This window comes from Dendrobates tinctorius, unplaced genomic scaffold (genome assembly GCF_039654945.1).
Source record: "Dendrobates tinctorius isolate UK_male_01 unplaced genomic scaffold, ASM3965494v1 ptg000069l, whole genome shotgun sequence".
Lineage (NCBI taxonomy): Eukaryota > Metazoa > Chordata > Amphibia > Anura > Dendrobatidae > Dendrobates > Dendrobates tinctorius.
This window is the reverse complement of record NW_027361737.1, coordinates 26,482,069-26,626,247: the sequence shown is the minus strand read 5'-3', so window position 1 is coordinate 26,626,247 and position 144,179 is coordinate 26,482,069. Positions and strand designations below refer to the sequence as shown.

Below are 144,179 nucleotides of genomic sequence, written 5' to 3'. Positions count from 1 at the left end.
GAACACTGATTGTTATACACCAGTCCTTTACATAAAGCCCAGGACTTGTTATTATTTCCAATGTATGACTGATCTTCACTCCTGTCTATACTGGGATAACACATGCCCACCCTCCACTCCACTGATCTCCACATCCCAGTAATGTCGACCTGAGGTACATCTCCTGCTGCTCATCACCTGGTCATACTGGAATCTTTCCGCTGTTTCTGGTCGATTTTGTATATTCCATGTCCAGGTTGCAGTTTTCAGGTCGTCTGATATAAAAAGATTATTAGCATTGGTGTTTACATCCAGTAATACGTCTGCAGGATCCTGCCCATAGAAGGTCACATTTACATCTCTTATCATACCAGATAATGTAAGTAATATGTGTGAGACCATCTGCACACCCCATGCACCTCCATCATGTTCCCCTTTGTGCTTATCATCTCCATCATGTCCCCCTATGTCCTCATCACCTCCCACCTTCTCAGGATCACACAAGGCACCCGTGTCTGGTTCCAGTAAGACAGCCAGTGGATCAGTCATGTTACACAGCTCCTCAATGTGCCTTATCTTCCTGGACAGCTCGTCCTTCTTCATTTCCAGATTTTCAATTACATTAGACAGTGACAGTGACACCTGCTCTTGCCGCGTGGAAATCTCACTCAAGAGCCCCTTCTCCAAGTCGTCCACCCATTTCCTGATTCCTGTACACAGGGCAGTGACTTTCTCGGCTTCTCCTTGTTTTTACTTGAGCTTTTCTCTTGCGCTTCTCCAGACCCCAGACTTTTTTCTCAGTCTCCTTTTTCTGTGTGGTCAGTTTCTGGAGAACATTTCTCAGTAGCTTCTTCTTTTTTCAGAGGCCTCATCCAGCATCTCCACCCGGTGTCCTCGATGTTCTCCAACCAAACTGCATGACGCACAGATACAAGCAGCGTCCTCAATGCAGTAATATTCCAGAATCTTTTTATGGCCAAAACATTTCTTTTTTTCCAGGGATGTGCTGGGATCAGTTAGGACATGTTCTGGTCCTTTACTATGAGATTTCAGGTGTTTATCACACAGAGAAGCCTCACACAGCAGACAAGATTTAACAGCAGGTACAGGAGCGTGAATACAGTATGTGCAGCAGATCCCGGTGATCTCCTCCTAACGTAGCTGAGTAGACAGGAAATTCTCCACTACATTACACAGCGTTATGTTCCTCTGTAGTGGAGGCCAGTTCCGAAAAGTAACTCTACATTCAGGACAGCAATAAAGTCCATCCCCATCCTGTGTATCCAGCACTCCATCGATACAAATCCGGCAGAAGTTGCGTCCACATCTCAGGGTTACAGGATCTGTATAAATGTTCATACAGATGGAGCAGTTCAGTTCGTGTTTCAGATCTGCCGATGCCATATTGCTTCTGGATGTGTAAGAAAAGAAACTGAAAGTGTATGTTTTAGAGCTTAATACAGCCTACATGACAATACACAACCCACAGCTGAGAGCTTCTATTAGAGATGAGCAAATATTTTGAAATTCAAATTTCTTACCTTTGACAATTATTGACAGGAAGTAAGTTTCTGTGCCGCTTAATGTGATGATGGAGAGCCATAGTTCATCATTTATTTGTGCCAGGACAGGCACAGTTTATTTTTCTCCTGCAGAGGCTACACACTGCAAAAGATTTGTTGGCTGGCAATATGAGAAAGAATTCCCACATCCTAGAGGACCACATAAATCAGGGGTGCACAACGCCAGTCCTCAGGGGCCACCAACAGTGCCTGTTTTCTTAGTACTGCACAAGTGAAAATGTAATCACCTGCACAGGTGATGACTTCAACACCTTGTGCAAAGCCAAGCAAATCCTGAAAACATGTACTGTTGGTGGCCCTTGAGGACTGGAGTTGTGCAACCATGGCATAAATAATTCATCACCACATTTACAACCATGGCAAGAGCATTCAGGCATTGTTGAGTATCCTCTATCCACAGCAGGCGAGAACTGTGCAGAACACTGATTCAAACTGAAAGTGTCACTGACAGAGTTAACATCATCCTGCTGAACTTGTAATGTGCTATATAATCCATAATGTCTTCTGCTTCCTCCTCCACTAATACACTTGCTGGACAATTGTGACCTGTGTTCAGTAGTACCACGTCTCGGAGGACTGGTGCCAGTGCTGCTCCTGCTACTAGTTGCTCCAACATTCTTATTGCCTGATTCTGTGCTTTGTTGTTTTTATTTTTTTACCGGACTTTACCCCTTACTTTGCCATTGCTACTTATTTTATTATTCCTGCTCTACTAGACTAGAAATAACTTTCATGTTTAGAAATACAATTTCCTTCTTTCCAAAAAGGAGAGACAAATAAGTGCTGTATAAATTTAAAAAATAAAAACAGCAGCAACATGCTGCACCATTGGTATGACATGTACATACATGAAATTTTCAAAAGCAGAGAAAAAAATATATGCAATTTTCTATTAAATATATCATGCAGTGCATTATTTCATATAATCAATTATCCCACCGCTTTTTATCATACTACCAGAAATCAATTCATTATTATATGGCCAGATTTGTCATGATTGATATAAAAAGACATAAAGTGCATAGTACATTTTCAACATGAAGTAAGTAGGCCATGATGGTATAGGGTTAATCAAAAACTACCCACCTGGATTCATACTGTGTATGTGACCACCGCCGCCTCACACTCCAACGCACGTTTCACACGTGGTTTCTTCAGGGAGTGAACCAAGTAACAAGCAGGGAGAGGGGCTGTAGTGGGATCTCCAGTGCAGATCAGGTGAGGTTGCTGCCAAGCAGTGGTCTCTGTGTGTGCTGCAGGATGCATTTCCCCGGGCACCTGCTGCTTTTCTTGGCCTTGGTGGTCACCACATCCTCCTCAGAGGTCCTGTAATGCTGCCTGCAGTGCACCCCGGAGCTCCTGCCCGCAGCTTGCTCAAACCCTGCCTATGTGCAGCTGGTGCGGGCTCCAAGCTGCAGCTGTTACTCCGTGTACGCCTGGCTGGAGGGGGAATCATGAGGGGTCTACGCTGCACACTGCACCCTGGAACTGAGTTGCTACTGTGGCGCCCCTGAGGGTTCAGTCACCACAGAGGTACTGCACCTCCTCCTGAGGTGTGGTACCCCACCATCCAGGTAAGGTGGAGACACCTGACCACGCTCCAACACCTGCATCCTACACAACATAGTAGTGTAGCAAAGCACCCTTTGGTGGCTCCCTGCTTGGAACACTAAGCGTGCTGGGAGGCGGGTGGAGTTTAGTTGGCACCAAAAGAGCGGGAAGAGTTGAGGATTTAGTCAGTCTGACAGAGTCAGAGGAGGAGAGAAGATCCCCTGAGTGGGATGGATGAAGGAAGTGCTGCAGCCGACCTCAGTGACCTGGGTCCGCTGGCACAGGAAAGGGACATTGAGGGAAAGCCTGACTCTCTCCATAAGAAAGAAGGATTAGTACGGAACGTAAGAAGAGGAGGACTAAGGATTAGGGTTAGAGCAGAACCCTTCCCAAGTTCACAGCGCAAGGCCGGGGTCCGGTCCCCGAGGTTGTATGGATACTAATGGTCCTGCAGCAGACACTGGAGGAATAGAAGTTGTCACCACTTTATTCCCACACAAGACGTGGGGGCACAACAGCAACGTGAGTGAGCTGGGACTTGGTAGCAAGGAGTCCCCGAGGTAGGCTACAGCTGTCTGCCGTACAAGTAGAGTTCATAAGAACATCAGACAGGAGGAACTCCAGTGTAACTCAGTACTGTGAGTACTTCACTATAGGCGCAATAAGGGAGACGTTCAGAAAAGGCATATGTTGGCGGAGTGTTGGAAAGGAGTCCATCATCTTGGCTGGAAGTTGGCTGAGCTCCTGACCTGGAGGACACGGCACGGATGCGGGCACCTGTATGCACAACGGACTGTGAGTAAAGCTTTGGAACTACATGCCCTGGTGTCCTCCACTTATTCCTGCGCCAACACACTCAGCACTGCTACATCTTTGTGCCTAACACTGCACCATCCACGTCTCCCCTCACTGTCACTTCACCTACTCTGCCCTGGGACTACAGCCCTACCTGTGGAGGGCCACAATATCATTGCTGCACCACACCATCTGTCCCAGAGGATCTGTCTGCAGCGTCGGCTTAACATCTTCATTGCCGAACACCACAGGTGGCGTTATGAATCATTTATTCACAAACTTTAATCATCACCCACAAGCTCGACATTCCCCTTTTACAATGGACGCCCAGGGCCACGGACCAGGTCACTGCCACTGTGACAACTCCCATTGAAACCAACAGGCTCGGCTCTGAGTACCCCAAGGCCCTGGCATGGGGCACTCCACTACCCCACCCCCGGCACAGAGGATCACCTGCCCATGCTGAGTAAATGCAGCGCGTGCCCACAGGAAGGGCTCTGCGTGCCATAGGTTCACAACCACTGCTCTAGTGTTTGGTGCTCCTGCAAGTGAACTAGAGGACGTTCTTAACTCTAATGGTCCATTTGCATTGGCCAATATCAGGCTAGAAATGAGAGCTGATCAACTATAAACTAGTTGTTCGGAGCTGGTTTACATGCCTGTTTCCACAGGCCGATTAGCATTGTTGGGCACTAAATAATCCATTTACACAGGGAGATATACTGCTCACAACATTGGTTATGTCACAACATAACAATAATTGTGTGGGATCACCTTTCCTGGAGAAAATGGTATGACGCAGCCTGCTTGTGGCACAACAAGGATTTTGGAAGCCGAAATGCATTTATACCGACAAGCCGAAATCCATTTATACCGACATACAGCTCTGGAAAAAATTAAGAGACCACTGCAAAATTTTCAGTTTGTCTGATTTTTCTCTTTATTAGGTATATTTTTGAGTAAAATGTAAATTGCTCTTTTATTCTATAAACTACTGCCAACATGTCTTTGAATTTCCAAGCAATAAATTTTGTATTTATTTTCAGAAAATGAGAAATGGTCAAACTAACAAAAAAATGCAGAAACTGTCAAAAATATAGAGTGCCTGTGTTTGACATAGGACGACCGTGCAGAAGATAGGACACAACCTTGATATTAGTAGTCAACATTTCATATTTGGTGAATAACTAGTTGGTTAAGTGCACCTTTAAGAACCTGCAGCACAAGGTGACATCTAAATGCAACACTGACAAATTATTAATATGGAAGTACAGACCTTATGCTTATAAAGAGGGAAATTAACTGACCGCTCGTATAAAATATCTAGTAGCTGGATATATACAGCTTTGGTCAAAATTAAGAGACCACTTTCAAATGTTCAGTTTGTCTGAGTTTTCTCTTTATATGTATATTTTTGAGTAAAATGTAAATTGTTCTTTTAGTCTACAAACTTCTGACAACATGTCTCCGAATTTCCAAGCAATAATTTTTTTTATTTTTTTTTTTCTGAAAAGGGGAAATGGTCAAAATTTAACAAAAGAAAAACCCAGTGCTTTCAGACCTCAAATAATGCTAAGAAAACAAGTTCATAATCATTTAGAAACAACAACTCTAATGTTTTAACTCAGGAAGAGTTCAGAAATCAATATTTTGTGGAATAACCATGATTTTCACAGCTTTCATGCGTCTTGGCATGCTTTCCACCAGTCTTTCACACTGTTTTTGGGTGACATTATGCCACTCCTAGTACAAAAATGTAAGCAGTTCTTCCTTGTTTGATGGCTTCCTCTTGATTACATTCCAGAGGTTTTCAATGGGGTTCAGGTCTGGAGATTGGGCTGGCCATGACAGGGATTTGATGTGGTGGCCCTTCATCCACACATTGATTGACCTAGCTGTGTGGCATGGCGCATTGTCCTGCTGGAAAAAACAGTCCTCAGAGTTGGGGAACATTGCCTGAGCAGAAGGAATCAACTGTTTTTCCAGGATAACCTTTTATGCGGCTTTATTCATACGTCCTTTGCAAAGATTAACCTGCCCAATTCCAGCCTTGCTGAAACATCCCCAGATCATCACCGATCCTCCACCAAATGTCACAGTGGGTGCAAGACACTGTGGCTTGTACTCCTCTCCAGGTCTCACTGTAACAATTAGACGACCAGGTGTTTGGCAAAGCTGAATATTAAACTCATCAGAGAAGATTACCTTACTCCAGTCCTCTATGGTCCAATCCTTATGGTCTTTGGCAAACTTCAGCCTGGCTCTCCTTTGCTTCTCATTGATGAAAGGCTTTTTTCTAGCTTTACATGATTTGAGCCCTGCCTATAGGAGCCTGTTACGAACTGTTCTTTCCGTGCACTTCACCCCAGCTGCCATTTGCCATTCCTTTTGTAGGTCACTTGATGTCATCCTGCGGTTGCTGAGTGACATGTGAATAAGATGACGGTCATCCCGGTCAGTGGAGAGTGGTTTTCGCCCTCTGCCGGTCTGTAGCTTTGTTGTCCCCAATGTCTGCTGTTTGACCTAGTTGTAATGGACTGCTGTCTTAAAAATTTTAAGGGTGAAGGCAACATAATGCTCACTAGTAAAGCCAGAATTGAGCCCTTCTTTTCCTCACTCAAGACTTAATTTTTAACCATGCCAAAGGAGTTGAAAAGAATTTTTTTCATTCCTATTACTTTTGGGATATTACTAGCACCTGTTTTGCCATTCAGCTTGTCCTATTGCAAGAGGATTGTGAACACCACAGCAGGGTTTTATTTATACTTTCCTTAGTTAAATAAGATTTGGTTCAGGTGATCGCCTAATCAGAAGCACATTAAGTAGAATGAGGTGCACTCTGGTTGGAATTCAACTGACACTGGAATGGAATGGCTGTCAGACATGTAGAGAAGCTGATTTTTATAAAACTGTGCAGTGATTTCTTAATTTTTGCCACAGCTGTATATGTCAGTTTTATTTCACTGGTTGCACAGAAAAACAAAACCAAAAATCAAAAATTGCGAGCCTTGTCCAATTTGGGAGACATATAGATCCTTTTATTAACTTGTCCATGTAATAAACTACAAGATATAAAATAGGTATTGGACCTACCGGTAATGATGTTTCCAGGAGTCCATCCTGACAGCACCATGGAGGACATCCTCCTCCTCCTTACAGGGACAGGAAAAGCACACGAGAGGTTAAAAGGTTCCATCCCACCCCTTCTCCCTCAGTGATTTGACAAGTACCACAGTGTGGATAATGCACGTAAAATTTGAATGATACAATCATATTACAGCATATGACATAACATAATATAACATAGCATAACATAACAGGGAGGGAACTACCCGTGCTGTCAGGATGGACTCCTGGAAACATCATTACCGTTAGGTCTAATACCTATTTTCAAGGACGTCCCCCTGACAGCACCATGGAGAGTACCAAAGCACCTCCCCTAGGGTGGGACTACCGCCTGGAGAACCTTTCTCCCAAATGCGGTTTGCTGACTAGCCATCACATCAAGCCTGTAGTGCTTGCAGAAAGTATTAAGTCTGGTCCAGGTTGCTGCTGCACAGATCTGATCAACCGAGGCACCCGCCCGTTCGACCCATGAGGCCGATACTGCCCTGGTAGAGTGGGCCCTCAATCTATCCGGCGGGTTCGCGTCTTCCACCTGGTAGGCGTCTGAGATTACTGAGGTAATCCATCTGGCGATAGTTGCCTTAGAGGCTTTTTTCCCCTTATTTTTACCCCAAAAGAGGACGAACAGATTTCGGTCAATACGCCAACTATTTGTAATTAATAACCGCGCGTCTCACGTCCAGTGAGTGAAGACGCTGCTCTTTCTCATTACGGTGATTGTCACAGAATGATGGTAACACTATCTCCTGGTTTATATTTTGACGGGAGGCTACTTTTGGGATAAATGCCGGGTCTAATCTCAAGATTATACAATCCGCTCTAATCTGGAGATATGGGTCTCTAGTGGATAGGGCCTGGATTTCTCCAATTCTCTTGGCCGTAGTAATGGCTACAAGGAAGGCCGTTCTGCAGGTGAGAGTTGAGATAGACATCTCTTTACTGGAAATGTAGGGATCCCTACATAGGAACCTGAGTACCAGGCCAAGGTCCCAAGGCGGGGTGAGCTGCCTAATCGTGGGGCGAAGCCGCTGCATGGCCTTTACAAATCTTACTACCCAGGGTTGAGACACTAACGGATAATCAAAGTAGGAGTTTAAGGCCGAAATCTGAACTTTTAAAGTGCTGGGTTTAAGACCCTTATTAAACCCTGACTGTAGGAAGTTTAAAATACTAGGGAGGTCAGGGGTACCCGCCACGAGGTCAGACCTGCCACCGTCCAGACAAAATCTCTTCCAAATCTTCCGGTATATTGCGGATGTAACTGGTTTCCTGCTGGCCTGTAGGGTAGATATGACCTGGTCTGATAAACCCTTTGCCTTTAAGATGTTCCTTTCAGGATCCAAGCTGAGAGGTGAAGTCTTGCTGGATTCTGGTGGCAGATCGGGCCTTGGTGGATGAGGTCATTCCACGGAGGTAGCTTGACCAGGTTTCCCACTGCCATAGCTCCCAGTAGGGAAAACCAGCTTCTTTTTGGCCAGTATGGAACCACCACTATTACCTTTGTGCGGTCCTCGCGGATCTTCCTTAACACTGCTGGTATGAGTGCCAGTGGTGGGAATGCCTATGAGAGGGGTTCTTCCCAGGTCTGGCTCAGGGCGTCCATGCCTTCCGGGTGGTCTGCCGGTTTCAGGGAATAAAATCTGGAGACCTTTGAGTTTCCTCGATTTGCGAACAGGTCTATACTGGGGGTTCCCCAACGTAGACACAGTTGATGAAAAATTTCTTCGTTCAGCTCCCATTCTGTTGGGTAGACCTATTATCTGCTTAGGTAGTCTGCCACCACGTTTTGGGAACCCTCTAGGTGGACTACTGTTACCGAGAGTACTGTTCTTTCTGCCCAAGAGAATATTCTTTCTGCTAAGGCCTGGAGCGGTTGGTGCCTGGGTCCTCCCTGATGCTTCAGGAATGACACTGCTGTTATGTTGTTGGATAGTACCCGGACGTCTCGATTCTTTAGGATTGGACGAATCCGCCGCAGAGCTTCCCAGACCGCGTAGAGCTCCCTGTAGTTGGAGGATCTGTTTCCGATTTCTGCCAGCCATCTCACTTGGAAAATCTTCCCTTCTACGAGGGCTCCCCATCCTCACGTACTGGCGTCTGTGATGAGTACCACGTATGGAGAGGTTGTCCATAATACGCCCAACTGGAGATTTCTGGCCCGTGTCCACCACCGTAGTGACTCCCTCACTGGCCCTGACAGCGTTATGGGTCCGTCGAGGGAAGTCTGACTCCTGTTCCATACTGCGAGGATCTGCTTCCGTAACGGTCTCGAGTGGGACTGGGCCCATCTAACACACGGGATGCAGGCCGTCATTAGGCCCAGAACCTCCATTGATTCTCTTATGGAGGAGCGATGCTTTAAGAGGTCCCTGGCTCTGTCCTGAACAGTTTTCTGCCTGTGCCTGGGTAGCCGGGATATCCTGTCCCGTGAGTCCAAGAGCACTCCAAGGAAGACCTTACTGCACTCTGGTATAAGGTCTGATGTTTACCAGTTGATCTTCCAGCCGAGGGACTCAATTAGAGTTGTTGCTCGGTCCCTGCTTCGGATGAGCGCTTCTTCGGATACTGCCACCAGGAGGAAGTCGTCTAAGTACGGGATGATGCCGATACCCTGGCTCCTCAGGAAGGACACTACCTCCGCTACCAACTTTGTGAAGATTCGAGGGGCCGAGGCCAGGCCGAATGGAAGGCATTGGAACTGGAAGTGGCAGGTCCGGGTTGGAAATTTGACCGTGAACCTTAGTAACTTCTGGGATGAGGGGTGGATAGGGACCTGATAGTAAGCACTCTTCAGGTCGAGAGTGCACATGACCGCGTCCCTGTCTATTAACTGTATTGCGGACCGAATAGATTCCATCCGGAATCTCTTGTACCTGACCCAGGTATTTAGCGGCTTTAAATTTATAGTAGTCCAGGCCTCGCCGGATGGCTTCGAAATGGAAAACAGGGAGGAGTAGCGTCCTCTTCCCCTTTCTGTCAGAGGAACTGGCACTATAACCTCTGACCTGATCATGTCCTGTATGTCTGCCCGCATTGGTGAGTCCACCTGGACTATGGTAGGGGTAATATATCTGTCGGGGGGGAATAGAGCTCTATACTGTAGCCCTCCGTGACGGTTCTGAGGACCAAATGATTATGGGTAACTCAGGACCAATTTGATGCGAAGTGGCGAAGTCTTCCCCCAATACCTATGGCGTCATTGCCTCCTAGTTCTGGAGGTTGACGGAAAAAGGGGAGCTCTTACGTCTCCCACCTTGGCTGTGGGGGCTTCTGTATGAGCCTCTATTAGACCTAACCTGGGTCCTAGAATCGGTTTGTCTCCTATAGAAGGGCACTCTCCGAAAGGGCTGGGGCCGCTTAGGCTTTTCTTCTGGGAAACCTTAATTTTTGTTGGACACCAGCTCCAGGATATTATCCAGGGCTGGTCCAAATACCCTTAGACCTGAGAAGGGAAGGGAGCAGAGCTTTGCTTTAGAAGCGTTATCTCCTGACCAAGATTTAAGCTAGACCGCTCTTCGGGCAGCATTAGAGAGGGAGCTATTCCTGGCTGCAAATCTTACTGATTCGGCCGACGTATCTGATAGGAACGCTGTGGCCGACTTCATGAGGGGAAGGGAAGCTAGGATATCAGACCTAGGGGTCTTGTTGGTAAGGTGATCCTCCAACTGCCCCAACCACAGAAACATAGATCTGGCCACCGAGGTGGCTGCTATGTTAGCCCTGATAAGGGCCCCCCGAGGTCTCCCAAGTTCTTTTTAATAGAATGTCCGAATTCCTGTCCATCGGGTCCCGGAGACTTGACGAATCCTCGAATGGGATGGCGGTCTTCTTGGTGACCTTGGCTACCGGAACATCGATCTTCGGAACCTCCTCCCATGACCGTGTTTCTTTGGCATTAAACGGCAGTCGACCCTTAAAGTCCCGGGATAGCACCAGACGTCTTTCCGCCTCCTTCCACTCCTCGCGAATCATTGTCTTGATGTACTCGCTTACGGGGAACACTATCTGGGTTCGAGACACAAGACCTCCAAACATTAGGTCCTGTCTGGATTGTGGTTTAGGAACTTCCTCCATCTGCATGGTGTTCCTCACCGCCTGGACCAAATCGTCCGTGTCCTCAAGTCTGAACAGGCATTTCCTGCCCTGGTCCTGCTTGTCCGCTGGGATCTCTCCTTCCTCCTCTGGATCTGAGTCCCGGAAGTCGGACGTCTCCTCAGAGCTTGGCCCGGACACCTCCGCCTCCCAACAAGGACGCTTACGGCTTGGCCCTGGGCTGGGGGATCGCCGCTGTGCAAGACTGCCTCTGGAGGCCTGGGCCTCCTCCCGAATCAGGAATCTCATCTCGGCTAGGAGGGACGGCTGCTCTTCTCCTATCACCCTTGACGTGCAGGGCCCGCAGAGGGTTTTGGCATAGGTGTCTGGCAGCTTGACCCTGGATACTGGGCATCTGACAGACTTGGATGCGGCCTTGGCTGGGTCCTTGGCCACTGTCGGGGGGGCTGCTGGGGTTCCCTTATCCTATTGACAGAGGATAGGGTGGTCAGGCTATTGCCCTGGGCCACAGTGGATAGCCTGGGGAGGGAGCTTTGCGCCAAGCGCACTTACCCCTCCTTTCGTCTGCTCTGTGTCCATCCTCCTTGAGATTCCAGAGAGACGCCAGGCTCCTGGAGCCGCGCACCGATGTTCAAACCCGGCGCATGACGTCACCGGAAGTGACGTGTATTCACTGCGATAGGCCGGGAATCTCTCCGGCCACTTCCTCCAACGCGCCCTGCCTCCGCCTGATGCCGGCGCCCGCCGACCAGCTGCCTGCGGGGGACCGGCCTTCGCCACCCGGCAGCCACGCTTGGAGCCGAGAGGCTCCCTCCAGGAGCGCCATCCTGCTCCTGGCCTTTGGGACAGAGGGACTCCCCACCGGGGAGTTTCGGCCCTGGGTGACTTCACAGGTGGAAGTATTGGACCAGCTGCACGATCCCCCTGAGCCCGGTGAGCACAGCTGCGCTTCCGCTCTTGTGTCCCTCCATGCAGGGACAGGAAAAACACTGAGGGAGAAGGGGTGGGATGGAACCTTTTAACCTCTCGTGTGCTTTTCCTGTCCCTGTAAGGAGGACGTCCTCCATGGTGCTGTCAGGGGGACGTCCTGGAAAAATCAAATTACCTTAACAAATAAGTGCTTTGCTTGCTCTTTGGCTTGCAGTGACCGCTCCTAAACACACCCCATCTGTTCTTATTAGCTTTGAAAGTCACAGGTCTCACATGTTGTTTCATGCACCATTGGGTAGTGTCAGTGGACCCTAAAAGCCTCAGTCTGATTGGCTGTGTCTAAATCGTGGAGAGGAGTCTAAGGAATTCCTTGTTTCTTACAGGTAACTGATTTTCGCTGCCGAGATTAACTCCGGGCCCAGATTGGTGTCAGTGGTGCTTAGACTCTAGGTGACGAAAAAACAGGGACTGTAAACAGGAAGAGGCAGAAGTTATAATCCAGGAAAGTAGTAACAGGAAAATTAGTGGTCAACACTAGATGAGACAATGAAACAGGTGAGATATTCGAGGTATCAGACAGGAGTGAGATCAGGGACTAAGTCGAGGTCAGAATCAAGGAAGAACCTAATGTAATGTACAAGGCAGAATAAATGAGGATGAGAGCCGATACAGCACAATAGCAAATTGACAGGAGTCAGGAAAGGTACCTTTGGTTACCAACCACAAAGTCCCTTCAGTCTGTGAGTCAGACGCCAACATGTCCAAATATGGTCCATGATAATGACCGGCCTTCATTATTATAATGCCAGAAACCCGTTTTAATTTGGTTTATCTCACTTTTGCAGCCTGATGTTAAGAAGGATGAGGCCTGAATATCCCAGTGCAAATCTAAAACATTACTGACCATCTGGTTACTATGGATACAGAGCCTAACAACATTGGAGCCTATGAATTGTCTGTTAGGAATGAAGCTAGAATGACCTTGAAATTTCTAATACCTACATTCTGTGAATTGGCCCTTTATCCACTAGGTGGCAGCAGGTGTGCTCGGTCCTTGTATAAGCTTTATTGCCCTCCATACAAGATACACAATAATAATGCAGTCTGCTCAATAAATCCCAGCAGCACAGATTTCAGGAACACAAATATGCAGCACTTTTATCATTTCAGTAGTCTTTTTTTTGTGAAGAATGCACCATTCAGACTTCTTTATCCAGAATCCTCTTGCTAGAAAAAATTGGATTGAACCTGTAAGTTCACATATGAACTTGGCTCGACTCCTGAGACCACCTCATACCCTCCCACCCAAATGCGACATACAAATGAGATACCTGCTGGCCGACCAAACAGCTATCCCTCCTGAGTTCCCCACATACGAGTGTCTGGTTCGGCCATGGTTTTTTGTGTTTTCAATGGACAGGAGTCTGACAGTGGATTATCTCACCTGAAAGCAAAACGATTGAGCGTTGAAAATCCCAAATCATTGGGTTTAGCTGACTTTCACCCAATGTGTACGCGTGCCTTAATGGTTTCAAGACTATATCCACCTTTGAACGGTGCTTCACATTATCTTTTATCAATCGCCTTACAAATGAATAGTGAATTTTCATTGAACCCAGCACACCTGACCTCATATCCAGATTTAGTGATGTACCTACATATAATCTTCTCTTAATCTTTCTGATTAGGTAAGGACAGATCCAGGCACACATGGGATATTCACTTGTCAGTAACCAGTTAGGAGGTGAGATCCAACACACACAGAATTTATTAACCTACTAGCTGAAGAGCCCGGCGTTGCCCGGGCATAGTAACCAACTGTGGTTAGTTATAACAAATTATAATGATTATATTGCACATGAATATATGATGTGAAATGTTTTTAACACTACAGATTTGCAACACAAATTAACTAAATGATTACCCAAGTATTGATAGTATTTTACTTTCAACTCATTCAAGATTTTTGGTTTTTCCTTTCGGTGCAAAGATGAACAGATTTTTGGCAGTTCCAACTCTTGAACAGACCACGTAAAGTTGACCATGAGAAAGCATGGAGATTGGAAATCGATCCCTACTACTTTCAAGGACTGTCCCTGAGCCTTGTTAATGGACATTGCAAATAGCAGTTGAACTGGAAACTGGAGGTATTTAAAATCAAAAAACAAATCAGATGGAAGGAGTGGAATTCTTGGAATGAAAATGTCCTCTCCTTTGGCACATCCTGTTTCTGAGCTGTGTATCTAATCCTATCCTGTGTGATAATGTCTGCTGAGCTGTGTATCTAATCCTATTGTGTGTTACTGAGCCGTGTATCTAATCCTATCCTGTGTGATACTGACTGCAGAGCCGTGTATCTAATCCTATGCTGTGTGATACTGTCTGTTGAGCCGTGTATCTAATCCTATCCTGTGTGATACTGACTGCTGAGACATGTGTCTAATCCTCTCCTGTGCGATACTGACTGCTGAGCTGTGTATCTAATCCTATCCTGTGTGATACTGACTGCTGAGCCGTGTACCTAATCCTATTGTGTTACTGACTGCTCTGCCGTGTATCTAATCCTATCCTGTGTGATACTGTGTGCTGAGCCGTGTATCTAATACAATTCTGTGTGATACTGACTGCTGAGCCGTGTATCTAATCCTATGCTGTGTGATACTGTCTGCTGAGCCTTGTATCTAATCCTTTCCTGTGTGACACTGACTGCTGAGCTGTGTATCAAATCATATCCTGTGTGATACTGACTGCTGAGACGTGTATCTAATCCTATCCTGTGTGATACTGACTGCTGAGCCGTGTACCTAATCCTATTGTGTGTTACTGACTGCTCAGCCGTGTATCTGATCCTATCCTGTGTGATACTGTGTGCTGAGCCGTGTATCTAATCCTATCCTGTGTGATACTGACTGCTGAGCCGTGTATCTAATCCTATCCTGTGTGATACTGGGCTCCCCTGCAGTCTGTGTCAGAGGGTGGTCTGTGTCGGCACGGTAATAAACTGTGCTATTTCCAGCTTTACAGAAGGACCATAACACCATAGAAATGATAAGAATAATAAGCAAAATTGTTTGGTGAATTGGAACACGCGGGGTTAAAATTTCGCCTCACAACATATCCTATGACGCTCTCAGGGTCCAGACGTGTGACTGTGCAAAATTTTGTGGCTGTAGCTGCGACGGTGCAGATGCCAATCCTGGACAGACAGACAGACACACACACACACACACACACACACAGCTTTATATATTAGACAGGGCATAGTACTACTGTGAAAAAAATGTATTACAATACCACATAGTAAATACTGTAAGAGCAGCTACTCTAGTATTAAAAAAAATAGTATTACAACAGTTTAAAACCTAAAAACTCTGTAAGCGTATGTCAAAGAATCCCAAACTATTAGGCTATGTTTACACATGGCAATTTTTTTTTTTTTTTTGCAGCAAAACCCGCTCTTTTGGCAGTAAAGAATCCGCAGGTTTTGCTTGGTTTTTCTTGCTGCTTTTTCGTCAGGCTACATTTGCTTCTTGCGCATGCTGATAAATTTTAACAAAAAAAAAAAATCATTTTCTATGTGATAACGTTTTGGCAAAAAAAAAAGACAGCAAAACCTGATACCTGCATTTTTGTTGCATTTTTTCACTACTCATTACTTTCAATGGGTGAAAAACAATGAAAAAACGTTGAAAGGAGAAGCAAAAAAACAAGCAAAGCACAAAATACTTAGGACAAAAAACAATGTGCATGAAATTTCTGAAATCTCATAGACTTTGCTAGCACTGTAAAATGCAGATGAAAATTTGCATTAAAAAAAGTATAAAAAAAAAAAATGCTGCAAACACGCCACATGTGAACATAGCCTAAGAAAATTCTATAGCGGAGTGTGGCCAGAAATAGCTGCAACTTCTGCAGAAGCCAGATTCATCTTTCTGACTGTAAGAAGGTCAGCTGTAATTCCTCTCTCCGATGCGTATATTTGCATTCCTGCCTAGAGCAAGGCGTCTCCTGACCGCTGTCAAGTGCTTGCATTGCTCATTAGGGTCTCAGGCTTTATTTGGCAGCTCAGATATGTAAACCTAATCCAAGAGCTGAGCAGCTTTGACTGAAGTAATGGGAATTGTAATCACAGATATTTATTTACTCATGTTGCTTTCATAGAGCCAACATACAGTACAATGATGTAATGTACAGAAATCATTATTATTATCAACCACTGAGGACTCTCAGATCTTAATATTTTTCTATCTACTGCCTAACATGGTAAAAAGATACATATTTTTACTGTAATAATTACTACATAGTAATCAAAGCTTTGGGAAGAATTGTCTTGAAAAAAATCAACCCAAAAGGCAATTTTAAATGTGTTGAATATAATTCCTGTATATATCTGTTGAACCAATTAGGTATTGTCAATCATACACGGAGACTTATCTGTTGAACAAAACAGGGATTTTTGTGTACTCACCGTAAAATCCTTTTCTCCGAGCCGATAATTGGGGGACTCAGGACCATGGGTGTTATGCTGCTGCCACTAGCAGGACACTAAGTAAGCATAGAACAAATTAGCTCCTCCTCTGCAGTATACATCCTCCTGCTGGCTGTAATCCGACCAGTTCAGTGACAAAGCAGTAGGAGCTCATAACTATCAAACAAGAATACAATATGTCAAACTAAAGAACAAACACAAGCCATCAGGCTAACAGGGTGGGTGCTGTGTCCCCCAATGATTGGCTCAGAGACAGTGAGTACACAAAAATTCCTGTTTCTCCTTTGCCTCATTGGGGGACACAGGACCACGGGACGTCCTAAAAAAGTCCCTGGGTGGGAAACAACAACAGCTGAATCCCCATGTACCAGTAGGCTACAGATGTTACTCCCGATTGCAGAATCCGTCTGCCAAGGGTCACATCTGCAGAAGCCGGAGAATGAATATTGTAGTGCTTTGCAAAAGTGTGCAAGCTGGACCAAGTCGCAGCTTTGCAAACCTGTTCTGCCGATGCCTGGTGCCGAATGGCCCAAGAAGCGCCAACTGACCGAGTGGAGTGTGCCTTAATCCACGCTGAGATAGGCCTGCCTCTGACATGGTAGGACTCGAATAGCCGAGTGAATCCACCTGGCTATTGTAGCCTTAGAAGCAGCTAGACCCTTTCTGTGCCCCTCCGGAAGCACGAATAGGGCATCAGACTTGCGGAAAGACGCCGTCCACGAGACGTACCTTCTAAGAGCTCTCATCACATCCAGTGTGTGGAGAGCCCTTTCAATACGATGGACTGGTGCTGGGCAAAACGAGGGCAAAACAATGTCCTCATTCAGATGGAAGGAAGAGACAACCTTAGGCTAGTTTCACACTTGCTTTTTTTTGCAGCGCGTTTTTCCCGCAAAAAAACGCATTGAAAAAACGCATACAAAAGCATACAACTGCTGCGTTTTTTTCAAGCATTTTTATGAGCATGCATGAAAAAAACGCAGCGTTTTTATGCGTTTGTATGCGTTTTTAGTGCGTTTTTACCGCGTTTGCGTTTTTTTCCAACATTAGGTGGCCCCTCACACTAACCCAAACCATGACTTTACTAACCCTAACCCTGACCCTAACCCTAACCCTGACCCTAACCCTGACCCTAACCCTTAACCAAACCATACTTAACCCTAACCCAAACCCTAACTAACCCTAACCCTGACCTTAACCCTGACCCTAACCCTAACCCTGACCCTAACCCTGACCCTAACCCTTAACCAAACCATACTTAACCCTAACCCTGACCCTAACCCTGACCCTAACCCTTAACCAAACCATACTTAACCCTAACCCTGACCCTAACACTTAACCAAACCATACTTAACCCTAACCCTGACCCTAACCCTTAATCAAACCATACTTAACCCTAACCCAAACCCTAACTAACCTTAACCCTAACCCTAACCCTAACCCTTAACCAAACCATACTTAACCCTAACCCTGACCCTAACCCTGACCCTAACCCTTAACCAAACCATACTTAACCCTAACCCTGACCCTAACCCTTAATCAAACCATACTTAACCCTAACCCAAACCCTAACTAACCTTAACCCTAACCCTAACCCTGACCCTAACCCTGACCCTAACCCTTAACCAAACCATACTTAACCCTAACCCTGACCCTAACCCTGACCCTAACCCTAACCCTAACCCTTAACCAAACCATACTTAACCCTAACCCTGACCCTAACCCTTAACCAAACCATACTTAACCCTAACCCTAACCCTGACCCTAACCCTAACCCTGACCCTAACCCTTAACCAAACCATACTTAACCCTAACCCTGACCCTGACCCTAACCCTTAACCAAACCATACTTAACCCTAACCCTGACCCTAACCCTGACCCTAAACCCCCTTAACTAACCCTAGCTTTACCCAAACCCCTAAATTCCATTGTCTAAACTAATGGTAAAAAAAAAAACGCATGTGCAAAAAAACGCATACATGAGCATGCCAGTGCGCACGTATGCGCATCCATAGGCTATAATGGCCAATTTTAGCGCAAAACGTGCGCATGCGCTTTTTTGCAGGGCCAAAAAATGCAACATGCTGCGTCTGGAAAATACAAACGCACACCCCAAAAAAACGCAGCGCATGAAAATCGCATACGTGCGCTTACCAGCACGCAGGTATGCGCACCCATGTTAAATATAGGGGAAAAACGCATGCGCACGTATGCGTTTTTTTCCAGCGCAAAAAAACGCAAATGTGAAACCAGCCTTAGGCAGAAAAGACGGAGACGTCCTCAAAACTACCTTGTCCTGGCGGAAAATCAGGAAAGGAGCTCGACAAGACAGGGCTGCCAACTCCGAGACTTGTCTGATCGACGTCACCGCAACCAGAAAGGCTACTTTCCAAGAAAGAGAAGTCAGCGATACGCCCTGCAGAGGTTTGAAAGGAACCTCCTGTAGAGCACCCAGGACCAAGTTAAGGTCTCATGACTCCAACAGCATTTTATAGGGGGGCACCATGGACCCCCTGAATGAAGGTCTTCACCTGTAATCTGGTAGCTTTTCTGCATTGGAATGGGACGGATAACACTGAAATCTTTCACTTGAGCAAACTAAGTGCCAGTCCTGACTCCAGACCAGACTGGAGAAATTCCAAAATGGAAGGAATGGAAAAAACGAGGGGAGAACGTCCACGGTCTCTGCACCATGAGAAAAAAGTCTTTCAGGTGCGATGATAAATGCGCATCAACGCGGGCTTCCGAACACTAATCATGGTGGAAACCACCTGTTGGGGGAACCCGGCTTGGGTTAAAACCCAGGATTCAATGGCCAGGCCATTAAACACAGGGTTTCTGAGTTCTTGTGGCAAATCGGACCCTGGGAGAGCAGGTCTGGGCGATCCGGCAACCCCTAGGGAATGTCGGCGATGAGTTGCACTAGTTCCGCATACCAAGTCCGGCGTGGGCAATCCGGAGCAGCCAGGATCACTGGAATTCCTTCCGCTCTGATCTTCCTGCTGACCCTCGGAAGTAACGGGAGTGGGGGAAACACGTAAGGGAGACAAAACTGATGCCATGGGAGAACTAGTGCATCCGCCCCGATGGCTACTGGGTCGCGAGAGTGAGCTGTGAACTCTGGAACTTTGAAATTTAGCCTTGAGGTCATCAGATCGCCATCTGGCGTCCCCCATTGATGACAAATTTGCTGAAAGACCTCCAGATGAAGGGACCACTCTCCCGAGGTGAGACCCTAACGGCTGAGAAAATCCGCAGAGATGACCGAATGGTTCCTCTCGGCCAATCAGAGAATGTGACCTACTTCGCGAATAGCCATTCTGCTGCGGGTGCCCCACTGATGGTTGATGTACGTCACTGCCGTGGTGTTGTCCGATTGAATCCAGATGGGGCGACCTGCCAGAAGATGATGAAACCGCAGAAGGGCCAACTTGATTGCTCGTATCTCCAGGACGTTGATGGAGAGAAGCGATCCAGAGCGGACAACCTGGGCCATGTGATGACAGAAAACTGCTCCCCAGCCAAGAAGGCTGGCGTCGGTGGTCACCATTAGCCAACGTACCGGGAGAAAGGATTTTACCTGATCCAGAGAAGACCTCAACGTCCACCACCTGAGGGTCTGCCTGACCCGCTGTGACAGACGGAACCGATGGTCAAGAGAGAACGGGTTCCTGTCTCAGGCTGTCAGAAGCGCATGATGCAGAGGACGGAGGTGTAGCTGGGCGAATAGAACCACCTCCATTGCTGTCTCCATCTTGCCCAGTACTCCCATGCCGAATTGTATGGAGTGAGGAAAAGAGTGGAAAAGCATCCTGGTTCCCTGTTGTAAGGCCGAGGCTTTTTCTGGAGGGAGGATCACCAACCCTTGGGAAGTGTCTAGGATCATCCCCAAGAAGGTTATCTGCTGAGTTGGTACTGGAGAAGACTTGTTTAAGTTTATCATCCAGCCCAGACGAGAAAGAGTGTCCACAGTGATACTCACGCATTCAGCGCAGGCCTGAAAAGACGGTCCCTTAATTAACAGATCGTTAAGGTATGGTAAAACCACCATGCCCCGAGAGTGTAGAATGTACATGACAGCCCCCATGACCTTGGTGAACACTCTGGGGGTGGTGGAGAGGCCGAAGGGCAAAGCTGTGAATTGAAAGTGTTCCTCACGAACAGCGAAGCGTAGGAATCTTTGGTGAGGGGAAAAAAAAAATAGGGATATGAAGATAAGCATCCTGGATGTCGATGGATGCGAGAAATTCCCCCTTCTCCATTGAGGTGATGACCAAGCAGAGGGACTCCATTCTGAAGTGTGGAACTCTGATGAACTGGTTTAGTTGTTTTAGGTCCAGTATGGGCCCCACTGTTCCGTCCTTCTTTGGAACCACAAATAGGTTCGAGTAAAACCCCTTGAACCTTTCGTTTTGCGGAATCGGGACGATGGCGCACGTCTATGGCTCAGTAAAAGGACTCTGCCCGTGCCTCTGTTTTGGGAGGGTAAGACAGGAAAAACTGTGTCGGAGGGTGAGAAGAAAACTATCTTGTATCCAGAGAACACCAGGTCCCTGACCCACTCCATGAAAGACCGAGAGCCAGGCTTGATGGAACAAAAGCAGACGGCCGCCTACCTTGTTGGTTCCCACTGGATACCACAATGAGTCATTGTGCAGACCGGGATCTCACACGTGTGTGCGGAGATTCAAGGAAGATGGCCGCCGAGATTAGCAGTGACGCTTCTCGTTTAGAACGAGAAGCGCCTGAAGTGTGGGCGGAGCCATCCTGGTGGGCGGAGTTAAAGAAAAAACACAGCCTAGTCCAGCCAGAAGCCGGGGACTAAATTTGCAGCGCCAGATGGTGCACAAGCTAGAGGGCCGAAAGCGGTGAAAAACTCTGTCGAATGTTGGGACCCCCCCAGGGACCAGGACCTTCTCTGCACCTGTAAGGAGCACTCCTGCTGCCACTGAATGCTGCTCTTACTAGAAGCTTTAGCAAGGCTGGATCTGCATGCCCAGATGTAGCAGAGCTGGATCCGCAGGTGTGCTAGTCATGTAATTCACCCTCAATCCACCATCCCTTTGACAGGGAGGTGGAGAGGGACTGTCCACCTCTTTCCATCATCTGCTTTCTATCAGTGGTGATGCACGTACGCCATTGGGGGCCACTGTACATCCTATGGGTTCAATCCCTTAGGATGGGACAAGGCTATTGTCCGGCTATATGCCTGGCTCCAGAAGGGGGGACGTGGAGGCGACACTCCATGTTCCTGTCCGCTGGTGATTTGGGGAGATCGGAACACTTAAGGGACCCATCACCCCTAAAATGAGCCCAGGTATGGCATTCAAACGGTGCAGGAGGGGGTACAGGGAAGCGACACTCCGCGTTCCCGCCTGTTGATGATTCGGAGAGATCAGAACCCTGAAGGGACCCGTCGCCCCTTCACTCCATGAGGGAAAAGTAAAAAATGAAAATAATAAAGTTCGGGTCTGAATCCCAGACCCAAGTGCCCCCTACAGACACTAAGCAAGAACTGGGCAGATTACAGCCGGCAGGAGGGTGTATACTGCAGAGGAGGAGCTAATTTGTTCTACGTTTACTTAGTGTTCTCCTAGTGGCAGCAGCATAACACCCATGGTCCTGTGTTCCCAGTGAAGTGAAGGAGAAATGTGATATACATGATTAAATGCCCTTATGGTTTTTGCTATATTGAAAAAAGCAAAGAGCTTGAAGGTATATTTTGAGCACATTACCTATCCATCTTGTAATGTAATGGACCTTGTGGAGATACAAGGGTCAGTGGGTGCTCTCGTCCACTGGCCCGGCTGTCATTAGAAAGACCGCATGCACCAGAGCTCATCCCAAAGAAAGCATGCAATCCTTTCCGGTGGGCAGAATACTACTCAGACAACACAGGATGTGGGTAAAATAGTGTGGCAATAACTTATTGAACACCAACAGACAAACACAAAGAACAGTCCCATCAAGTAGACAATATGGTGCAAAAAACAGAGTTCATCCTTCCACTGACCCGCCAGGATTGGAGCAGCTGCAACAACCCTCACAAGTAGCACCAATTTTGTCTCAGAAGGTAGATGAGACACAGTTGCCGATAAGTCAGATTATTGTTAAGTCACCAAGTCAGGAGGGACAGGGTGCTGTGGTGCAAGATAAGGTGGTGGATGGCCCAACCTGGCAAGCTGGTATGCAGTGCAAAGTCAGCAGCGCTGAAGGGGAGGGATAGGCAGCACCAAAACAAACAGAAAAAGGGCAGTGGGGTTAGCATCATCAGGCACTTCTAAAAATTTGTCCAAGCACAGTGATCAGCTATCTCTACCCCAGACTTTGGAAAGAAAAAGTTCACAGCCAGCCACCCACAGGCAAAAACACGAAATAGATTTCCAGGCTGCTCGCCGTGGAAATGTTGCAGGTAAGGCTTGTAGACAGGGAGGACTTTCGCCAACTAATGGCGGCAGCCATCCCACGATTCTTGGTCCCCAATCGCCGCTATTTCTGCCAGTGTGACATCCCCGACTTTTTACCAGCACGTGTCCAGGAACATCCCCCATGCCCTTACCAACGCAGTTATTGGGATTGTAAACTTAACGACTGACACGTGGACAAGCGCTTGTGGCCAGGGCCGCTACATCTCCCCAACGGCACACTGGGTGAACATTGTGGAGGCTGAGTCCCACCCTGGCACAGCACATGTGCCAATGACACCGAGGATTGCCGGCCCCACTTCTATGAGGGTTTCCTCCACCAGTTCCTGCACACCCTGCTGCTCCATCTCCGATCTGGTATTTGAGAGCACATCGTCCATATCGGCTGAAAGCTCTGCAGCACTGCCTCACAGAAGCCGCATCAGGCTCTGCTGAAGCTAATTTGGCTAGGAGACAAACTGCACACTGCGGCAAAGTTATTGAAAGGTACAACAGACCAGACATATGTGGCTGTCGCCACTGAACCTCCAATCAGGTATGGTCGTGTATGATAATGGCTATAACCTGGTGGGGGGCGTGAAGCTTGGAAAGCTCACACACGTACCATGCTTGGCCCACATGCTAAACTTAATGGTTCAACGGTTTCTGGAAACCTACCCAGATATGCCAGAGCTTCTGGCCAAGGTACAGTGAAGGAAATAAGTATTTGATCCCTTGATGATTTTGTAAGATTTCCCATTGACAAAGACATGAACAGTCTATATTTTTAAGAGAAGGTCAATTTTAATATTGAGATAAAATATCAAAAATAAAATCCAGAAAATCACATTGTATAAATTTATCTACATTTTGCAGTGAGAAATAAGTATTTGATCCCTCTGGTAAACAATACTTGGTAGCAAAACCCTTGTTGGCAAGCACAGCAGTCAGACTGTTTTTTGGAGTTGATGATGAGGTTTGCGCACATGTCAGGAGGAATGTTGCTCCACTCCTCTTTGCAGATCATCTGTAAATCATTAAGATTTTGAGGCTGTCGTGTGGCAACTTGAAGCTTCAACTCCCTCCATAAGTTTTCAATGGGATTAAGGTCTGGAGACTGGCTAGACCACTCCATGACCTTAATGTGCTTCTTTTTGAGCCACTCCTTTGTTGCCTTGGCGATATGTTTTGGATTATTGTCTTGTTGGAAGACCCAGCCATGACCCATTTTTAATGTCCTGGTGGAGGGAAGGAGGTTGTCACTCAGAATTTTATGGTACGTGGCTCCATTCATTCTCTCATTGATGCAGTGAAGGAGTTCTGTGCCCTTAGCAGTGAAACACCCCCGAAACATGTTTCCACCTCCATGCTTGACAGTGGCGACAGTGTTCTTTGGGTCATAGGCAGAATTTCTCTTCCTCCAAATATGGCGATTTGAGTTAATGCCAAAGAGCTCAATTTTTGTCTCATCTGACCACAGCACCTTCTCCCAATCACTCACAGAATCATCCAGGTGTTCACTGGCAAACTTCAGACAAACCTGCACATGTAAAAAAAGCAAAAAAACTGAACTGCAGCAGACTTGAGTGACGTGCCTGATGCAGAAGCATGTTCACACTGGCCATAAAAGCAAGCAAAACCAAAAGGAAAAAACGATGTGTATATAACCTAAATAAGTAAAAAAGTGCCTTAAATAATTAACATAGGGTACTTGGTAAACACTGTTTTGATCAAAAAAGTATAAAGCTGTCCCACCACGGCAAGGTGTACCCATTTGAGACAGTAACTACACTAACGGTTAAAATCTACCTAGTGTGAATAGTGGCAGAGTCTCTGGGTCCCAAACGGACACCCAGCTTCAGAGGGACTATAAGTGAACTACACAGCTCAGTAGAAAGGAGGCCACACCCTATTTGTACTGAATACAAAAATGCTGAAGAAAAGCAAAAAACTGAACAGGAGTAGACTTGAGTGACATGCATGATGTAGACGCATGTTCACACTGGCCATAAAAGCAAGCAAAACCAAAAGGAAAAAACAATATGTGTATATACCCTAATAAAAATAAATAAGTAAAAAAGCAAGTGCATTAAATAATTAACATAAGGTACTTGGTAAACACTGTTTTGATCAAAAAAGTGTAAAGCTGTCCCACCACAGCCATAATCAGAGCAACGATCCTGCTTCTGTGCATACTTAAAGGGAATTTGTCACCTATTTTTTCGCTTATAAGATGTGGCCACTGCCATCAGGGGCTTATCTACAGCATTCTGTAATGCTGTAGATAAGCCCCTGATGTAACCTGAAAGATAAGAAAAATTAGTTATATTATACTCACCCAGGGGCGTTCCGGTCCGGTGCCTCCCATCTTCTAGCGATGATGTCCTCTTCTTTGCTTCCTGTCACGGCTCTGTGCGCAGGCGTACTGCTCTGCCCTGTTGAGGGCAGAGTACTGCAGTGCGCAGGGAAAGCTCAAAGAGGTCCAGCATCTGCTCACTGCAGTACTATGCGCTGCCCTCAACAGGCCAGAGCCGCTCCAGGAAGCAAAGAAGAGGATGTCATCGCTAGAAGATGGGAGGCGCCGGACCCGGACTGCGACACGCAACAGACCTGGACCAGACCGCCCCCCCAGTGAGTATAAAGGCCCCGTCTTACATAGCGAGATCGTTAGCGATTTTGTGATGTAACAGCGACCTCGCCAGCGATCTTGCTACGTGACACACAGCGGCGACCAGCCCCCCGCTGCGATATTGCTGATCGTGCTCGATTGTCCCAGGCCATTTTTTGATCATTGGTGTCCCGCTGGCCAGCATGCATCGCTGTTTCACACCATAACGACGAGTGACCTCGTTGGCAACTCAGAACTCACGCTATCGAGGTCTGAGTCGTCAGAATAGCTGCTGTGACAAGGTCCCAACAACCGCCGAGGTTGTTACACAGATCGCTGCATTGTTGAGTAGATCTGCTTGTTTGACATCTTACTAGCGACCATGTAGAGACGTACCAGCGATCCTTACCAGGTCGTATCGTTGTCGGGATCGCTGGTGCATCGCCATGTGCAACGGTACCCTAACTCATTTTTCTTATCTTTCAGGTTACATCAGGAGCTTATCTACAGCATTACAGAATGCTGTAGATAAGCCCCTGATGGTGGTGGCGCATCTTATATGCTAAAATATAGGTGACAGATTCCCTTTAATCAGTTGCTGCTCACAATTAAAGCTGGAGCTTTGCATCCGGACAAGGTGGAGATGGAGGAACATGAGACACGGAGGATACTACCCAGCACAGCCTCATCTAATCTGTTCAACCCACATTGAGGTGTAGGCTAAGGAACAGTAGCTGATTGCTAGCTCTAGTACCCACACAAACTTCATCCCGTCTCTCCTATGTGGATGGGCTGAGGAGGGGAATGAGGAAGAGATGGAGGAGGATATGGATAGTAGTCATCATGGTGGAGACAAGGAAGTGTTGGCTGTAGGAAGCTTGGCATATACAGCCGACTATGTTTTGCTGCCTTTCCCACGACCCATACGTTACATTCATTTTGGCCAAAAAAAAGTTCTGGTTGTTCACCCTGCTAGACTCATCTCATCCTTGCCTCTCTCTTCCTGAGGCAGAGGTCTACTAAAATAGTGCTATGCCAGAAGACCATTGTGGAAAATATGTTGAAAAAATTCCCATCAAAGCTAGCGGCAGGGAACAAGCTTCCTTGCCCAAACAAGGAGAGGTGAGGGAGACACCAGGTACAGCAGAGGCAAGTGTACACTGTCAAAGGCCTGGGCCAATTTCAGGACACCCTCCCAATGTCCAGGCCCTGATGACTGGGTATTTTTGACAAGAATGGAAAAGTTTTAAAGACTGTCAAGCAATACCTGGCCAACAAAACCAGCATACTCCCTAATTTTTCTGTGACCTTCAACTATTGGGTATCAAATCTGGACACCTAGCAGGAGTGGTCTCTCTATGCCTTGGAGGTGTTGTCCTGCCTTGGCGCTAGAGTCTTGTCTAAGGCCTGTTTCACACTTCAGTTTTTTGTGTCAGTCAAAATCCGCCAAAATGGCGGAAAGCGGATCCGTTGCTAAACTGATGTGAACGGATGCCACCGGACCGTTTTTTGACGGATCCGATGAATGAATAATTTTAAAGGAACCGTAGCCCGAGGAGAGAGAATTTTTTCCATCTGCCAGAAATGATTTCAGGGTTAAATTTCCACCTGACTTCCTTCCTCTGGGCATGCGCACTCTAAAATGCGGATCCTGCAGGGAAAAAAAAACGTTGCATGGTCCGTCCGGGCTTGTCGGCGGCCGCAAAAAATTTGGCGGATCCGCAAAAATCGGATCCAACGGATGGCCATCCATCAAGATCCGCCAGTAATGCATCTCAATGGGGAAAAAAATGGATCCGCCAAAAAAAATGGCGGCTCCGTTTTTTTTTTTTTTTAAAACGGCGGATTTTGACTGATGGTCAAAAACGGAAGTGTGAAACAGGCCTAAGCAGGTTTTTAGTGGCGCTGGGGTCATAATAGACAGATGCTTTCAGAAAATACTGACAGGCTCACTCAGATAAAAAAAAAAATAAACAAAGCTTGAATTAGCCCTATTCCACACTTCCAGGTGATAGCACAGTGTTTTTAATCTTCCAGTATTTTAATGCAGCCCTCCAGTTTTTGCCTTTAAAGAGTCTATGGATAACTATTACCCTACTTATTTTTTCATGCCTTTGTACAAAGCCTTTGAGTGTAGGCGTACATCAGCTACACTAATATTTGAATGAGGTCCGCCAGTTGTTGGATGACAATGACGCTCATTTTTTTTCCTGGCCTCGTCCTATGTGCAAAACCTGGAGTACCACAACTACACTTTAATATTTGAATGAGGCACTAGATTTTGTGCCTTCAAGGTTGTATGGATAACTCTGCTTGTAATTTTTGGTAACCTTTAGGAGTCTAGGAGTACCACTATGCAACAAATTTGAACATAATGTGTATGAGGCCCAGCTTTATGTCTAATAGTGTGTATCTGAGTCCCACTTTCTTTGCATTTGACAGTTCTTGCTTCCTTCATAAACTATATATTTGCATTTGTGGCATTTCTCGCTTCCTTTGTAAACTAGTGACATTTTCAATTTTTCACACCTGTTTCTTCACAGAATGATTGACCTCACGAACAGAACTCTACACTGCTATTATTTTGAACACCCCCCCCCCTTTCAATTAATCATTCTAATACACAGAATCAAAAACATGCAGATCATGAATGTAGAGTCTGGTGGTTTTCTTAGAATCTACTGCACCAACTGGTAAATGGTTTGGCATGTGGTAATATAATTTACTAGCTATTGAACCCATTCTACGCCTGGGTGGCGAGCATTTTTATTGGCATATGGCCTCCCATCCTGGTATGTGCTGCCCCCCTCCTATCCTGGTATGCATGGTCCTCTCATTTCCACCCCCATCCTGGTATGCATGGTCCCCTCATTTCCCCCCCCCCCCCCCCCCCCATCCTGGTATGCATGGTCCCCCTCACCCCTATTAAACTGCACACATACAAAAAAAAAAAAAAAAGTTATACTCACCTTTCTTCCCTGTGCTCCAGCGCTGTCCCGTTCTGCTGGAGGCCAGGGGAGGAGTACGGCGCCCGAGTATGCGCATGCCCATATCGCGCTGTCCAGTGCCATATTGCTGAAGACACACTGCAAATGTGTCTTCAGTAAAATGGCACCGAATTGCGCTACATGTATGCGCGATTCCGACAACGAACTCCTGCTCCGGCGAGAAGCTCCGTGGCAGTGCTCCTCCCGGTCAGCAAGCATGGTGCCGGAGATCACGGTATGCATTCAGTGTGTATGCGTTCTGCCATCTCCGGCGCCATACGCTGGGTGTCTTACTTTGTCTGGAGCCAGACAGCGCAGGCACATCGTGCTTGCACAGTCTATAAAGGCTTCAGACAGAGTGATGCTCCCAGCGTTATAGATACCAAAAACAGTGATTAATGTGGTTAGTCATATTGGACTGCTATTATATAGAACACTACTGTATGTAGAGATAAGCTGAGCCAATTAGATTGCTACAATGTTTGTCCATTAAAAACCTACAAAAACTCTGACCGATGATGTAATAGAGTTCTGCTTAGATACATGGCACTTACCTCCTGTACGTACTTTGATTTTACAGTGGTGAATGAAGTAGAGCGCAGAGCTGTCACACCATGTTGTTTATTAACAAGGTTGGTTGTGAGAACCACAATAAATAAAAACAAAAGCGGCATGAAACCAAGGAACCAAAACACAGTGGAAAGGAGTGATGAAGACCATAGGCTCAATCGCACTAAATTATAAGTGGCCAAAAAAAAAAACCTCCTAATGATTAATTAGTGAAGGAATGTACAATGTTATAGTCTAATATTTACACGAATTGCAGCAATAACACAGCTTGTAAACAGATACATACCAACCCGCGCAGAAATACCCCATAGTGGAAGTGCAACTTTTGATTATATTTTATTATTAAGCAATGTATTGTGGTATAGTCTGTGGAACTGATTTTTTTTTTCTTTAATAAAATCACTTTTACAGCAAAAACAGTACAAAGTCATCCACTTAAAATAGGACATATTTTGCTTTGTGTCAGAGACTATTTTTTTTCTAATTTAATCCCCTTTTTAGCATGAAACCTACGCCACCATTCACAGTGGTAGAGATGTTTTTTTTTTTACCTTCTGATTAAAGTCCGGATTTAGATGGATGACTAGCTTATCATTTTACCCAAAGCTCATGAACATAGCTTAAATGAGAAAAGTTCGAATATTGAGCCACTGCTCAAAACAGATAACAATGTCTAAATAACTACATAAATATCATACTTCACAAAGTGCACAGAATAAAGGATCCCTGAAGAAAAAGCAGGTGCAATATATTTTTTTTCTAAGCAGTCATTTACTATTGTACCATACCCCTACAATTTCCCCCCTGTGCAATAGTCCTATTTACAGTAGGACATTAAAAAAAAACAAGAGGGTACATCCAATGACTAAACCTCTACCAAAAATGAAAAAGTGTATTGGTGAGATGTAAGCAGACTGTTGCCCAACGCACCTTACACCCCTAGGTGCCTCTTCTGCAGAGGTGGTTTGCAAGAAAGACTTTAGGTACCTTATGTACCTGGGCAGCCCACACACACATCTTGATGTGGGCACCAACATCTTTGGAGGTACCAGTCAAGTAAATCTGAAAAAGAACCACAAGCCATTTGCAACCCTTCTCTAATATTCCAGTAATCCATATGCAACCACGTCTATGTACTTATATTATTACCTATATAAGTAAATTACTTGTATGAGTGTCCCAAATTCTTATTCTGTCATGGAAGATTGAATTCCACATCAGGCACAGGAATAACGAGGCCAGCTTACAGAATTATTCCAATGTAGACATTTTTGGCATATCCATATGTGGGTTTCACCTCTGCGATTCTCACCTGTCTCTAAAGGCTAGGTACATACTATGCTTCTGGTCATTGTGGGGTGCACACACTGCGGAAGTATGCCACGAAGAATGCCAAGGTTTCTCCTCACCAGAGGTACCCATGGTGTAAAGAAGTGTATACAGCTTGGTAGATGAAGATTTTTTGCAGTTACCCTTTCAACAAGAAAAACATATGTGCATATAGACAAGGTAGAGCATGAGCATATAGACAAGGTAGAGCATGAACATGTGCATATAGACAAGGTAGAGCATGAACATGTGCATATAGACATGGTAGAGCAAGAGGCTGTGTGCACGCGTTGCGTTTTTTTTAGCGTTTTCGCAGTGTTTTTCCGCTGCGAAAACGCTAAGAAAAACGCATCCCATACAATCCTATGGGATTCCGCATTGCTGTACTAATGCTGCAGAATGGTATAGCTGAAAAATACGCATGTTCATTCTTTGTACAGAATCGTGGCGATTCTGCACCCAATGGAATGCAATGATCCGCTTACTTTCCGCATGTGGCTATGCCCATCATGCGTAAAGTGAGCGCTTCATGTGCGGATGGTACCCAGGGTCTGGAGGAGAGGAGACTCTCCGAACGCGGAAATTCCGAACGTGTGCACATAGCATGAATGAGCACACTTTTAGTCACAGGCTGGTGAATGATGACCTATGGCAACGTTACAGTATAAGCTCTTGACGTACATTAAAGGCCAAGTGCATGAACACTATGTGAACCCAGCCTAACAGCCACCAAAAAGGTAAAGGAGGTTTTCACACCCATGGTTTCCTGTGTCCCCCAATGAAGCGATAGAGAAAGGAGGTTTTCCACTCACACCGGAATGCCAAAAACAAGCATACAATATAGGCTGCTCAGTCATGTATGGAATTGCAATAGCAGTGCACCCCCTACATATTCTCACAGCAACTATAAAACAGGGGTCAGACACCCTAGTTCTAAAGACAGATGTGGATCCCCAAAATTGGAAGCCACATCATATAGTTAAGCCATGTCTAAAATAGTATAAACCCCTGGATGTCTCACATTCACCATACAGCTCTGGCAAAAATTAAGAGACCATCAAATCCCATGGCCAGCCCATTCTCCAAACCTGAACCCCATTGAAAACCTCTGGAATGTAATCATTAGGATGATGGATAGTCACAAGCCATCAAACAAAGAAGAACTGCTTACATTTTTGCGCCAGAAGCAGTGTTAAAGACTGGTGGAAAGCATGCCAAGACACATGAAAGCTGTCATTAAAAATCATGGTTATTCCACAAAATATTGATTTCTGAACTCTTCCTGAGTTAAAACATTAGTATTGTTGTTTCTAAATGATTGTGAACTTGTTTTCTTTGCATTATTTGAGGTCTGAAAGCACTGGGGGGTTTTTTTGTTAAATTTTGACCATTTCCCCTTTTCAGGAAAAAAAAAAAAAATAAAAAAAATTATTGCTTGGAAAATCGGAGACATGTCAGAAGTTTGTAGACTAAAAGAACAGTTTACATTTTACGCAAAAATATACATATAAAGAGAAAAATCAGACAAACTGAACATTTGAAAGTGGTCTCTTAATTTTGACCAAAGCTGTATATATCCAGCTACTAGATATTTTATCCGAGCTGTCAGTTAATTTCCCTCTTTATAAGCATAAGGTCTGTACTCCCATATTAATAATTTGTCAGTGTTGCATTTAGATGTCACCTTGTGCTGCAGGTTCTTAAAGGTGCACTTAACCAACTAGTTATTCACCAAATATGAAATGTTGACTACTAATATCAAGGTTGTGTCCTATCTTCTGCACGGTCGTCCTATGTCAAACACAGGCACTCTATATTTTTGACAGTTTCTGTCTTAGGCCTGTTTCACACTTCCGTTTTTGACCATCAGTCAAAATCCGCCGAGTTTTTAAAAAAACGGATCCGCCATTTTTTTTTTTGACGGATCAGACCATGCAACGTTTTTTTTGCTGCAGGATCCGCATTTTACATTGCGCATGCCCGGAGGAAGGAAGTCAGCCACAAATTTAACCCTGAAATCCTTTCTGGCGGACGGAAAAAATTCTCTCTCTTTCCCCGGGCTGCGGTTCCTTTAAAATTCTTCATTCAACGGATCCGTCAAAAAAACGGTCTGGTGGCATCCGTTCACATCAGTCAGCAATGGATCCGCTTTCCGCCGTTTTGATGGATTTTAACTGACACAAAAAGACTGAAGTGTGAAACAGGCCTTAGAGAACTATAGTCGTCTAGAAATATTGCTAAGGGGGGAAAAAACTCCCAAATAAAGCACCTTAAGAAATTCCAATACAAAAAAAAAAAAAATCAACGATGGTGGTGTTTAGGCCATGTGGCTTAGTGCGTCATCGGAAAGTGACTTATTGTTTAAGTCAGACTTAAGTTACATAACACTTTCGAAAAATTCTAGATTGGTACAAAACTCTCCCAAGGAAACTGGCAAAGCTTCCTATCACAGATCTAAAAATCCCCAAATAAAGGAGACAGCACATACAAAATAATGAAAAAGGAACGATCCTTTACTCATCAACGGCAGCTACGGTTCGGTTCGCTCATTGCTGGAGAAAGGCTTCATAGAGAACTGAAACGTAGGCGATGTCTGTGACTAAAGGAGATATATATTTCCTGTTAATTCAGGAAGAGTTTTCAGCAGGTTTCCGATCAGAGGCAGGATCACAATGACAGGTAAAAACACATACATTGCTGATAACACAGGATACACAAATCACGACTGGCGATGTCACAGCTCCCCCGCTCCGCTCCTCTTCAGTAACCTTTGTCCAGATTCATTAAATAAAGCAATTCAAAAGATAGCGTTGGGGGTTCCGACCATTGTGGCTATGTACATGTATTATTTCCTGAAACAGGAAGTCTACAAAAGCCCCAGTGGCCAGTGTGAATAGTGCAAGATTTCTAATTTTTTAATTTTAAATACAGACTGAGATATGTATTTTCAATACGGTAAGTTTAACACAAACCTGATTTAAACAATAGGTAAACCTGTTGATGATCGCTTTCCTAGAGGGCTCATTCAAAAGAGTGTTAGGCTATGTCCCCACAATGAGCTTTTGGTGAGTTTTTTTTACACTGTATATTCTTGAAAAAATGCAAGTAACCCATTTTACTTACTGGATACAAAAATGTGGCAGAAAATCTGCAAAGTCAAAAACTCATCAAAAGCTCACAGTGGGAACATCGTCTCATAGGAATGTACGGTGTCTGTGTGCACCAGGGCGCACCTACCGATAATAAATTGGCGTGCAGATTTTCCACACAAACAAATGTTGCCTAGGGAGGGATTAAAAAAATAAGTTGCAGTGTGCTTTTTTCTGCTCCTATTTACAGACTAGAATAGTGAATGCAAACAGGCAGCTCATGAACACGGAGCTGCTGACATGGCCGGTCTGTGTTGTAGGACAGCTGTCTGAACCTAGTCTTAAAAGTGAACCTGTCAGTACATGCTACGCAATCGGTGATATCTCAGCCATGACATACAGAGTGCGTGGAAAAGCCAGCAGGGTCCCACCTGTCCAACTAGTCTGCCATGGGGCTCGGTCCTCTGCAGCTATTGACGCATGTTTTCCTCTGAAACATTTTCCACTCTGTCACAAAAAAGGCATTGGAAAAAGTGCAAAAATATTGTGACTATTTGGTGTTTACATACTAGTTTAAATCGCATTCACCAAAGAGGGACGTGGTTATACCCATATGTACAATTCATTAAAAATGACAAATTTTTTGTATGGCAGAAAGGCTATTCCAGTTACTGACTGGAGTAGTACTAATCGCACGGAGGTGCATGCCACTCACTGAAATCATTAAGTGACATGAAAAATGGATAAATTCAGCACCTTGTACCTTGGCAAGATTGGCATAACATGATCATGCTCTACGCCAGTCTTGATGAATCGGCCCCCCATGACTATGCTATCATGAAACTTATATAGGCTGGAAAATTGCTAAACTTGTATGTGCCTTACATATATGGTCATAGGGGAGGGGGAGGATACAGGACTTTCGTAAACTCTAGTTTTAAGCTTTCATATGGAAAAAAAAAACAGAGCAAATATCCTGCTTCCAAGAACATATGAAGAGATTGTGGAGTCCATGAATCACAACTCATACAATCCAGAAGCACCAAGTCTGCTTATAGCTGTATTTTATGTTTTTCTTTTAAAAATAACCACTTAAGGGGTTGTCTACTGCACAACAAAGCCCGATTAACTACCCCATATACTTCTCTTCTGGACTGACAGCGATCCTCCGCTCTGAGCCCCATGTTCACTGCTAGTCTCTTGACAAAAGGTCATGTGACAACTGCAGCCAATCAGTGAGTGCCGTCACAGTGATGCCTGACTGCTGCTGCCGTCGCATGGCATTGTTTATGTTAAGAACAGCGCATATCTTGGAGGTAGGAATATCGATGAATATACACTTTGTTTTTGCATCACAAATTAATAAGAATTTGTCCAGCAGATGTCAATACCCTTAATTAAGAATTCTGAACAGGACATCAGAGAAACTACCATCTGGAAGATAAAGCGTGTAGGTTATTTTTAATTTGGAGGCATTTTATTTTTGGACGCCCATAGTCAAGGTGCACTTTCAATCGGAAACGTCCCAATTTCCTACTGGAAAATCATCATCTAGTTTTTGCCATATCTAAAGTGCTTTTTATGCAGATATTTATATGGAAAACTATTAACAGTTTGCTCCAAAGGTATAAAGAAACAAAAAGTTAAGTATAGCCCATCCTGGGCATATCTGCAAATTAAAACCTGTATCAGTACAGAAGACTGACTGGGATATTCGCAACTGGAAAACAACCAATTTAAAACTATATTACTTTTTCCATGATGACTCAGGGCACTTTTCATGGAAACTGGAGCAACTGGAACTGGAACCTCTAAGCCTATGGGTATTACCTCCGCTCATCTACGTGATTCTCAAACGTATCCCCCCCCATTACTTCTAGGGTGGGCTTTAATAACAAAAACATTTGTAAAATTAAGGATATATTATATGTTTTCATATAACAGTCTTTATATATATTTACACAAAAGGCATCCTCAATTTTGTCATTGTAAAGCGCTTAACAGTTCCATCACTTCACAGGGACGCGAGCCCCTACAAGGCTTAGTGCACAATCAGCCGGTCTGCACATCAAACTCCCCCAAACTGCTTCTGAGTAGAATATGATTCTCTTCTAAGAACAACTGTGCCTGGTTACGAGGCACCAACTAGCTGAGAGCCATTTGTCTTCAGTGCGGCTTTGTCTTTGAGGAAAGTACTCAGAAGTCCGACCATAATACTCCTTTGCTTCCTTTGTCCACGCTAACTACGTAGGCACCAGACGGAGACCAGGTGACGGCGTTAATAGAAGAACTGTAACGAAGAGGAGGACAATCAGCAACACGATTAAATAATACTAGCAAGACACCTACATGGGGGAATTTAAGGTGCGCCAAAATAGAAGGACCAAAAAAAAAAAAAAAAAAAAAAAAATACTAGACACTAATGCTTACAATGGGTCTATTACTGCAATCTGAAGGCCACGCTCCTTTCTTACAGACTTACCTATGGTGCTTGCCAAGAATCTTTTCCACTTTGCCGGTCATCACATTCCAGAAATATAGTGTGCCCTCTGCTGACCCAGCTGCCACAAATCTACCATCAGGACTGAACAAAAACGATAAGAAGTCATGTAAAGGCTGAATGGCCATTTATAAGACATCCAGGCTCCAGAGCACAGTTTCTACAGAAAACGTCCTTCCAAATGATAGCCAAACTATATGCTATATGGGACTATACGGGCATTGTGTGGACATCTCCCAGAGAGCCGTTACCATTTAGAAACACAGGCATACACCAAAGGGGCTTTGCATCTTATAAAGTAATGGCATAGCTCGTTTTATCAATGGTGGGGGGTCCAAAGGATACAGAGAATGGAAGGGGGCGCAGTGTTATATTCCCAGCAATTCTCGCTGTGCACATATTTCGCAGTGCTTTAACCATGCAGTTTAGACGATGGTGTGAAGAAAATGTTAACTTTCCTATTTCCCCAACACTGAAATGCTTACCTAAAAATGACTCTTGTCCAATCGGATCCACACTTGAAACCCTGAGCACTAAACGGCAAAAATAATATATGGTAAGAAAAACACAACACTACATGTATATAAGCTCACATGTACACTTGCCACAGGTGAGATTGAATGAGCATCACATGCTTAAAACAAAGTTGTTTACCCAGAAATTTGTAAAAAGTGTCAACTTAGTCAGGCCTATTTTTGGTGTTTTGTGTGAAATTATGTCCAATTTTCCTTTTTTCAGTTTTTCTGTGTTGTTCCAATACACAAAAAGGAAATAAACATGTGTATAACAAAAGCATGTGTAAGTGCAATAATTTTGAAGGAGAAATACTTCATTTTCTGGAACAATTTCAAGGGTGCCAACACTTTCAGGCAAGACTATGTATGTCTGTATACATGCTTGCATCTATTCACTCCAAGAATGAAATCCAGTCTGCACTCAAAGTCCGTGGTGCTCGTGTCTAGGATTGGCATCACATTTCAAACATAAGACGACCAGCACTCGCTGGTAAGTTTGCAGAATTCGCAGCTTTTCATTCCATGCTCTTCATAAAACAATCGCGGTACATGTTTTGGCTTATACACAAACCTGTTTCAAACAGTCTCCTTTTTGTAAAAGGCTTGTGTTGTTGCCGAAATGCATAACATGATTGTTTTCTGAAGAGTATGGAATAAAAATCTACAAATTCTGTAAACTTACAAGCAGGGTGGATAAAAATCAATGTTTTTTTTTAAAAAAAAATCGGATTTTTTTGATTTAAATCGGATTTTTTTGATTTAAATCGGATTTTTTTCAATAAACTGCTTTTTGAGGAAAATATTTTACCATCCAAAGGTTCTTCCATCATGAGATAAAGCTGAGTTGTTTAACTCAGTAGAATAAAGGCTGTATATGTGTAACATTCACAATGCCATGCTCTTCCAGAGGTTTCTGTAGGATTAGTGGGCAGTTTCTCTCCTATATTATCACAGACGCTCGCTTTACTTACGCAGTTCTCAAAACTGAATTTGACTCCGCAGAGGTCCCAGCCTCTTCTTCACGGCAAAAATGTTACAACATGAACAGAGTTGAGAAAAAGACCTTAATCCTATTGTTCTACAAACCTATGAATACAGAATCAACCCCTTCAGTGCCAAGTCCAAGAAGTTAGACAATATGTTTCTGATTGTTTGGAGTGGAATAGATCTGCACAACACAAGAAGAATGTGAATCTAAGTGTGAGGAGGAGGAAGGGCAAGCAGACAAGAAAATGAAAGTGAAACTTTGAGCACAATACTGCAGCATAGCCACAAACAGACAAGTCTGGATCTGTTTGTGTGTACGATCTGAGGTTTATTACATTCTTTCCTTATAATGGCAGCAGGCCGTAAAAGAGACCCAGTTTGGGAATATTTTAATGAAGCTCCTTCACCTATCGGTAAGGCAGGCATGCGTGCAAAATGCAAACAATGCAACAAAGAGATGCAAGGCCTGGTGGCGCGAATGAGGCAACATCATGAGAAGTGCGGTGATGAAGATGACCAAAGAAACACTTCTGAACAGGCAGGATCTTCAGGTTGGTAAACATTTTTATTGAATCCTATTTCTAAAGACTGAACTGTCATGTGTGAGAAAAATTATATTTCTTATTATTACTGCATGTTACTGTCATTTGGTACAGTTATGAAGAAAAACAAATATTCCTTTTGGGGCAGGGGCAGTGATGTGTTGTGTACAATAAGCAGAAATTGTATAAACAATAAAATAACAGCATTGACTTTTTTTGTTTAGGGGAATTCATGGATTCTGGAAACTATCCACCTCCAAGATCACCATCATCCTGTTCTACAGTTTCAGAGTTATCCATCCAGGATAGTGCTTCATTAGCAGCAGCAGCATCATCATCAGACACCCACAGCCACATATCACCATCAACCAAAAGGAAGAAAAAACCTTTACCTCCTGGAACCACCATAGATAGGTTTGTGATAAGAACTAGCAGATTAGAAAAAGAGTTGATTGATGAAAAAATTGCCCAGTTTATTTATGCAACGAACTCTTCTTTCCGTCTGACTGAGAACCCACATTTCATTAATATGGTTCAGTCACTGAGACCAGGATACAGTCCACCCAGCAGAGCTGATGTTGCAGGGAAACTGCTGGATCAAGTGTATGACAGAGAAATGGAGCAATGTGCAACAGCTCTGGAGGGTAAAATTGTTAACCTAAGTATTGATGGGTGGAGTAATGTCCACAATGATCCTATTGTATGTGCTTGTATAACAACAGAAGAAGGTAAAGTCTTCCTTGCACAAAAAACTGATACGTCAGGAAATGCACACACACAGCAGAATACTTACAAGAAGTGGCAGTAAAAGCTATAACGACATGTGAACAAAAATTCAAATGTCTAGTACGCAGTTTGGTCACTGACAATGCTGCAAACGTATCCAAGATGAGAAGAGATTTAGAAGAGCAGGGAGGGAATACAAAGCTGCTAATAACATATGGTTGCAGTGCTCATTTGCTGCACCTCTTAAACAAAGACTTAAGTGTTCCAGAAATAAAGGCTAATGTTGTTGAAATTGCTAAATACTTCCGTAATAATCATTTTGCTGCAGCAGCTCTGAAAAGGATGGGTGGAACCAAGCTAACGCTCCCACAAGATGTTAGATGGAACTCTGTGGTGGACTGTTTTGAGCAGTATATCAAAAACTGGCCTATTCTGATGACACTTTGTGAAGAAAATCGAGATAAAATAGATGGCACTGTCACGGCCAAAATCCTCAATATTGGGCTTAAGAGAAATGTTGAACATATGCTGAGCTTCCTGAAACCCATCTCTCAAGCTTTAAACAAAATACAGAAAAATAGCTGTTTTATTGCGGATGCTGTTGAAATTTGGAAGGAACTGAGTGAACACTTAAAAACAGAACTACACATGGACAGAATTAAATTACAAGCAGTAAACAAACGAATGGGACAAGCACTGACTCCAGCTAATTTTTTGGCAAATATTGTCAATATCCAATATCAGGGTCAAAACCTAAGTGCTGAGGAAGAGGAGTTAGCTATGACATGGGTATCCAGCAATCATCCATCTTTAATGCCAACTATAATAAACTTCAGAGCTAAGGGGGAACCATTCAAGAAATATATAATAATAATAATCTTTATTTATATAGCACCAACATATTCCGCAGCGCTTTACAGTTTAACAGTTTCAAAACACAAGTCATAAGTAACAACGCTAACAATACAATAATTAAAGCAAAATAAGACGACCCTTCTCGTGAGAGCTTACAATCTACAATGAGGTGAGGGAGATACAGAGTACAGGTGTGTATTTACAATGGTGTATTTACAATGAAGGTCCAGCCATCTTGCGGGAGTGAAGGATGGATGGAGAATGAGATAGTGAATGGGCTACACACGCACACTTACACAGAGAATGTGATAGGCCGCTCTGAACAGGTGTGTTTTGAGGGAGCGCCTAAAACTATGCAAATTGTGGATAGTCCTGATTTCTTGGGGTAGAGCATTCCAGAGGATAGGAGCAGCAAGGGAGAAGTCTTGGAGTCGGGAGTGGGAGGTATGGATTAGTGCAGAGGTTAGTCGAAAGTCGTTTGCAGAGCGCAGCGATCGGCTAGGCCGATAGACAGAAATGAGAGAAGAGATGTAAGGGGGTGCCACACTGTGGAGAGCTTTGTGGGTGAGAACAAGTACTTTGAATTGGATCCTATAATGAATGGGCAGCCAATGTAAGGACTGGCGAAGAGCGGACGTGTCCGAGTACCGATTACCCAGATGGACGATCCTGGCCGCTGCATTAAGTATGGACTGGAGAGGGGATAGTCGAGTGACGGGGAGGCCAATTAATAGAGCGTTGCAGTAATCCAGGCGAGAGTGGATCAATGCAACAGTGAGGGTTTTTGTTGTTTCCATAGTGAGAAAAGGGCGGATTCTAGAGATGTTCTTTAGGTGTAAGCGGCAAGAGCGGGCAAGGGATTGTATATGGGATGTGAAGGAGAGATTGGTGTCAAACATAACACCCAGACAGCGCACCTGCTGCCGGGGTGTTATTGTAGTACCACCCACGGAGAGGGAAATGTCAGATTTAGGGAGGTTAGTAGACGACGGGAGCAGAAGAAGTTCAGTTTTGATATATATGTTTGCTGAAGATATTTTAAGGAAGGTCACACCAGTAAACTGGTGGAAGTCACTTAAGCGCTTGGATTTAGAGACTGTTCAAGTAATGATTTCACTTTTTACAGCAGTAGCTTCTTATGCAGGCGTTGAAAGAATATTCTCTTCCTTTGGACTCATTCATTCTAAATTGAGAAATCGGTTGGGACCCAATAAAGCAGGAAAGCTTGTTTTTCTTTTCCAGATTATGAATAGGAACGAAGAAGATGATGATGAAGATGACGACAAGTGAGCTACAGAGGACAGCAGGGACAGTAGTATTTAAGTTTTTCATGTGTCGGCTGGGCTGACAGTCTAAGTTTCTTAAAATATATATATATATATTTTGTTTAGCCAAATTAGTTAACAAACATGGATGTTTGTTTAAGCAAATAACTTATGCTGTAATGTTGTTATTGTTTCAGTTGAATAAATCTATTTAAATTGTTAAGGTCAGGATTATTTTTCTCCTTCCTAAGTACAACAGAACAGTGGTGTCCAAATATGAATGATTAACCCATTAAACTGGGGAGAAAAAAGTAATATAAAAAGTGATTCTAAAAATCTTCATCTACTTGCATGTTAAAGTAGCAAGAACTAGTTTAGGTAGAAACTTTGATTTAAATCACTGATTTAAATCAAACCTTACTAACTAGTGATTTAAATCGTGATTTAAATCAGTTAGATTTAAATCAAATCCACCCTGCTTACAAGTGACTCTGGCGCCATTTTGAAGATGAACCTTTTAGAGACAGAGAAACTGCTACCCAAAACCCACTTATTTATCGCAAAGTGCCAACACGGCAAGTTAATCTGAATACTGAGCATTTAGTTTAGAAAAAACAACTCATGCAGAGAGCGGCCGGGGGCAGCAGAGAGCGGCCACAGACAGGAGCAGGGGTACCAGACTGCAGATATAAAGGAATGTGCTCCCCCCAATCCCGGTATACAGTGGGTACGCAAAGTATTCAGACCCCTTTAAATTTTTCACTCTGTTTCATTGCAGCCATTTGGTAAATTGAAAAAAAAAAAAAGGTCATTTTTATCTCATTAATGTACACTCTGCACCCCATCTTGACTGAAAAAAACCTAGATATGTAGAAATTTTTGCAAATTTAGTTAAAAAAAAAATGAAATATCACATGGTCATAAGTATTCAGACCCTTTGCTCAACACACATATTTAAGTCACATGCTGTATTTCCTTCTGATCCTCCTTGAGATGGTTCTACTCCTTCATTGGAGTCCAGCTGTTTTTAATTAAATGGATAGGACTTGATTTGTAAAGGCACACACCTGACTATATAAGACCTGACAGCTCACAGTGCATGTCAGACCAAATAAGAATTATGAGGTCAAAGGAACTGGACAAGGAGCTCAGAGACAGAATTGCGGTAAGGCGCACATCTGGCCAAGGTTACAAAAGAATTTCTGCAGTACTCAAGGTTCCTAAGAGCACAAAGGCCTCCATAATCCTTAAATGGAAGAAGTTTGGGACCACCAGAAGTCTTCCTAGACTTGGACATCCAGCCAAAGTGAGTAATCGTGGGAGAAGAGCCTTGGTGAGAGAGATAAAGAAGAACCCCAAGATCACTGTGGCTGAGCTCCACAGATGCAGTAGGGAGATGGGAGAAACTTCCACAAAGTCAACTATCACTGCAGCCCTCCACCAGTCAGGCCTTTATGGCAGAGTGGCCCGATGGAAGCCTCTCCTCAGTGCAAGACATATGAAAGCCCGCATACAGTTTGCTAAAAAACACATGAAGGACTCCCAGACTATGAGAAATAAGATTCTCTGGTCTGATGAGACGAAGATAGACCTTTTTGGTGATAATTCTAAGCAGTATCTGGAGAAAACCAGGCACTGCTCATCAACTGCCCAATACAATCCCAACAGTGAAGCATGGTGGTGGTAGCATCATTCTATAGGGGTGTTTTTCAGCTGCAGGGACAGGACGACTGGCTGCAATTGAAGGAAACCTGAATACGGCCAAGTACAGAGAGATCCTGGATGAAAACCTCTTCCAGAGTGCTCTGGACCTCAGACTTGGCCGAAGGTTCACCTTCCAACAAGACAATGACCCTAAGCACACAGATAAAACAACAAAGGAATGGCTTCAGAACAACTCTGTGACCATTCTTGACTGGCCCAGCCAGAGCTCTGACCTAAACCAATTGAGCATCTCTGGAGAGACCTGAAAATGGCTGTCCACCAATGTTCACAATCCAACCTGACGGAACTGGATAGGATCTGCAAGGAAGAATGGCAGATGATCCCCAGATCCAGGTGTGAAAAACTTGTTGCATCATTCCCAAGACGACTCATGGCTGTACTAGCTCAAAAGGGGGCTTCTACTCAATACTGAGCAAAGGGTCTGAATACTTATGACCATGTGATATTTCAGTTTTCTTTTTTTTTTAATAAATTTCCAAAAATTTCTACATCTGTGGCTTTTTTCTTTTTTTTTAGTCAAGATGGGGTGCAGAGTGTACATTAACGAGAAAAAAAGCAAACTTTTTTGAATTTACCAAATGGCTGCAATGAAACAGAGTGAAAAATTTAAAGGGGTCTGAATACTTTCCGTACCCACTGTCTGCTCCCCCCCCATCCCGGTATATGTCCTCCTGCCTGCACTGCTGCTGTTCAATACATAGACAAAAAAACAAAACAAAAACTCCCGCTCACCTTACCCCCCCCCCCCCCCCCCGCAGTGCGTAGTCTTCTAAAGCTGGCTTCAGTGTCCGAGTGACAGGGGCACATGATTTCACTGCCATGCGCCCAGTCACATGAACGCCGATGTCAGCTGTTGGCCTCCGATTAGCCGACAGTGCATGTTCGCGCATTGCAATACACTTCAGCTGCATGTGCATCTGAGGAAGCACATCCACCTGAAGTAGGGATTGGCGTCTGCTGTGCTCTTCAATATAATGGCGCCGTTTGAGCTGACTCTGGCACCACACTGTGCAGGCGTCGAGGCTTTGGACCGAAGGACACATCCCCGGTTATATTATAGATGCACATACATATATACCCCCAGCTGAGTTGCAATCATTACCCCTTTAAAACCTGAGTCACGGTGGGAAATGTAAGCCACATTCAGAGAACGGCATGAGAGGGGAAGTAGTAAAGATGTCAGATGACTGTTGAGGCAAACTCATGGCACACACTATATTGGGGTGCTGTTTTCCAAACCACTGGATCTTATCCAACTCACCTAAAAGTCTGTCGCACAGCACTGGCCCGTAAATCTATGATCTTGATTTGGTCGTCCCGGGAGCAACTGAGCAGCTCTGTCCGCTCAGGGTTCAAATCTAGAGCCGTGATTCTACCATGTAGCTCCAGCTCCCGCACTATGCACTCGGTTCTGAAAGGTCAGAGTCAACAAATAGATTTTTATAACACAGGAATAACAAGGCGAAGCAGTGAAGAATGAACATTTATAGAGGAGCTATTGCCCATGTCAAATTCAAACAGTTGATTTTCATTGTAATAGATTTAACCTTTGAAATGTAAGGCGTGTCTTTGAGGCTAATCTATCCAGTATAAGAGTGTCCTGTCCTCTTTATCTTCGCATCCCACATACCTTATATCCCAAAAACGTATCTTTTTGTCAAAGTGCCCACTCATCACACACTGTTCAGTACAGACTATGTCATTGCAGCTGGAACCCGCAAATACAGTCTTGATACCTTACATTACAGAGAGGAAAAAAAAAAAAAGTCAAAATCAGAAAAACAAACACCATTTACATCAAATAACCTGCCCAATAAAATTCCCCTCATACAAAAAAAACAGTAGTGAAGGTGTTAGGTGGCATAAATTTGGCAGCAGTAATGTGCGGCCTCCATGGACTTATTTTTTTTATCACATCCAATAGATGTTCCAGTAGATTGAGAACTAGGGAATTCAAAGGCCAAGGCGGGCCATGCCAAGGCTCGGGCGGGCCACGACAAGGCCCAGGCCACTTAAGTGTTCCTCAAACCACTCATGAACAAGGCTCCCTACAAAACGTCGCACGGAGCATCATAATGCGTCCTGGTGCTCTTCTGCAGACACACTCAGCCAACCACATGATGTAAGAGAATGCGATTCATCAGCCCAGGCCGCCATCTTACATTGCTGCATGCTCTTGGTCTGATGCTTTCATGCCCATTGTAAGCACTTTCGGTGGACGGAGATCAGCAAGGGGACTGTCACAGATCTGCAAATACTGTATGCAGAAAGATGTGACATGCTGTGTTCCAAAACCTTTCTATCATGGCCAAAATTAAAGAGTAAACATTGTTATCGATTTTTTTTCCATAAATCAATAGCACTTTGGAAAATAAGAAGCTTTGTAATATATCTTACCAGAGAAATCTACTTCTATCCCTCCCGGAATGATCATTCTCAAAATTCTCAATTCATGGGTAAAAATTGGTCTTTAGTAAATACAGATCAGTGCTTATAAAGTTCTATGTAGAACTAACTGATGTTTCGGGGGAACCTGCAGCAGAATGTCGGTCGGCCTATAGCTCAAACCCCTCCATGAAATTTAAAAAGCACCAACTGCCATCTATATATTACAAAAATTATTTTTTATGTGCATCATTGATTTATGGAATGAAAATGGCGGTTAATACTTGTACAACATTAGCTCCTCTGAGGGTATTCTCCATGACCCTGTGACTGAGGCACTGTTACCAAGAAGTAAACAGGTGGTGTTTCAGATATGAAATGCTCCAATCCAGACATAACAACCGCACTGAACACCTCCAAAATGCCATCTTATATTTTTTTTTTTTTGTAACTATAAGACGGATTATCAGGAAATACTTACACACTTTGTTACGCAGATCCCACAGCTTCAATGTCCGGTCATGACTTCCTGACACAATTCGGGCATTGTCCAATAAGAATTTAGCAGACAAAACTTTTCCGCTGTGGCCCGTCAGTGTGTGCTGATGTGAATAAAGAGAGCAAAATGTAAGATATACCGACCACTCTGACACAGATGAATAACGAAAAACAATACTTGGGCTATTTTTTTTTTGGCTCCATTTACAGTGGCTTTACACTATTACTTTTGAGAACAATGGGAATATGGATTTCATTTCACAAGATTTCTCTTTCTTAACCTATTCACTAGAGTTGAGCGACTTTGGTCAGATCGGGTTTCGTGAAACCCGACTGAAACAAAATTTGAGTCGGATGAAACTGGTCCGACTAAGGCAAAAAAAAGTCGGAGTTTCGTCCGAAACCCGAACCCAATGCAAGTCAGTGGGAAATAAAAGTCGGCATTGAGCGGATGACATTCATCCAATCAATGCTGACTTTTATTCCCCATTGACTTGCTTTGGGGTCGGGTTTCGGACGAAACTACAACTTTTTTTTGCCTTAGTCGGACCAGTTTCATCTCACTCAAATTTTGTTTCAGTCAAGTTTCACGAAACCCGATCAGACCAAAGTCGCTCAACTCGACTCTTCACTACATGACTTGACCTTAAAAGGGAACCTGTCAGCAGGATTGTGCACAGTAACCTACAGACAGTGTCAGGTCGGCGCCGTTATACTGATGCCTGGTGATGAAATCCCTCTTGTGGTTGTTTAATCTTTATTTGCAGTTTTGAGTTAATGATATGGTCATGCCCTGGGGCGGCCTGTGGGGGGGTCTTCATGTGGTGCTCTGATTACGTATTCATAATGATGGCTTATGACAGGTTCCCTATAAAGGGGATTTCCCACGAACAAAGTTCATTTCAATCACCAGATCTTGGAATGATCATTTCCACAATTGGATGTGATGAAATAAAATGTTCCTGTGCTGAGATAATCCTATAAATGTGCCCCTGCTGTGTACTGTGTAATGGCTGTGTCTGACCGTGCACGGACATGGTCTGATCATACCACAGCTCCTGGGCAGGGGAGAAAGCAAAAGAGAGGATACAGACAGGATAGGATCACAAATCATTCTTTGACGTAAAACTTTTTTTAACCCCTTCACCTCAAAGCCTGTTTTCACCTTTATGACCAGGCCAAATGTTACAATTCTGACCAGTGTCACTTTATGAGGTAATATAACTATGAAACACGTCAACAGAACCGACTGATTCAGACTTTTTTGTGACACACTGTACTTCATGATAGTGGTAAACTTTTTGAGGTATGACTTGCATTCATTTGTGAAAAAAAAAAAAAAAAATCAGAAATTTGGTGAAAGTTTTGCAATTTTCAAACTTACTTTTTATGCCTTCAAATCAGAGCGTCATGTCACACAACAGTTAATAAATAAGATTTCCCACATGTCTACTTTATATCAGCAACATTTTTGAATTTTGAATTTTTTGTTAGAAAGTTAAGGGTTAAAATTTGATCATCAATTTTTCATTTTTACAGAACCATTTCTTTTAGGGATCACATCATATTTGAAGGGACTTTGAGGAGCCTACATGACACAAAATACCCAAAATTGAAACCATACTAAAAACTCCACCCATCAAGGTGGTGAAACATGGATTTTTGTGATAAACTCACCGTAAAATCCTTTTCTCCGAGACGCTCATTGGGGGACACAGGTACTCTGGGTGTATGCTACTGCCGCCTTGAGGCTGACACTAAGTGAAAAAAAGAGGTTAGCTCCTCCTCCGCCGTATACACACCCTCGCCCCGATTGCAGGCAGAAATCAGTTTGGTGCAAAGGCAGTAGGAGATCAAACATAAGACAAAAACAACCTTAATGTAGGTAACAACATTTCTAGAAAAAAACCCACCAAGTATTATAAATACATATTAATAAATAAAATAAACAAGAGCCAATTGTCTAACAGGGTGGGTGCTGTGTCCCTCAATGAGCGTCTAGGAGAAAAGGATTTTATGGTGAGTTTATCACAAAAATCCATGTTTCTCCTTTGCCTCATTGGGGGACAGGTACTGTGGGACGTCCTAAAGCAGTCCCTGGGTGGGAAGTTGATTCACCGATCCAATCTACATGCACCTCATGTCTAAAGGTGCGCCACCGCTGCTTGGAGAATCCTTCTACCCAGGCTCGCGTCCGCTGAAGCCTGAGCATGGATATTGTAGTGCTTGGCGAATGTGTGCAGGCTGGACCAGGTTGCCACCTTGCAAACCTGTTCCACCGATGCCTGGTGCCGGAGAGCCCAAGAGGCGCCCACTGCCCGAGTAGAGTGTGCTCTGATTCCTGCTGGAACCGGTGCGCCTCTGATGCGGTAAGACTCCTGAATAGTCAAACGAATCCACCTAGCTATGGTCGATCTTGAGGCAGCGAACCCCTTCCTGCGACATTCGGGGAGCATGAACAGCGCGTCTGACCGACGAAAGGGTGCCGTCCGTGACACGTACCTCCTGAGAGCTCTCACCAAATCCAATGTATGCAGAGCCTTTTCCACATGGTGTACCGGACAAAGAGAGGGCAAGACAATATCCTCATTAATGTGAAACAAGGAAACGACCTTTGACAGAAAGTGAGGAGCTGGCCTGAGAACCACCTTATCCTTGTGGAAAATCAGAAACGGGGCTCGACAAGATAGAGCTGCCAGCTCAGAGACCCGCCTGATTGAGGTTATAGCTACGAGGAATACCACCTTCCAGGAAAGGTACAAGGAGACATCCTGTAGCGGTTCGAATGGAGCTTCCAGCAGAACACCTAGGGGACCAGGTTAGGGTCCCAGGCGTCCATAGGCTCCCTATAGGAAGGTACCAAGTGGGAGACTCCCTGGATGACAGTTTTTACCTGCAAATTGGTAGCAATCCTGCACTGGAACAGGACGGATAAAGTCGATATCTGTCTCCTGAGAGAACTTCGGGCCAAACCTGAGTCTAAGCCAGACTGGAGAAAGGCCAAAATGTTGGGAATAGAGAATGTCAGCAGAGAACAACCATGGTCCAGACACCATGAGAAGAAAACCTTCCAGGTGTGGTGGTAAATTCGTGCTGAGGCGGGCTTCCGGACGCTAACCATTGTAGCAACCACCTCGCGCCCAAACCCCGCCTGGGTCAGAATCCAAGATTCAACGGCCAAGCCATCAAACACAGGGCCCCTGAGTTCGGGTCGAAGATCGGGCCCTGATAAAGCAGATCTGGGCATTCTGGCAGCCGCCAGGGAACGTCGGCGAGTAGCGGGCATTAGGTCTGCGTACCACACCCGACGGTGCCAGTCTGGGGCCAGTAGAATCACTGGAACCCCTTCTGCCTTGATCTTCCTGATGACTCTCGGAAGCAGTGGCAGTGGGGGAAATAGGTATGGGAGGCAAAACTGGCTCCATGGCATAACACATCCACTGCGATCGCCTGCGGGTCTCAGGACCGAGCAAAAAATGCGGGCACCTTGGCTTCACTCTGGAGGCCATTAGGTCCACGTCCGGCGTTCCCCACCGCTGGCAAATTTGCCGGAAGACCTCGGGGTGTAGTGACCATTCCCCGGACGCAAGACCCTGCCAGCCGAGGAAGTCTGCTGCCCAGTTCTCTACACCCGGGATGTGGACTGCCGATATCACCGAGTGGTTCCTCTCGGCCCAGTGAAGAACAAGCCCCACCCTGCGCATGGTTGCTCTGCTGCGGGTGCCCCCCTGATGATTTATGTAAGCCACCGCCGTGGCGTTGTCTGATTGAATCCAGACGGACGGGGTGGCCTGCTAGAAGATGATGAAAATGTTGCAGGGCCAGCCGGACCGCTCGTATCGCTAACAAGTTGATTGGGAGGAGTGCCTCCTGCGGCGACCACCGTCCCTGGTTCGGGTGATGGCGAAAAACCGCTCCCCAGCCGAGGAGGCTGGCGTCGGTTGTGACCACCAGCCAACGGTCTGGGGAAAAGGTTTCCCCTGAAGAGAGGACCTGATTGTCCACCACCCGAGTGCCTGTCTGACCTGCATGGACAACTGGCACCGGTGATCGAGCGTGAATGGGTTCTTTTCTCAGGCTGACAAAAGGGCATGCTGCAGGGGGCGAAGATGGAGCTGGGCGAACGGAATCGCTTCCATTGCTGCCACCATCCTCCCTAGGATCCTCATGCAGAAACAGATGGTATGAGGGACTGGTTGGCGAAGCGTCCGGACTCCCTGCCAGAGAGCTAGGGCCTTGTCTCAAGGGAGAATTACCAACCCTCGGGAGGTGTCGAAGATCATTCCTAAGAAGGAAATCCTTTGGGCTGGGACAAGGGAAGATTTCTTCAGGTTGACCAACCACCCTAAGCGGAAACAAGTATCTAGCGTGATGTTGACATTCTCCTCACACGCCCGAAATGAAGAGCCCTTGACCAAGAGGTCGTCTAGGTAAGGTAAGACGACTATGCCCCGGGAGTGTAGGATGGCCATGACAACTGCCATGACCTTTCTCAACACTCTGGGGGCGGTCGTTAGCCCGAAGGGCAGCGCTGCAAACTGGAAGTGTAGAATGTTGATGGCGAAGCGCAGAAATCTTTGATGCAGAGGGAAAATGGGGATATGTAGGTAGGCGTCCTGAATATCGATAGAGGCCAAATATTGTCCCTGCCCCATGGCAGATATGATTGAATGGCGAGACTCCATCTGGAAATGTCTGATCCTGATAAATCTGTTCAGGAGCTTCAGATCTAAAATGGGCCTGACAGTCCTGTCCTTTTTGGGGACCGTGAACAAGTTGGAATAGAAGCCCTGAGCTTTCTCGTTTTCTGGTATGGGAATAATAACTCCGTTGTGCTGGAGCAATTCGATGGCCTATAGTAAAAGCCCTTTCCCGGGTATCTACCTTGGGAGGATGGGAAAGAAAAAACCGTCTTGGGGGGTACCTGACAAGTTCTATCTTGTACCCCGAGGACACCAGCTCTCTTACCCATGTGTCGTGTGCGACGGTGAGCCAGACGTGGCAAAACCAGAGTAGGCGACCGCCTACCCTGCTGATGTCGCCTGACAAATGCCTCGAGTCATTTGGCTGAGGACCTCTGGGACCTGGGTTCTCTTGACCTGGGCTGGGGAGCGCGCATCCTCCCCAACGGGTTTCCTCTATATGAGGCTTAACGATCCCTGTCCTGGTTGGGGCGACCTGAAGCGGCAGAGTTGGTCGCTGCAGTACACCCGGGGTTGCAAAAGGCCCGGAAACGTGTCCGAAACTGGTGACGAACCGGCTGTTTGACCCTCTGTTGAGGGAGAAAACCACTTTTCCCCCCTGTGGAGTCAGGGATGAGCTGATCTAACGAATAGGCGGCTGCTCTAGTAAGGCAGACAAGTCAAGGATTTCTTGGAGGTTGAATCAGCCCGCCATGTCATTAACCATATAGAGCTCTCCTAATGGAAACTGCATTTGCGGCAGCAAGTGTTGCGCAGTTGGTCGCATCTAAAGATGCATTGATTAAGTAGTCCCCAGCCATAGCGATCTGATTTACGATCTCTGAAACCTCTGTTGGTAGGTCAATATCCTAACAAGGCTCTGCTAAATGATTCTGACCAAGAAATCATGGCCTTGGCTACCAACGTTGCCGCAAACGAGGGAGAGAGTGCTGACCCTGATACCTCAAACACTGAGCGAGCCAAGCTCTCTGAGGCGATCAGTGGGATCCTTAATAGAAGAACCACTAGGTATGGATAACAGGGTTTTAGAGGCCAAGCGTGACACGGGTAGATCTACCGTTGGGGATTCCGCCAAATTTTTACGGAGATCCGCAGCAAACGGATAACTTGCCTCGAGCGCCTTCTGGCCCGAGAAGCGCCTGTCTGGCCGCTCCCTGTGTCGTTGCACTATGTCCTCAAATTCAGGGTGAGTGCAAAATACTCTATGAGGCCGCTTGACTCGCTTAAATGACACTTTATGGCCTGAAGTCAAGGTGGAATCATCCTCAATCCCCAGAGTCTGATTGACGGCCTCGATGAGGCTGTCAACTGTTTCCTGGTAACCCGGGGTATCTAGGTCAAGGGGTTCGTCCGAGTCGTAATCTGTGCTTTGCTTGCTTATCAACTGCCGGTGAAGGAGAGCGAGAAGCAGAACTCACGTATGCCGAGGCACCGGATGAAGAGAGCGGTCCCTGCGGGCCGGAGGCTCCTGTGTGGTGGAGGACCCCCGCTAAGACAGGCGAGCCACTATCCCTGCCCCTATCTGGGGCGCGAAGGGACTCGATTGCTCTCGTAAGGGACGCCATAGATTGCGACAGAGATTCCGGGGGACTTGGTACATTGGGCTCGGTCACAGGGCAGGGCTCCTGGGCGCGTTCGGAATCGCAGGCTTCGCGTAATCGCTTGCTCTGCGCCAACAGGAGATGCATGCAGCGTATAGAAACGTGTGCATCTTAGCTTTTCTGGACATGCTGTATCTGCCAGGCATCAGCACTGCAGACCGCTGGGGGAGAGTGTACACTCTTTGCTTTCACCTAGCGTGGCCTCAAAAATGTGCGTGCCTCAGCTGTAGTCGGGCCGCCGGATGAAGGAGTCCTGGGGTGGTACTTCCGCTTGCGGCCTAGCGTCGTTCCAAAACCGGGGGCTAAATTTCTTTGGCGCCCGCCCAGGCCACGGGGGGGTGGGGGCGCGCCCGCCGGAAGTGACGTGACGAAGGAGGGCGGAACTTCCGCCCGTGGCCTAGTGACGGCCGAAGCCGGGGGCTGGATTTACAATGTCCACTCGCGGTGGGAGGGGGGTTGACCCGCCGGTAACAGAGGCCTAAGCCCCAGACACCCTGAAACGCGCGATGGCGCTGCTCCATAGCGGTGCTGCACCGCTCTGAATCCCAGGAGAATGGGCTAAGGGTCGCCAGCCCTGTGGAACGCTGCTGCAGGATCCCTCTCAGGCCACCCTCCTCCGGTGATCGTCCATTCCGCCGCCACCTGATGAATGCAGTCACACTCAGCCTAGAATGGCCGATGGCACCTTCAGCTCCAGCTTAGGTTAGAGGGAAGGGGAGGTCGCATAAAGGACGGTGCAGGCACCCTAGCTCCATCTTTCCCTCCAGGGGATGAGGAGAGGGACCGTCCTCCGCCTTGCAGCACCACAGTCTAGCATTGATGGTGCAGTGGGGGCGGCACGGACTACGCTTGTGCCTCTGTACAGCCTAGGGTTTCAATACCTTAGGGTGGTCAGGGCTAAGTCAGGCATCATGTCCCACGTCGTGGGAGAGGATATGTGGAAGCAACACTCGAACGTGCTCGCCCGCTGTTTGTTTGGGGAGATTGGACCCTTTCAATAGGGTCCGTCGCCCCTGTCTCATCTTCATAGAGAGAGAAAAAAAAAAGTAAGTCTGGAAAAAGACAGATGTGTGCGCCTCCAACGGACACTAAGCATGAACTGGTTTTTCGCCCGCAATCGGGGCGAGGGTGTATACGGCGGCGGAGGAGCTAACCACTTTTTTCCACTTAGTGTCTGCCTACAGGCGGCAGTAACATACACCCACAGTACCTGTGTCCCTCAATGAGGCGAAGGAGAAAAATCACATTCAAGAAGTCTAATAACTAGAGTTAAGCGTCTTTGGTCGGATCGGGTTTCATGAAACAAAATTTGTTTCAGATGAAACTGGTCCGACTAGGGCAAAAAAAGTCGGAAGTTTCGTCCGAAACCCGACCCCAATGCAAGTCAATGGGGATTAAAAGTCGGCATTGAGTGAATGAATGTCATCCGCTCAATGCCGACACTTAATCCCCATTGACTTGCATTGGGGTCGGGTTTCGGACGAAACGCCGACTTTTTTTGCCCTAGTCGGACCAGTTTCATCTGAAACAAATTTTGTTTCATGAAACCCGGTCCGACCAAAGTCGCTCAAGTCTACTAATAACCCTTCAAGTGCTTCAAGGAACTGAAGCAATGTGAAAAGAAAAAAAATGTAAATTTAAATTTTTTTTCACAAAAAAATTACTTTAGACACAATTTTTTTTTTTTTTTTTTATTTCCACAAGGGTAGCAGGAGAAAATGGTTTTCTAAATTTGTTGTGCAATTTCTCCTGAGTACACGGATACTCAGTATGTGGAGGAAAACTACTGAAGGAGCGCCATTTGACTTTTTGAAGAAAGATTTGCTGGAAAAATTAGCGGATTTCATATAGAGTTTGAAGAGCAGCTGATGTGCCTAACCCCCTATAAGGAACTCCATTTTGGAAACTAGACCCCCCTTCAAACAATGTATCTAGATATGTGGTGAGCACTTTGAACCCCCAGGTGCGTCACAGAATTTGACAACACTGAGCTTTGAAAATGATCAGAAGATCAGAAGCACCATATTGGAGATCAGATTTTGCTGGACTGGTGTAAGGATGCCATGTCACATTGGTAGAGCCCCTGAGGGTGCCAGAACAGCAGAACTCCCCCAATAAGTGACCCCATTTTACAAACTACACCTCTCACTGAATTCATCTAGGGGGTGTGGTGATCATATTGACACCACAGGAGTGTCACAGAATTTTATGCCATTGGCAAGTGAACAATTACATTTTTAACCACAAATATTTTGTTTTAGCCCCAGTTTTTACATTTTCACACTGGAAAATGGGTAAAAATGACACCAAAAATTGTCCCACAATTTCTGCTGAATGTAGAAATACCCCATATGTGGATGTACAGTACTGCTTAGCCATACGGCAAGACTCTGGAGGAACAAAGCGCTATTTGCCTTCTGGAATAGTTTGCCGACTCTCTCTATATATACAGTATACAATTCATTTCAATGAAGCTTTATTGGCAGGACCAAAAAAACATTAGTTTTGCCAAAGCACATATACAGTAGGGAATAAGGAGTGGGGACTGTGGGGATAATGGAGGGGACGGAAGGAAAAATGGATGGGGTACAGGGTGGGTGCTAAGGAAGTCCATGCCATATCATGGCTGTCTTTCTCGCAGCCTATGGCATGGGCTCACATACTGCACTGTTATCTCCACTGCGCTTTCTTCTTCCCCCACCAGGATATATGTTTTCTCTTCCTCCTTCATGGAGCTGAAATCCAGGAAGAGATTGGATAGTCTCCTGAGGAGAGTATCCCTCACTGCTGAGTATTTGGTGCAGTGTAGCAGGAAGTGGGTGTCATCCTCCAGGTCACAGTGTAAGTACAGTCTGTCTTCCCTGGGCTTGTAGCTCTGTCTGTGCCGGCCAACCTCAATGGCCAGACTGTGGGCACTGAGTCCTGTACCGCCTCAGGATCTGTCGGTCTCTGGGGTCCGAGAGTTCTTGGAGACCTTTCTCAGTTGGTGACAGCAGCAGTAGGCCATCTGCATACAGCAAAAATTTCACCTGGGCGTCATGGAGTGTGAGACCTGGTGCTGTGGAAGATTCCAGAGCGGTGGACAGCTCGTTGATGTAAATATTGAAGAGTGTTGGACTTTGGGTATATATATATATCTCTATATACAGAAAGATGAGGGAGAGTAGCAAACATACTCCAAAGATGGCACCCACTTGCCTTGTGGGATGAGGTAGGGAGAAAATGGTGGGGATGAAGCGGCAAGGCTGGAGCAGTTTGCTCACAAAACACTCGCCATGTCCCCATGTAGGCAGAAGTCGGGATCAATTCCACAAGGGCTTCAGAGGTCTCCAAAAAGATCCAGATACTACGCCCCCACAGCACAGGAAGAGGATGGTTCCTCTGAAATGGCCACTCATTCACAGTAATCCCTGCAGTTCACAGTGGAGAGTCCCCACAAGACCTGGGCTGGTGTGTAGGCCTCCCAAACCTATCCTAATTAAAATTTTACACTATAAAGACAGACATTACATTAAGGAAGGCAATTGAAAAGAAAGATATCCAGCATGGTGGGCAGCTGATGTTATGCTGTTACGCCCAAGTTATGTTTTTATGGTTTCCATAGATTGTGTTATTTTCCATGCCGTGTATAATTGTCTTGCATTTGCTCTGCTGCCACCTGCTGGTCTTTTTTCTGTATGGCAGCCTGCAGCTAATTAATTCTTGTACATGACTTTCGCTTCCGGTTCAGAGGTTACGCCTTCTCTTCCTGCTTCCAGCCATTGTTAGTTTCACTTTCACCTGGGAGAGACATGCTTGTACTCAGCTGTGAAAGGCATCAGTTTTTCGACCACTTTGCTGTATCACTTTGATTAACACTCTGCATTTCTGGAGAACCTATTGTATTACCATTCATAAGCTATTTGTCCAGATTTCCAATTAAACAAGTCTGGACTTCACAATCCCTGGTGTGCATCATCTCTCCGTGTTATGATGAGTCACCGAAGGAGGAAAAAACAAAATACCAGCTAAGTCCAGAAAAACCAGAGGTTGGCAGCTATCGGATTGCAGACCCCTGGACCTATCCACAACAACTAGCAGTAGCCGTGGGTGGTTCCTACGGTGCCCTAGACCCCTCGATCACAGCCGGAGAACTACATAGCCTAAAGACAGAAATGGGAAAAACTAAACTGCCCCAGAGCAGACCCCAAAGCAATAGGCAGCCCCCAACATATAATGACGGTGAAGCAAGATGAAAACACTAACACAGATAGAAAGATAGGTTGAGCAAATAATGGGGCCCAAGCTAACTACACAGGACAGGACAGGAAAGCTGCTGTCTGCCATCCGCAAAAACCCTATCAAAATGAGCCAACCGACTGATAGGAAAAACAGGCCCTGAAGTCGCTAGGCTTCAAAAGACTATATCAGCACTCAGGTATATTCTGAAGACAGAGCAAAAGATCAACAGATTAGAGACAAAAATGGAATTCAGCTCACCCCTGGCCGGGGATGGCAGAACTCCCAAAAAACAAGGCAAAACAAAAACAAAACAGAAGAGTACAAAGCAGAGCAGAAAAACTTAGCTTTGAGATGCAGGAATCAGACTGGTCTCCAAGAATCCAGCAGGAAATTCACCAGCCAGGAAGAAGGGCGTCGGCAGCCTTATATCCAGTCCTCAATTCCAGCCACCCAGTCATCATCTAGCTGCCCAGGTGTTTGGTAATCATCCTCACTACCTTCCTTCACCAGAGGAGGGAGTTCATCAGACCTCAGTGGTGAAGGGAAAAATGAACTCACAACAGTACCTCCCCCTTGAGGAGGGGTCACCGAACCCTCATCCATGCCACCAGGGCGATCCGGGTAAGCCCGATGAAAGGCACGCACCAATCTTTCGGCATGAATATCAGAGGCAGAGACCCAGGAATTATCCTCCTGACCATAACCCTTCCACTTAACCAAATACTGGTGTCTCTGTCTAGCCAGACGGGAATCCAGTATCTTCTCTACCTCATATTCCATGTTACCTTCAACCAATATAGGGTCAGGAGGTGCCACCACAGGAACTACTGGTTCAACAAACCTCTTCAACAAGGACTTATGAAACACATTATGAATTTTAAATGTGACAGGAAGAGCCAACCGAAAAGAGACCGGATTAATAATCTCCAAAATCTTGTAAGGTCCAATAAATCTAGGCTTAAACTTAGGAGAAGCCACCTTCATAGCGATATTTTTTGATGACAACCAAACCATATCACCCACCTTAAACTGGGGACCAACGGTCCTACGCCGGTTGGAAAACCGCTGGGCCTTTTCCTGGGAGAGAGACAACTTATCCACTACTTGGTCCCAGATCTGGTGCATTCTCTCCACCACAGTGTCAACACCTGGGCAGGCAAAAGGCTCCACCTGCCCTGAAGAAAATCGAGGGTGAAAACCAAAGTTACAAAAAAGGTGACATCAAAGTGGCAGAACTAGCTCTATTATTTAAAGCAAATTCGGCCAAGGGCAAAAATGAAACCCAATCATCCTGATAGGCAGAAATAAAACATCTCAAATACGACTCCAAAGTCTGGTTTGTTCTCTCCGTCTGCCCATTGATCTGAGGGTGAAACACAGAGGAGAAGGACAACTGAATTCCCAGCTTGGAACAGAAAGTCCTCCAAAATCTAGACACAAACTGAACTCCTCTGTCAGATACAATGTTCTCAGGAATCCCGTGCAAGCGAACCACCTGTTGCAAAAACAAGGGCACCAACTCAGAGGAAGATGGCAACTTAGGGAGTGGTACAAGATGGACCATCTTAGAGAATCTATCACAAATCATCCAAATAACAGTCATTCTCAGAGACAGGCATATCAGAGATAAAATCCATTGAAATATGGGTCCATGGCCTCCTGGGCACCGGCAAAGGCATCAACAAGCCACTAGAGCGAGAACAAGGTTTAGACCGGGAGCAAGTCCCACAGGACTGCACAAAATTCCTGACATCATGAGACAAGGCGGGCCACCAAAAAGACCGACTCACCAGATCTCTAGTACCAAAAATACCTGGATGACCAGCCAATGCAGAGCAATGAACTTCAGACATCACTCTCTTCTTCCACTGGTCAGGAACATACAACTTTCCACTGGGACAACGCTCAGGTTTGTCCTCCTGAAACTCTTCCAGAGCACGTCTCAAATCGGGCGAGATGGCAGAAAGAACTACCCCCTCGCCTAAGATGGTAGCAGGCTTAGTCACAACAGGAGAATCAGCAAGGAAACTCCTAGAGAGGGCGTCTGCCTTGACATTCTTAGTGCCCGGAAGAAAAGAGACCACAAAATCAAAACATGTGAAAAACAGGCCCTGAAGTCGCTAGGCTTCAAAAGACTATATCAGCACTCAGGTATATTCTGAAGACAGAGCAAAAGATCAACAGATCAGAGACAAAAATGGAATTCAGCTCACCCCCGGCCGGGGATGGCAGAATTTCCCAAGAAACAAGGCAAAACAAAAACAAAACTGAAGAGTACAAAGCAGAGCAGAAAAACTTAGCTTTGAGATGCAGGAATCAGACTGGTCTCCAAGAATCCAGCAGGAAAATCACCAGCCAGGAAGAAGGGTGTCGGCAGCCTTATATCCAGTCCTCAATTCCAGCCACCCAGTCATCATCTAGCTGCCCAGGTGTGTGGTAATCGGCCTCACTACCTTCCTTCACCAGAGGAGGGAGTTCATCATACCTCAATGGTGAAGGGAAAAATGAACTCACAACATCTCCGGACGCTGAGCAACATGGTCCTGTCTGCCCTGCATTGAGGAAACGGAAGGTCGGAATATCTCCCAGCCCCAATCAACTATACCACCATTCACCTCATGTGGGGACAGAACAGATTTTATGTTTTCCAAACTTTGAGGAAGAGGAACACAGGAGATCCTGGTTTCTGAATATAAAAAGGAGATTGAGGGCACCGGGACTAGAGTATTGTAGGATTTATCCTGATAAATTGAGAGTGGTGGCTGTGGGCTCAACTTCATTCCTAGATTCTCCCAAGGATGTCTGGACACTCAAGAACGTCAGTTTCGGCAGGACGCGAGGGCCTGAATTAAAGATGGGATATGAAGATGGAAACTAGACGCCTGACATACAGTATGATATATACCGTATTTGGATTGAAACCTTGATCCTGCAAGGTGTCTTATCTCTAGCGGTTTCCCTGTCCGTAATGGGATGAGCTCTGCTCGTGAGACACTGGACCTAATCTTTATAAAACAGTGTAACGAATGGTTAGGTGTTTTATGTGCCCCATCCCTTATGCTTAAGGGTAGGATTACATCACTTTGGGAGGGTAGAGAGTTTTTGGGTGGGAGATAAGGGAGGCGCTGCTATGGTGCATAATAGCAATAGCTTTTGGTAATACTTAAGTGGGCAAAAATTAAAACGGTCTTGATATTTGCATCTACTGTTTTGTTTACAGAATGGATCTAACTAAAATTTCTCTTGGAACATTCATGGCCTGTGAGACTGGTCTAAAGGGCAAGCAACCTAAGTATATCTGGAAAATGAACCCTGCAACCACAGGCCTGCTAGAGATGTATATGACAAATTACTCCATTAGGCCATGTTCACACGTTGCGTTTTTGCTGTTTTTTTATGCAAATTTTAAGCTGAATTTTACAGTACTAGCAAATGCTATGAGATTTCAGAAATCTCGTGCACACACATTGGTTTATTTTCCTGCCTGAATAGGAAAACGGCTGTGTATTTAAAAAACTGCAGCATGTCACGTACAAAATTTGTTCACCTATAAGAAAGCAATGAGTAAGAGCAAAAACACAGCAAAAAAAAAAAAAAAAGCAGGCGTCAGGTTCTGTTGCGTTTTTGGTAGAGACAATAAAATGCCGCAAATGCACAGAAAAAAGGTAACGTGTGAACATAGCCTTACTTTTTCTGTACAAGTCCTGATGTGGTTATAGCCTCAACCATGTGTATGCCAATTACTCAATAGGAATTAGCCTTTTAGTACATAAAAATATCCTTTTTACGCATATACAGTACAGACCAAAAGTTTGGACACACCTTCTCATTCAAAGAGTTTTCTTTATTTTCATGACTATGAAAACTGTAGATTCACTCTGAAGGCATCAAAACTATGAATTAACACATGTGGAATTATAGAATTAACAAAAAAGTGTGAAACAACTGAAAATATGTCATATTCTAGGTTCTTCAAAGTAGCCACCTTTTGCTCTGATTACTGCTTTGCACACTCTTGGCATTCTCTTGATGAGCTTCAAGAGGTAGTCACCAGAAATGGTGTTTCAACAGTCTTGAAGGAGTTCCCAGAGATGCTTAGCACTTGTTGGCCCTTTTGCCTTCACTCTGCGGTCCAGCTCACCCCAAACCATCTCAATTGGGTTCAGGTCTGGTGACTGTGGAGGCCAGGTCATCTGGAGTAGCACCACATCACTCTCTTTCTTGGTCAAATGGCCCTTACACAGCCTGGAAGTGTGTTTGGGGTCATTGTCCTGTTGGAAAATAAATGATGGTCCGACTAAACGCAAACCGGATGGAATAGCATGCCGCTGCAAGATGCTGTGGAAGCCATGCTGGTTCAGTATGCCTTCAATTTTGAATAAATCCCCAACAGTGTCACCAGCAAAGCACCCCCCACACCATCACACCTCCTCCTCCATGTTTCACGGTGGGAACCAGGCATGTAGAGTCCATCCGTTCACCTTTTCTGCGTCGCACAAAGACACGGTGGTTGGAACCAAAGATCTCAAATTTGGACTCATCAGACCAAAGCACAGATTTCCACTGGTCTAATGTCCATTCCTTGTGTTCTTTAGCCCAAACAAGTCTCTTCTGCTTGTTGCCTGTCCTTAGCAGTGGTTTCCTAGCAGCCATTTTACCACGAAGGCCTGCTGCACAAAGTCTCCTCTTAAGTTGTTGTAGAGATGTGTCTGCTGGTAGAACTCTGTGTGGCATTGACCTAGTCTCTAATCTGAGCTGCTGTTAACCTGCGATTTCTGAGGTTGGTGACTCGGATGAACTTATCCTCCGCAGCAGAGGTGACTCTTGGTCTTCCTTTCCTGGGGCGGTCCACATGTGAACCAGTTTCTTTGTAGCGCTTGATGGTTTTTGCCACTGCACTTGGGGACACTTTCAAAGTTTTCCCAATTTTTCAGACTGACTGACCTTTATTTCTTAAAGTAATGATGGCCACTCGTTTTTCTTTACTTAGCTGCTTTTTTCTTGCCATAATACAAATTCTAACAGTCTATTCAGTAGGACTATCAGCTGTGTATCCACCAGACTTCTGCACAACACAACTGATGGTCCCAACCCCATTTATAAGGCAAGAAATCCCACTTATTAAACCTGACAGAGCACACCTGTGAAGTGAAAACCATTTCCGGTGACTACCTCTTGAAGCTCATCAAGAGAATGCCAAGAGTGTGCAAAGCAGTAATCAAAGCAATAGGTGGCTACCTTTGAAGAACCTAGAATATAAGACATTTTCAGCTGTTTCACACTTTTTCGTTAATTACATAATTCCACATGTGTTAATTCATAGTTTTGATGCCTTCAGAGTGAATCTACAATTTTCATAGTCATGAAAATAAAGAAAACTCTTTGAATGAGGTGTGTCCAAACTTTTGGTCTGTACTGTAGACTCTTTTAAAGATGCCGAGGGGAGGTTTGTCGGGGGGACGGCGTACAATTACCCAATTCAAGTAGATCATTGTAATGGTATATGTTCCTTCTCCGTATTCGAATATCCCTCTCAAGAGAATCATAGGAAACTTGCTCATCATACCTCTAATAGTAATGGGGGACTAAGGCTAGTTTCACATTTGCGCTTTTGAGCGCAGCGATGGCCTGCACACGGCCGCCGCTAAGCCCCGCCCCCTGTCGCGCCTCCGCCGGTAGCTCCGCCTACCGGCGCATGACGCTGCATGCGTCCCCATCTTTATCACTGGGGGTGCAGGCCGTGCGCAGTATGCGTTTGGCGGCGCATGCGTCCTTTTCACGGTGCGCCGAGCGCAACCAAACTGCAGCAGGTTGCGTTTAGCGCTGGTCGGCGCACCGTGAAAAGGACGCATGCGCCGCCAAACGCATACTGCGCACGGCCTGCGCCCCCAGTGATAAAGATAGGGGACGCAGGACGCATGCAGCGTCATGCGCCGGTAGGCAGAGCTACCGGCGGAGGCGCGGGGCTTAGCGGCGGACGCACGCAGGCCGTCGCTGCGCTCAAAAGCGCAAATGTGAAACTAGCCTTAACAATATTTGCAATCCTGGTACAGATAAGCCGACCGAAGGAAGACAAAGTGTCATCTCCTCCAGGGATCCTATTAGTGAGCTAGGCTAAAGGGGGTTTTACACATAGCGATATCGCTAGCAATATCGCTAAAGCATCACCGATTTTGTGACGCAGCAGCGATATTGCTAGCGATATCGCTACATGTGTTACTTACCTCCGACCGGCTCTCCTGCTGGTTATCGCTGATCGCGCGAGATCGGCCTGGTCCATTTCTCGTCGTCGGCTTCCTGCTGGCGCCGACGAGCGAGCCATGGACGCAGGCGGAAGACTGACACCCTCGCCGCGTCTGAAAGGTAAGTGCGACCGCTGCTGCATCGCTAGTGAGATCTGCCTGTTTGGCAGCTCACTAGCGACCATTTAGCGATGCACCAGCGATCCTGACTAGGTCATATCATGGTCGGGATCGCTGGTGCATCGCTAAATGTAAAGGGGCCTTTAATAAATATAAGGAGGGAAAAGTTCCCATCCGGAAGAGCATTCTCGTATGCCTCCTCGAAATTGTATTCCCTTTCAAGAATAGATAGTGTTACGCAATGATATGGCTCCTTGTATGTTAAACATGGAGTACTCCCCTAGATGCGTATCAGATCACTCTCCTATATTATTTCAGATACAGATAGATCCATTAAAGGTTCCACACTCCTTTGGCTCGAAGCTTAATCCATTTTGGCTCAAGCTCATTCATTGCAGCAATATTAAAGAAGTGGAGTTCTTTGACAGTAATGTGTGGTCTGCGCCTAATAATCTAGTTTGGGATGCCATGAAGGCGTTTTTGAGGAGGGGGCTAATTAATTCAAGACAGTAAAAGAACACGTCCCCACAATAGCTTAGAATGGGTGAGATGTAATGACAGACCGCCTGCTCTCACTGCAGAGCGATGTGTGACTAAGTGCAAGGAGCAGAGTAGAGAGGAGTGCAATTACCAACACCTTTCAGGGTATGGCAGTCAGTGTGGGGGGAGGGGCAGTACAGAAGAGCTGAAGTGTGTCTCATTACAAATACAACCTTAGCTCTCTTTTCCCCATGATGTAAGCTCTGTTGCATCCACCTACCCCCACAATGGCTGCCCCAAGATGAATAGTGTGCGTAGTCACACTCTATTATGCTCTAGTCACAGCACTTTGTAGATCACACACAGATACACAGCGACGAGGGCATATTCGTCTTTCCCCTAAAGGTTGCTGCTTTGCTTACCATTAATCAACCTCATGCTGGGAAAGCAGTACTCATTCCCCAAGGTCCAAATTTTTGGTATCAATTGTTGGGCAAATCAAATTATAACCTAAACTTGTAGCTAGTATCTTCGAAATGGAAAAGACGACGTGATCCTCAACTGTTCAGGCATTATTCCATGACACCACCAGTTTAACATGCTCAGCCTGGTGACTGATTCTATTGGACAGGGCTGTAGTAGAGCTCACTGCAGTGTGTGACTCAAGTCTGTGGTTATTCCACGGTGTAAGATAATAATGTGTTGGATATCAGTTTTATAACTCATTGTGGTATAAAGTTCCACAAAAAAAACAACCATCATGGCCATACCCGAAGGCGGTAATCATCAACCGTCCAAATCCTGCTGGCAAAATCATTAGATGCAGCCAAAAGGTAGGAACCCTAGAAGAGAAGAAATACAGCATACATGTTCAAATGCTCAGCACAGGTCATCCTTTGTCCCTCTGCCCTCAGTATTAAAGAGGTTGTTCCATGCACACAAACTATAGGCTGCCACACAGTTTTCCCCAAGAACAAAATACATTATAATCAATAGATTTTGGCAAAAAATAAAAATTTCCAAAATAGGATATTTTATAAAAAAAAACCTATTCCTGTGCTAATATAATCTATTGTGCCCCGGCTGTGTACTGTGTAATGTCTGTGTCTGACCGTGCAGGAACATGGTCTGATCATACCACAGCTCCTGGGCAGGGGAGGAAGCAATTGAGTATACAGACAGGACAGTACGAGATCACAGCTGATTCTTTCTGCGATGTAAAACATTTCCCTGTCTGGTTTTAAACAAGTTTTCCCTCAAAAACAGCAGCAGCTGTGATCCTGTGCTGTCCTGTCTGTATACGCACTTTACCTTCCTCCCCTGCCCAGGAGCTGTGGTAGGATCAGACCATGTTCCTGTACGGTCAGACACGGACATTACACAGTACACAGCAGGGGCACATTTATAAAATTATCTCCACACAGGAACATTTTATTTCATCACATTCAATTGTGGAAATGATTATTATTCCAAGATCTGTTGATAAAAAATGTACTTTGTTGGACAAAAACCCCTTTTAATATCTAGATCACTTCATCCACATAGAAGTTTGTGTGGCATTCTATAGCTGTGTGCAATCTGCACTTGCAGCATACTTGTACTTCTGATTGTTTTAGTGATTTTGGGGATCTCTGGACCTCAAAGAGGCAGAAGTGCTCAGCTGAAAGCTCCTCTCATCAGACTAAGGGCTTATATCCGATTTTTCTACATACAAGAAAAACAGACCGATTTCTTGGATCAGATCTTTGATCAGTTTGGTTTGAACTTCATCAGTTTTTCTCGTATGTGAAAAAGAAAAGCCTTCCCCACTTTCTAATTTCAGACAGTCCAAGAAAGTCAGACCGCACTTGGATGTCATCAGAGCGTGGTCTGATTTTTTAATTGACTCAGTTATGAATTGCCAATTTTTCTGCAGCCGCTGGGGTCTGCCATTTTAGTTGCTGGTATGTAAAATGTGAGCACAACACTTACACATTGTAAATACAAAAGCCCCTGGGCATAGGAGTCTACGGTAGATGTCCGACCGCATCTCCCTCATTGATGCTGCCTGCAGCTGTGAACTGGGCACACTCCGTGTATCTAATCCCAGCATGTGATACAGTCCACGTGTTTAATCTCTTCACGTAATAGCCCATTTTCTGAGCCCTGTATCTAATCTCAGCACGTGATACCTCTCGCACACCTAGTCCCACTGCGTGATGCAGTCAGCGTATCTAATCCCACCGCCGAATCTTCATGTGTGAAAAAACGAATGCACTTACTGCGCTATCAAACTCTATGCTTGTAATGCCGGCGTTGCTTCCTGTTAATGATCCCTTTGATTCGCATTTATCTGAAAACACAAGAAATGGTTGTGTGACACCTTCATACAATGATTTCACATCTCAGCAACATGGGGCAATAATGTTTCATGTTGTCTCAGCTTGAAAACTAGAGATCATACACTGTGCACATGGTCAGTTCCCGTATAGCCCCCTCCAGACATCAGGAACATGTAGGATAACGTCCGTCATCATGAGTCCGGTGTCTTCTGGACACAAGATACAGGTTACCCAAAAATGTCAGCAACTCCTAGAAACACACACAGCACAACTAGAGCGTGGTGTCCATGAGGGGCGGCTGGGAGGGTTTCGGCTGCAGGGGAACAGCAGAGTAATCAGACCTTTTACAGTTCATCACCGACAACAGGGAGAGCTTGGGAAATACAGACAAATCCTGCAGTCAGGAGAGTTTTGGTCTATGTATTTCCCTTCTCTTTAATTTCCACTTTTGACATTGGCTTCCTACTGAACTTACCTCCAACCACCTCCCAAAGCTTTACCCGGCGGTCCATCCCGCCTGTAGCCAATAGTCGGGAGCCGGGGCTGAACCGCACCGCATTGACTTCTCCATCATGGGCATCCTAAAAGCAAAACACAGATTAAGCAAAGGAAGAGCCATTTCTACAATATAACTAGAATCTTGGAACACACGGAGGTACTGATGTTGAGAATACAGTTTACTTTGGGGTATAAAAACTGCACATGAGGTCTCAGCTTGAAAACTTCAGATCACGTAGCATATAAGATTCTGCCTCCACCATCTCCTTGTAACTTCCCATGTAGGATTGCTTCAAAAAGCGCTTATCCCTTCACCTTGCGGGGACGAGCGGCACGGAGACAATCCTAATCGTGTCAGCAACCTTTACAACCAAACAACACCGATCTCACGTGTGACTGGATGTGTGCGGCTGCTGGGAGATGTGATGGGGGTTGTAGGAGAACCCAATGCTTCAGACCTTTTACGATTCATCACTGACCTTCAGCCTATGCTACAGCCGGACATTTACAATATGACACCATGGATCAGGAAGAGAGAGAAGACTTACAAGAAGCTACTTACAAACGTGTGAAGAGCTGCAACTGGAACACGGACCTCCCGGTTTCCTCCTGCCTGAGTGTCTGTGCAGTCCGGTGAAGCTGGAAAGGATGATATAGAGCGCCTCCTAGGAGGAAACAGGCAGGAATCAGCATATGCTAAGGCCACACCTTACCTCCTAACAGAAGGAATGCAAAAGAGACCTGATCATATGCGCATCAGTACAATAGACAGCCATGGGCAGCACTGAAGGGAACCAACCCCCACAAAACCGAGACAAAAGCAACAATCACTCCATGGTGTTAGGTAACACTGGTGTCAGCAACACAAAGACACATACAAAAGAAAAAAAAGCTACAGGTTCCAAGTAATATCAGAGCACAGGACCACTGCTTTGTAAGCTAAATTACTATGTTCACAAACATTCAGAATTGAGAGTCCTCAGTGGTTGATACCTTTTAATGGCTAACTGAAAAGATGGTAACACATTGCAAGCTTTCGAGACTACTCAGGTCTCTTCATCAGGCATTGACTGTCTAGGCCCGATGAAGAGACCGGAGTAGTCTCGAAAGCTTGCAATGTGTTACCATCTTTTCAGTTAGCCATTAAAAGGTATCAACCACTGAGGACTCTCAATTCTAAATATTCTTCTATCTACTGGCTAACATGGTACAAAGATATATATATATATATATATACATACATATATATATATATATATATATATATATATGTATGTATATATATCTTTCCTGTATGTTCACAAACAGAATTTAAAAAAAAAAAAAAACACCCCTTCTCATTCAAAGAGTTTTCTTTATTTTCATGACTATGAAAATTGTAGATTCACTCTGAAGGCACATTCTTGGCATTCTTTTGATGAGCTTCAAGAGGTAGTCACCGGAAATGGTCTTCCAACAGTTTTGAAGGAGTTCCCAGAGATGCTTAGCACTTGTTGGCCATTTTGCGGTCCAGCTCACCTCAAACCATCTCGATTGGGTTCAGGTCTGGTGACTGTGGAGGCCAGGTCATCTGGTGTACCACCCCATCACTCTCCTTCTTGGTCAAATAGCCCTTACACAGCCTGGAGGTGTGTTTGGCGTCATTGTCCTGTTGAAAAATAAATGATGGTCCAACTAAATGCAAACCGGATGGAATAGCATGCCGCTGCAAGATGCTGTGGTAGCCATGCTGGTTCAGTATGCCTTCAATTTTGAATAAATCCCCAACAGTGTCACCAGCAAAGCACCCCCACACCATCACACCTCCTCCTCCATGCTTCACGGTGGGAACCAGGCATGTAGAGTCCATCCGTTCACCTTTTCTGCGTCGCACAAGGACACGGTGGTTGGAACCAAAGATCTCAAATTTGGACTCATCAGACCAAAGCACAGATTTCCACTGGTCTAATGTCCATTCCTTGTGTTCTTTAGCCCAAACAAGTCTCTTCTGCTTGTTGCCTGTCCTTAGCAGTGGTTTCCTAGCAGCTATTTTACCATGAAGGCCTGCTGCACAAAGTCTCCTCTTAACAGTTGTTGTAGAGATGTGTCTGCTGCTAGAACTCTGTGTGGCATTGACCTGGTCTCTAATCTGAGCTGCTGTTAACCTGCGATTTCTGAGGCTGGTGACTCGGATGAACTTATCCTCCGCAGCAGAGGTGACTCTTGTCTTCCTTTCCTGGGGCGGTCCTCATGTGAGCCAGTTTCTTTGTAGTGCTTGATGGTTTTTGCCACTGCACTTGGGGACACTTTCAAAGTTTTCCCAATTTTTCGGACTGACTAACCTTCATTTCTTAAAGTAATGATGGCCACTTGTTTTTCTTTACTTAGCTGCTTTTTTCTTGCCATAATACAAATTCTAAGTCTATTCAGTAGGACTATCAGCTGTGTATCCACCAAACTTCTGCACAACACAACTGATGATCCCATCCCCATTTATAAGGCAAGAAATCCCACTTATTAAACCTGACAGGGCACACCTGTGAAGTGAAAACCATTTCCGGTGACTACCTCTTGAAGCTCATCAAGAGAATGCCAAGAGTGTGCAAAGCAGTAATCAAAGCAAAAGGTGGCTACTTTGAAGAACCTAGAATATAAGACATACAGTATTTTCAGTTGTTTCACACTTTTTTGTTAATTATATAATTCCATATGTGTAAATTCATAGTTTTGATGCCTTCAGAGTGAATCTACAATTTTCATAGTCATGAAAATAAGAAAACTCTGAGAAGGTGTGTCCAAACTTTACATACACACACACACACACTGTACATTTTTTAATTATCCAGCTTATGTGAAAATGACGATATACAATATATTACAAAATCCTGCTGGTCTAGTTTGAATGTCTACAAATAACCACAAACCTAGGGAAAGGAATTGGCCCTCCAAGGAGAGACCGAAACACAGGATTTTCTCTATTGATATCTTCATTAAAAATCACATTTGCACCACAGAATCCTAGAATGTTGAGTTGTAAGGGACCTCCAGGGTCATTGTGTCCAGCTCCCCGCTCAATGCAGGATTCACTAAACCATCTCAGATGTCTGTCCAGCCTCTGTTTAAAGACTTCCATTGAAGGAGAACTCACCACCTCTCGTAGAGGCCTGTTCCACTCATTGATCACTCTCAAAGTCAAAACCATGTTAACCCTCTGATGTGTTTCCGGTATATTGCACGCCCTTAGTCAACGATAATTCACCTTACACGGTCACTAAATTTAAAACCAGTAAGAACCAATCACATGTGAACAACCATATAATGTGCAAAATTAACTTAGGAAACATCTGCTGCACAAAGCTTTACTATAGACATGATGGTATTATGCCCAACATATAGACATTGTATCATTTCTATACGTTAACTCATTAAGTTGTTTGGCGTTTAGCAGCAAAATCCAATATATATCTCACATTAATATTTTTTTGGGACCAATTCTCTATGTGGGCAAGTAACCTTTTCCAACCGATAACATACCAAACTAACGATACTTTTATTATGTATCTCTATGAAGTGATTGGCCGCCCCTGAATAGGTGGTGGTGGTGGTGGTGATGGATGATGAATTTATATAGCGCCATTTATTCCATGGCGCTTTACATGTGAAAATGGGAAATATAGACAAGTATAATAAACATGTGTAAGACAAGGGACACACAAGTACATAAGGAGAGGGGACCCTGCCCGCGAGGGCTCACAGTCTACAGGGATGGGTGAGGATACAGTAGCAGAGGGTAGAGCAGGTCGTGAGGTGGTTCAGTAGACCGAGGATCATTGCAGACTGTAGGCTTGTCGGAACAGGTGGGTCTTCAGGTTCTTCTTGAAGGTTTCCGTTGATGGTGAGAATCTGATGTGTTGCGGCAGAGAGTTCCAGAGTATGGGGGAAGCACGGGAGAAGTCTTGTATGCGGTTGTGGGAAGAAGAGATAAGGTGGGAGTAGAGAAGGAGATCTTGAGATGATCGAAGGTTGCGTGCGGGTAGGTACCTAGAGACCATGTCACAGATGTATGGAGGAGACAGGTTGTGGATGGCATTGTATGTCATGTTAGGGTTTTGAATTGGAGCCTCTGGGCAATAGGAAGCTAGTGAAGGGCTGGCATAGGGGGGAGGCTGGGGAGTAGCCGGGGAGACAGGTGGATTAGTCGGACAGCAGAGTGTAGGATGGACTGGAGCGGAGCCAGAGTGCTAGAGGGGAGGCCAGAGAGTAGGAGGTTGCAGTAGTCGAGGCGGGAGATAAGAGCATGCACTAGTGTTTTTGTGGTTTCGTGGTTGAGAAATGAGCGGATCCGGGAAATATTTTTGAGTTTAAGGCGGCAGGAGGCGAGGGCTTCAATATGTGGTTTGAAAGAGCACAGAGTCGAGGATCTCCCCAAGGCACCAAGCGTGGGGGACTGGGGAAAGAAAGCAGCCATTGACATTGATGGATAGGTCTGGTGGAGGGGTAGAGTGAGATGGGGGAAAGATGATGAATTCTGTTTTGTCCATGTTCAGTTTGAGAAAGCGAGCAGAAAAGAAGGCTGAGATAGCAGACAGACATTGTGGGATTTCAGTCAGTAAGGAGGCGAGGTTGGGTCCAGATAAGTAGATCTGCGTGTCATCGGCATAGAGGTGATACTGCAAACCATAGGATTCTATGAGCTGTCCCAAGCCGAAGGTGTAGATGGAAAATAGTAGGGATCCTAGGACAGAGCCTTGAGGAACACTGACAGACAGGGGGCGAGGAGGTGGTGTGTGAGAGGGAGACACTAAATGTTCGGTCTGATAGGTATGATGAGATCCAGGATAGGGCCAGGTCTGTGATGCCAAGAGATGAGAGAGTCTGTAGCAGGTGTCGAAGGCAGAGGACAAGTCCAGGAGAAGGAGGACAGAGTAGTGTCGCTATATGTGTGTTGATTGTGTGTTCAGGATGGAAGCCGAGTTGTAAGAACGCTAATAGGTTTGCTGTATATACTGTAGTATTGAGGGTTGTAATAACATCAGTAAATCTTTAATAAAAAAAAAAAGTTAATAAAATAAAACTGATGTGAACTTTTAGGCTATGTACCCCCGTATGCAGAGAATTCCTCACAAATAAACAGACTCCTTCCCAGAAAACGTGCATTTTTTTCCGATTTTTTGCATAAAAACTGTGCGATTATGCGTTTTTTTTTCCCGGAGTGTCCCCAGTCTCGCAGAAAATTTTTCCGCAAAATTAATGAGCATGCTGCGTTTTTTACAGCGGAAAAAAAACGCATCAATATGCACAAAAAGTGCAGAATTCATTAAAATGAAGGGGGATGCTTTTAATCGTTTTTGCCGGAAAACACACTTAAAAAACGCTTACCTGTACACACACCCTTAGTTTGCTATGTTATGGGTTGGAAAAGGTTCCTTTCCCGGAAAGGGGAGGCGACTGGCGCAAAAAAAAAAAAAATAAATAAATGTGAGAAACATATTGAATTTTTGTTGCTAAACAACAAACAACCTAATGGGCTAAATTATAGGAAGAAAAAATAAAATTATATATATATATATATATATATATATATATATATATATATAGAAAAAAAATAGGCAGCACTCAAATTAAATGTGAAAAAGTGGATACTTTACTGATCCTCAGGTGGCAACGTTTCAACGGTGACCCGTCTTTGTCAAGCAATGTGCTCATAGTCAATACAGACTTAAATAGTAGTAACACATGTACAACATTCCAGTGCTTAATCCGTTTTACATATTCAAAATGGCCATTGTCATAGTAACGTATACAAGTGCTCCATTAAACATATGTGCATAAGACCAAAAATCTAGATTATAAAGTGCAACAGTGCATATACAGTGCTTTAAAAAGACTCAACTTGCCAATAAAACTGATCATGACAACCTATGAGGGTACTAAAGCCCCCGTTACACACTGCGATATCGCTAGCAATATCGCTGTAAAGTCACCAATTTTGTGACGTTATAGCGACATTGCTAGCGATATTGCTATGTCTGATACTTATCTCCGACCGGCTCCCCCGCTGGTAATCGCTGATTGTGCGAGAAGCTGCTGGACCATTCCTCGTCGGCCACTTCCTTCGGCGCTTCCTGCTGTGACGACGAGCGACGCGTGGAGCCGAGCGGGAGGACACAGGATCGCCGCGTCTGACAGGTAAGTAGCGATCCCCGTCCCCTGCGATGTCGCTGGTGAGATCTGCCTGAGTGGCAGCTCACTAGCGACCACCTAGCGATGCACCAGCGATCCTGACCGCGTCATATCGCTAGTCGGGATCGCTGGTGCATCGCTAGGTGTAACGGTACCCTAAGACTTATATAGAGGAAAAAAGTTAATATACTTTACTTATATCCTTGCAGCTCTCTGTCACTGCTGGCTACTCGCTGTGACTCATCACTGCATAGCTGATCATTGCAGGGTGCCTGAACATGAATTTGTTGGATGTGTTGATAAGGAAGGATGGAGAGAAGTTGGATACTGAACTTTTTTGTAAGAAGACCGATCGTAACAACCTCCTCCATTATTCCAGTCATCACCCACAGAGAATGCTAGATGCAATTCCAAATAGTCAATATCTACGTGCCAAAAGAATAGTTTGTAAAGATGAAAAACTAATGGAGACAATCGATAATATGAGCAAAAAATTCGTACAGAGGGGGTACCCCAAAAGTATATTAACTAAACAGAAAAGGAGACTGGATGAGGTGGAAAGGAGGGATTTGTTTGAGGAGAAAAAAAAGGGATAATAAAAGTAGAATTCCATTTGTGAGTAATTTCTGTGAGGAAAGTCCACAAATATCCAAAATCATAATGAACCATTGGCCGATTCTGAGTAAGGGATGTCCACAAATAGAAGTTTTTAAAAAATCCCCAATTTTTGCATATAAAAAGAATAGGAGTCTGGGTGACAGACTGATTAAAGCAGACATTGGGTCCTTTAAGCAAACTAAGCAGTTGACCTTAAATACTCAGCGGAAGGGTTGCTTCCCCTGCTTATCATGTGTGAACTGCTCATTAATGCTTAAAGGCTCTACATTTCAAAATCCTCGTACTGGACAGTTATTAAACATCAGATATTTTTTTCCTTTTGTTAATTTGGCTGTTTGGACACTGCTGAATAGGTTTTGCACATACTATATTATTTTGGTAGTGCTGCCCTTTTTTCTTGATTTTACACACACACACACACACACACACATATATATATACGCACACACACACACATATACACACACGTATATACACTGAGGATAATACCTACCATCATGTCTAATGCCTTGTGCAACAGGAGTTTACTAAATTATGACCATTATGTGGCTGTTCACATGTGATTGGTTCTTACTGGTTTAAAATATAGTGACAATCTAAGGACTCGCTCACATGAGCGTATAACACGGCTGAGTGCCATCTGATGTTTTATCGGCTATCACTTGGCACAATGTTATACTATGGGGCAGTGCAGATCACCCGATTCAGCATGAGTGAACAGTTGCAGCATGCTGGAATGCATCCGATAATCAGATCACACCTAACCCATAAAAGTCTATGGATGCATATGAAACATTGTACTGCACTTGGATAACATCCGAGTGCATTCCAATTACCGCAGACACCAGCAATGGAGAAATTACCGTACTTCCTCTGTCTCCTCCGCACCTGTACTACAAGTCTCTCATAAGAGAAAGGATCGGATTACAGTGCACCAGAATTTGACAGAGTTGGAGCCGAGTGTCATTTGCATAAATCGGCCCAATTATCTCAGGAGTGATTCGACAGCCATGTGACCCCAGCCTAAAGTCGACTAAGGGTGTGCGACATGCTGGAAAAGCGCCAGTAGGTTAACATGGAACAGCACATGCAATTTTCAAAGATGATATCAATTAAGAAAAACCTGTTTTTATCTCTCTCTGATGTTATCATCCGATGTGAAAGTGTAAGACCGGTTTCATATGGTGAAGATTTATGATCAAATATGGACCCCGACGTCGACAAGGACCATACAGCAGGTCTTCTGACCTGAACTCTATAGTCTTATAGGCAACCATGAGATTGTTTAGTTGGGGGGTGAAAAGACCCATTGCTGCTCCGGACATCATGGTCATATTCATCACAATGTTGGATGTGTGAAATCAGTCTAATGGGGAATGCAGTCATTTATTCAAAGTGTAACCATCGTGTTAATTTTTACATTATAAACCAATAGAACACATAAGATATATAATAAATTTGCTTATTTATCAGAGAAATCTGCCAGGACTGATTTTATTTTCAAAAATCTCAATTCTCGGGTAAAATCTGTATTCAGTGAAGACAGATTGTTACATTACTGACATAGGAGATGGCAGCTGCTACTGATAAGATTCTATGAAGACCAAGGGATGGGGGGGAAAAGGAGCGCCATCTCTGGCTCATCCCTCCTCCCTGTTGCACAGAGGGAGGAGGGATCAGTATCAGTAACAGCTGCCATCTCCTCTCAGTAATGTAATCTGTCTTCACTGAATACAGATTTTTTACCTGTGAATTGAGATTTTTAACAAAACAAAAACAAATCAGTCCTGGAGGAGAAAGTCTTAGTTACTTACCAGTAACAGTATTTTTCGGAGCCCATGACAGCACCACGAGAGGGGTTCCACCCTTCAGGGACAGGAAGTCTACAAATGCAAAAGGGCAGCACCTCCCCCACTTATCAGTTGCATTACAGAGCTCGAGAGGACCAACATGGTTAATGGCGAAAAAATATGTACAATACGCTAACACTGAACAATTTCACACACTTGAAAACATATTAGGAAGAGGTGCGCACCCACACGTGAAGGGAGGGAACCTAAGGGTGCTGTCATGGGCTCAAAAAAAAATACAGTTACCGGTAAGTAACTAAGACTTCATTCGGTTTCCCATGACAGCACCACAAGAGAATTACAGAGAGGTAATAACTGCCTTAGGGAGGAACTACAGCCTGCAGCACCCTTATACCGAAGATGAGATCTGAGGAAGCACCCATACCCAACCTGTAATGATAATAAAAGGTAGAAGTAGAAGACCATGTAGCTGCCTTACATATTTGGTCGATGGAGACTTCCGATCTCTCTGCCCATGAGGTTGCCATGGCTCAAGTGGAATGCGCCCTCAGCCCCACCGGTGCCGGCCTTCCACTCGATGTTTATGCTGAAGAAATAGCCTCCCTAATCCACCTAGCTAAAGAGCTTTTTGACACTCTTAAGACCTTTCCTGGCACCATGGAAGGATACAGACAAGGCACTGTCTTTCTTCAAAGATTAGTGACTGAGAGACGTTAGGAGATGTATGCTAGAATACCTAAAGTGTGATTCTTCCTTTCCTTCTGGTTAGTAGGATTGGGGAAGAAAGAAGGAAGAACTATTTCAGGCGACCTGTGGAATCTTGAGGCAACTTTGGGCAAGTAAGCTGGATCTGGCCTAAGCACCATCCTGTCATCCAGGAACTACGTATAAGGAGGGAGTCTAGAAAGAGCCTGATTATCACTCACCCTCCGTGCCGAAGTTAATGCGACTAAGAAGGCTACCTTGAGGGAGAGCACCTTTACTGAGGCAGATACTATGGGCTCACACAGGGCCTCAGTCATGGCAGTGAGCACCAAGTTCAAGTCCCATGGCATAAACCTACCTCTATGTATGGGCCTAGATTTGCCCGCCGCTTTAATAAACCTGGCAAGCCAGTTATAAAAAGCCCCCTTGGCCGACACCTGCACTTTGAGGGTATTAGTGGAAAGATCCATATCCAGACCCTTCTCAAGAACTCCAGAATTTGGCCTATTGGCACCCTCTCCCCGGTTCTAAATTCTGAAGTAGCTAGAAATTTCCTCTAGGTCCTAGCATAGATCCTAGTTGTAATTACCTTCCTACTTTTTAGAAAGTTGGCTGTTAAATTGGGGAGAATCCTCTATCCCACAGCAATGACCTTTCAAATTCCATGCCATCAAGTGGCCCCCCGACTTGTGGATGGTAGACTGGACCCTGGGAAAGGAGTTCCGGATGTTCCGGTAGCACCCATGGATCGGAAACTGACATGGTCCTTAGCCATGAGAACCACGCCCTTCTGGGCCAAAAGGGGGCAATTACTATAATCCTTGCCCTGATATTCATCACTAATGGAGGCAAAAAGAGCTAAGGGAGAAAAGGCATAACCCAGCTTAAAGTCCCACTTTATCAGGAAGGCATTCACCACCAAAGGGTTCTCTCTGGGGTCCAGAGAACAAAACTGTTTCACTTTCCTGTTTCTCCTGGTGGCAAAGAGGTCTACATCCAGGCGACCCCACATCCGCACAGTCTGGTCGAAGATGGCGCCTTTTAGAGTCCATTCTCCCTGCCTTAGCAAGTTGTGGCTCAAAAAGTCTGCCCTGATATTTTCCTTTCCCTTTATGTGCAGCCCTGTCAAAGATAGTATTTTCTATCTCTGCTATCTGAAACAGGTGACCTGCTACTTCCATTAGGGGTCTGGATCGAGTTCCACCTTGGTGGTTGATGTTGGCCACTGCCACCTGATTGTCGGAAAGGATCCTTACGTGATGACCCTGCAGGTATATAAGGAGTCCTTTACCTGCCAGTTCTACCGCTGTTAGGCTGGTTTCACACTAGCGTTTTTAGCGCTGCGCTTCGTGCGCGTCCATGCGCATGCGTCCTGCTCCCCTATCTTTAACATGGGGGCGCATGGTGTTGCGTATGCACGCGTTTGTATGCGTTTTTGTGCGCATGCGTTTTTTGTAGTGTGCGCCTAGGGGCGCCGGACGCAACCTGTTGCATTTTTGGTCTGTCTGCTCTGTCTAAAAAAAAAAAAACGCATGCGCACGCAATGCACAAAACAAATCACATTACAGTCTATGGGAACGCAGGCGTGCGTTAACATGGCTAGAAACTGGTTAAAACGCATGCGCCTAAAAAAAGCAAACGCATACAAAACGCATGATGCCATTTTTTGCAAGCGATTCTATTGCGCATGAAGCGCAGCGCTAAAAAACGCTAGTGTGAAACTAGCCTTAGCTCCTTCAGGTTAGAAGAACTCTACCCATTGATCCCATAGGCCCTGGAATATATGTCCCCCCCCAACCAGTAGGGCTAACGTCTGAGATTACTCAGGATATGCGATTCTCCCCCAGGTAACCCCCCCTGGACAGGTTACCCCAGTCTAACCACCACCCAAGGGAACATATGGAAGCCAAGCCGGTGACAAGGTCAGCCACCCCCTGCAAGAACCCCCCTAAGGGCCCTATCATTAACCAAGACATCTTTGTAGGGTCATTGTATGAAATTGCGCCCATCGGACCGCCGGGACGCAGGAAGTTAGGGAACCCAACAGGGATATAGGGATGCATGAAGTTAGGGAACCCAACAAGGATATAGCCTGCCTAAGGGACATGGCTGGATTGTTTATTGCTTTCAAAACCTGGTGACAAAGGCGAATTAGCTTGTCAGATGGTAGACTGCACTCCTGCCTTTCTGAATCCAAAATGAGCCCCAAAAACTGCTGCACTTTTAAGGGTTGAATCCGAGATTTTTCAGCGTTTAGCAGCCACCCCGAAGTACTCCAGAGTGGACATTGTCCTTTCTGCTTGAACAAGGCAATGATCTGCCAACTTGCCTACAATCAGAAAGTTGTCCAAGTAGGGAATAATCAGAATGCTGGTCTCATGGAGGTGGGCCATGACCTCAGCAACTATCTTGGTAAAAACACGCAAGGCCAAAGGGCAGAGCTCTAAACTGGAAATGTCGGACTGCGCCCCTCATGTTTACTGCCAACCTGAGGAACCGCTGATGATCTGCATGAATAGTCACATGGTAGTATACATCTTTAAGATCTAACACGGTCATAAAACAGTTTTCAAAAATTAATTTTATTGCCGAGCCAATTGATTCCATCTTGAAGGGGCTCACTATCAAAAACTCATTTAGGGTTCTAAGATTAATGATAGTCCTGAAGGAGCCATCCTGTTTCCGAACCAAAAATGGGGGGGGGGGGGGGGGGGAGTAGAATCCTCTACCCCTCTCCGACCCCGGAGCCTCCACCAGGACCTCCTTATGGCATTGTTCCAGGACCTCCACCTCTAGGGCAGCCTGCTCTGAGAGGGAAGGCCGGGAAGGGGTTACCATGAATTTATCCCGTGGAACAGAAGAAAATTCCAATCTCAGACCTGACGATATTAGACTATGCACCCAGACACTGTTGGAGATTCGTGACCAGGCTGGGTAGAAGGCAGACAGACAATCTACCCCCCCCAAGGGAACCACCAGTCATTGGGATGGCTTCTTACGCTCTCACGACAAGCCTCTAAGCATGCTTCTCATCCCACTTGGCTCGGTCCCTGGAAGGCCTCCTACGACTGAACCTTCTACTAAAGGGACGCCAGTAGGAAGGGGTCAACAAGCTGGGGAATTTCTTTTTGTTGTCCCCTGCCTTTTCCAGAAGATCGTCCAGGAATGGACCAAAGAGATACTTTCCCTCACATGGGATGGAACAAAGTCTGGACCAGGCCTGGATATCACCTAGCCAGAATTTTAACCATAAAGTTCTCCGAGCTGCATTAGAAAGACCCGCTGCTCTAGCAGCCATCCTGACAATCTGCTCAAGCATCGGATAAAAACACTGCAGCACCCTGAATCAGTGGTAAGGCGCCCAGGATAGTTTCACAAGCGGCTCCCTCATTCAGGCGAGTCTCGAGTTGGTCTAGCAAGACCATCATTGACCTGGCCGTACAAGTGGAAGCCACTGCTGGCCTCACGGATCCTGCCGACATCTCCCAAGTCCCTTTAAGGATCGTGTCAGTCTTCCTATCTAGAGGTTCCTTCAGGGTCCCCAGGTCCTCAAAAGGTAATGAGGACCTCTGATGCCTTGGTCACCGCTGCATCCAGTTTCGGGGCTTTAGCCCAAGTAATTACGAGGTCCTTGAAGGGGTACCTTCACTTAAATGTCGGAGGCAAGAAGCCCCTTTTCTCCAGCCTCTTCTATTCACGGTGTACCAGGCTCTTAATTTTCTCATTTAAGGGAAAGGACCTACACCTCCTCTGATCTAGTCCCCCAAACAAGATGTCCTGCACGGAACACTCCGGACACTACCACACCCATTGTTCCTCTGACCGCCTTTACTAATTTGTCCACGCAGTCTAAGGGGAAGCAGAAGCGGTTAGAGTCCTCCTCCGAGGAAGATGAAGGAGATGAGCCAGAGAAATCCTCATTACTCATGTAGTCAACAGAGGAGTCTGAACCCAAAAAGCCTGCTGTACGTTCTTTCCCCTTCCCTTGGGAACTCTCTCCCTGGGATAGGGACTTCATGGACTCCCTCACTTCAGCCCTAATGATCTCCTTCAAACTTACGGCAAAGTTTTATGTCTCTTCTGCTACCTGTGGGGGGGGATAAGCATGAGGTAATGTATCCTAACCCTAGTGGCTGATCGTCCGTCCACCCCCCCCCCCCCCCCGGAGTCCGGCAGGGGGCATCTGCAGAGGGCACATTCCTTGTGCCTTGACTTTCCTATACATTTCTTCCCCAAGTAGGACAAGTAAAATGAGGAGAAAACTGCATCACCGAGTAAACATTCACGAAGATCACTTACCAGTGTTTGAAGTAAGTACCGGATCACGAGGAGGGCAAATCTCAGCCGACGCTGCTGGCTGGTCCACTCTGGAGGAGCTCCTGCGGGTGCACAGACCACTTGCCTGGCCACTATCCGTATTGTCACGGGATTTTTGCCGGGCAATACGGGGCTTCTGAGTAATGTGCTGCTGTGCAGGATTCTCCTGCTGCTCACCAGTTGCGACCAATGGCTCAGAAGCACCCATGCATGTCCCGCTTACGCACGCCTCCCCCTCGGCTATCCAGGTCAGCAGGTCGTGGCCCGGGCGCCCCTTCCACTCCTGGGACCGACACACCCCTAGTGTCGCGTGCAGTCCTGCTCCTCACCGGACTCCAATGTCCCCGACCCTGCCATTATTCAGAGCCGGCCGGCACCCAGCAGTCATGAAACATTCCCAGGCCCGCCACTGAATGCATCACCACAGCGACCCCAGCGGAGGACGCCGACCGCGTCAGAGGATCACCCAGGAAGCATCACTGGTCAAGCCCCGGCCGCGTAACCCGGCACATCCCCAGACCCAGAAACACAGAGCCCCAGCAGCACACCGCGCACGCTGGGAGCCGCACAGACCCAAGGGAAATACTTAACATCTGGTGCTGGCCCACAGGAGACTATAATCCTCCAGACACCTCTCCATCTGATCTGCCTGCTTACTGACGTGCAATCCATCCTGGACCACCGTGGCGTTTCCAGGAACCCTGCACCGGCCGAGGCAGGGGACATCTTCTACTGGAACCGACCGGCTAGGCCTGGGATCCGTTCAATCCTTACAGGTATCTGTAGGAACAGGGTTCCCGCCAGAGACAGGAAACCAACTGATGCGTGGAGAGGTGCTGCCGTTTTGTATCTGTAGGTTTCTGTCGCTGAAGGGCGGATTCCCTCTCTTGGTGCTGTCATGGGAGACCGAATAACGAAGCAGATTTCTCTGAAAATTGCAAAAAGTTTCTTATTTTCATGTGTTCTAATGATTTAGGGAAAAAATAAATAAAAAGACGGTTACGCTGTAAATCCTAATTTCACACATTCAACAATTACGGTCAAGAGTGGCCCACAATGTCCAGACTGGCCCAACAAGCCTTCAATCAAAAAGGAGATTTTTGTGTACTCACCGTAAAATCTCTTTCTCTTAGCCTTTAATTGGGGGACACAGAACCTTGGGTGTTATGCTGCTGTCCACTAGGAGGCGACACTATGCATAATCTGAAAAAGATTAACTTTGGCTCCTCCTCTGCAGTATACACCCCTGGACGGCGTCAGCCTTCTCCAGTTTTGTGCCAAAGCATAAGGAGGAACGTAACCAAATAACATAACCATGCCTGTGAGAAGGCTACTATGTACGAGCTCAAAGAACAATATGAGAACTCAACAGGAAACAACGGCCCGTAAGGGCAACAGGGTGGGAGCTGTGTCCCCCAATTAAAGGCTAAGAGAAAGAGATTTTACGGTGAGTACACAAAAATCTCCTTTACTCTGTCGCCTAATTGGGGGACACAGAACCTTGGGACGTCCCAAAGCAGTCCCTGGGTGGGAAGCAGTGGACGAATATTGTGCTGACAGTCCCCTAGACTTGGGGTACTGCCGCCTGCAGAACCAGTCTACCCAGGCTCGCATCCGCTGAGGACTGGGTATGAACACTGCCGCCTTGCACACTTGTTGTGCCGAAGCCTGATGCCGAATGGCCCAGGAGGCCCCTACTGCCCGTGTAGAGTGTGCCGTGATACCGGCCGGAAGAGGGGAACTGTTAAGTCGGTAGGCCTCATGTATGGTGGACTTGATCCACCTGGCAAGGGTAGCCTTGGAAGCCGGCAACCCCTTGCGACTACCTTCCGGAAGAATGAAGAGGGAATCAGATTTCCAGAAAGGTGCAGTCCTGGACACGTAAATCCGCAATGCTCTGACGAGGTCAAGCGTATGCAGAGCCTTCTCCACTCTATGAACCGGAACCGGGCAAAGGGAAGGCAGTGAAATCTCTTCATTAAGGTGAAAGTTGGACACAACCTTCGGAAGGAAGGATGGTACCGTGCGGAGAACCACCTTGTCCTGGTGAAAGGCTAGGAAAGGCCGTCTGCAGGAAAGTGCTGACAATTCCGACACTCTGCGTAACGAGGTGATCGCCACTAGAAAAACCACTTTCTGAGACAGAATGGAGAGTGGAACTCCTCTAAGAGGTTCGAAGGGTGGAGCTTGCAATGCTGTCAGGACCAGATTGAGGTCCCACGTATCCAGCGGACGTTTGTAGGGAGGAACCAATCGGGAAACTCCCTGGATGAAAGTCCTTACTTGCGGTTTAATAGCAATGCGCTTTTGAAAAAGGACTGAAAGCGCCGACACCTGACACTTAAGCGAACTTAAGGATAGCTTGGCATCTAGGCCCGATTGAAGAAAACCTAGTACCTTTGGGAGGGAATAAGGGAGTGGGACTTGTCCATGAGATTCGCACCAAGAAAAGAAAGCTCTCCAGGTACGATAATAGAGCTTGGCGGAGGCAGGCTTCCTTGCCCTGATCATAGTTGCAATGACTGCCGGTGAAAAACCTGCCTGGGTTAGAATCCAGGTTTCAAGGGCCATGCCGTCAAATTGAGAGCCCCTGAATTCTGGTGGAAGAACGGACCTTGAGACAGAAGGTCGTGACGGTCGGGTAGACGCCAGGGGGCGTCTGCCGTAAGTTGGACGATGTCGGCGTACCAAGTACGTCTGGGCCAGTCTGGCGCGATGAGGATGGTCGGAACTCCCTCTTGCTTGATCTTCCTCACGACCCTGGCGATTAGGGGGAGGCGTGGAAAAATGTACAGGAGTCGGAACTGGGACCAGTCCTGGACCAGGGCATCTGCTCCGAGCGACCGCGGGTCGTGTGTCCTGGCCATGAAATTGGGAACCTTGGTATTGAGATGGGATGCCATTAGGTCCACATCCGGGGTTCCCCAGCGTTGACAGATCTGGTAAAAAAATCTCGGGATGGAGAGACCACTCCCCCGAGTCCATTCCTTGCCTGCTGAGGAAGTCGGCTTCCCAGTTTTCTACACCTGGAATGTGTACCGCAGAAATTACCGACCTTGTGTCTTCCGCCCAGCGGAGGATATGAGCCACTTCTCTCATCGCCTGGGCGCTGCGGGTCCCGCCTTGGTGGTTCACGTATGCCACAGCCATGGCATTGTCCGACTGTATCCGTATGTGCGAGGCTGCAAGCAAGTGATGAAATGCTCTCAGTGCCAAGAGAATGGCCCTGATTTCCAGAACATTGATAGGCAATGTCACTTCCCTCGGTGACCACTTGCCCTGTGATGTAGGTGCACCGCCCCCCAGCCTGTCAGGCTTGCATCGGTAGTCAGGATCTTCCATTGTCCTGAGAGGAATGGCTTCCCTCGTGTAAGCGAGTTTGGTTTGAGCCACCAATGCAGGGACCTCCTGGTTGATGACGTCAACCTGAACTCCCTGTCGAGGGAGAGAGGGTTCCTGTCCCAAGATCTGAGTATGGCTAGTTGAAGGACCCTGAGGTGAAACTGGGCAAATGGCACTGCCTCTATTGCTGCTGCCATCCTGCCGAGGATTCTCATGGCAAACCGGAGAGATCGAGGAGGACTGCGAAGGAGTGTGCGAACTCCCAGACGGATGGCCAGTGTCTTGTCCTTGGGAAGGAGCACCAGGCCCCTGGCGGTGTCGAATACCATTCCCAGGAATGTTAGAGTCCGAGTTGGGATGGTCGACGATTTCTGTAGGTTGACTAGCCATCCCAGGCGACTCAGAGTGTCTAGAGTGATTGAGACACTGACCTCGCAGTCTTTGAAAGTGGGAGACTTGACGAGGAGGTCGTCCAGGTACGGGACGACTAGGATGCCTCTTGAGTGCAGGACGTCCATGGTGGCCGCCATGACTTTGGTGAACGTTCTTGGAGCCGTGGCGAGTCCGAACGGAAGGGCGACAAACTGGTAGTGGTTTTGGTTGACCGCGAACCTGAGAAACCTTTGGTGGGCGGGAGCAATTGGTATGTGGAGATACGCATCCTGTATGTCTATGGAGGCGAGGTATTCTCCCTGCTCCATGGATGCAATGATGGACCGGAGGAACTCCATGCGGAAATGACGGACCCGTACGTAATTGTTGAGCTGTTTTAGGTCCAGTATGGGTCGGACGCCGCCTCCTTTCTTGGGGACTACGAACAAATTTGAGTAGAATCCTCGGAATCTCTCGTTCGCGGGAAACGGCACCACAACTCCTGATTGAAGGAGAGAGGAAACCGCTTGGTGGAAAACACGAGCCTTTTCTGGTGGTGTTGGAGGAACAGAAAGGAAGAACCGGTTCGGTGGAACGGAAGTGAACTCTATCTTGTATCCGGAAGACACTATTTCCCTGACCCACCTGTCTTCTGTAATAGGCAGCCAGACTTGCTGAAAGAGTAAAAGTCGGCCGCCTACTGGTGGGGTGTCTTCCGGAGGTCTCGAGTCATGATGAAGTGAAGTTCTGAGGTTTTCCTCCCTTGGGTTTCGCATGGCCTGCTTTCGACTGCCAAGCCCTGTCCGGTCGCTGCTGCGTCCGTGGGTTGTCTCTGCGTGGAGAACGGTTGCGGTTTTGCACTGGGCGCGAAACGGACCAGCCCGAGGAATTCCGAAAGGATCGGAATCGCGTCTGGTTTCTTCGTTTAAACGTGCGTTTCGGTTTTAGTTGAGGGAGAGAGGTACTCTTACCCCCAGTGGCATTGGCTATCATGGTGTCCAACTTTTCGCCGAAAAGTCTTCCAGTAAAATACGGAAGTCTCGTGAGGGACTTCTTTGAGGCCGCATCCGCTTTCCATTCTCGCAGCCAGAGGATGCGTCGGATCGTGATGGCGTTTGATGCTATTCCCGCTACACCTCTGGCGGAATCCAGGGCTGCAAGAATTATGCAGTCTGCTACCACTGCCATCTGGACCGCTTGGTCCGAGAGTTCAGGATTTGAAGCCTGAAGACCCTCCTGTAGTTTTTTGGCCCAAGCCAGGATGGCCTTGGCTGCCCAAACTGAAGCAAAACGCAGGGCCCAGAGAGGCGCCTGCCGCTTCGAAAATAGAACGAGCCATGCGTTCTACTTGCCGGTCTGCTGCGTCCCTGAGGGTTGAGCTATCCGGCAGAGAAAGTAAAGTCTGCGCTGCTAGCCTAGAAACCGGAGGGTCCACTTCAGGTGGATCTGTCCATTGTTTGGTGTCTTTCTGTGGGAAGGGGTACTTCGCTTCCAAATATTTGCGATTAGCGAATTTTTTGTCAGGCTGCGCAAACTGTTTGGTAAGTATTTTCTCAAACTCATCGTGATTAGGGAAGACCTTAGGTGGTTTTTGAACACTTTCGAAGCAAATCCTCTGTTCTGGGACTTCCGGGGGCGACTCTGGAATTTTTAGCACCCGATGAATGGCAGAAATTATGTCCTCAACTAGCGCTGTATTGCTAGGGGGAGAAGGTACCACGGACCTGACCGTTTCATTATCTGAGTCGGAGTCACAGATACCCTCCGAATCCTGTGCCTCGCTAAGGTGATCCCAGGAGGGCGACCTGGGGCGGGGGTCTTCTGTGGTGGGGGATCCCTGTGGTAAATTGCACTGTCTGTCTGTGGCAGGGGACTGCCCAGGAGACCTGGAATGACGCTGTCTCTCCCTAGAGGGGGACGACCTTGTGCTATAGTGCGACTCAGGTGATCGAGACCTGTGGGTCCGCTTACGTCTGTGAGAGTCGGAAGCAGCATGTTCCTGAGACAAGCTGTCCGTTTGCTGTGTACCGTCCATAGCCGGGGCCCGACTCTGCAGAGCTTGCAGTAATGTAGCAGTTAGGTTGTCTATGGACTGTGACATAGACTGAGACATCTGAGTTGCCCATTCCGGCGTGGCCTGTGACACTGAAGCATCAGTAGGGACTCCCTGGGGTTCTGACCCAGAGTTCTGGATGCAGTCCCGGCAGTGCGGATACGTGCTGCCACTAGGGAGCGTGGCTTTGCAGGCTGTGCAGAATGCATAGAAACATTCCTGCCTGGTTCTCTTCCTTGAGCCCGGCATAGTGCACAGAGGCTGGCTATAAGGGATCGTACAGGGGTGGCTACGCAGAGGGAACCCACAGAAAGCCTTATAGGAAGTATAGATTCACAGCTGAGTAATGAGAACCCAGCTGTGAGCTTACCCCACCGGTGTGCCCCTAGGTCCAGCGCCGACAGATCCCAGTTCTGTGCCCCCCGGAGACCGCTGTGATGCTCCTCTCCTGGATCTCATCCAGAAAAAAATGGCCACCGGGGCTCTGAGGAGAGGGAGGAGGGGGCGGAGAGCTGAAAAGGGCGCGCTGGGCTGTGTAAAAACGCCCCCTTTCTGCCTCAATCCGCCCCTTCTATGACACTCCAGTGTGTCATTTTGGTCATCCGGGGGGGCGGGCCGGGGGGCGGGGAAAAGGCGGCGGCTTCAGCTAGGCCGAAGCCGCGGCCTAGATTAGAAGCCTGATGCCCAGGAGGGCTCCAGAGCGGCGCGGTAGTCCAGGGGGGGGGGCGGATTTGTACCAGACCCCCCCCAGAATGGTCGACTGGATAGCGGTGGGGGTAGCGGTTTTTGTATGGGGGGCCCCTGAAGCGCTATGGAGCCGCTGCTGTTGCAGAGACAGGGACGCAGAAAAGCCCTGTCTCTGCTGTGCCATCCAGTCCGCACCCTCCCCCGGCCCCAACAGGATCCCTCAGCCAGCCTGGGGTCCCTGGAAGCTGCGAAATGCTGCCTGATCTCCGACCCTACCTGAGGCGTCTCAACCTAATACCCCCTGCAGGGGATTAGGGAGGGTGCGTCTGTCACCGTCAGGGGGTCTTCATCCTCGCCTCAACCTCAACCAAGACCCCTTAAAGGGGTTGGGGAAGGAGGGGGGTCTCGACCTCGAACCAGGACCCGAGGGACTGGGGAGGGAGCGACATGGGGAAAAACCACCTCGACCTCAACCGGGTACCCCTAATAGGGGACCGAGGAGGGAGCCATGCCGGGAGTCTCGCTGGAGACCCACTTTTCTTCATCTGTATTTCCGGTGAAAAAAAAAGAAAAAAAAAACGGAAGAAAAAAAGGTGTGCCTCCTTGCGACACTAAGCAAAAACTGGAGAAGGCGGACGCCGTCCAGGGGTGTATACTGCAGAGGAGGAGCCAAAGTTAATCTTTTTCAGATTATGCATAGTGTCGCCTCCTAGTGGACAGCAGCATAACACCCAAGGTTCTGTGTCCCCCAATTAGGCGACAGAGTAAATTATAAGTTAAACCGTACCTCATATAGCCAAAGTCCTACTGGACACCAATTAAGACGCACGTCATATCCAGGGAGTTCATCCCGAAAAAAAATCCATACCAAATAGTAGAAAAGACAGCACCTCAAGCACTTGAGAAAGATCTTTGGATCGAAACGTTACCACAGGAGGCAGAAAAAAATGTGAATTCTTTTTCACTAACGTTTGAGGCGCTGTCTTTTCTACTATTTGGTATGGCCGTACAAGCCTGTCTTCTGACCTGAACTCTATAGCCTTTGAGGTGTACAATACATACATCAGGTTGTTTAGTTGAGGGTGAAGAGACTTGTCGCTGGTCCAGACATCGTGGTCAGAATTCAGACTAATGGGGAACGCATAAATCCAATACCAAGACGCAGATTAAAAAGACTTCCAAACAGAGAATATATTTAATGGATATATTTATTAATTTATTTATTAATGATAAGTTACTAAATATTTCTATTACCGGTAAATATATTCTTTGTTTGGAAGTCTCTTTTTAATCTGCGTCTTGGTATTGGGTTTATCTATACACCAAGTGGTCACCACTTTTGTTCTGTTCACTATGCACCTAAATTGATTTTATCTTTTGAATTTATTGAAAAGTAGTATATGACTAATAAAATTTATATATTTTACATATTTTAAAATATATATCTTTAATATTATCAATTTTTTGGTGTTAGTGTACTTTAGTCTAATGGGGAACGCAGTAAATTATGTAAGGCTGGTAAAGATCAGTAATCACAGATCTGGCGAGTTTACATGAGTTATACATTACCACAGATGGTCAGTGTAGATTGCAAGTTGTATATTTACTGTGTATTTTCAGGGGCTCCTAATCCCACCCTACACCGCAAGTACATTGCCTTACATATATGACTATAATAAAAGGCTTTTTTCTTTCGTTACAGACCGGATTGGGGGCTTATATACAGCATTATAGAATGCTGTATATGAGGGGTGAAAGGCGGTGGTCTTATCTCATGTGTGACAAACCTGGTGACCTGTTCCCTTTAAAGTTATATTTGAGTTTGTCACGCTGGATCCTTGATTTTCTACTGATCTAAATCCATAAATCCTCATTTCACTGACAGCAAGCAGAAGTCTTATATATTATGTGCAACTGACAAAGTAAGAGACAGCAGAATTTTGCAACATTTTTATGATAAAGGGTGATCGTATAGAGAGGAGAAAGAGGAGAGGGAAGCATCACCTGGACGTGTCAAAATGATGACCCAAGAGGGGAGACTCAGACAAGCTGGAAGGACAGTTCGTAGGTGGCCGAGGCGCAGGGAGAGCAGGAGAGGGAGGGAAGAGACAGAACACAAGGCAGAGGTTACACTCTGATCAGAATAACAATACACAAAGCTTTCCAATTTACTGCATCTAAGGCAGGCGGAGGCTTCCTAAAGAGAACGGCTCATCATTTTAGTTTCTGATAAATAAAAAATAAAAAAAGAGTGGGGGATGGGATCAGTAGTACACACATGGAACGTTAAAATTTCAGGAAGCGCGAGCAAATCTGGAGCCAGCAATAGGAGACGGCGGCAGTCTGTGATTAGCCTAGATAGCAGAGGACGAATGTCTGGAAAGTGCTGTGGAATATGATGGCGCTATACAAGTAAAATAATTACGTCAAAGAGCTCAACCTGTCAGTAATCAGTTTAGCAGAAACAACCGTGACAGCACATGGCACAATGGAAGGCCGAATCTGTCATTTAGTGCCCCGCCGGCAGGAAATGTTACTGAAGACAACAAACCCATTTTGCATTCTTGCTGCAAATTTCACTTATACTAGTAAGGCCTGTTTCACACATCAGTTTTTTGCCGTCAGTCGCAATCCGTCAAATTTGTAAAAAAAAAAAAAAAAAAACGGATCCGGCGACTGATGCCACTGGATCCGTTTTTTCTTCCTCAGACTTGTATTAGCGACAGATTGCCTCACGTTTCATCCGTCGTTCCCTGGATCCATCGGAAATTCTCTGTTAGGCATCCGGACACGACGCACAAAGCAACGTTTTTTGTCTCCGTCGAAAAGACGGGCAGCGCCGGATCCGTTGCCGTCTGCGAGAATGAACACCTATGGGCAACGGATTCCGTTTTTTTAACTGAGCATGCTCAGTTTACCTCTGGTCACTGGTGTCAGCTGATGGGACAACTGATCCCATCATCTGACACCTACTACCACTAATTGCAGTGAGAGCAGGAGCATTAATCTTCCGCTCCAGCGATGAATATAAATTAAAAAATATAAAAAATGGCGTGGGTCTCCCCCTATTATTGATAACCAGCCAGATGAAACTCACAGCTGGGGGCTGCAACCCTCAGCTGTCAGCAAGGTTAGTTATTAAGAAGAGTGGGGTTCCCACGCTTTTTTGTTTTTTAAATTTTAATAAATAATTTTAAAAAACAGCGTGGAGTTCTCCCCATTTTTGACAACCAGCCTTGCTAAAGCTCACAGCTGGGGGCTGGTATTCTGGTAAGGGGCCATTGATCTTGGCCCCCACAGGCTAAAAATAGCAGCCCGCAGCTGCCCAGAAAAGGCGCATCTATTAGATGCGCCAATTCTGGCGCTTTACCTGGCTCTTCCCACTTGCCCTGTAGCAGTGGCAAGTGGGGGTAATAAGGAATTGTCACCTTGCTATTGTAAGGTGACATTAAGCCCAGGTTAGTAATGGAGAGGTGTCAATAAGGACACCTATCCATTACTAATCCTAGAGTTATTCAAGGGTTAAATAAACACACAATAAGGGCCCTGTCACAAATAGCGACTCATCAGCGATCCCGACAACGATATCAACTTGTCAGGTTCACTGGTGTGTCGCTACATGATTGCTGGTGAGCTGCCAAACAGGCAGCTTCACCAACGATGACGAGCGCTCACGTCGCTGTGTACCTTAGTTACCAGTGCGCTGATGCAGGGAGCTGGTAACCAAGGCCGCTGTTTACCTTTACCAGCTCCCTGCATCAGCACGCTGGTAACTAAAGTACACAGAGGGTTTCTAAGCGCCGTGCGGCGCTTAGAAACCCGCTGTTTACCTTGGTTACAAGCTCCTGCTCGCTGGTTTCCTGCCTGCCACACGCAGCGATGCGTGCTGGCCAGCGGGAGACCAGCTACAAAAAAAATGTCCACCCCTTTCCACAACTATCAGCGATACCCGACAGGGGGGCCGGTCGCTGATAGGTGTCACACACAGCGATCTCGCTGGTGAGATCGCTGTTGCGTCACAAAACTTGTGACTCAGCAGCGATCTAGCTAGCGAGATCGCTGTGTGTGACGGGGGCTTTAGAATAAAGTCTTTTAATGCAATAAATAAACACAGGTTTTCCATCTATACTGTTCACCTAATCCAGTCGAAGCCCTCAATCTCCTGAAAGAAATAAAAAAATCAACAATATACCCATACCTGTCCGGCAAACAGTCAAGTCCCACGGCGTAATTCATATCTGGGGGGTAAATACTTTACAACCGGGAGCGGTGATAATGCGACCACCCCGGCTGTAAAGCACTGAGGAATGAGCTGCTGGGAGCGGAGGTTCAGTGACTAGCGCCGACATCACTGAAGCTCCGCCACCTCACAGCCTGACCTGGAGTGAACTCTGAAGCGTGGGAAAATGCAAGGGAAGAGGTTACCCCAGGTAATGTATCTATCCTCTCTTTCTATCTATCCTCTTTCTATCTCTATTTTAAAAAACAGATCAGTCGAAAAACGGACGAAACGGATGAAAAAACAGATGTGACGGATTCGTCGAAAAAACGGATCCGTCATATCAGTTTTTCACAATCTGCAATGGATCCATCTGATGTGTGAAAGGGGCCTCAGTGGGGAAAAATCTGCACCAAAAACAAGCATATTTTACGCAGCGATTTGCCTTCCAAGAGATGCACCAAATGTTTAACGTTAACACAGCCTTAAAGTTTAGGTCAAAAGGTACTTTAGCTAAATTATGGAGTTCAACAAGCTGACAGCAGAACAGGACGAGAGGATAAAGCTCAGCACAAACGTCCAGCAAATAAAATTCAAAACATTTTTATTAAGTGAAAAACATGATTAAAAACAAAACTTGACGCATTTCTGGCAAGTCAGTGCCCTCAGTCATAGGATACATAGTAATGCCAATATGGTCATATACATGTACAGAGAAAGTAACCCACAAGTGTGATGATAAATGAGCGATAAATGAATAGAGAGTGCTGTGGTGTGTGCACTGATGTGAAATTGGATGTGCTGAGTTGTCAGCTTTTAGCAGAAGCAGGTGCTCAGGGAATGCAAGATGCAGCAAAACTAAATTACCGTATATACTCGAGTATAAGCCGACCCCCCTAATTTTGCCACACAAAAACTGGGAAAACTTAATGACTCGAGTATAAGCCTAGGGTGGAAAATGCAGCAGCTACTGGTAAATTTAAAAAATAAAAATAGATACCAATAAAAGTAAAATTAATTGAGGCATCAGTAGGTTAAATGTTTTTGAAGATCCATATTGAATCAGGAGTCCCACATAATGCTCCATACAGTTCATGATGGGCCCCATAAGATGCTCCATACAAAATGCACCCCATATAATGCTGCACCAAGGTTAATGGCCCCATAAGATGTTCCATAGAATAGGCCCCATAAGATGCTCCATAGATTATGTCCCCATATGCAGCCCCCATAAAATGCTCCATAGATTATGCTGCCCCCATAAGATGCTCCATAGATTATGCCCCCATATGCTGCCCCCATAAGATGCTCCATAGATTATGCCCCCATATGCTGCCCCCATAAGATGCTCCATAGATTATGCCCCCATATGCTGCCCCCATAAGATGCTCCATAGATTATGCCCCCATATGCTGCCCCCATAAGATGCTCCATAGATTATGCCCCCATATGCTGCCCCCATAAGATGCTCCATAGATTATGCCCCCATATGCTGCCCCCATAAGATGCTTCATAGATTATGCCCACATATGCTGCTCCTATAAGATGCTTCATAGATTATGCCCACATATGCTGCTCCTATAAGATGCTCCATAGATTACGCCCCCATGTGCTGCCGCTGCTGCATTTAAAAATAAAAAAAATAACATTCTCCTCTCCGTCGCTGGGGCCAGGTGCCGGTGTCACTGCTGGCACCCGAGATAGTCACCTGTCCTCCGGTCCATCGCTGCTTGCTGCTGTCTGGTACATTATGTGAAAGTGAGGTTCAGACTGTAGGGGCCGGGCCCACACTAAACACGTCATCGTGCCCTCAGCTGTCTGAACATCACTGACAGATGACGTGCCAGACAGCAGCAAGCAGCGATGGACCCCGGACAGGTGAGTATCGCTATACTTACCCGTCCTGGCGCGGTCTCTGCAGCCCCCAGCTTCACCGCGATCTCCCTTCCTGCCTTCAGCGGTCACGTGGTACCGCTCATTAAACTCATGAATATGCGCATATTCATGAGTTTAATGAGCTGCACCATGTGATCACTGAAGGAAGGAAGGGAGATCGCGGAGAAGCTGGGGGCTGCAGAGACCGTGCCAGGACGGGTAAGTATGAACTGACACCCCCGCCCCCCCCCCCTCCGACCCCTTGGTGTATATGACTAGAATATGAGCCAAGAGGGGGACTTTCAGCCCAAAAAAATGGGCTGAAAATCTCAGCTGATATTCGAGAATATACGGTAATTCATATACTTTAAATTGAAAATATTATTTGCATTTAATATTGAAAAATATCACTTAATATTAATAAATGTAAAAGATCGTTTTTATGGTTCATACCATTTGGATACTTGGTATCCAAATGGAGAATTCAGAAGGCTTCCCACAACACGAGTTCTTTTTGCCAGTTCCCTTCTCGATTAGGTTTTGTGATTCTTTCAACCCCCAAAAAAAGAAAAACTGGAAAGATCACTCTGATGTAATAAAGTGAAATGTTTCACAGACCCGAGTGTGTTTTTAATCTTTATATTAGCAATGTGCTCTGCGATTTTCTTTAGTTTTCTTGTGGTGCAGCCTATATCTCTCATCTTGCAAATGCTGCATTCTACACAATAGACTAAAGCCCCCGTTACACATAGCGATATCGCTAGCAATATCGCTGTAACGTCACCAATTTTGACGTAGCAGCGATATTGCTAGCGATATCGCTATGTCTGATACTTACCTCCGACCGGCTCCCCCGCTGTTCATCGCTGGTCGCGCGAGAACGTCCTGGACTGTTTCTCGTTGGGCGCTTCCTGTGGCGCCGACGAGCGACGCGTGCGGGAGGACGTCAGGATCACCGTGTCTGACATGTAAGTAGCGACCCCTGCTTTGTCGCTGGTGAGATCTGCCTGTGTGGCAGCTCACTAGCAACCACTTAGCGATGCACCAGCGATCCATATCGTTGTCGGGATCGCTGGTGCATCGCTAAGTGTAACGGTACTCTTAGTGATCAGTGTCACAATTAGGCTGTGTTCACACACAGCGTTTTTTTAGCGGTTTTTACCACGGTTTTCACTATAAAACCGCTATAAAACCGCTAAAAATAAGGTGCAGTCATTTCTATGCATTTTGCACTTTTTTACCGCGAAAAAAACGCATCGCGGTAAAAACCGCAGCATGCACATTAATTTTGCGTTTTTTTCCGCGGTTTAGGCTTCTCCCATGCTTTTAGAAACCGCTGCGGTAAAAAACGCATCAAAAACGCATCAAAACCACGCAAAAAACGCACAAAAAACGCCACGGAAAAATAGGTGCGGTTTCTGGGAAGGGATTCAGGTTTTTGTGCAGAAATTTTCTGCAACGTGTGCACTTAGCCTTAACATTAGGGCTCATACTCACTTGCGAGAGACTCGCACGATTCTCGCATTAAAACCTGGCACTGCCGCTGGCACTCGGACCGAAGCGTGCAGCTACATGTATTTCTATGCAGCCGCATGCTCCGGTCCGAGTGTAAACAGCAGTGCCGGGTGTTCATGCGAGAGACTCGCACGATTCTTGCAAGTGAGTATGAGCCCTCACCCTGATTTACTATTGGCAAATATTTTAATTTTTTTTTTTTTTTTTTTTTGTAGAAAGGATTGGTAATCTGAGCATAATACACATCTGGCTCTGATGAATTCACCATGCGTCGCCTATATAGTAGCGCTATCATATTCCACAGCGCTTTACATACATTATCACAGTCCCCGATGGGTCTCACAATCTAGAATCCCTATCAGTATGTCTTTGGAATGTGGGAGGAAAACCAGAGAACCCGGAGGAAACCCACGCAAACACAGTGAGAACATACAAACTCCTTACAGATGTTGTGCTGGGTGGGATTTGAACCCAGGACCCCAGCGTTCTCCGAATCACTGAGGGTCATGGAAAGTGAGTATAAAAACCCGGACACAGATCAATCAGATCACCTATTTTCCAATGAAGCACAGAAATGACAACTGGACGGTGAAATCTCCGGCATGCCCGAAAATAAGCACCGATTGCTTCAACCACATGCAAACTGAGTTTTGGAAAATCCCATCCCCTAGTTTTGTGCCAAACTCAGACCATTTTTCAGTGCTGAATCTACAAGAGTACATTCACTTAGATTGTTTCCTAACTCGTTTTCTGATGCATTGTTCACTGCAATCAGGCAGCTTTCTTACAAACTCGCAAAAAAGGGCACAAAAACTGCAAGAGATTGTAACATGTGAATAGAAGCTAAATCTGCCAAGACAATGTATCCTTAAATTTCATGAGAGTGAACAGCAAGACAAGGGAAGGTGCAGTCATGTTCCATCATCTATGACGCCTTCCGCTCTTCAGGGAAATTCACAGGTTAATAGTACCCGGTGTTTAATGCTACAAAACTGTGAAATCGACATCTACACAACTTACTGCATATATCTCGGCAGTGTAAATTAATCTCTATTTTTTACTCATACTGGAAAAATGATCATGTTAAAAGAGTGATCATAAAAAGGTAACGTCACACACTGTGTTTGTTAACCACACACGCAAAAAAAAAAAAAAAGGAAATATTGAAATTAACTTGCGCAAAAAAAAAAAAACACAGAAAAAAGAAGCTCAAAGGCTGCAACATATGAACAGCAAGCAGTTCTTGCAAGGTGATGAATAAGTTCATTCTAAGTGTTTTTTTAAGGGGCTTTTTCCGCAAACACAAAAAACAATGGAAAAAGACGCAGAGTGAACACACCCTTAAGTTTAATAGGTTACAAATGATTTTGTGCAATGATAACATGTCCTTCACTAAAAAAGCCACTGCCAATCCAACAGATCTAACACTTTAGAGAAGTTTTTAAAAAGGGAATCCACTACAAAATCCAGCTAAAAAAAATCATGGAAAGCTCTTCCAACCTGAACAGGTTGGTGGAAAAAAAAACAAAAAAAAAACATGTTATGTGTTAGTAGGAATCCATTCCATAGTAGTCACAGTCCAATAAATAGGCTGCTAAGCAGGAGAAAAAAAATACAAAACACGAAAAATAAATACGTACTCCTCCAAACACGGAGCCTTTTCTGAAACTGTTTCAATGTGAAAAACTCATCACAAACTGTGTGTGAACATAGCCCGACCATGCTGGAAAGATAACTGGAGTACAATGTACACACTAGTTCCCAACAGAGCTACACGTCACAGACCATCACCCAGTGATTTTCTAATTCTATCACAAAAAGGACAAAATGTGCAGAAAGGACACAACTGTGATACAGGAATATAGGAAGGTGAAGACCTACCCGAACATATTAGAGATAGAATCCAGAAGGCCTCCTACGGCGGGCTGAGAGAGTCTCTTACTGGAGGGAGAGGGAGCACACGAATAAACCAAGTGATCAGTATTGTCCAAATTGAAAAACATCTCAGCTGTCAACATAAGGACCTTAAAATGGACAAAGACTCCAGAGACAACATTCAGCCATTGGGCAAGACATAAGGATGAGTTCATGAGGTCTAAGGAGGACGGTGTGTTCTCAGGCAAAGCATATCAGCATGGTGGTAAGCAGAGATCAGAGGAACAATGACAACAAGCAGTGAATGCACAGACTGATGGAGGATGGGGATGGAAGTTGCAATAGTTGGTAAATCCTTGTCCCATTAGAATGGGGAGATCCGCTGCTCCCTCCCGTGGGTCCATCATAAGATCCACTGCTCCCTCCCGTGGGTCCATCATAAGATACACTGCCCCCTCCCGTGGGTCCATCATAAGATACACTGCCCCCTCCCGTGGGTCCATTACAAGATCCGCTGCTCCCTTCCCAAGAAAAACACCATTTTGCCTCGGATTGTCATGAGGAGTAATGTTTCTGGATTTCTTCTGTTGGAAATGCTCTTATGTAGGTACAACCTCTTCTAGGTCAATTGTGCCTGTATTTTTACTGCTTATGACAATTGATGAGCGGGACTGGGAGACCCATCACAACGGTGGTATTCTTGCTATACACTGGTAAAAGAATTTAAAGGTTTTTTTTTTTTTCAAAGAAATTACCCACTATAAACCCCTAGTTTAACTAACTGTAATATCAAAACAATGGATACTCTCCTGCTCTATCGATGTCAATGTTGCTGTTCCTGGTGGGGTAGTGCCACGGTGCCAGTAGCCTTTACTATTTTATGAGTGTAAATGTCCGTCCTGACGGACTATGGCTGAGCTGCAGTCAAACGGTGTCCCGTACAATAAATACAGCTGGAACGTCACACAACAATGTCACTTCCGCCAGGAATAGAAGTGCCGTCATCGCTGAAACAGCTCCACTGCAGAAGGAGAGTATTCGCTGGTTTTACTTTATTTGGGGTCCTGAATTGATTAAACTGGGGTTGTCCGGGTGAGTAATTCCTTTAAAAAAAAAAAAAATTATAAAACTCTCTCTCTAGCTATATATATTCTATAGCAGATTTAAAGGCGAGGTGGTCTTGAAGCTGGGCAAATCCAAAGATGCTCAGATTGGCCAAGAGTGCATGCTTATTATAATAGCAAGAGGGGACACACATCTGTTAGACATGTCTCTCTGGCAGTCACATGTGTCTAGGGGGAAAAAAAAAAAAAATGGATCGGACATATTGAAATTCAGCAAGCCGATCAGCCTTTCTTCAGTCTATGAAAAAAGTTGGGAGGCGATCAGGCTGTCTGCAAACACATCAGACTGCCCAGACTGCCGAAATCAGCAAGTCTTACTAACATTTACCTTTTGCGTGAAGTCAGTTTAAAAGTGAAATCTAATGCATATGATATTCGTTGGGTCCGTGAGTTTAGACCTCTTCTGAAACCTTGTAAGCCAGGCCAATGTGACGTGGGTATATGGCCACGTCAGGGCTCACAGGTCAAAGCCCACAAAGATCCAAGTGAAGCGGTCAGTTCAGGATCAGATGCTGCACGGCGAGGAGTTTTCTGTGAATGCTGAATTTTGACTATTATATCTGAGCAAGAAACATTTTTCCAGCTCCTTAGTTTTGAAGTCCCTGCGAATAAGAAGATCTACGGTGGCACTTAGATGGCGGCATTAGTGTAAAACATGAACAAGACATTATGCTTAATAAAGTGTTTGTTAGTAGGACAAGCAGGGTTAATACACAAAAGACAGAGTAGAAAGATTCCTTTAATCCAGCATCGGGGAGATGAGAAATTTTGGGCTTATCGGACAACGAATAAAAGTTACCAGTAACATTTTATGAAGTAAAAAATAAACTGAACACAAAACATTATTTAATAATAGAAGAGTATTCCAGGTTGTTTCTCAAAGCACACATTCTTGTTTTCCCAAAATCCCCCATTATATGGCACTGGTGAGCTGGACACAAATGCTGGAGTAGAAGATCTCATGGAATAAAGGAATTACATGGCATTTGTATGCATACACACACCAATAAACATAACAGAATTAACTTACTTTGTCATTCGCACAGATGCTGGCGGGGCAGAAGCATCCCCTGTGGGGTCCGCGTTATCATGCAGTACTTCAATATCATCATCTCTGCAGAATGGGAGAACAGAAGACATCAGGCACAGAGAAATATACACCGGGGTCTGTTAGCCTAATAACCAGTTATACCCAATAACCCTAAAAACCACAACAGTTACCCCCAGACTGATGGACATTGGGGTGTGGAAAAAGCTGAAAGTGTATGGATTAGAGCAGGAAGAGACTTAAAGGGAACCTGTCAGCAAGATTGTGCACAGTAAACTACAAAAACAGTCAGGTTGGCGCCCGTCTACTGATTACAATGATACATGGGGTGAAGAAAACCGTCTTGTAGTTCTTGTGTAATCAGTGTTAGAAGTTTGAAGCTAATGATATACCCGTGCTCCGAGGCAGGCCGAGTCTTATCATCCTGCTATAAGTCAAAGAAACCAAGGAAAGGCCTGCCCACAGGTCGCCCTGAAGCACAATCTGTCTATGATGAGGAACATGTTTGCGTTCTTGAGCATTAAAGCCTGTGGGGATCCATTAAAACCAGCAGAAACAGTTTACATTTCCTTTCCCCCTCCCTCCACTAATTACAAAGAGTCCATTAATAAGAATAAGAGATCAGACAGTTCTTCAGTTTTTAAAAACGTATGAGGAAAACATGGATGCAACACAGGTAGAATTAATGCAAAATGGAAAAAACCTCTGTGACTGTATTTTAAGGCCATGTTCCCATGTATAAGGTGGCTTTTTTCCCTGGACGTGTTCGCACCAAAATACGCAAGAGCAATCCACTCGGACTATTGTGCTCCCCTCCCCTTTTATGTGCTTTTGGCTCAAATTTAAAGCAGTGGGTTTTATAATGCATTTTTTAGTGCTGAAACTCTGGCACTTGTATTATGTCCTGCACATTGATTGATTTTATCTGTCGCTCTATAATGAGCAGAATAGGATATATTGAGTTGCTGCTAAAGCTAAGTACATGTAAAGAAAGGTCTTATTGTGACATGGATTCTTCCCACTATCAGCTAATAAAAACCTTATCATTTACTGCTTTTCATAAATTTTAGAGAACAGTTCTTCAGTCTTCGGTATAATGAGCATGGCTGTGCCTGGATCGGCTGCGATCTCTCCCATGGTCTCCATCTCTGCCACATTCTCCAATGTCCTGTGTGCACCTGACCTGCGTAAAAGGGTCAGGGCCGTACAGCTCACGTTCCCACATCATCAGGCTTTTACACCCCAAGTAATGGCGTGTGTGTAAAAGCCCTTTAATGCTTATTAAGTCCTTACCTAGACTTTAGGATTTTATTTAGCAATTTTAGAGAAATCCACCATTCAAGTTTAGTCGCAAGCAATGCAAGTCGGGTTCTGCACTTACAGATCTACTGTCTCACACTTTTCTCCGCTGCCGGCCTCTGGTCATTGACTAACAAGTCACTCTCGTCTCAGTGACCTGCCTCACCTGTCTGGGATTTTGCAGAGGCACAGTTATTGCTTGGGGGCGGGGGGGGGGGAATGGGGTCTCCTCAGAGGGGGTAACGCATGCATAGATCAATAATATGGCTCTTGCAACACCATCAAGGCTCTCTGAACATTTACTATCCCTCATGGTGAGACAACCCCGGTCAGTGACTGCCTCCTTCGCAAAATCTCGAGCAGGGAAAGTCACCAAGATAAGAGAGTGACCTGTCAAAGACTGTAGGAAGGCAGATAAAAGAGAGGCAGGACAGCTGGAAGTGCATTGTCTGCAGTACTGCACTGGCGACTAGATCGTCCGCTTTGGATTTCTCTAAAATTTCCAAAAGAAATACTACAAACAAGGAAAGGATTTTATAAGCATTAAAGGGAATGCAAAAACCATGCCATAAGATAGTGGTGTAATATCCTGACAGGTTCCCTTTAAAAATTGTTGCGATGGGAGCTAGCACCGATCAGAGCATTTACTCTTGGGAGCCAGATGTAGAACACAGCCAGCACCGCACAGAATTGAGTCGGTTATACATGTACGACAGATGCTGCCAAAAGGTAAACCTATTGCGTATTGGTACCATAACATAGGTCAGAAAAGTAAGTTATACTCACTGCTCCACTGATACAGGTTCCTTGGCTGCTTCGGCCAACTCTTTCTGTAATCGGGCCTGCCGCCTCCTGAAAAAGTTTAAATGGTTCATCCAGTATAGATGACTAAATTATCATACATGGGAAAGTCCGTAATCTAAAAAAATAAATTCCTACACAGATGCCCTAGGGAAAACATGTTGAGAATGTTAATAGCTTATCATCACCTTATGGCGATGGTATGTTGTTACAGTACTTTGTACTTGGGAAGGGTCTTGTACTATTATTCCCTGCAGAGCTGCGCTCTCAGGAACCCACTGTGCAGAGAAAACCATGCTCAATCAGGGCTGTAGCTTTTATTTCCAGGATAGTCCTATGTCCATCAATCAGAAAGTGACCACATATCCTAGAGATAAGCCATCACACTAGGACAGTGAAATGTCCAGCTATGCTGCCGAAAAATGGAAAACCTAAAATAAAAACTTGTTTTTTGGCTAAATAATAAGAACATTTTTTGCTGCAGGAACATGGAGAACCCTGTGAGAGACACTGGAAACAAGTTAATCACCTATTTACCTGCATCTTTAAGGTTTAGGTTTAAGGTAAAGAGCTAAAGACGCAAGATATATGAAGGCGTTTCTAACAGCCCTGATAGTTTTATTAAATATTTTCTAAATGAAAGGCATCACCCTAAAACACGTATAGTCACATAAATGCTTTCCACTGCCCCTAGGGTTATTTGTTAGGGAGGCAAAAAGGAAAAGGTAGTAAGTAGGGAAAAGAAGTGAGAATCGCTCCTGCATTCACGTTGTAAGTAGATAAATTGAGTAAATCTTACTTTGAGTCCTTCTCATTTTCAGCATTGAGCCGATTGGCCTCCAGGGCTTTCTCTGCCATCCAGCGAGTCACCAGCTCTTGGTTATCCTCGGTAGTTTTCCGCAGCTTCTCTTCCAGTGCGTTAAAGGTGATCTGCAGAGCGTCGTACTCGTCCTTCAGGGTTTGGTTGACGCGCTCCAGATCCTGCAGTTTATTGCGTAAATCCTGACACTCTGTCTGGAGTTCACTAATTGTGCGCTGATATTGCTCTATCCTGTAAGACAGTGGAGACCAACGTTAGTAAGACTGGGTAACCCAAAGAGGTCCTACTCATGCTCACAAAGGGAATACGTCACCATCTTTTTTGCTGTCCTCTCTATCAAACAAACTTAAGGCTGTGTTCACACATTGCAGCAGCAAATGTGATCACCACCTAAGAGCCATGAAAAAAATGGGACACATGGTGCCAAGACAGCTATGGCATAAAAAGAAAACATCATAGCATTGACCATGGCAGATACAATTATGAGCAATAACTACTTAATTGATTACACACGCACGGCCTTTATTTGGCGCTGCCGCTCTGTCGAATGAAACATTCTGTGCCCTTGTTACTACTACCCAATCTTTGGAGAATTGTTCCCATGGAAAATTATGTTTTGTTTTTCTCTTCATTATTTTATTAACAAACAGCATATATTTTCTAATATTTGGAAGTGTGGTAAATTGATGCACATTGTAAAAGCGAAAGGGAACCCGTTATGTCCCAAACAGCTATTACCCTGCAGAGATGGGGTTAGTGTGCAGATCATTAATGATCAAAAGCCATGGAGAAGCCACAGTGAAAGCCCCGCTGCAAGGAGGAAATTAACTTTATTCCTCCCGGCACCCTCTGGATTTCAGTCAGAGGCCTGACTGACAGCTGGCTTAGCACTGATGCACTGTTGAACTTGCTGTCATTAAGTGTCGGGGCGTGGTTACAGTCACCACTCACTATGCCACTGTGCCTCTATGACAAAGATACTGAGAGGATTAAAGTTCATTTTCTCACGGCAGAGGGTTTTTAGTGCGACGGACAAATGGTATTAGAATCTAATTTGTAGATTAACCCCATATATGCAGGTTAACAGTGCTTTTTTTCCCACATGACTGGTTAACTTTAAAATGGAGCACACTTCTGGCGACTTAACGCTACCATACCCATTATAACAGGCGGCAGGAGGGCTTCCCACCACTCATCCTGCCCATCTCCATGGTGTTTACAACCTTTGCTTGGCTCCTTGAACCTGAAGTATTGTAGGCTTTTCCTTTTAGCATGCAGTGTTGCCGATAACTGGCAAAAGGCTACAGACAAGGGACTTTCAGGAAGCTATGGGACATATAAAATAAAAAAAACAAGAGGAATATGCAAAAAAGGGCGAGGAGTACAAGGTTTTACTCACGTTTCCTTGTTGGCCTGGATTTCTCTGTCCTTCTGCTGCATCTGATTGTTTAGTTCGATCACGGTTTGGGCGAGCTGAGAGGGAGGGACATGGACATTTACTGACGGCATGTGGAAAATGGATCGAACATGACAGCTTAGAAAACGCATTCTCCCTGCAGCTACACAGAACTATTACAGCTAAACAAGTCCATCCTACCGTTATTGAATGGACATTCTGATAACAGATTATTTATCCATTGTGCATCTCAAAGTCAACATGGGACCAGAACCATGATAATATGCCTTATCTTTCCAGCACAGGCCATGACAAAAAAAAAACAACAATTCCAGGTTAACAAAGCAAATATTTTAGACAATACAAAAAGGAGATTTTTTGTGTACTCACCGTAAAATCTCTTTCTCTTAGCCTTTAATTGGGGGACACAGAACCGTGGGTGTTATGCTGATGTCCACTAGGAGGCGACACTATGCATAATCTGAAAAAGATTAACTTTGGCTCCTCCTCTGCAGTATACACCCCTGGACGGTGTCAGCCTTCTCCAGTTTTGTGCAAAAGCATTAGGAGGAATATACCAGAAACATAACCATGCCTGTAAAAAAAGGCTACTATAAACAGGCTCAAACAACAATATGAGAACCCAACCATAACAACGGCCCGCAAGGGCAACAGGTTGGGAGCTGTTTCCCCCAATTAAAGGCTAAGAGAAAGATTTTACGGTGAGTACACAAAAATCTCCTTTACTCTGTCGCCTTATTGGGGGACACAGAACCGTGGGACGTCCCAAAGCAGTCCCTGGGTGGGAAGCAGTGGACGAATATTGTACTGACAGTCCCCTAGACTTGGGGAACTGCCGTCTGCAGGACCCGTCTACCCAGGCTCGCATCCGCTGAGGACTGGGTATGCACTCTGTAGTGTTTTGTAAATGTGTGCAGGCTAGTCCAAGTGGCTGCCTTACACACTTGATGTGCTGAGGCTTGATGCCGAATAGCCCAAGAGGCCCCTACCGCCCACGTAGAGTGTGCCGTGATACCGGCCAGAAGGGGAGAATTGTTGAGGCGGTAAGCCTCTTGAATGGTGGACTTGATCCACCTAGCAAGGGTGGCTTTGGAAGCCGGTAGGCCCTTGCGAACGCCTTCTGGAAGAAGGAAAAGTGAATCAGACTTCTGGAAGGGAGCAGTCCTAGACACGTAAATACGCAATGCCCTGACAAGGTCAAGCGTATGCAGAGCCTTCTCTACCCTATGAACGGGAGCCGGGCAAAGAGACGGTAGTGATATTTCCTCATTGAGGTGGAAGCTGGACACGACCTTCGGAAGGAAGGATGGTACTGTACGGAGAACAAACTTGTCCTGATGAAAAACAAGGAAGGGTTGTCTGCAGGAAAGAGCTGAAAGTTCAGACACCCTGAGTAGCGAGGTGATTGCCACCAGGAAAACCACTTTCTGTGATAGAAAGCGGAGTGAGACCACCCTAAGGGGTTCAAAAGGAGGTGACTGTAGTGCTGTCAAGACCAGGTTGAGGTCCCATGTCTCCAACGGACGTTTGTAGGGGGGAACCAATCGGGAAACCCCTTGGAGAAAAGTCTTCACTTGCGGCTGGTTAGCAATACGCCTCTGAAAGAGCACTGAAAGCGCTGACACCTGGCTCTTCAGCGAGCCCAGGGATAGCCCGGCGTCCAGGCCTGACTGAAGGAAACCGAGGAACTTTGGAAGAGAATAGGGAAGTGGGATCTGCCCACGAGATTCGCACCATGTGAAGAAAACCTTCCAGGTACGATAGTAAATCCTGGCTGAAGTTGGCTTTCGAGCCCTGATCATGGTTTTAACAACGTCCGGTGAAAAACCTGCTTGGGTCAAAACCCAGGTCTCAATGGCCACGCCGTCAAATTGAGAGCCCCTGAGTTCTGGTGGAAGAACGGGCCTTGTGACAGGAGGTCGGGACGTGTGGGGAGACGCCAGGGAGCGTCTGCTGTGATTTGCACGACAACGGCGTACCATGTACGCCTGGGCCAGTCTGGAGCGATCAGAATGGTGGGAACACCCTCTTGTTTGATCTTCCTCAGGACTCTGGAGATCAGGGGGAGGGGTGGAAAAATGTACAGAAGCTGGAACTGGGTCCAGTCCTGAACCAGGGCATCTGCTCCGAGCGACCGCGGATCGCGCGTCCTGGCCATGAAGTTGGGAACCTTGGCATTGAGATGGGATGCCATCAGATCCACGTCCGGGGTCCCCCAACGATGACAGATCTGACAGAAGATTTCGGGATGGAGAGACCATTCCCCCGAGTCCATTCCTTGTCGGCTGAGATAGTCGGCTTCCCAGTTGTCCATACCCGGAATGTGGACCGCAGAGAGTACCGACCTTACAGCCTCTGCCCATTGTAGGATACGTGTTACTTCGGTCATCGCCTGGATGCTGCGGGTGCCGCCTTGATGGTTCACGTATGCCACTGCCGTGGCATTGTCCGACTGTACTCTGATATGAGAGTCTGCTAGCAAGTGATGGAAGGCTTTCAACGCCAGGAAGATGGCCCGAATTTCCAGGATGTTGATTGGCATGGTCGATTCCCTTGGTGACCACCTGCCTTGCGCTCTGTGATGTAGGTGCACCGCGCCCCAACCCATAAGGCTTGCGTCGGTGGTCAAAACCTTCCATTGACCGGAGAGAAAGGATTTTCCCATTGCAAGCGAGGTTGGCTTGAGCCACCAGTGCAGGGACCTCCTGGTGTTTGCTGATAACCGGAACTCCCTGTCGAGGGAGAACGGATTCCTGTCCCAGGACTTGAGGATGGCCACTTGAAGGGGTCTGAGGTGAAACTGGGCAAATGGTACCGCCTCCATTGCTGCTGCCATCCTGCCAAGTACTCTCATGGCATACCAGAGAGATCTGGGGGACTTGCGGAGGAGTGTGTGAACTCCCAGACGGAGAGCCAGTGCCTTGCCCCTGGGGAGGATCACCAGACCCTTGGAGGTGTCGAATAGCATCCCCAGGAAGGTCAGAGACTGACTCGGGGTAGTCGAGGACTTCTGTAAATTGACTAACCATCCCAGGCGCCTCAGAGTGTCGATCGTGATCGAGACGTTGACCTCGCAGTCCTTGTGGGTGGGGGCCTTGATGAGAAGGTCGTCCAGGTATGGAACGACTACTATGCCTCTGGAGTGCAGAACGTTCATGGTAGCTGCCATGACCTTTGTAAATGTTCTGGGAGCCGTGGCGAGACCGAACGGGAGGGCCATAAACTGGTAATGGTCTTGGTTGATTGCGAATCTGAGAAACCTCTGATGGGCGGGAGCAATCGGTATATGCAGGTATGCGTCCTGTATGTCTATGGAGGCAAGATATTCTCCTTTTTCCATAGACGCAACGATTGACCGGAGGGATTCCATGCGGAAGTGACGAACTCGAACGTACTTGTTGAGTTGCTTGAGGTCTAGTATGGGTCGGACGCTGCCTCCCTTCTTGGGCACCATGAACAGGTTGGATTAGAACCCTTGGAAGCGCTCTTCTGCTGGGACTGGCACTATGACTCCTGCTCGCAGGAGGGAAGAAACCGCTTGACGGAAGGCCTGAGCTTTGAGTGGGGATTTTGGAGGGACAGAGGGAAAAAACCTGTGCGGTGGACTGGTAGTAAACTCGATTTTGTATCCTGAAGACACTATTTCCTTGACCCACTTGTCTTCTGTAATAGGCAGCCAGACCTGCTGAAAGAGTAGCAGTCGTCCGCCTACAAGTGGGGTGTCTTCCAGAGGGCATGAGTCAGGATGAGGGAAAAGTCTGAGGTTTTCCTCCTTTAGGTTTTGCCTGGCTTGCCTTTGATTGCCAGTTCCTGTCCGGCCTCTGTGCCGCACGTGTGTTGTCCCTGCGGGAGGAACGATTACGGCTTTGTGCTGGGCGTGAGACGGACCAGCCTGAAGAATTCCGAAAGGATCGGAAACGAGATTGATTACGCCTTTTAAACGTGCGTTTTGGTCTTAGTTGAGGGAGGGAAATACTTTTGCCCCCGGTAGCATTGGATATCATTGTATCCAGCTTTTCACCGAAAAGTCGGCCACTGAAGAACGGGAGATTTGTTAGGGACTTTTTTGAGGCCGCATCCGCTTTCCATTCTCTTAGCCAGAGAATACGCCGGATTGTGATGGCGTTTGATGCTATTCCCGCTATCCCTCTTGCAGAGTCCAACGCTGCATGGACCATGTAATCTGCCACTACTGCAATTTGCACCGCCTGGTCCGACAGTTGAGGATTTGAAGCTTGAAGGCCCTTTTGCAATAGATCAGCCCAAGCCATGATGGCCTTGGCTGCCCAAACTGAAGCAAATGCGGGAGCCAGAGAGGCACCTGCCGCTTCAAAGATTGAACGAGCCATGCGTTCTACTTGTCTGTCTGCAGTGTCCTTGAGGGTTGAACTGTCCAGCAGCGAGAGAAACGTTTGTGCTGCTAGTCTAGAGACTGGAGGGTCCACTTCAGGTGAATCTGTTCAATCCTTGGTGTCTTTCTGTGGAAAGGGGTATTTTGCTTCCAAATACTTGCGATTGGCAAATTTTTTCTCAGGCTGCGAAAAATGCTTAGAAAGGATTTTTTGAAATTCCGGGTGATTACGGAAGACCTTCGATGGTTTCTGAACACTTTCAAAGGAAATCTTGTGTTCTGGTGGTTCCGGGGTTGGATCTGAAATGTCCAGCACCCGAAGGATGGAAGAGACGATATCCTCAACTATCGCAGTATTGCTAGGGGGACAAGGGAGCAAAGCGTTCTCTGTTTCGTTACCTGAATTGGAGTCACATATGCCCTCTGAGTCTTGCGCATCGCTAAGGAGCTCCCTAGCGGGCGAACTAGAGCGGAGGTTTCCCATGGTCTGGGATCGTTGTGGAGATCCGCATTGTCCTTCTCTATCAGGGGACGGCCTCGGTGACCTGAGGCCACTGTGTCTCTCCCTGGAGGGGGAAGACCTATTGCTATGTGAGGACGCAGATGAACGCGACCTGTGGGTCCGCTTACGCCTCGAACTGTCGGAAGCGCCCTGATCATGAGACCGGACGTCCCTTTGCTGGGTAACGGTCATAGCCGAGACATGACCCTGCAGAGCCTGCAGTAATGTGGAGGTCAGGTTATCTATAGACTGTGTCATAGACTGCGACATCTGAGTCGCCCATTCCGGCGCAGTAGTGGTCGCAGAAGCGTTGGTAGGGACTTCTTGGGGTTCTGATCCTGTTTTTTGGGTACAGTCCCGGCAGTGCGGGTACGTGCTGCCGCTGGGGAGAGTGGCCTTGCAGGCTGTGCAGACTGCATAAAAACAAACAGTCTTGCCTGGTTCTTTTCCTTGAGCCCGACATAGTACCTAGGCTGATTAGTGGAGGCCCTACAGGGGTATCTACGCAGAGGAAAGGAGTAGGAGAGCGCTATAGGTTATAGGAATTCACAGCTGAGTACCAAGGACCCAGCTGTGATCTTACCCCACCGGTTCTCCCCCTTAGGTCCAGCGCTGATAAGTCCCACGTCCTGTGCCCCCCGGAGACTGATGTGCTGCTTTCCTCCAAGTGCAGCAAGATGGCCACCGGATTCTGAGGTGGAGAGGGAAGGGGGCGGAGAGCTGGAAAAGGGCGCGCTGGGCCATGTAAAAGCGCGCCCTTCCTGCCTCGATCTGCCCCTTCTATGACACAACAGTGTCATTTTCGTCATCCGGGGGGGCGGGAATGGGGCGGCGACTTCGGCTAGGCCGAAGCCGCGGCCTAAATTTGAGGTCTCCTGCCCAGCAGGGCTCCAGGATAGCGCGGTCGTCCGGGGGGGGGGGGGGGGGGCCGATTTAAACCAGACCCCCCCAGAATGAAAGGAGGGCTGGCGGTGGGGCCATGAGTGCGACTGGGGCCCTGTGGAGGGTCCCTTGGGGCGCCATTGCTGCAGAGATCGGGGCGCAGGGAGCCCGGTCTCTGATAAGTGCCGAGCCTCTCTGCACCTCCCCCGGTCCCAAAAGGAGCCCACAGGTAGACGGGGTCCCTGGTACAGGCCCTACCTGCGGAGTCTCAACCTAATACCGCCAGAGGGGGATTAGGGAGGGTGCTGCTGTCACCGTCAGGGGGCTTCATCGTCGCCTCGACCCAGAGCCGAACGGAACTGAGGAAGGAGGGGGGTCTCAACCTCGAACCAGTACCCGAGGGACTGGTGAGGGAGCGACTTGGGGAATAGCCACCTCGACCTCAACTGGGTACCCCTAATGGGGGACCGAGGAGGGAGCCATGCCAGGAGTCTCGCTGGAGACCCTCTTTACTTCATCTGTAGTCCTTTGGAAAAAAATCCAGGAAAAAAACGGAGTAAAAAAAAAAAAAAAAAATCTTAGGTGTGCCTCCTGCGACACTAAGCAAAAACTGGAGAAGGCTGACGCCGTCCAGGGGTGTATACTGCAGAGGAGGAGCCAAAGTTAATCTTTTTCAGATTATGCATAGTGTCGCCTCCTAGTGGACAGCAGCATAACACCCACGGTTCTGTGTCCCCCAATAAGGCGACAAAGTAATAATACCCTTCGTATTTTACAACATGCACAACATTTACCAGTTGCTAGCCATTATTCTAAATAAATAGATTAAAAGGTATTTTGTCATGTATCCCAAACTGCGGCCAATGCACTTTATTCTTGCATCCCAAAAATATCCTTGGGGTCCAAGAGTTGTATCAGAATGTGTGCCAAAATAACTTTTGCATCTAGTGAGCGACAGTGATAGATTAGCTAGGACAAGTGTAGCAAGACGTCAATTCACAGAGACTAGTCCTGCATGAGATACTGCAACGACAGCCTCATTACCTGACCGAGTCGGGACATGGCATCACTTTCTTTCAATGAGTATTCCTTGCTTATCAGTGGCCTGCGCATGCCCAGGGAGGCATAGAGATGCCAGATCCCGCTCGGTTAGCTAGTGGGGAGGAGATCAATCACACACAGGAGGGAATGATTACAATATCTCATGCAGGACTAGTCTCGGGAAAGGCACATCCCACCGGGCTAGTCCTAGCTAACATAATGTTGCTTAGAGCAACAGTTTTGGCACACAGCCTAATAAGTGGGGCTGCGACTCTGTAATGTGCATTGGTGGCAGTTTGAGGCGCTTTCAGGACCTGATAGGTTTCCTTTAAAAGGCTTGTCCCACAATCACAACTTATCTACCCATGAGATAGTTGTTTAGAAGTTGATGTTCCCTAGAAGTCTCAACACTGGATGCAAAGATTCCTGAATTGGGGTCCTGGGGCATTGGATCAGGGGTCAAACACGCCCAATGTTTCTCTGTTTAATGTCTATGGCTCAACATATTAATTACCTCTCCTCGCTTTTTATGAAGATCAGTCAGCTCCTCCTGGTGCTTTATCCTCATCTGAGCCATGTCATGTATTATAGCCTCATGTCGCATCCCATCTGGGCCTGGGCTGAAATACAGGCAAGAAGTTGTGTACATTTTATGTAAGGTAAAAGACCCTACAACTGCAATAACAAAGAGGTCGCGGTGCCACATCCCCCCTCAAGTTTTCCATTTCATAGAAGAGTCATCCTCAGCAGTAGGTATAAGGGACGGCTGCAGTTTCCTGCACAGTGGATCGGTCATCATGGACGCTTTACAAGAAAAACCTGTAAAGTGAGCAGATCTGCAGCCCCTACATCTTCATGGTGCTAGAGAGAATACCCCAATCCAATACTTTTCATTATGGCAAAAAACAGGGAAGTTATGTGTATAGCCATGGCCACTGCATTTCATGTCATCACATGGCAGCAGATTAACTACTATAAAGAGGTTACTTAGTGAGTGATGACAAAAGATTTAAAAAAAAAAAAATCTTCAATTTGTGACAACCAATTAAAAAGAGAAAGGTCAACTGGACCGAGCAGACGTGTCTAGTAACATTACTGTGATGACCACCAACACCAGTGTCCTGGGTGCATTATTAGAGGCACTTGTCCTTGTTTGTACCTGATGTCATGGCGGCTCTGCTCGTACTTCTCTGCCTGCAGCTTTTCTGCCAACACAGATTGAAGGTCAGACTTTTCAAGCAACCTGTTATCTGTAGAGAGAAAACAAAAGCAATTATCAGAAGAGGACTCTTCTCTGCCTCAGGGATCATGACAGCAGAAATGGCAGATTGGTGCCCTTGACCTCCCTGCCAGGAGACGTCAATAGCATCCACAGCGGGACATCAGTATAACTCATATCTGACACGTCGCTCTGGAAATAAGATTTTTACATATGAAATGGAATTATTTTTGCTTGTCGCATGATAAAGCTAATGTGTGATCTTCTCCGCAGACAGCGGCGACCGACATCGATGTCGGTGCAGTCTGACATCCGTGGATACAGACAATGGAGAAAATGCGTTCAGTCTTCTTCACACCTGTGATACGATTCTCTCAATGTATAGAATTGGACCAAACTCCGAGTGTCATTAGCTAATCCACCCAATTCTCTAGCATGAGAGATTCTACGGCCATGTGAGCGAGCACTAATGGTGATTACAGAGATAAAGGTGTTTTGTGAATCATTGCAACTGCAAGCAGTCGGACCCACACCCATCATAGTTATCACCTAGCCAGTGGATGTGTAAAAACTTATTTTCCCTGGAGAACCTCTTTAAGCAGAGCAGTATTAGATCATGCAGTGCACATAGGCTACCATTGTGCTCGGCAGCGCAGATCCGTCGCAAACTCAATTTCTCCTGACAATTGAGCGGTTTTGCTCGTTAGTCGGACTACAGTAACATCGGAAAATAAGCGCTCCTAAGAACACTTGATGACAGCAATGATGCAATGTAAATGGACTAAGTGCTCTACAAACGCCCCGTCTACACCAATCTATGCATGCAACTCTCAAGAAGCAGGAGGTCTACACACTTTACATACACAGACTGTAATTTAACAAGAATGGGTCATCAACATCAGATCAGTGGTGGTCTGACACCTGGCAGCGATCAGTTTCAGCTGGGTGTAAGCAGTGTACATAGAACATGGCTCCCTACGTGGTTAGTAGCCATTTCATAGAACTGCAGCTTAGCTCCCATTCAATTAAATCATCAATATCATGGACAATTAACATAATGAACCAGGCTTTCTAGAAAGTTGTCTGGGGTTTTACAAGTGAGAAAAACAGGTAACATTAAAAATCAGAGGTAATTTTCAGTAACCACCACAGCCAATCAGTGGCTCGGCATACTGTACATGTCAATACTACCACTGTGTCCATGGTGTACTGCAGAACCTGGGCTGAGCACTAGAAAGGTGGTAACTTCAATTGGCAAGAGGTCTGAATATGCAGTCCGTGGCAGCTGGGCCATGGAAGTCACTTTTGCAGCCTCCATCCTTGATCCAGCATCCTGTGCACCTCTAGCGATTTTTAGACCCCACAATGTTATGGCACAATGCATGCCATGGAGTCACATAAGCCCAGGAGATGCCGGGCCACAGAAGAGAAGGTTATCTTGGTCCAGCTGCCAAGGAGGGCTGGATGATGGAGCTGGGTAGCACATATCTTTTTGCTCACCTCTATTTATAATTAATGTATATTGCTTTCATAGTGAGGAAGGTGATAAACCTACAGTTATATTACTAATTATTATACATGAGCCCTTTATGAAGCCTTGCTCAAAGGCACTCAGACAGACAAGCTGTCACCATGTAGGGAACAGCCACACAGGACATTACTGCTGCAAGGAATCCCACACCTAACAGTGTTTTTCTGTTGATTTATTGCACATTTCACACTATGCATCTGACCTGTGTGTATACACAATGAGTCTTAATAAAGGGTTGTGGTGGTGCATGATGCACCCAATTCATTAAGAGGCACATAGTAACACCAGAAAGCCCCTCAGTGCGCCTCTCCTGAAATCTTGTTCTGGCCAGAGCTGTGCCTTGCCACAATTCTGTCTCTGAGCTCCTTGGCCAGTTCCTTTGACCGCATGATTCTCATTTGGCCTGACATGCACTGTGAGCTGTGAGGTCTTATATAGACAGGTGTGTGATGGACTCCAACAAAGGAGTAGAAGCATCTCATGGAGGATCACAAGGAAATGGACAGCATGTGACTTAAATATGAGTGTCTGAGCAAAGGTTCTGAATACTTATGACCATGTGATACGGTAATTACAGCTGATATTTTCTTGCACTTTATGCACTGTTAGCACCTTGTGACACCTCTTTCTTTATGGAATTGTTTTGGGCTGTTATCTCCATTATTGCTTACTGTTATGCTGCCAATACATATGATATGCTGCTAACTATCCTTACTATAAGACTTTTTACCTATACTTAATTTATTTGCAGCAAACATATCTATTTGCTCTATATGCACTGAAAGCACCTTGTGATAGCTGCTTTTTCTCAAATAGATTTTTTACATTTGTCATATATAATCCTGTAAATCATTCAATAAGATCAATTGGTTAATTATGTGAACATATAGAATCTTTTAATTATTATAGACTTCTCGTGCACCCCGTGAATGCAGTAAATTATGTATTTCTATCCACCCTTCAAAAAATTCACTTTTTTAACCTTGTGTGTGTATAGGTCTTATTTAGACTAGTTTCACACTAGCGTTTTTGAGCGCAGCGACGGCCTGCGCACGGCCGCCGCTAAGCCCCGCCCCCGCCGGTAGCTCCGCCTACCGGCGCATGACGCTGCATGCGCCCCCTATCTTTATCACTGGGGGCGCAGGCCGTGCGCAGTATGCGTTTGGCGGCGCATGCGCCTTTTTGACGGTGCGCCGGCGCAACCAAACTGCAGCAGGTTGCGTTTGGCGCAGGTCGGCGCACCGTCAAAAGGACGCATGCGCTGCCAAACGCATACTGCGCACGGCCTGCGCCCCCAGTGATAAAGATAGGGGACGCAGGGCGCATGCAGCGTCATGCGCCGGTAGGCGGAGCTACCGGCGGAGGCGGGGCTTAGCGGCGGCCGTGTGCAGGCCGTCGCTGCGCTCAAAAACGCTAGTGTGAAACTAGCCTTAGTGAGGGGCGAGTATACTCATTACTTGGGTGGGCTGAGTATTTTGGCGTGCTTGGAGATTTAGTTTTCGGCGCTGCAGCTGCATGATTTGCGGCTGCTAGACAGCCTGAATACATCAGAGGATTTCCTAACAAACAGGCAATCACCACATGAACTCAGGCTGTCTAGCAGTCGCAAATCAAGCAGCTGAAGCGACGAAAACTAAATCTCAGAGCAGGCCAAAATACTCAGAGGACACCTGAGCATGCTCAGGGAAACCAGTTACGAGTATACTCGCTCATCACTACTCACCACTTGTGCCCTCGACCCACTCTCACCTCATCCCTAACTTGGCCACAGTCTTCATCCCATCTCTAAGGCTAGTTTCACATTAGCGTTTTTTTGCGCAGCGCATCAGGCGCATAAAAAACGCAAAGAAAAACGCAAAACAAACGCGCATTTTTTTAACGTCATGCACACGCTGATACGTAAAAAAACGCAGCGTTGCTTGCGTTTTACATGCGTTTTTGCATGCGTTTGCGTTTTTTTAAGCACATGCGTTTTTAGGTGTGTCATTTTTTCCATTGTCTAGAGAACACTCTAGACGTGTTTAACTCAAAAACGCATGCGCAAAAAAACGCAACCGTGCGCAAGACCATGCGCACGCATGCGTTCCCATAGACTTCAATGTGTTGTTTTTGCGCATTCCGTGCGCATGCGGTTTTTTGCCGAGACAGGGCGCACCAAAAAATGCAACAAGTTGCGTCTGGCGCGCCTGGCGCGAAAGACAAAAAAACGCATGCGCACGAAAACGCAAGTGTGCGCAAGACCATGCGCACGTCATGTTAAACATAGGTGCGCAGGCGCACGGGTGCGCACGATGCGCTGCGCACAAAAGCGCAAATGTGAAACCAGCCTAACACACCTCTTCAACCTTTCACTTACAAATGGTGTCTTTCCCTCATCCTTCAAACATGCCTCAATCACACCCATCCTCAAAAAGCCCTCCCTTGACCCATCCTCTGTGTCTAACTATCGCCAGATATCTCTTCTCCCTTACGCCTCAAAACTACTGGAACAGCATGTATATCTTGAACAGTCCTCCCACCTCTCCTCCTGTTCCCTTTGACCGGTTACAATCTGGCTTCCGACCGCATCACTCAACTGAAACTGCCCTAACTAAAGTCACTAACTACTTACTAACCGCCAAGAGCAAGCAACACTACTCTGTCCTCCTTCTCTTGGACCTGTCCTCTGCCTTCGACACCGTAGACCATTCCCTCCTGCTACAGACTCTCATCTCTTGGCATCACAGACTTGGCCCTATCCTGGATATCATCATACCTAACAGACCAAACATTTATTGTCTCCCTCTCACACACCACCTCCTCACCTCGCCCCCTGTCTGTTGGTGTTCCTCAAGGAGGCTCTGTTTTAGGACCCCTACTATTCTCCAGCTACACCTTTGGCTTGGGACAGCTCATAGGATCCTACGGCTTGCAGTATCACATCTATGCCGATGACACGCAGATCTACCTATCTGGACCCAACCTCGCCTCCTTACTGACTGAAATCCCACAATGTCTGTCTGCTATCTCAGCCTTCTTCTCTGCTCGCTTTCTCAAACTGAACATGGACAAAACAGAATTCATCTTTCCCCCATCTCACTCTACCCCTCCACCAGACCTATCCATCAATGTCAATGGCTGCTTTCTTTCCCCAGTCCCGCACGCTCGGTGTCTTGGGGTGATCCTCGACTCTGCACTTTCAAACCACATATCCTCCTCCTGCCACCTCAAACTCAAAAATAATTCCCGGATCCGCTCATTCCTCAACCACGAAACTACAAAAACACTAGTGCATGCTCTTATCTCCCGCCTCGACTACTGCAACCTCCTACTCTCTGGCCTCCCCTCTAGCACTCTGGCTCCGCTCCAGTCCATCCTACACTCTGCTGCCCGACTAATCCACCTGTCTCCCCGCTATTCCCCAGCCTCCCCCCTATGACAGACCCTTCACTGGCTTCCTATTGCCCAGAGGCTCCAATTCAAAACCCTAACATGACATACAAAGCCATCCACAACCTGTCTCCTCCATACATGTGTGACACGGTCTCTAGGTACCTACCCGCACGCAACCTTCGATCATCTCAAGATCTCCTTCTCCACTCCCCCCTTATCTCTTCTTCCCACAACCGCATACAAGACTTCTCCCGTGCTTCCCCCATACTCTGGAACTCCCTGCCGCAACACATCAGACTCTCACCATCAACGGAAACCTTCAAGAAGAACCTGAAGACCCACCTGTTCCGACAAGCCTACAGCCTGCAATGATCCTTGGTCTACTGAACCACCGCACGACCTGCTCTACGCTCTCCTACTGTATCCTCACCCATCCCTGTAGACTGTGAGCCCTCGCGAGCAGGGTCCCTTTTTCTTATGTACTTGTGTGTCCCTTGTCTTACACATGTTTATTATACTCGTCTATATTTCCCCTTTTCACATGTAAAGCGCCATGGAATAAATGGAGCTATATAAATGCATAATAATAATCACTAGTCTTTATAAAGATTTAAATATAATTCTTCTCTTTGTTTATAGGTTGTAGACCCTATCCAAGTCCAACCTCACTACCGCCCACTTTGGCACAGAGGGCCAAAACTGGCATGAACACTCAAACATTTTAATGCCAGAACAACTTAAAACGGTTTCCCCATGAACAAAGTGCATTTTAATCAATAGATCTTGGAATAATAATAAGTTCCACAATTGGATGTGTTAAATAAAATGTTCCTGTGCTGAGATAATCTTATAAATGTGCCCCTGCTGTGTACTGTGTAATGGCTGTCTTATCACAAGAGCTTACTTTTTAAGTCTGTATACTCACTTATCATAAGTGACTGTCGCTTCCTATAGCCAGGGGTTGTGGTATGTGGCAATCATGACCTGGAGTAGCACTGCATGGTCAGACACAGCCATGGTAAGACACAGCTCTTGTGATAAGACAGCCATTACACAGTACACAGCAGGGGCACATGAATAAGATTATCTCAGCACAGGAATATAACAATTTCTAACATCCAATTCTATTGATTAAAATGTACTTTGACGGTGGGAAAACCCCCATTAATAAATCAAGACCTTAAAGATTCAGCTCACATACATAATTCCGCTCCATCATCCTACTCCACCTGTTACAGAATTTGGAAGGAACTAAAACCACAAACCAAATACCAAAATTAAAACCAAATACTTTTCAGATGGCCATTTTTAAACAAGCAGCGCCCCCAAAAAAAGGGCAAACTTCTTCAGGAGAAAATCCTCATTGTATGAAACTTCCCCCTGCCTCCAGCCGCTCTTCTGGCATCATACAACGGGTTCGTGGAATTTAAAAAAAAACAAAAAAAAACCACTTCTCTATAGGAAATGATGCACCGCCTGTATAAACCAGAAATGAAACCATATCTGTGCTAATAAAACAGAGGTTGTTCTATAGTACCCAGAGCAGTTCCTGACAACTTCTTTATCTGATAAATGGGGCAGAGGGTCCGCTCATAATAAAAAGCAGTCACAGAAAACGTACTTAGATGCAGGGCTGTGGAGTCCAAATCGGTGTCCACTTTGGTGGAGTTGGTATAAAATGGACTGACTCAAACTCCTAAAATATATAGTAAATTGGGTTCAGTTGTACAATGCAGGATGTGCTGTAAATGTTTTCATAATAATTTGGGAACTTAGGGCAGCACGGTGGCTCAGTGGTTAGCACTGCAGCCTTGCAGCACTGGAGTAAAGGGTTCGAATCCCACCGAAGACAACATCTGCAAGGAGTCTGTATGTTCTCCCCATGTTTGCGTGGGTTTTCTCCTGGTTCTCCGGTTTCCTCCCACATTCCAAAGACATACTGATGGGGCTCACAATCTAAGCTCCCTATCAGGGACAGTGATAATGTGTGCAAACTGTAAAGAGCTGCGAAATATGTTAGCGCTATATAAAAAAAATAAAGATTATTAAAAAAAAATTAAAATAAAGATTATAAAAATAAAGATTATTAAGATTTTTCTATTTTAGGGTGCCAACCTCCGCTGTTTGGCAGGATCACGTAGGGCAAAAGGGGAAAGCCTTTATGCATGGTTTGTCATCTGCAGCCTCATCTATCCATCCATCGACTAAAGTTGTATTAGTATTGTAATTATTATTTTTTTTTTTTTTAATTGTTCTGTGGAACCACAATTCAGAAGCCATGTTTGATTTCCATTAGTTGATATTCAGTAAATTTAAACTGAAAATTACTTTAGTCAGTTTTAAGTTATGTCAGTGACCATTGTGGGATTTTCCTCAAATTTTAAAGGTAAATTTTGTCCATGTCTGTTCGCCATGCTGCCCTGGTATGTCTTTACTGGTCTTTGAGTTTATGTAAAAACAAGCAGGGCTGTGGAATCAATAGGCCATATCTCCCACTCCACAGCATCAGTCACTGCTGAGCATGTACATAAAGTGCAGCACAGATTCATCTCATCTATGACTCCACAGCACTGGTCACTACTGAGCATGTACATAAAGTGCAGCACAGATTCATCTCAGCTATGACTCCACAGCACTGGTCACTACTGAGCATGTACATAAAGTGCAGCACAGAGTCATCTCATCTATGACCCCACAGCACTGGTCACTACTGAGCATGTACATAAAGTGCAACACAGATTCATCTCATCTATGACTCCACAGCACTGGTCACTACTGAGCATGTGCATAAAGTGCAGCACAGATTCATCTCAGCTATGACTCCACAGCACTGGTCACTACTGAGCATGTACATAAAGTGCAGCACAGAGTCATCTCATCTACGACTCCACAGCACTGGTCACTACTGAGCATGTACATAAAGTGCAGCACAGATTCATCTCAGCTCTGACTCCACAGCACTGGTCACTACTGAGCATGTGCATAAAGTGCAGCACAGATTCATCTCAGCTATGACCCCACAGCACTGGTCACTACTGAGCCTGTACATAAAGTGCAGCACAGATTCATCTCATCTACGACCCCACAGCACTGGTCACTACTGAGCATGTACATAAAGTGCAGCACAGATTCATCTCAGCTCTGACTCCACAGCACTGGTCACTACTGAGCATGTGCATAAAGTGCAGCACAGATTCATCTCAGCTATGACCCCACAGCACTGGTCACTACTGAGCCTGTACATAAAGTGCAGCACAGATTCATCTCATCTATGACCCCACAGCACTGGTCACTATTGAGCATGTGTAGGGAAGGTGGACTGACGTATGGACCTGTCTGTAGAAGAAGGGCGGAGGTGTAGTGTATAGAAGGTAGACTGTTGTAGTAAAAGAGGGGAAACAGCTGAAGATAGGAAGGAGGGCTGTGGTATTGGATTTTGACCATTAGAGGGCAATGGAGAGCTGTGAGGTTAGGACTGAACAACAGCCATTGGCTAAGAAAACTGTTGAGTCATGGTGGGCGGGGTTACCAGAACAGAAGTGCATAAAAGAGTGAGAGAAGGTTCTGGAAAAGTCAGTCAGCGATGGGAGCACAGGAAACAAGAAGCACGGCTGAAGAGAAAGGAAGTTCCTGAGAGGAGTGACAGTTGTGCCAGTTACGGGGGGTGGCCCTGACAGGATTAGCCACAGACAGAGACAGCAGAGGCCACAGATGGAGAGCAAAGAGAGGCCGCAGACAGAGACAGCCTGGGGTATCACTAAACCGAACGGACTCGGACTGGTGAAACGCTGTGGTGATAGGCCTAGGGCAGCCACAGTGACAGAGCCGCGAGGGACTTCCATTTGTCAACTAAAGAAAGTGGAGGTACCCGGGCCTGTGTGTGAAGTCAAGCAGCTACTGTGTGCGGCTGTGGAGAGTGACGAGCAGCGGCTGTGGAGAGTGACGAGCAGCTGCTGTGGAGAGTGACGAGCAGCTGCTGTGGAGAGTGACGAGCAGCTGCTGTGGAGAGTGACGAGCAGCTGCTGTGTGCGGCTGTGGAGATTAACGTGCCGTTGCTGTGAGGTGCTGTGGGTCGTGGAAGGACAATCAGTAAAGAAGACCTGTTGAACACGATCCTGTCTTTGTCTCAAGTCTGTCTGTGGCAAGTAACGGACCACCCCCTGGTCGGTTACCCTCACTCCTACCTTACCTACATTTGGCGTAGTCGGCAGGATCTTCACCGCAAATACAACATCTTCAGCGGTAAACCTGCCTTGAATATTCAAAGGACCCAAGCTGAACGGGTTGAAGATCTTTTCCTGTGGATTACAAACTGGACTGTGAATTGCTGGATTTCTTCAGGTGGATCTGGAGCGAAAAAGGCCTTGTTAAAAATGGCTGAGCCATTTGGCGCCAAAAAGAAGCACAGGAGTTTGCAGCCACCTTGGACTACCAGGAACAGCTGCTAGAGGAGCTGTTGCCGACCGTCCATGCGGAGTCATCGGCCCTGGAGGCTGGCCCTGCCGGACGGCGGGGTGAAGAACATCGGCTGCTGGAGGAGCTGCGGGATGGACTGTCAGGAGCCGTGGAAGGCGAGCGTTACTCCGGCTCAGCCGGCGGCACCGCAGGCAGACCCCGCCCCCATGCCCCGTGTACAAGACAGGCCCCAGGGCCCTGACAACGGCCCCCCGGCCTCCCCGCCTGACCTTCCGTTCTTCAGCGACCCCAGCCCTGGATGACTTTGCGGCTCCTGTCAGCGATCCTGAGCCGCCCCGCTCAGCGGCAACTTGTTCCGTGTTTCCGGCACGGAACCGACTTGTGGCCTCCCCTGCCGCGCTCCACGGTGGCGACCTGTTCATCGGGGCCTGCCGCCATTTCGGCTCCTGCTGCGGCCTTCTTGCCGGAGCCCGCGGCCGCCTTCATCCCTGCTGCGGCCTGCTCCGCGGCCTACCCGCCAATGCCGGTGGCCGCCTCTGTCCCGTCCGTGACTCTGGTTGCGGCCTGCTCCCCAATGTCCGCGGCCGCCTCTGCCCCATTCTTAACCCCGACTGCGGCCCGCCCACTGGACTCTGCGGCCTACACCGGACCCTCCACCTGGGATGCGGAGATTATTGAGCAGAAAGAGGCCAAAGAGCGGGAGGTGTGGGCACTGTTACACGAGAAGGAAGAGGCAGCCATGACTATCCCTCAATCATATGGGCGGCTTGTATATACTAACACCGCAAAAGGCTATGGATTTATCCGGGACCTCGCCACCGGCCACAAAGACTACCTCAGTGTGACCCCCGTCAGACATGGACGGGCTCTACGAGAGGGAGACCCAGTCTCCTATTACAATGAATACTGCCCCTGCGGCTGCTATGCGGTAGCCGTCATCACCTACCCTGAGGGGTATGAGCCTCCATAAAAAGAGACAAGGACTCCTGGGTCTCGGGCATCAGGGACACTTGAGGCCCAGAACATTTCAAGCATCCCGGGGACTTCACGGCTGTGGAGTTCCCTGCTAATTGGCGAAACATCGGCCGCCAGGAGGTGGCCCGGAGTATCTTTCTAAATGGACTGCCGGGACTGTTGTGCGCCGTTGCGTGACTTAGGGACAGTTTGAAGTCCTCAATTGGGTAATAAGTGCTCACTCTTGGTGTAGCGGGGATGCATACAGGGGAGTACTCTCTTCAAAGGAAGGGGGAACACCAATGTTCATAATATTTATGTTTTGATTAAAAGGAAAAATGTTATGCCTTTAAAAAAAAAAAAAAAAAAAATGTGTTTAGTATATATAGCCAAGTTTGAAATGTTGAAGTGTTATCTAAAAAAAAACAAAAAAAAAAAAACGTTCAACAGGTCCCGGGTACTGCGAGTAAAGAGGAAAATGCCGACCATGACTGAAATTGACGTGATAGAAGAGACAGATGGAATCAGAGCAGACAACAGTCCCTAAGTCAGACCCCGAGTACCAGACGTACACCCCAGAAGGTTAGGAGGACGTTGACGATGCCCTGGTAGGTCATGACGTTAAGAGGGTGACAGAAGGGGAGAGCAGTGGGAGGTACACATCCGTAGAATAGTCCGGATGGACCTAACCCAACCTGAAGGAACTGTCATGGTGGCGTACGCGCTGGCGAGTAAGCCGTGAGCTACTCGGAGCATGATTGCTCCCGGTTTGGTTCAGCCCCTGTGTATCGTGGGCCTGGCTCAACAACCGGTCCGACAAAAGAAGGTGGGAAAGTTTCAGAACGGAAAACAGGGAGACCAGATGGTCGAGGACGACAATGGATAAAGGAAGAGTGTAGGGAAGGTGGACTGACGAACGGAACTGTCTGTAGAAGAAGGGCGGAGGTGTAGTGTATAGAAGGTAGACTGTTGTAGTAAAAGAGGGGAAACAGCTGAAGATAGGAAGGAGGGCTGTGGTATTGGATTTTGACCAATAGAGGGCAATGGAGAGCTGTGAGGTTAGGACTGAACAATAGCCATTGGCTAAGAAGCCTGTGTGCGAAGTCAAGCGGCTGCTGTGTGCGGCTGTGGAGAGCGACGAGCAGCTGCTGTGGAGAGCGACGAGCAGCTGCTGTGGAGAGCGACGAGCAGCTGCTGTGGAGAGCGACGAGCAGCTGCTGTGGAGAGCGACGAGCAGCTGCTGTGGAGAGCGACGAGCAGCTGCTGTGGAGAGCGACGAGCAGCTGCTGTGGAGAGCGACGAGCAGCTGCTGTGGAGAGCGACGAGCAGCTGCTGGGTGCGGCTGTGGAGTTTGTCAAGTAGCTACTGTGTGTGGCTGAGGGGATTGTCGAGCAGCTGCTGTGTGCGGCTATGAAGATTGACAAGCAGCTGCTGTGTGCGGCTATAGGGATTGTTGAGTAGCTGCCGTGTAAGGCTGCGGAAATTAACATGCTGTTGCTGTGAGGTGCTGTGGGTCGTGGAAGGACGATCAATAAAGACCTGTTGAACACTATCCTGGCTCTGTCTCAAGTCTGTCTGTGGCAAGTAATGGACCACCCCCCGGTCGGTTGCCCTCACTCCTACCTTACCTACACAAGTACATAAAGTGCAGCACAGATTCATCTCATCTACGACTCCACAGCACTGGTCACTACTGAGCATGTACATAAAGTGCAACACAGATTCATCTCATCTACGACTCCACAGCACTGGTCACTACTGAGCATGTACATAAAGTGCAGCACAGATTCATCTCATCTATGACCCCACAGCACTGGTCACTACTGAGCATGTACATAAAGTGCAGCACAGATTCATCTCCACTACGACTCCACAGCACTGGTCACTACTGAGCATGTACATAAAGTGCAGCAAAGATTCATCTCATCTATGACCCCACAGCACTGGTCACTACTGAGCATGTACATAAAGTGCAGCACAGATTCATCTCATCTATGACCCCACAACACTGGTCACTACTGAGCATGTACATAAAGTGCAGCACAGATTCATCTCATCTATGACTCCACAGCACTGGTCACTACTGAGCATGTACATAAAGTGCAGCACAGATTCATCTCATCTATGACCCCACAACACTGGTCACTACTGAGCATGTACATATAGTGCAGCACAGATTCATCTCATCTATGACTCCACAGCACTGGTCACTACTGAGCATGTACATAAAGTGCAGCACAGATTCATCTCATCTATGACCCCACAACACTGGTCACTACTGAGCATGTACATATAGTGCAGCACAGATTCATCTCATCTATGACTCCACAGCACTGGTCACTACTGAGCATGTACATAAAGTGCAGCACAGATTCATCTCTACTAACAGCCGAGATCTTTAGATCAGGAACAGATGTTTATCGGACATTTCATAACTTTCCCAAATTAAGAGAACATTTACATACTGCATTTTAGTACTGTACCCAATTATATATTTTAGAAGTCGGTCCATTTTATAATAACTACACAACCCTTGTTTTTATATTATGTATAAAGAGTTGTTTTCACTGTTGTACACTGTTGTACGGTACTGATCTTAATTAATGTGTATGACTGTACTCTGATGGATAATATTTATAAATGTTATATTTCCATGTATGTGGGCTAGGTGCTTGCTTGTAAACCACACTGTACACGGTAAGTTCACCATGTTTTTTTATTGTGTATGCTTGGGAAAAAAAAAAAAAAAAACCTGGTGTGGCTTGAAACACTGTGCTATTTATGGGGGAATTTTTTTTTTTTTTTTTTTAAACTTAACACCCTAGATTGGACGCCGTCTACATTTCGTTGGTTGCTGTGATATTTCCAAGTGGGTTTCTTGGTAAACATGGATGAGCATCTCACTCAGTGAGTGCTAATAGACATTTTTTTTGTTGAAATCACATGTAACCACACCAAAATGCAGCAAAACCTGGAGCTTGAACGCCGTGTTTTTTCTACAAAAAAACAAAACAAAAAAAAAAAAACACTGCAGCAAAAACTCTGCATGTGAACCTAGCTTGACAGTGATCTCAACTGACAGCAGAGTCTACAATCCTCAGATTTCTCTCTCAGGATCCATCTTCTAAGCTGAAAACTAAAAGGTGTTTGGGTGACAGCAGGGTGTCAGAAGATAGAGCATCACAGTTCACAGCTGAGAGGTCAGAATCAGTGTCGGCATCAGGACTGGATAATGGAGCAAGGTGGCCTGCCCTAATATATTGCATTTCCTTCTACTTTAAAGGGAATCGGTCACCCTTTTTTTGGACTATCAGCTGCCGGCATTGACATCAGGGGCTTATCTACAGCATTCTGTAATGCTGTAGATAAGCCAGTGATGTAACCTGAAAGGTAAGAAAAACACGTTATTAGATTATACTCACCGGAGGGGGTGGTCTGGTCCAGCGCCTCCCATCTTCATACGAAGCGAAGCCGTCCTCTTCTTCCCTTCCTGTAATGACTCCGGCGCAGGCGCACTGCTCTGTCCTGTTGAGGGCAGAGCAGAATACTGCAGTGCGCAGGCGCCAGACATCTCCCGGCACCTGCGCACTGCAGGACTCTGCTCTGCCCTCAACAGGGCAGAGTAGTGCACCTGCGCCGGAGCCATTACAAGACGGGAGAAGAGCACGGCTTCGTATGAAGACGGGAGGTGCTGGACCGGACCGCGACACCCATCAGACCAGACCCCCCCCCCCTCCGGTGAGTATAATCTAATAACGTGTTTTTCTTATCTTTCAGGTTACATTGGGGGCTTATCTACAGCATTACAGAATGCTGTAGATAAGCCCCTGATGTCAATGCCGGCAGCTGATAGTCCAAAAAAAGGGTGACAGATTCCCTTTAAGTATATGAACAGATGTGTGTACGAGTTTCCAGGGGATGACATAGCACCATGAAAAGAAGAAGACAAGGCAGTAGGGGCAGTGTAATAAACAGGGCTGTGGAGTCGGAGTTAGTTTTGGTCGGAGTCGGTAGAAATGTACCGACTCCAGCTTTAAAAAAAATGTATTAATATTTCATAATTGAACTTTCATATGAATTTTATAAATGTTACTCAAATATATATGTTCTATCAAACTATGAACAACAGTGATAAGCAGTTCTGCTGGAGATAGAGACATTTCTTACATCTTGTGTGTCACTGTTCTCCACTGCCCTTATCTAATCTTATACTTGGTTAACCTCATGCTGCCCCAACCCCCCTACTTACAATGTATGAAACTGAAAGTGAAAATGTGTTGCAAATTCTTAGTAGTAAAGCTCCTCCTCTAGACTAGATCATACTAGGTGTGCGTCTTCCAAGCATCTCACAGCTGCCTGCTACTCAGAAGAGGAAGACTGTAAGAAGTATTATCCTTTCAGCAAACTTTGCATCAGTTAACTGTGAGTACATGAGGAATAATAACAGTATTACTGACCACTATATCAGTTGTACGACCTGGCAATAATTTTGTACAATTGTTTTTAGGAAAAACAATTGTCATTTGGATTGTGAATGCAGAATTAAAAACCTGAGAATGTCAAAGAAGCATCACATTAAATCAGCTGTATTTGAACATTTCACCATCACTCAAGATAGAAAACATTATGTCTGTCAGTGTATGACAAATGATCCAGACGAAAACAAATGCTGTGAAGCCAAGATGAGTGCATATTCAGGCAAAGATAAAAATGCTCCTACCAGAGCTTCTAATCTAAAGAGACATTTACAGCGCTTTCATCCAGAAGTACTGAAAGCAGTGGATGAGAAAGACTGCATCCACACCAATGAACCAGTGCCCAGCTCTTCCAGCCAAACAAAGGAGCAGAGAACTTTGCAGCCATCAGTTGCAAGATATTTTGTCAGTGACAAAGTTACTGTGACAATGACAGTAGATACATTTAAAAAACAGATCATAGAGCTTGTTGTAAAGGATAGTGTGTGCCTATTTCATTATTTTCACGACCAGCTTTTATGTGTCTGAATGGGGAAATGGCCCGCAAGCTTGGTGTTTCTCTGGAGAGAGTATTAGAAAATTAGTAATCGAAGAAGCTTTTAAACAAAAGGAAGAACTTAAAAAAACTCTCAAGGGACGCTTTCTGTTTCTTAAAATGGATGCCTGCACACGTCACAGAGTGAACTATTTTGCCATCAATGTCCGATTTGTTTGTGACAAAAATGAAATAGTTACCAAGACATTGGCAGTAAAAGACACCAAAGCTCATCACACCAGTGAGTTTCTCCAGGTCTTGGTGGAAAAGGTTCTGCAAGACTATGAACTTAAAAAAGAGCAAGTTCTTTCTGTCGTAACTGACAATGCTTCAAATATGATAAGTACTATTAAGCTAATGAATGAGAGTAATGATGGTGACCAGCAGCTAGAAGAACATTCTGGGTCCACAGACACAGAAATGTTTGAAGTAGAGGAACACAGTATTGTAACTGAGGAGCAAACTGAAGTTGCTTCAGATGAACAGCAACATGATAGTTTAGATGATCTTGTTGAAACTGTGTCAATATGTTCTTTCATTCATCACATGCGCTGTGTTGTGCATACGCTACAGCTGGCTATAAGAGACAGTCTGCAAGAAGGACATGCTGCTGCACCGATTGGCAAGGTGAGAAAATTGACTACTGTTGCCAGAACCCCTAAAGTTGACTCAATTTTGAAGAGACGTGCTGGAAAAGGGGCAATTATTGATCAAGCCACACGATGGGCAGTACTTACTTAATGATTCAGCGCTTGGTTGAACTGAAAACCTTTCTTGTAGACATGGCTAACCCTCAACTGACGCTAAATGAAAGTCAGTGGAATCAGGTGACTGAGCTGGAAAAATTGCTAGAGCACCCATTTACAGTGACTAAAAAATTACAAGCAGAGGACTTAACTCCAGGTATTTTCTTAAAGAAGTGGAATAATCTGATGTTTCGCCTGTCCCAAAGAGGAGAGTTAATTGCAAGTGGCATTACTACATCAATGAAACGGAGAGAGGAGCTACTATTACAAAATAACATTCTTTTGGCAGCTGTTTATGTAGACCCAATGCATCGGATTCTTCTAGATGATCAACAGGTAAGTAAAGGAAAAGAAGCTCTGTTTGAAATAGCAGTAAGGATGAAAGGGTTGCAGAACAGTCAGGAGGAACAAGAAGAATTTGGTCGTCCTGCCACATCTTCACCCTCATCATCAACTGATGAAGAATTTAATTTCGAAAAATATTTGGATCACAAGGACCGTGCAAAGCGTTCCCGTATAGAAGAAGAGTCATCCCCATCAAGGAACACAGCCAGTACATTTCAACAGAATTTTTCATGTGCACTAAAAGAAATTGAGAAATTTGACCGTTCATCAAAAATAACAGTGCAACAAGCGATTCCTCTGTATCCTGACATTGTCAGAGATGTTGCCCGAGTGGTTACTGCTTTGCCACCAACACAAGTTAGTGTAGAGAGGTTGTTCTCTGCTCTCAAAATAATTAGATCAGATTTGAGGGCATCCATGAAGGAGGATCTGACAGAGGCAATACTTTTTCTGAGGACAAATTTATAGATTTCTTCTTATTAACTGCATAAAAGTGTTTATTGCATATTTACTTACAGTTTAGAAAAGTTTATAAAAGTTATTTGCTATATTCTAATTGTATTCTAATAAATGTAGTTTTTGCTCTAAGTGGTCTGATTACTTATATGATGGTGAGAAACTGAATAAGCACGATGTTTAATATTTTACAACAGTAAATTTGTTGTTATGAATTGGCCATTTATGAAGGAGTCGGAGTCGGAGCCTGATAAAATCCAGGAGTCGGAGTTGTAACTGTGGCTTACCGACTCCACAGCCCTGGTAATAAACCAGGCGATGATCTGCTGGGGTACCTGAACCCAGGCGTTCCACTTCCTATCTACACAGTTGCAGTGGTCACCTGATGTCCCACGTCAAAAACAGCAACTTGAAGCCCTGCTAGGGGCATCAGCAGTAGTACAGACGGGAGGCGTGGGTCTGACAAATAAGCAGGTGTGTGTTTTTTTTGTTAGGACCACCTTTTTAAATTCAAGTCTAGGGGGTGACCCATTAACTCCTTCCCACTCCATGACGCATACACCAGTCATGCGGAGAGCTCCGGAGCATAGCCAGCTACACACAGGGCAGGTTCATCACTGTCCCCATTGGGGCTCACAATCTATATTCCCTATCAGTATGTCATTGGAGTGTGGGAGGAAACCCACAGAAACAAAAGCTGCATGTTACTCATTGTACTGTGCACTGCACATGTGGCCTAAATATGCTTACATGGCCTGCTGCGTCTCCGGACATATTGAATATTACTGAATTGCAATGCGAGCTGCCAGCAGCGGATCTTGATGAATTGCCCAAGTGCATTCGTGGCCGAACCTTCCTTAGAGTTGAGTAAGGGTACGTGCACACGCTGCGGATTGGGGTGCGGATTTGGCCGCGCGGATTTTGTAAAATCCGCAGGCAAGTCTGCAGGTCAAAAGACCTGCGGTTTTACCTGCGGATTGCTCTGCGGTTCTGCCCTGTGGTTTTTCATCTCCTCAATGGAGATGGCAAACCGCAGCGGAATCCGCAGCAAAACCGCGCAGAAAAATCCGCACCGTCTGCACTGCAGTTTTGTATTTCCGTAGGCTATAAAGGTACTGTACACCGCAGCAGCCAAATCCGCTGCGGTTCCACAGCGTGTGCACACACCCTCATGATCTCAGACAGCTGCCAAGAGGTCCAAGTGCAGGGATTCCAACACACGGTGTTCATTCTACCTAATGCTGGATTAATCAAGAGGTTTTGGAAACTGTGTTCCCATTTTTTCATCATTTGCAGATCATCAACACGTCTATCAATCCTGGGATTTGTATTATTCCACGACTTTCCTTCTCTGTGAGCAATGGCGATATTGAGATGTGTAAATACACATTATATACATAGCACATAGATATATATATACATTACACACTGCATTATACACACTATATACATAGCACACAGATATATATATATATATATATATATATATATATATATATACACACACACACACACACACACGTGGTGAGGGGCTGCGGCACTTACACTGCAGGATGAGCTCCTCGAAGGCCTGCCTCTGCTCCCGGTCTCTCCTCCTCAGCTCCCGGGAGATGTGAAGCTTCCAGCCCGGGAGAGCCCCTGCCCTGCAGCCGGCAGCCATGTCACTGCTGTGTGCCCTCCTGCGGGCGGCGCTCTCACATGGTGCGCTCAGGTCTCCAGCGCTGCACAGAGGTTCGGACTCAGTAACGCACGTGTGGCAGCAGCGCCCCCCGCAGTCTATACCAGCACTGCACTGGATATAGCTGTAGCTGTCCGGCCCCGTCTAGCTCCTACTTCCTCTGCACAATCTGTTCAACCTTCCACCATATCCGCCGCAGCCCTGAGTCCCAGGATCCATTCACTCCGTGACTCACAATGATGACGTCACGTAAGTGCGACCCGCGCCGCCAAGAACGCTCTGCGTTAGCTTGAGGTAAATTAATTCTAGAATCACTAGAGGAAAAGCTGTATCCGCTTCTGTGAAAAACAGCAGGTAAAAAACCCCACTATGAGTGCTTAATGAACGTCATCAGGTGAAAGCGCGACTTGCGGCGGCCATGTTGTGGTTGGCAGATTGTTGCAGAAGTCATCAGGTGACTTGTAATCAATCACGTGTTCTAGCGCTGCCAGCCTGCTGTAGTAGTACACGGGAGGAAACGGCAGCGTGACCAGTGAACTGATTCTGTGATAAGGCAGATTAAGGCCTCCTTTTTCAAAACTTCCTAAAAGAAAAGCTCTTTGTTGCCCGTGTTAACCAATAAGAGTTCAGCTTTCATTTTTTTTTTATACAGCTCTTGTAGCATGAAAGCTGCGCAGTGATTGGTTGCTATTGGAATCAAAGTTTAACCTTTATATACAGTTTTAATAAATCTGCCCCACTGGTCACATATGCATCATGGTTTCCGTTATAAGGTCCCCTATAGGCTATAGCTGGGAAGAAAAAAAAAAAAACAGTGAGTAGATCGCAGACTAAAATATAACCTTTAATCAATTAGGTTAAAACATGAATGGCACAGGATTGCCGGGCATGTAGAAAAACACTTCAGACACAGATGACGCGTTTCGACATAACAGTCTTCATCAAGATCTTGCCTGAATATATTTTTTAATGTCCCGAGCCCTGTGCGGCCACCAATACGACCCTGCCAGGAGTTTTGTGGTCTGCATGTAGCCACAGTGACCACCCGCCCTTGACGCATGTACCCACGCGAGAACCTTCGGCCGAAGGCGAGGGGGGACAAAGGTCTTGCCCCGTGGCACAGAGTTTGGCCATTGCGGGGTACTGTTGTCCTAAGAAACAGCGTGTTGACAGTGACAGCCGCAAATGGAGTTTTGTGCCGGACGCGCCTCGAGAACGGCACGAGACACCTCCATGGGCTCTGGGAGTGGAGTCTCTGGCACGGGTGGTTCCAGAGGCACAAAAAAGTTGGGAGCTGAGGTAACCTTCCATTTGGATTTAGCACGCTTCAGGCCGCGCTCCGAAAAACGGAGATCAATGCGGATGGAAATGGCAATCAACTCTTCCAAACTTGCAGGAACCTCTCTAGTAGAGAGAGCATCCTTCACATGCTCCGCCAAACCTCTCCAAAACACAGGGATGAGGGCTTTGTCAGACCACTCCAGCTCGGAAGCCAGTGTCCGAAAACGAACGGCATACTGACTAACCGAGAGGGATCCCTGAGTCAAAGCAAGTAGCTGAAGAGAGGTGTCGTGCGTGACCTGTGGATCGAGGAAGACCTGCTTAATAGCTGTCAAAAACTGAGCAGCGGTCCAAACCTCTGGGTCACCATGCTCCCATAGTGGCGTAGCCCACTCCAACGCCCTGCCCGACAGAAGGGAAACAATAAACCCACCTTGGCCCGCTCCGTAGGGAATCGCGCAGCCAGCAACTCCAGCTGGATAGAGCACTGGCTGACGAAACCCCTACAGGAGGCGCCATCGCCAAAAAATTTATCGGGCAACGGGAGGCGGGTAACTCAGCGTGTGGGAGGACGTGGACATATGTGAAACCGCGTCTGTGATTGCCTGTACAGCAGCTTCAGTGGATTTCGCAGCTGAGATAGCACTCTCAAGAGTAGCCAACCGGCTCTCCAGCTGCCGAATATACTGTAAGAATTGATGCCGTTCTGCCATCACTAGCCAGACCCTGGTGCTAGTATAATGTTAGGAACAGTAGAACGCACTAAATAAAAATAAATAATAAAGTGCATTCGCCACTCGGGGTCCACCGTGCAGTAGGTGTTACACCGCTGCTAGGTAATGACAGAGGAGCAATATGGCGGTATGATGCGCACGGCTTCAACTTCACCCGAAGTGCGCAGAGCGTGCTCTGTTCACACACAGAGGCACCGCAGCATAAACATACAAAAATGCTGAGCCTGTTAGTGTCACAGACCACAGGGAAATGCACACACGGTATCTGGTCACAGGAGCAGGACCTAAGACAGAGGAGCTGCGTCCCTATAGACCTACCATGTGTGCGGTGTCGCTACTGCGGACACCAAGGAGGACTCCAGCGCGGCGTAGGACACTGCCGCTCGACAAGAAAGCTAGAAAGCAAGCGCAATGTCGGACGCTAGCGTAGCGGTGCGGTGTGCACAGTGGTCTAAGGCTTGCCACTGACTGGCGCTGACTGCTGAACTAATTCCCTATCCACATACGTAATATCAGAGGGAAGGGGTTTTATAATGAGTCAGTCACCAGAATCATACTTCCGTCACCATTCACACATAGCAAGTATAGTATATACTAGCGCATGGCCGACCAGTCATGCGCGCTTTTTATAGCCATGCAGGACCTTTCATATCTCCGAGATGGACCAATGAGATCTGGAGCAGGACCTGGGCACATGACTCCCGATCTCCAATGGCAGATCGTCTCATGAGCATGCCCAGTATGATCAGAGAGGAACTTAGTCTCTGGAGCAGTCTGCTGCAAGGTAATCTCTGCACTAGATAGACAGCAGGAGACCGCAGAATGTGAGGCTATGGATTCCTGCAGAGCTGATGCAGAAACCTGACGCCTAACACTTCACATTTGATCTGGTTTTGTCTATTTCAGTTTTGTGTGGTCAGCCAGCTCCGGCTGGGGCTGTGCTGAATTTCCATCCTTATGTTACTGCTTGTGCCAGTTTATTTTTGTCACTTATTAGATTGGCCTCTTTTTGATCTTCTTTCAGAATATACCAGAGTGCTGATATAGTGGGCGGTCCCCAGGATTGGGCTTTTTCTCTGTCACCTGAAGGAATTTCAGGAGGACAAACCTGAATGTTGCCCTATGGGAAAATTGTATGTCCCTGATCAGTGGAGGAAGAGAGTAATGTCTGAAATTCATTGGTCCGCGTTGGCTGGTCATCCAGGTATTTTTGGTACCAGAGATTTGAGAGATTTGGTGAGTCGGTCTTTTTGGTGGCCTGCCTTATCTCGTGATGTCAGGAATTTTGTGCAGTCCTGTGGGACTTGTTCTCGGTCTAAACCCTGTTCTCGTTCTAGTGGGATGTTGATGCCCCTGCCGGTGGCCAAGAGGCCATGGACCCATATCTCAATGGATTTTATTTCTGATCTTCCTGTCTCTCAGAGAATGACTGTTATCTGGGTGATTTGTGACAGATATTCTAAGATGATCCATCTTGTACCACTCCCAAAGTTGCCCTCTTCTTCAGAGTTGGTGCCCTTCTTTTTACAACAGGTGGTTCGGTTGCATGGGACTCCTGAGAACATTGTGTCGAACAGAGGAGTCCAGTTTGTTTCCAGAATTTGGAGAGCTTTTTGTTCCAGACTGGGAACTCAGTTATCTTTCTCTGCATTTCATCCTCAGACCAATGGGCAGACTGAGAGAACAAACCAGACTTTGGAGTCCTATTTGAGATGTTTTATATCTGCTGATCAGGATGACTGGGTCTCATTTTTGCCCTTGGCCGAATTCACGCTAAACAATAGAGCTAGTTCTGCCACTTTGATGTCGCCGTTTTTCCGTAACTTTGGGTTTCATCCTCGATTTTCTTCAGGGCAAGTGGAATCTTCGACCTGCCCAAGTGTGGACACTGTGGTAGAGAGAATGCAGCAGATTTGGGACCAAGTGGTGGATAAGTTGTCCCTCTCTCAGGAAAAGGCCCAACGGTTTTCCAACCAGCATAGGACCATTGGTCCCCGGTTTAAAGTGGGTGATATGGTTTGGTTGTCGTCAAAGAATATTCCTATGAAGGTTGCGTCTCCAAGGTTCAAGCCAAGATTCATTGGACCTTATAAGATTTTGGAGATTCTTAATCCTGTTTCTTTTCAATTGGCTCTTCCAGTTACGTTTAAGATCCATAGCGTGTTTAATAAATCTCTGTTGAAGAGGTTTGTGGAGCCAGTAGTTCCTATGGCTGCGCCTCCTGACCCTGTAGTGGTTAAAGGCAATGTGGAAAATGAGGTAGAGAAAATATTGGATTCTCGTTTGGCTAGATGGAGACTCCAGTACTTGCTCAAATGGAAGGGTTATGGCCAGGAGGATAATTCTTGGGTCTCTGCTTCTGACATTCATGCCGATAGATTGGTTTGTGCTTTTCACCGGGCCCATCCTCATCGGGCTGGTGGTGTGGATGAGGGTTCGGTGACCCCTCCTCAAGGGAGGGGTACTGTTGTGAATTCGCTTTATGGCCTACCTCTGGTTACTAGTGAAGGTAGTGGAGCCGGTTGTATTGACAGAGGGGTCGCAAGTTCTCTTTCCGGGCTCTCTCTGGTGGTTACTGGAGGTAATGGAGCTGATCTAATTAACAGAGGCCTGCTACCTGATAATGAGTAGGATGACTGGAGATCTGGAGTTTCTAACTGGATTTAAGACAGCCGACTCCCTCTATCCCTGCTGGTGATTTTTTCCTGCCTCCTGAGGTTTTAGTTTCCAGCTCAGTCCCTGCATGCTCAGCTAAGTGTTCTTTTGCTATTGTTCACATTTGATCTGGTTTTGTCTATTTCAGTTTTGTATGTTCAGCCAGCTCTACCTGGGGCTGTGCTGAATTTCCATCCTTATGTTACTGCTTGTGCCAGTTTGTTTTTGTCCCTTATTAGATTGGCCTCTTTTTGCTCTGCTTTCAGAATATACCAGAGTGCTGATATAGTAGGCGAAGTCTAGTGACTTCAGTATTTTTCTATCAGACGTGTTGGGCATTTTTTGAACCAGGGTTTTTTGTGTGATTGCAGACAGAGTCTTTCCTTTCCTGTCCTGTCTAGTTAGTGTGGGCCCCATCGTTTGCTCAGTCTATTTTCCTACCTGCGTTTGTGTTTTCATCTTGTCTCACCGACAATATATGTTTGGGGGCTATCTATTCCTTTGGGGTCTGCTCTGGGGCAGTTTAGATTTCCCCTTTCTTGCTTTAGGCTTATTTAGTTCTCTGGCTGTGTCGAGGCGTCTAGGATCATCGTAGGTACGCTCCACGGCTACTGCCAGTTGTGTGTATAGGATCGGGACTGCAACCCGCCTAGTTACCAACCTCTCTGGTTTTCTGTGGCTTAGCTTGGTCTTGCTCTCCTCCTCGGTGACCCAATCATAACACACGTGCTGTCCATTGTGTCACTCACACCCATAGACTTATATGGGTGCGAGTGAGCCGAGTCTCGCTGCCGAATCGGCATGAGAAAATAATCGCAGCTCTGGGCTGCCCCATAGAATGACACTGGGCAGAGTGCTATGCGATGTTTTATCACATATCATTCAGCCGGGTTGTGCGGTAGTGTGAGGCCGGCCTAAGGCCATGTGCACACATTGAGTATTTGCTGAGTTTTTTAACCCCAGTATTTGCAAGCCAAAACCAGAACTAGAACGGTCAAAGGAAAAGCATAATAGAAACATTTGCACCCCTTCTGCATTTATCACCCACTCCTGGTTTTGGCTTAATAATAATAATAAATTTTATTTCTATAGCGCCGACATATTCCGCAGCACTTTACATTTCAGAGCGGACTTGTACAGACGATAGACATTACAGCATAACAATAATCACATAGATCATAGCAGATACCAAGAGGAATGAGGGCCCTGCTCGCAAGCTTACAATCTATGAGGAAAAAGCTAGACACGAAAGGTGGGTGGTAACAGTTGCCCTGATTGTATGGACCAGCCATATTGTTAAGTGTGTAACAGTACAGACTCAGAGGGCTAATGGATGCATAAAGCATGTGGGAACATGATGCGGGGAACCTGGTTATGGTAAAACTTTTGACTGTGCCATACAGGGATAGATTAGGTTAATGTGTTGAGGCGATAGGCCAGTCTGAATAAATGCACGTGATGGTGTCTCCGCAGTGTCGGATGTTGATCTCCATGAGTTCATTCATCCTCCTCTTCATAGTCTTTTTACTAGGCATTGCTCCTACCAGCCAGTTTCCTACTCCACACTGATGAGGGGCAATACCCCGAAACAGCTGTATGTGGATGGATACCATGTTTTGGCATAGGTGGTTTCCTTCATTGGAGACTGCCCTTCCCGTGGTTGTTCCTTCCCGGGCAAAGACCTGGCTGGTCATCGCTTGCGTTGAGAAACACGTGATGGTGTCTCCGCGGCTTCTGTTTTGCATGTTTTACATATTTCCCATAAGGGATGGGGGCAGTGCTCTAGAATCACTGCGTTGAGAAACACGTGATGGTGTCTCCGCAGTGTCGGATGTTGATCTCCATGAGTTCATTCATCCTCCTCTTCATAGTCTTTTTACTAGGCATTGCTCCTACCAGCCAGTTTCCTACTCCACACTGATGAGGGGTAGAGTTGAGCGACTTTTGGTTTTTTAGGGTCGCGTTTCGTTTCGTGAAACCTGACTTTTCCAAAAGTCGGGTCGAGCAAGATCGTCCGATTATAGGGAAAAGTCGGGGTCGTCCCGAAACACGAAACCCAATGTAAGTCAATGGGGAATAAAAGTCGGCAGTGAGAGGAGGACAGGAAACACACCAACAGTGCCCATTTGAATGCCAAAAGCATCAATTCTTCTTACTTAAGCTTGTCAACCTTAATTAACTTCATAATACAAGTTACGCACTGAAAAATGGGGGTTATTTGGCTACAGACTGTGGGGGGGGAGGGCTGGCTCCAGGTTTTCATGTGCCCTGGGCGAAAGAGCGCCCCTTTAACACATACCACAACTCATCATGCTCCGATACGGCAGAGAAATAGCGGTATAGTACAATGAAAAATATCTCACTTTTTACATCTCATGACGAGGCCCATCTATTTCTCCATACAGAATCATTGGTCCCATATAATGTTTGAAACAGTATATGATGAGCTCCACATAATGCTACAGTATATGTTGGTCCCCATGGATGAAGCTCTACTGTCTTATGGGCCCAAATAATGCTCCAAACATAATGGGCCCCATTTCTAATGCTCTAGTGTATAATGGGCCCTGTAAATGCTGCTCCAGTGTCTGATGTCGACCTTTGGAATGTTCCAGTGTATGGTGGGCCCCATCTATCATTCTCAGACGGTGTTAGGCCCAGTATGGATTGCACGTGATTGCACAAAGGTTAGAAAGGGTACCGTATCCCCAGATAACATGTATGGATAGCGTACACATTCAAAATATATGTCTCAGGAGGCAGGCTCAGACGGTGTCAGGCCCAGTATGGATTGCACGTGATTGCACAAAGGTTAGAAAGGGTACCGTATCCCCAGATAACATGTATGGATAGCGTACACATTCAAAATATATGTCTCAGGAGGCAGGCTCAGACGGTGTTAGGCCCAGTATGGATTGCACGTGATTGCACAAAGGTTAGAAAGGGTACCGTATCCCCGGATAACATGTATGGATAGCGTACACATTCAAAATATATGTCTCAGGAGGCAGGCTCAGACGGTGTTAGGCCCAGTATGGATTGCACGTGATTGCACAAAGGTTAGAAAGGGTACCGTATCCCCGGATAACATGTATGGATAGCGTACACATTCAAAATATATGTCTATACATCAGGAGGCGCAGGCTCAGACGTGTCAGGCACAGTATGGATTTGACGGCCCAGATTACACAGCGGAGGAGCAGGGAGAGGTAAAGATTGCAAATGCTGGGGCCCTGCCCAAGCAAGGGGGGCCCACTCGTGGGCGTCGGTACTGGCACTGGGCCCCTCATAGTACAGCGGTGTGTCTGACGGCGGGTGTGCACCACCACCGTCAGAGACACTTGATTGCACTATGAGGGACCCTGTGCCAGTGCCCGCGCCCAAGAGTCGGCCTACCCACCTGTCCAGGGCAACGGCACTCGCACGGTTTCGTGCGCTAGGTGGTGACCCTGGCCATGGGGGGGAGGCAGCACAGTTAGGGAGTTTTAGAAAGTGGCATATGTTGATGTTGGACATTCAGCTGATGCAAAAGGTGAAATAGGTGAAGTACCAGGAAGAGGTGAACCAAAGCAAGCCATTTTTCTGTCACCCTATGTGTCATCAGGGGAAGGTGGGACAAAATCCTTGGAAACCCATGCGTGGTTCATTTTAATGAAGGTTAGATCATCCACATTTTGGGTTGACAGACGGGTCCTTTTTTCTGTCAGGATTGATCCAGCTGCACTGAAGACTCTTTCCGATAGCACACTTGCAGCTGGGCAAGCGAGCTCCTGTAAGGCATATTGGGCCAATTCAGGCCAGGTGTCCAGTTTAGCGGCCCAATAGTCAAAGGGGAATGACCTGTGTGGGAGAACATCGATATGGGAGGAAAAGTAGTTTGTAACCATAGTTGACAACTGCTGTCTCCTGTCACTTTCCATCGATGCAGTATTACCAGTTGTGTGAGCGGTATTTGAAAAATCAGTCCACAACATTGTCATGAAACCCCTGTCTCCAACGCCACTTCTGCTGTGTGCACCACGAACACCTCTGCCAAGCTGCCCCCGGCCCGTACGGCTCGTGTGAGAACCATCACCGCTGCTGTGTGCTGGGAATGCCTCAAGCAACCGATTTACCAGAGTTGCTTGTTTATTAGCCAATATTAGGTCAAGGTTCTCCTGTGGCATGATGTTTTGTAATTTGCCTTTATAGCGTGGATCCAGGATGCTGGCCAACCAGTAGTCGTCATCGTTCATCATTTTGGCAATGCGGGGGTCCCTTTTTAGGATCCGCAAGGCATAATCTGACATGTGGGCCAATGTTCCCGGTGTCAATGATGCACTGCGAGTGCTGGGTGGAGGAGCACTTTCTGGCAAATCCACATCCCTCCAGTCACGCACAAACCCTGTACCAGACCTTGCCACGCCAACATTTTCACTTGCCCCACGAGATGCATCCTCCTCCCCTAAGTAATCATCCCCATCATCATCCTCCTCCTCCTCTTCTTCCTCCACCTCGTCCAGGAGAGGTCCCTGAGCAGACAATGGCTGAATGTCATCAAGGATTCCCTCCTCCTCTTCCTCCTCATCAACATTGGCTGCAGACGCCTGCTCCTAAGGTGCATCAAAGTTTGCATGAGCAGACGCATAAGTGGGATGCTCATGCTTAGGATGGCGTCGTCTGCGCTTACCAGCCGTGTGCATTCCTCAAAACACTGAAGGACTTTACAAAGGTCTTTCAGCTTCGACCACTGCACACCTGTCAACTCCATGTCTGCTCTCAAAGTGCCTGGCCGTGTATCCTCCCACAAATGCATTATGGCCTGCCTCTGCTCGCACAGCCGCTCCACCATGTGCAGGGTGGAGTTCCACCTTGTTGCAATGTCGATAATGAGGCGGTGGGTGGGAAGGTGGAGCAATCGCTGCAGCTTCTGCATACGAACGGAGTGTACAGGCGACCGGCGGATATGCGCGCACAGTCTTCGCACCTTCTGGAGCAGGGCTGTTAACTCCGGATAATTTTTGAGGAAGCACTGCACCACCAGGTTCAAGCTGTGAGCCAAGCAAGGTATGTGGCTGAGTTTTGAAAGGGCTATGGCTGCCACAAAATTACGGCCGTTATCACTAACTACCTTGCCTGCCTCAAGATGTACACTGCCCAGCCATGACTCAGTTTGTCTCTTCAAGTACTCGGCCAGCACCTCGGCGGTGTGTCTGTCGCCCAAACACATCATCTGCAACACAGCCTGCTGACGCTTTTCACTAGCTGCTCGATAGGGGGACACATCGTGTGCAACAGTGGCAGCTGCAGATGGAGTGCTCGTACGACTGCGCTCTGTGGACGAGCTTTCGCTTCTGGAGGAGGAGGAGGAGGGTCGAACGTCTACAGCCAACTGTTTCCTATACCGTGGGCTAGGCAGCACTGTCCCACCACCGCTGTCCCCTGTGGACCCTGCATCCACCACATTAACCCAGTGCGCAGTGATGGACACGTAACGGCCCTGGCCATGCCGACTGGACCATGCATCAGTTGTGAGGTGCACCTTTCCGCTCACTGCTTGAGTGCATGGACAATGCGGTCTTTCACATGATGGTGGAGGGCTGGGATGGCTTTGCGAGAGAAGAAGTGGCGACTGGGTAGGTCATAGCGTGGTACTGCATAGGCCATGAGTTCGCGGAAAGCTGTGCTTTCCACCAACCGAAAGGGCATCATCTCAAACGAGATTAGTTTGGCAATGTGGGCGTTCAAACCCAGTGTACGCGGATGAGAGACTGAGTACTTTCTTGACCTACTCATAGTGTCTGGGAGGGTGAGCTGGACTTGAGAGCTGCATATGGTGGAAGTAGCGGTGGACAGGGCGGACTGAGAGAGGGTTGATGATGGTGATGGAGTTGGTGTTCTTTCTGATGGCCTAGAATCAGTCTTTCGTTGATATAACAGTGGGATTCCCTGACTGCTGTGGTCTTGCAACGACACCTCAACATTTGCTGCTGTGCTAACCGGTGGGCTTACAGTGGGGGAAACAATGTAGCGTTGCTGACTACCTTCGTTGTGATCAGTTGCACATGTGGCACTTGAGGTTTGGTGTTGTGTCCACGCTTGCAAGTGCATGCTGGTTAAATGTCTAAGCATGCAACTGGTATTCAAATTTTTCAGATTTTTCACTCGGCTAAAGGTCTTTGCGCACTTCTTACAGATAACCTTGGCCTGATCATGAGGATTTTGGTCAAAAAAGTGCCACACTGCACTCTTCCTACTTTGGCAGACATTTTGCGGCCTAGCACGCTGTGATCTTTTGACCCTCTGGACAAGCTGTCCAGCAACTCTTTTGATGTTTGGAACCTGTCTTTGGAGTGCTCCGGGCCTGCCAGATAACAGCTGTTGCGATGTCGATGTCTGCTGTGGATGCTCCTCATCTGAGCTATTGGAAGCAGCACCCTCTTCCCCCAATGGATGCCAATCTGGGTCAACAACTGGGTCATCCATCACCTCCTCTTCTATGTCATGTGCACCTTCCTCTGTGTCACCGTGTACGGTGGTATAGTGTGCGGGAAGGGGCACCTGAGTCTCATCAGGGTCAGAATCTGGCTCTGTACACTGCGAGGACAATGTAGTGCTCTGAGTGAATGTACCAGCAGAATCATCCATCAGCGGCTGTGCATCAGTGCACTCCATGTCAGATTCATCTTGGCCTGGGTAATTCACCATTTCACTTGATAATCCAGGCATGGTATGTGAAAACAGCTCCATGGAGTAATCAGTAGTATTGCCTTCGTCATCCTTCAATCTTGGTTGGGGTGAAGGACACAAGGTAAGGTGTGGTTCATGAACATGAGCCTCCAATGACGACTCAGTGCTTTTACTTTTTACAACTGAAGAAGAGGAGGTGATAGAGCTGTAGGCTGAGTCAGCAATGTAAGACAAAACTTTTTCCTGATGCTCTGGCTTTAAAAGCGGTTTGCCAACTCCTAGAAAACTAAGCGTTCAAGGCCTTATGTAGCCAGACGATGACGCAGGGTCAGCACCTCCTGCATTCGGTCCTATTTTGCTCTTGCCGCTACCATCAGATCCACCACCAACACCATCATTACAAGCTGCTAACCCCCGCCCAATTCCACGGCCTCTTCCACCAGCCTTCCTCATTTTTGGTAGAAATGTAGACAAAATCCAATAAACTATATAGTAATGTAAAACAAGGTACAAGGTGTCTATAGGACAGGGGAGATTTTGAATTTCTGCAGACACTTGTGGACACTGGACACTTTTGGATTGTGTGAGGCCCACTGATATCTGAGCGCTATGTGACAGGCTCGATGGCACAGCTGTGACCAAAGTGACTAGAGGATAAGGGAGATTTTGAATCTCTGCACACACTTTTGGACACTGGACACTTTTGGATTGTGTGAGGCCCACTGATATCTGAGTGCTATGTGACAGGCTCGATGGCACAGCTGTGACCAAAGTGACTAGAGGATAAGGGAGATTTTGAATCTCTGCACACACTTTTGGACACTGGATGGACACTTTTGGATTGTGTGAGGCCCACTGATATCTGAGCGCTATGTGACAGGCTCGATGGCACAGCTGTGACCAAAGTGACTAGAGGATAAGGGAGATTTTGAATCTCTGCACACACTTTTGGACACTGGATGGACACTTTTGGATTGTGTGAGGCCCACTGATATCTGAGCGCTATGTGACAGGCTCGATGGCACAGCTGTGACCAAAGTGACTAGAGGATAAGGGAGATTTTGAATCTCTGCACACACTTTTGGACACTGGATGGACACTTTTGGATTGTGTGAGGCCCACTGATATCTGAGCGCTATGTGACAGGCTCGATGGCACAGCTGTGACCAAAGTGACTAGAGGATAAGGGAGATTTTGAATCTCTGCACACACTTTTGGACACTGGATGGACACTTTTGGATTGTGTGAGGCCCACTGATATCTGAGCGCTATGTGACAGGCTCGATGGCACAGCTGTGACCAAAGTGACTAGAGGATAAGGGAGATTTTGAATCTCTGCACACACTTTTGGACACTGGATGGACACTTTTGGATTGTGTGAGGCCCACTGATATCTGAGCGCTATGTGACAGGCTCGATGGCACAGCTGTGACCAAAGTGACTAGAGGATAAGGGAGATTTTGAATCTCTGCACACACTTTTGGACACTGGATGGACACTTTTGGATTGTGTGAGGCCCACTGATATCTGAGCGCTATGTGACAGGCTCGATGGCACAGCTGTGACCAAAGTGACTAGAGGATAAGGGAGATTTTGAATCTCTGCACACACTTTTGGACACTGGATGGACACTTTTGGATTGTGTGAGGCCCACTGATATCTGAGCGCTATGTGACAGGCTCGATGGCACAGCTGTGACCAAAGTGACTAGAGGATAAGGGAGATTTTGAATCTCTGCACACACTTTTGGACACTGGACACTTTTGGATTGTGTGAGGCCCACTGATATCTGAGCGCTATGTGACAGGCTCGATGGCACAGCTGTGACCAAAGTGACTAGAGGATAAGGGAGATTTTGAATCTCTGCACACACTTTTGGACACTGGACACTTTTGGATTGTGTGAGGCCCAATGAATATCTGAGCGCTATGTGACAGGCTCGATGGCACAGCTGTGACAAAAGTGACTAGAGGATAAGGGAGATTGGATTGCTTTTAAAAAAGCAGTTTGCGGAGCAGTGGGTAAACAGCAATGCAGGAATGTCAGGAAGCCTTAGAAGGCAGCCCAACAACCAACACCACTGATACACCACTATATAGCCTTCCCTTGCACTGCACACACAGTGACTGGTGTGTTGTGCAGGCCAAATTGCTAGCAGCAGAAGCAGTTTTTTTGTCTTCTTCCCTGCCTAACGCTCTCCCTACAGAATCAGCAGCAACCTCTCCCTATACTAAGATCGGCAGAAGTAAGATGGCGGTCGGCGTGCACGCCCTTTTATACCCCCTGTGACGCCCACCAAAGCAAGCCAATCACTTGCATGCCCTTCTGAAAGATGGTGGTGACCCGTGCCTATGTCATCACGTTGCCCACAGTGTCCGTGGATCCTGATTGGCTGAAAAAGAGCGCAAAACAAACTTTTGAAACGCGACTTTGGCGCGTAAGTCGCCGACCTCGTGGCCGACCTCATCCTAGGGTCGGGTTTCGCTTCATGAAACCTGACTTTGCCAAAAGTCGGCGACTTTTGAATTTTTTCGACCCGTTTCGCTCAACTCTAATGAGGGGCAATACCCCGAAACAGCTGTATGTGGATGGATACCATGTTTTGGCATAGGTGGTTTCCTTCATTGGAGACTGCCCTTCCCGTGGTTGTTCCTTCCCGGGCAAAGACCTGGCTGGTCATCGCTTGCGTTGAGAAACACGTGATGGTGTCTCCGCGGCTTCTGTTTTGCATGTTTTACATATTTCCCATAAGGGATGGGGGCAGTGCTCTAGAATCACTGCGTTGAGAAACACGTGATGGTGTCTCCGCAGTGTCGGATGTTGATCTCCATGAGTTCATTCATCCTCCTCTTCATAGTCTTTTTACTAGGCATTGCTCCTACCAGCCAGTTTCCTACTCCACACTGATGAGGGGCAATACCCCGAAACAGCTGTATGTGGATGGATACCATGTTTTGGCATAGGTGGTTTCCTTCATTGGACACTGCCCTTCCCGTGGTTGTTCCTTCCCGGGCAAAGACCTGGCTGGTCATCGCTTGCGTTGAGAAACACGTGATGGTGTCTCCGCGGCTTCTGTTTTGCATGTTTTACATATTTCCCATAAGGGATGGGGGCAGTGCTCTAGAATCACTGCGTTGAGAAACACGTGATGGTGTCTCCGCAGTGTCGGATGTTGATCTCCATGAGTTCATTCATCCTCCTCTTCATAGTCTTTTTACTAGGCATTGCTCCTACCAGCCAGTTTCCTACTCAACACTGATGAGGGGCAATACCCCGAAACAGCTGTATGTGGATGGATACCATGTTTTGGCATAGGTGGTTTCCTTCATTGGAGACTGCCCTTCCCGTGGTTGTTCCTTCCCGGGCAAAGACCTGGCTGGTCATCGCTTGCGTTGAGAAACACGTGATGGTGTCTCCGCGGCTTCTGTTTTGCATGTTTTACATATTTCCCATAAGGGATGGGGGCAGTGCTCTAGAATCACTGCGTTGAGAAACACGTGATGGTGTCTCCGCAGTGTCGGATGTTGATCTCCATGAGTTCATTCATCCTCCTCTTCATAGTCTTTTTACTAGGCATTGCTCCTACCAGCCAGTTTCCTACTCCACACTGATGAGGGGCAATACCCCGAAACAGCTGTATGTGGATGGATACCATGTTTTGGCATAGGTGGTTTCCTTCATTGGAGACTGCCCTTCCCGTGGTTGTTCCTTCCCGGGCAAAGACCTGGCTGGTCATCGCTTGCGTTGAGTAACACGTGATGGTGTCTCCGCGGCTTCTGTTTTGCATGTTTTACATATTTCCCATAAGGGATGGGGGCAGTGCTCTAGAATCACTGCGTTGAGAAACACGTGATGGTGTCTCCGCAGTGTCGGATGTTGATCGCCATGAGTTCATTCATCCTCCTCTTCATAGTCTTTTTACTAGGCATTGCTCCTACCAGCCAGTTTCCTACTCCACACTGATGAGGGGCAATACCCCGAAACAGCTGTATGTGGATGGATACCATGTTTTGGCATAGGTGGTTTCCTTCATTGGAGACTGCCCTTCCCGTGGTTGTTCCTTCCCGGGCAAAGACCTGGCTGGTCATCGCTTGCGTTGAGAAACACGTGATAGTGTCTCCGCGGCTTCTGTTTTGCATGTTTTACATATTTCCCATAAGGGATGGGGGCAGTGCTCTAGAATCACTGCGTTGAGAAACACGTGATGGTGTCTCCGCAGTGTCGGATGTTGATCTCCATGAGTTCATTCATCCTCCTCTTCATAGTCTTTTTACTAGGCATTGCTCCTACCAGCCAGTTTCCTACTCCACACTGATGAGGGGCAATACCCCGAAACAGCTGTATGTGGATGGATACCATGTTTTGGCATAGGTGGTTTCCTTCATTGGAGACTGCCCTTCCCGTGGTTGTTCCTTCCCGGGCAAAGACCTGGCTGGTCATCGCTTGCGTTGAGAAACACGTGATGGTGTCTCCGCGGCTTCTGTTTTGCATGTTTTACATATTTCCCATAAGGGATGGGGCAGTGCTCTAGAATCACTGCGTTGAGAAACACGTGATGGTGTCTCCGCAGTGTCGGATGTTGATCTCCATGAGTTCATTC

At 46.4% G+C, this 144,179-nt stretch overlaps 1 protein-coding gene, 2 non-coding genes and 1 pseudogene across 5 annotated transcripts; all 4 read right to left on the bottom strand.

Moving 5' to 3' along the window:
* Positions 1 to 75: 75 nt before the first annotated feature.
* LOC141095227 (E3 ubiquitin/ISG15 ligase TRIM25-like) lies at positions 76 to 1,383 on the bottom strand (annotated as a pseudogene).
* Positions 1,384 to 35,396: 34,013 nt separating this feature from the next.
* On the bottom strand, positions 35,397 to 128,685 carry ATG16L1 (autophagy related 16 like 1). 3 transcript variants are annotated; one of them, XM_073581252.1, is made up of 19 exons: positions 128,108 to 128,685; positions 109,673 to 109,763; positions 109,028 to 109,133; positions 101,720 to 101,793; positions 100,300 to 100,551; positions 99,486 to 99,551; positions 97,383 to 97,466; positions 95,235 to 95,294; positions 87,749 to 87,793; positions 66,240 to 66,342; positions 65,655 to 65,760; positions 65,120 to 65,190; positions 63,629 to 63,700; positions 45,475 to 45,595; positions 44,239 to 44,344; positions 43,870 to 44,019; positions 36,479 to 36,526; positions 35,976 to 36,077; positions 35,397 to 35,783 (listed from the first exon to the last, which is right to left on the bottom strand). In XM_073581252.1, exons 1-19 carry the CDS (start codon positions 128,220 to 128,222, stop codon positions 35,690 to 35,692), a joined length of 1,866 nt encoding a protein of 621 aa, XP_073437353.1. In that variant the 5' UTR covers positions 128,223 to 128,685; the 3' UTR covers positions 35,397 to 35,689. The 3 variants fall into 3 exon arrangements, with proteins under 3 accessions (XP_073437353.1, XP_073437354.1, XP_073437355.1); XM_073581253.1 differs by lacking the exon at positions 87,749 to 87,793 and having other exon boundaries at positions 128,108 to 128,683; XM_073581254.1 differs by lacking the exons at positions 87,749 to 87,793; positions 95,235 to 95,294 and having other exon boundaries at positions 128,108 to 128,681.
* On the bottom strand, positions 65,273 to 65,542 carry LOC141095383 (small Cajal body-specific RNA 6). The gene has a single exon (XR_012233373.1).
* On the bottom strand, positions 65,886 to 66,157 carry LOC141095382 (small Cajal body-specific RNA 6). The gene has a single exon (XR_012233372.1).
* Positions 128,686 to 144,179: the final 15,494 nt, after the last annotated feature.

Coding starts and splice junctions, on each gene's coding strand:
- ATG16L1 (XM_073581252.1), bottom strand. CDS start 128,222: ATGGCTGCCGGCTGCAGGGCAGGGGCTCTCCCGGGCTGGAAGCTTCAC. Junction 109,764..128,107: donor CGAGGAGCTCATCCTGCAGT/GTAAGTGCCGCA, acceptor TTCTCTCTACAG/ATAACAGGTTGCTTGAAAAG. Junction 65,191..65,654: donor GCTTTGGGAGGTGGTTGGAG/GTAAGTTCAGTA, acceptor TTGTGTTTTCAG/ATAAATGCGAATCAAAGGGA.